At 38.1% G+C, this 126,542-nt stretch overlaps 5 protein-coding genes and 1 long non-coding RNA gene across 12 annotated transcripts; 4 read left to right on the top strand and 2 right to left on the bottom strand.

The window, feature by feature from the left end:
- Positions 1-19,061: 19,061 nt before the first annotated feature.
- LOC127432463 (probable ATP-dependent RNA helicase DDX31) lies at positions 19,062-46,343 on the top strand. Of its 5 annotated transcripts, none has more exons than XM_051683586.1 (8): positions 19,627-19,769; positions 21,326-21,370; positions 21,514-21,555; positions 22,182-22,313; positions 22,401-22,507; positions 31,304-31,354; positions 31,522-31,658; positions 44,348-46,343. In XM_051683586.1, the coding sequence occupies exons 5-8, from the start codon at positions 22,454-22,456 to the stop codon at positions 44,691-44,693; spliced, it is 588 nt and encodes a 195-aa protein (XP_051539546.1). In that variant the 5' UTR covers positions 19,627-19,769; positions 21,326-21,370; positions 21,514-21,555; positions 22,182-22,313; positions 22,401-22,453; the 3' UTR covers positions 44,694-46,343. The 5 variants fall into 5 exon arrangements, 4 of the variants coding, with proteins under 4 accessions (XP_051539546.1, XP_051539552.1, XP_051539565.1 ...); XM_051683592.1 differs by lacking the exon at positions 19,627-19,769 and adding an exon at positions 19,971-20,235; XM_051683605.1 differs by lacking the exon at positions 19,627-19,769 and adding an exon at positions 37,649-37,752 and having other exon boundaries at positions 19,971-21,370.
- Positions 46,344-46,472: 129 nt separating this feature from the next.
- On the bottom strand, positions 46,473-48,838 carry LOC127432449 (barH-like 1 homeobox protein). The gene is made up of 3 exons (XM_051683552.1): positions 48,439-48,838; positions 47,353-47,575; positions 46,473-46,809 (listed from the first exon to the last, which is right to left on the bottom strand). The coding sequence occupies exons 1-3, from the start codon at positions 48,836-48,838 to the stop codon at positions 46,533-46,535; spliced, it is 900 nt and encodes a 299-aa protein (XP_051539512.1). The 3' UTR covers positions 46,473-46,532.
- Positions 48,839-49,725: 887 nt separating this feature from the next.
- Positions 49,726-78,251, bottom strand: LOC127432443 (cilia- and flagella-associated protein 77-like). Of its 2 annotated transcripts, none has more exons than XM_051683538.1 (7): positions 78,051-78,251; positions 76,065-76,159; positions 61,576-61,675; positions 60,686-60,914; positions 54,453-54,558; positions 53,660-53,761; positions 49,726-50,031 (listed from the first exon to the last, which is right to left on the bottom strand). In XM_051683538.1, the coding sequence occupies exons 2-7, from the start codon at positions 76,125-76,127 to the stop codon at positions 49,909-49,911; spliced, it is 723 nt and encodes a 240-aa protein (XP_051539498.1). In that variant the 5' UTR covers positions 76,128-76,159; positions 78,051-78,251; the 3' UTR covers positions 49,726-49,908. The 2 variants fall into 2 exon arrangements, with proteins under 2 accessions (XP_051539498.1, XP_051539488.1); XM_051683528.1 differs by lacking the exon at positions 78,051-78,251 and adding an exon at positions 76,340-76,641 and having other exon boundaries at positions 49,727-50,031.
- Positions 78,252-86,275: 8,024 nt separating this feature from the next.
- Positions 86,276-89,436, top strand: thy1 (Thy-1 cell surface antigen). 2 transcript variants are annotated; one of them, XM_051683647.1, is made up of 4 exons: positions 86,276-86,588; positions 87,319-87,391; positions 87,690-88,010; positions 88,975-89,436. In XM_051683647.1, the coding sequence occupies exons 2-4, from the start codon at positions 87,349-87,351 to the stop codon at positions 89,073-89,075; spliced, it is 465 nt and encodes a 154-aa protein (XP_051539607.1). In that variant the 5' UTR covers positions 86,276-86,588; positions 87,319-87,348; the 3' UTR covers positions 89,076-89,436. The 2 variants fall into 2 exon arrangements, with proteins under 2 accessions (XP_051539607.1, XP_051539597.1); XM_051683637.1 differs by having other exon boundaries at positions 86,298-86,588; positions 87,312-87,391.
- Positions 89,437-94,425: 4,989 nt separating this feature from the next.
- LOC127432507 (uncharacterized) lies at positions 94,426-96,403 on the top strand. The gene is made up of 2 exons (XR_007895754.1): positions 94,426-95,153; positions 95,317-96,403. It is a non-coding gene; the product is annotated as an uncharacterized LOC127432507 (long non-coding RNA).
- Positions 96,404-101,636: 5,233 nt separating this feature from the next.
- On the top strand, positions 101,637-122,976 carry LOC127432456 (junctional adhesion molecule A-like). Its single transcript, XM_051683565.1, has 9 exons — positions 101,637-101,868; positions 113,542-113,601; positions 113,985-114,101; positions 115,622-115,762; positions 116,060-116,262; positions 116,390-116,492; positions 121,670-121,777; positions 121,974-122,221; positions 122,402-122,976. Exons 1-8 carry the CDS (start codon positions 101,826-101,828, stop codon positions 121,988-121,990), a joined length of 792 nt encoding a protein of 263 aa, XP_051539525.1. The 5' UTR covers positions 101,637-101,825; the 3' UTR covers positions 121,991-122,221; positions 122,402-122,976.
- The last annotated feature ends 3,566 nt before the right edge of the window (positions 122,977-126,542 follow it).

The following is a 126,542-nucleotide window of genomic DNA, read 5'->3' as shown; positions in this document are numbered from 1 at the left end:
CTACCATATCAAATGCCTTTTCAGCATCAAGTGAGATGGCCGTGACCAGAGTCTGCTCATTTGCCACTGATCATATGATATTGATGAGACACCTGATGTTATCAGAGGCCCCGAATAAACCCTACCTGATCTATATGTATAAGAGATGTCATAACTTTACTTATCAATGGCCGAGGTAAAAATTTCACCACCAGCAGATTTCACTGAGGGAATGGTAGAAAAAGACTCTCTCTGCTTTATATATCTAGCCAAAAGCTTCCCTGCCTTGTTCCCCAACTCAAAGTATGACTGTCTTGCCCTGAATAACCAAAACTCCACCTTCCGTGACAAAATAGTATTACATCTGTATTTCAATCAGGTCAATTCTCTGAGGCCATCAGATGACATTCGGCGCTTCAGCTCAGCTTTGGCACTTTTAATATTCCCTTCCAACTCCACGAGTTCTCGTGCTTTGAATTGTTTGATGAATGAGGCATACTGTATGATCTGACCCCTAAGAACCGCCTTAAATGCCTCCCAAGCCGTGCCCACAGAGGATACTAAAGACCAGTTGGTCTCCAATGTCCTCGGACAGTCAAATGAATGCTCAATGAGCCGGCTATTCATGAATGCAGCAGATGACCTAATCCTTCCAATGTCCTGCAAAAAATACTCCACAAAACAAACTCCAGCCAGTAGGAGGCATAAACACAAGGAACATGCAGATTCATCCACAACTGTCTCGAAGGAGTGTTATTCCACAAAACAATCTCCAGCTGCTAGGCGAAACCTGCACAAAAAGAAATAAAAAAGGCACCCAGCTTCCTCAGACAGTCAAGTGTATGTTCAGCGAGTCAAGCTCACTTGGGAGCAATGTAAGAAACACACCATGACTTCCTCAGTCCATTGAGTTTATGAAAGACATCGCTTGTTGAGGGCATGTAAATATTTTGCGGCCATCCTTAGTATCTATTCTCAATTTGGCCGGGAACATCAGTGAAAAAGCGATCCTCCGTCGATACAAGAGTTTCTTGAAGGAGTGTTACTACACAAAACAAATTCCAGCCGCTAGGCGGAACCAACACAAATAGAAACAAAAAAAGGGGCCCAGCTTCCTCAGAGAGTCAAATGTATGTTCAGCGAGTCATGTTCACCTGGGGGCAATGTGAGAAACACCAAATGGCTTACTCACCCCATTGTATCTATGAAAGACAATGCTTGCTGTGGGCATGTAAATATTTTGCAGCCATCCTTAGTATCTATTCTCAATTTGGCCAGAAACATCAGTGCAAAAGCGATCTTGCATTCCTTGATTCGATCACGTTTCTCTCTTGTCGAATTCGCAAAGTCTGGGAACAAGAAAATGCTGTGGTTCTTCCAAGAAAGCCTTCCTTTACACCTCGCCTCACGTAACACACGATCTTTATCGGATGATCTCAGAAATTTGGCCAGAATTGATCGGGGTCTGTCTCCCTCAGCCGATCTCCGAGCCGGGACTCTGTGAGCTCTCAATTTCCAGCTTATGGCCTGTTATGTTGAGCAAACTTGGGAAGAGCTCGTCTAGGAATTTCACCATATCTAGGCCTTCCTCATGCTCAGGAATTCCAATAATTCGGACGTTGTTTTGCTGATTATGATTCTCAAGGTCTTCCAGCTTTTCCCAAACGCGTTCCAAATCTGCCTTGGTAGCTAGCGGATTAGCAGCTAATTCCCTCTCTGATGACTCCAGATAATCAATCCATTTCTCGATGTCCCCGATTCTTGTAACCAACTCAGTGAATTTCATTTCCATCGCAGTAATCGATCAACGTATTACAGCAAGATCCTCCAAGTCCGCCACGACCTTCACCAGCATTATAGACATGCTCGACTGTTGCCATTGATTTTCTCCCACCGCACCGTCCAAACCGAGTCCCTGGTCTGCGGCCCTATCAGGGGTGTCAGCTTGAGCACTTAAGTGTCTTTTAATATCTCCAGAGCCTGAGGATTTTTAATTCTTTGACATGTTGACTTCATAGAACAGTTATGTAGCAGGGTGTATCGAATCTCCGGTCTATGACATAAAAATAATTAAACTATCAAAGTGCACAGAGCTTGCCGTTAACACGTCCGACATGGCGCATGGTGCCACGCGACTCCGCGTTTGTGGTTTTTAATGCATGTCCCAAATTGTAGCTTTGAGGCCATCTACACAGTTTGCTAGTGTAATCCTAAACGCTTGAAAACAGACCAAATTTTTTATATTGCACTCAGGGCCATATATACATTTTGTCCAAAAAAATGCTCTCAATAAAGAGAAGCAATTGACTAGAAATAGCATGCAGCAAATCATGTCCATGGCTGTGATGTAAACAAAAGCCTATTGGCTGATGCTTCATGAATAGTTTTAAGTTTTAAAGGAATACTGGGTACAATTGACCTGTTTCATGTGACATCATTGTATGACCACGCCGTCATGTTTGTGACCAATATTTCATATACCTGCTTCACTGTGAGATGCGACAAAAATTCTTTAGGAGTAAACCTGTTGATGTGCATGAAAGTGTGGAAAGTCGCCAAAACCTTTGCCCTTCAAGGAAAAGAAGATTAAGATCTTCGAGGATCTATTGCAGAAAGACAAGGATGCAAGAACTCTTCTGTGGCCGGCGGTAGAGAAGGTGAGACGGGAAGGGAAGAGGCCTGGCTTTCACGGCCCCTTTGCTGTCATTGAGGGTAAAAAATTGACCGCTAACGATGTACCCAACATTCAAAACATGAACAAGGCTTAAGCTCATTCAATAAGCAACTGCCTCTTCAGTGGGTAGCTTGGAAACTGCCTGTGGCTGATGTTTTTCTTTGTTCTGGAAAGTCTTGTTTATTTTTGCCAGAATTAAACTTGACTTCCATTTTTTTAGTTAGCTAATTTTTTGCCTTAGACAATTTAGAGGAAACTCTTTATTTTTATCATAGAAAGCTATACATTTATTTAATGTCTTATATAAGGCATTAAGCTAAACATTTATTTAATGTCATTATTAATGTCTAGCCTTCCTTCTAAACTTTTTTTTTCTTCTTCATTTTAGTAAGAAAGCTATAACGGTTATTAACTGTGTGGCCGTTTGCATAAGACGCATTCTTTTGTGCCCAAAACAGCAAGATGGAGCGCAAAGCAATAGTGAACACGCGGGTCTCGAGACACATTTTAAAATGTTGAACCGCTTTCAGCGTGACGCACCATATTAAAAAACGCTATTTTTAGAAAAAAAAAGAAACACAGAGACGCGACGCAATGACTAAAGACGTAATAACGCAGACGGAAAGCAAGAAAAAAGGCGTCCTCTGTGAACAGCCCCAAAGTAAACTTTAATGGCATCCTTTCAATAACATTCGAGTTTTCATATTTCTATATAAACATTATTGTCTTATTACTGCTTATACTTAATTTGATGTTTTCCACTCGAATTCTGTGGAACTCTGCTCAAATGCAGCTTTCCTCAGACAGTATCAGGGCTTGGGCCTGAGGTAAACTTCGCCTCCGACAGGCCGAGAGAGAGACCGAGACAAGATTACAGTTCATTATCCTTACCAAATATAGTTATATTTAGTTAGATTTGGTAAGAGGATAATGAACTGTAATCTCTCTCTCTCTCTCTCTCTCACTCTCTCTCTCTCCCAAGAAATGCTCTGAGATCAAACAAAGTCTGCCTATGTCTGTGTTAATGCAAATAATTACCGGGATTTATGAATAATAATAATAAAAAAAAAAGTATGAACACAGAGAGACGTACATCCCTTAGGAAAAGACGTTGTGGGAATCCGTGAATTATAGGCTACAGTAATTTGCTGTATTTAGTTACAGTTTGTTACTGTATTAATTAGATAAAAAGTAATTTACTGTTATTAATGAGTGACGTCACAGAAATTACCCATGATGCAATGCATATTACAGTTAAATACTGTATGATTATATTATAGTAACTTACTGGTCATTATACAGTAATTTACCCAATAAACTTTATTAAAAATACTGCTCTGCGCATGAGTGCAAGGCATTTTAGAATACGATTGAGAAAGTAGTCAGATTCAAAGGTTTACATGGCTAATATTTTTCTTTTAAACTGATTATTTTAGGTCTACACTACCCCCTTCAGTTGGAGGGAAATTTCATTTGGATCCAGCTCAATCAGATAATTTTTGTGTTTACATGAAGGCTTTTTAATCCGATTGAGCTATCAGTCAGAATATAAACAGATTATTTGGTTGCATGTAAACGTGGCTACTGTAGGAGGCAGAGATTCTTTATCAATGCTCTCTCTGAAAACATAAGTCAAAAATAGAGAAAATTCATCTGCAGATAATTTGTACAGCTCAGCTCTAATCCCATCACATTTATTTATTGTTGGATTTATTGTTTTTCAGAGTCTTGATTGCGCTTTTGTACTTCCTCAGGAGTAACAAAGCAATCACACAAATCATATCACTATCAGAAATAACTTTAACATAACTAACTGAATTAAGAAAAGAAGTTGTCATCTGCTCTGAACATTTGGAACTATAAAGATTTTTATAAAACTTAGCACAAAAATTTGCTATTTCTGTTGGGTCTTTTACAATTTTACCATCAATACATAGCTGCTCAGTGGTTGAGAGGGCAAAATTCAGCTTTTCAAGCTTAAAGAAATATGCAGAATTGAGTTCTCCAAGCCATTTTTCCTGGATCTTCTATGTGTACCCCTAGCCTCCATTAAATATATCTCGTCCAATTTAGTCTGCAAAGGTGCAATTTCAGATTTTCCCTCCAAAGACATGCAATCAAAATTATGGGTTTGAAATCATTTCTGGATCAGGCTTCTAATGTTCTAAAGCTCTTCTTGTTTTGGACAAATTTGCCCCAACTCTTCTTAAATATATGCCAATCTCAAATTTAAGTAACTCCCAATTAGTACCGTAGGAATGTTTAATTGTGGCTGATTCCCAATAATTAGCGATTAACTCCTTATTTTTTCCTTAATGTCTGGTAATTCTAAAAGTGAACTGTTAAGTTTCCACAAACAGGTTTGCTATGTCCTGGTGCATAATCTGTTGTTAAAGGGGTATTAATAAATATAGTTTTGTGATCTGTCAAGGGAGTACATTGAATGCCATCAGATAGGCCATAATTGAACATACATTTTGATATGAGCCAATACTCAGAGATTGCCTTGACCCACTCTTGTTGGCACGGGTAAACTCAAAATTGTTAGGGAATATTTCTCTCCAAATGTCCACCAAATCAAACTGATCTATTGGGGCTAATAGTGCTGGGCTAGAACAAGCTGTCTTCTTGGGTGGATATCTATCCAAAGAATTGTCAAAATAGTTACATTAAAATCTAAGATAAAAGATGCATTAGGGAATTTATTAGATATGTAAGTTTCTCATCTCATCTCTCATTATCCAGTGAAGTTTTGTCCCAATATATGCTGCCCAGAATTACTGTTTGTTGATTCAATGAAATCACCAACAAATACAAGTGACCCATACTCGGAATCTGACCCTAATATGTCTCCACCAAATTTGTTTCTAAAAATGCTTACTCCAGCTGAGTGTTCAGTACCATGTGAACTCCATATGTCATTACCCCACGGTGATTTCCACCATTTGTAATTGTCTTTAGTGAATGACATTCCTAAAGGATGTTAAAAGAAATTAATTAAAAGAAATTAATAACAATGACATGAACAAAGAACAATAGAAAAAGAAAAATATATAGATGCAAGCAACGATGACGGGCCCAAGCACAACTGGTCCATTTCCACCCGGTAGCTTTCAGAATACAATGCAAGGTGGACACATGCATTTGGCATTTGACATTATTCTAAAAAAAAATGTAAGCAATTTGAGTAAATATAAGAGGACTATTTTAAAGTCTGTTGTAAGAGCCACACTTTTTGCTGCCAGGTGGTGGTGCTATGACCGTGACCCAAAATAGTCAAATCCATGTGATTAGCCCCCTAGATTAAACATACATCTCAGTTTTGAACTAAATCACACATTGCACACAGAAGATATGAGACATTTCCTGTTTCACATTGTTCGCCATTAATTTAATGCCTCGCCATGGCAACACCGTTCGATATATTAAAATTTGTTTGCAATTTAGCATCTTCAGTGTCTTGGCATAATGTTGTCTAAATGTGATGACAGTCTCATAAATCCTCTAGGAGTATTTAAAAGTTCAGAGACTGCAATATTAAAAAAATCCAAAATGGCCGACTTTCTATTGGGTGGAGCTAATGACTACAAGAACTGTATATGTGCCAATTTTGGTGACTGTAGGTGAAATTGGAGGTGCTACAGAGGCTTACACACCACTCTTATTTAGCACTATATTTACTCAATTTTACACAAAACTTTGTAAAAAAAAAGAATCTCAAAAAATAATATTGTATTTTAAATGGTAGATAGCAGTTTCTTCTGATTTCTGTTTAGTCATCAAATTTTAGTAATTTATTTGCACATGAAGAAATTGTTAATATATTAGGAAGGAGGAAATAACAGTACACACAGTAGTCCAGCAACCATGGATGTCATGTCCACGTTAGCAATCACATTTTCTCAAAAAAATACAGAATCAAACCAATTGCATAAACAGTGCATAGTGAATAAGACATTTACTTATAGCACATGTGAAGCGCTTTTACCTTGAAGTTGCAACAGAGACCATTTAGCAGAAAGGGGCAACTTCTATTAAAATGAATGGGAGAAGTTAGAATGCCCAACTGCATCCAACGGTCAACGGATGTAAATAGGAAGTCCCGCCTTACAGGTAAAAGAGCCAATCACCTTTTAGATACAGACATCGCCTGTCAATCACCTCGAGAACGCACACGCGTTAGCTATAAAAGCTGGGAACATTTTATTTTTTAATGTAATCTGAGGTAAAGAAGCACCATTTATGATACCAGTGTTGTCAGATTTTACTGCTGATTTGAAATATGTTCTTTGATCGTAATCTTGACCAACCGTTTTGGAGATTTCAGTCTTTCCCTGTTCAAGTAGATACAAGCTGCACTGGCATGACCGGAAATAGCTTCCTGAGAGCGTTCCAAACATGGCCAACAGTGGACTGACTTGCTAGAAAGATTTTGGTTGCACTCATGCCCTCATGCGGATCCAGCGAGCAGCACCAATCTCCTGATAGCAGTTTCACACATGTTGCGTATGCTGTACGTATGCAGTACATATTTTTTTCAGTGCCCATGTTAACAGGTTAGAGCATTCAGACCGCACGCGGGTGCAGCACGGCAATGCGTTGCAGGAGCGGTGCAGAACTAGTAGTGCAGTGATCATTTCCGCATGGAGTCTATTTTTGCTGTGCTGCACACACTGAATTAAAGTGACAGCACATTGTTCGTGATCAAAATGAACATGGATTGACACGAAAATGTAACGATTTCACCATAAATGCATATAATTAAAGACTACTGTGTTTCACAGTCACCATATGACTTCCAGCGCTGGGTAAAGCAAAGAAAACCAAAACACACTATTACCAGGAGTTGCAAAAATAACAAAATGCGATCAGAAGTATATCTAAAGATTTTTTTCATGTGAAATACACTACACAGCATGTTATATGATGTGTGGTGGAGGGGGACACTTGCATCTCAGCAGAAAGCAGCAATCACGTGACAGGCTGGTGGTCAGAGAACTACACCTTACCTCACACTTGGAAAATCAAGACAACATAATTGATGACACTCATCTCATCGTGGAGGTGGAAAAACACAAAGTTCTTTATGACCTGCAGGATTTCTTGTACAAAGATTTGAGTGCAAAAGAAAAGGCATGGAAGGCAGTTTCCTCAGCTGTTGGTGTGGATGGTAAGTTTGAATTTAAAATGTTTGTGATACTACCTTTTCACATAAGAAAAGTACCATGTTTAAATGTATTGCCACTTGCATTTTAACAAAAATTTAAGTTATTGTATTCATACTTGTATAAGTATGTGACTGAAGTGTGTTTAGCCATTTTATAGAAGATTATCGGCAATATGAGGGTGCTATGTGATTACTTTAGGTGCTTCAGGTTGTATTTAGATTGTCCTTTGGGTTACATTATTATTATTTTTTTTCAGTGTTTTCCTCATCCTGGCCCTACAATGACTGACACACTGCACTTAAGTGAATGGCATGATAAAATACCAAAATAGCAAGGTAAAAATGGCCATAGATCAAATTATCCATGTTTATTACCTTGGTACTTCACCTTTTTATCTTTCTGGTTGATTGTTGTTTATATACTTTGTTACTGATTGTTACCACTAGTACTATGTAGAAGTAGTAGTAGTTAGTGCTAGACTAATACTATATTAATTAGATTTAAATGCTGCTGGAATGTCTATATTGTGCTATTATATTGAGTAGAATGGCCATGTTACCTAAAATGTTTCTTAATTAGGTTTATATTGTGTTTTTATGCTGAATATATTGGCTAAGTTACCTGAAATGTATTTTATAAATGTCTAATGTGTTATTAGATGAGTTCACTGTGCACTGTGTTTTAAATGGCTGTTTATTATTAATGTAACAATTCATGTGTATTATTGGAGTTACAGTTTGTAATGCTGCTGGAATCTTTACATTATTTTAATGAACTGTTATATTTACTGTTACATATGGTTAACTGTAAAGTTTAATGTGTATTCAGTGTGTTTAGTAAGTGATTACATGAATTCATATGTTTTAATTTGTTTTTAATTTGTTCATTTTTGTAACTATTACTATATATATATATATATATATATATATATATATATATATATATATATATATATATATATACACACACATTTAGAAGAAACATTTGCAATGTACCAATAAAATATATTTTAAAATATACATTTATTTGAATGAATGAACTTTTTTCATAAAAATTTAAAAATTCAACAGCAATAATATGGTTATATATTACAGTAACCCATTTTTTACTGTAAATAATAATTACTGCCAGTTACTGTACAATTGAATACATTTTAAAGTAATATACTTCAGCCATCAGTTACAGTAATCTGTAAATAACTGTAAACAGCCATTGCAGTAGCTTACTGTAAGTAGGCTTTTACGGTAACTAGGTGGCAACTGTGTTGCCAATATGTTACTGTAAAAAAAAAAAAGCCTGATAAAATCTAACAGTGCATGATACTCTTCGCAAGAACCTAATTTATACAAAGCAATGACAAAATGCATTATTAAGGGTGCTGAATATTCTGCAGGGCACATGCAGTATGCTCTTTCATGACATCACATAAAGCAAAAAAGATCATTCTTAATAGGGACTTTAAGCAGTGCTCTAATTGAGGGGGGGGGGGGGGAAATAGACTTTTTCCCCAAATATTTGTATTTTAGTAAAGATAATAATGACAAATACTATTTAATTTACGCAGTTAGGATACGTTAAATTTCGTGAATTATTAGCAATAATCAGGGCTCTACAGTGAAAATGATTTGGGTGCACTGGCATGAGTAACAGCTGAGCTAATGCCCAACGTTATGAACTTATTATTGCAGTCTACCATCAGAATTAAAACTCCCTAATGCATCTTCCTTCATATACCAAATACTTTTAAAAGAGGCCCGTTAGGATTCTGGAGGTCACATGACACCATACAAGAAGCAGACATGTGAGCGACGAGCTCTGCGCACTTTGCTACATTTTTAATTATTTTCATGTTATAATCTGGTGAAATTTGATACACCCAGTTACACATTTGCTCTTTGAGGCAAAACATGGCAAAGAAGTCAAAATCATCGGGCTCTGGAGACATTAAAAGACACTTACGTGTTCAGGATGAAAGCCCCAACAGGCCTACAGACCGGGGACTCGATTTGGATGGCGCGGCAGGAGAGGTGTTCCAGTGTCAGTTGTTCAACATGTCGGTGATGTTGACGAAGGTTCTTGCTGACTTGGAGGATCTCGCTGTAATACATTGATCGATCATGGCGATGGAAATAAAATTCTCTGAGTTAGTTACAAGAGTGACTGATGTTGAGAGACGAATCGATTGTCTGGAATCTTCGGAGAGGGAATTAACCACTAATCCGCCCGTGACCAAAGTTGATTTGGAACAGCTCCTTGAAAAGCTTGAACATCTTGAGAATAGAAGCTGCAGGAATAACGATCGAATTGTTGGAATTCCTGAGCATGAGGAGGGCAGAGATATGGTGAAATTCCTAGATGAGCTTTTCCTGAGTCTGCTCAACATAACAGGCCACAAGCTGGAAATCGAGCGAGCTCACAGAGTCCCAGCTCACAGATTTGCTGAGGGAGATAGGCCCCGATCGATTCTGGCCAGATTTCTGAGATCATCCGATAAAGATTTTGTGTTGCGCCAGGCGAGGAGCAAAGGGAAGCTTTCTTGGAAGAACCATATTATTTTCTTGTTCCCGGACTTTGCGAGTTCGACGAGAGAAACGCGATCGGTTCAAGGAATGTAAGAAACTCTTACATCAGCGAAAGATCACTTTTTTTTTCAATAAGCAAAGTATTTACATGTTCCAATCAGGCAATGTCTTTTATAGAATCAGTGGGTGAGTAAACCATTGGGTGTTTCTCATGTGAGTGGGTCGACTCGCTGTACTTACTCTGGCTTTTGAGGAAGCTGGGCATCATTTTGGTTTCTTTTTGCTTTTGTGTTGGCTCCGCCGAGCGGCTGGAGTTTGTTTTGTGAATAAAACTTTTCCTTAAAGAAACTTTTGCATTGATGAAAGATTACTTTTGCATTGAAGTTCCCGGCCAGTTTGAGAGTGGACACTACGGATGACCGCAAAATATCTACATGCTCACACAAAGGATGTCTTTTATAAAGTTGACAGATTGTGAAAGTTATGGTATATACTTTTATGCAGCCTCCGAGTGAATTGACTCGACCAACCGGGGAACCGGGATGCCGGTTTTGTTTCTTTTTGTATTGGTTCCGCCTAGCGGCTGGAGCTTGTTCTATTGAATAACACTCCTTTGGAACAGCTGTGGATTAATCTGTTCGTTCTTCGTGCTTATTCCTCCTGCTGGCTGGAGTTTGTTTTGTTGAGTATTTTTTACGGGACATTGGAATGATTACATCATCCGCTGAACTCATAACAGCTGGCTCACTGAACATTTGTTTGTCTGTCCGAGAAATCTGAACGGTTTTATATCAGCTGGAATTTGTTTTGTGGAAGATCACACCTTTGAGACAGTTCTGTGAATGAATCTACACGTCATTTGTATTCATTCTTCCTATTGGCTGAGGCAAAATTGAGCAATCCGATGGCAAAGTTGTCGTGGGGGCTTGTGGGCGTTCACTGGACTTTTTGAGTTTAGAGGGATGGATGGTTCATGCGCACATTTTTCTTTTGTCTGTTTGTTTTGTTCGGGGGGAAGTTCGGGGTTTGATTGTTTCACTAATGGGGAATGTGGTCTGTATAATTTTGTTTTTGACACACAATTTATTTTTTCTACTATATCAAAATGTCAAATGTTAATGAGTGTACTATCTCTCTACACATGGAATGTAAATGGGTTGGGGCACCCCATAAAAAGAAGGAAGGTTATTACTTTTCTTAAACATAAGAAATATGATACAGTATTTCTTCAAGAAACACATCTCTCCCTGCAGGAAGCTGAAAAATTTGGGAAGATATGGGGTGGACATGTTTTCTTTAGTGCTGGCTCAAGTAAGAGCAAGGGAGTCATTATATTGATTAATAAACATCTACAATTCAAATGTCTCAAACAGACTAAAGATAAATTAGGGAGAGTCATTATTGTTTTAACTGAAATTCAAAGGCAAAGGTTGATTTTGGCTAATATTTACGCACCTAACGCTGATGATCAGGGCTTTTTTATAGATCTTGAAGGGATGCTGCAAACTGCTGGCACACCTCATGATATAATATTGGGAGGAGACTAGTAGGGACTATACATTTTTTTCATCAGTCCATAAGATTTATTCTAGAATAGATTTTTTATATATCCAAATCCCTCATTTCATCTGTTGTTGATTGCTCAATTGGAAATATCTTAGTCTCAGATCATGCTCTGGTGAGTTTAGTAGTGTTGCCATATACAGAGAAAAAGAAATCATATAGTTGGTGCCTTAATATGTCCCTTTTGCAAAATCCTGATTTCCAACAAAAGTTAAAGACCGAAATCAGTGTTTATATGGAGACCAACTGGTCCTCAGTATCCTCTGTGGGCGTGGCTTGGGAGGCACTTAAGGCGGTTCTTAGGGGTCGGATCATACAGTATGCCCCATTCACCAAAAAATCCAAAGCACGAGAACTTGTGGAGTTGGAAGGAAATATAAAAAATGCAGAGGCAGAGCTGAAGCGCCATTTGTCATCTGATGGCCTCAGAGAATTGACCTGATTGAAATATAGATATAATACTATTTTGTCGCAGAAAGTGGAGTTTTGGCTATTCAGGGCAAGACAGTCATACTTTGAGTCAGGGTACAAAGCAGGAAAACTTTTGGCTAGATATATAAAGCAGAGAGAGTCTTTTTCTACCATTCCCTCAGTGAAATCTGCTGGTGGTGAAATATTTACCTTGGCCATTGATATAAATAATGCTTTTAAAGAATTCTACTCTGATCTCTATAGTTCCACGTCTTCATCTACTGATGAAGATATTAGAAACTTTGTGGAACCATTAGATCTCCCTAAACTGACGACTGAGCAAAAAAAATTCTCTTGATTCTGAGATAACCTTGGAGGAGCTTGGCGAGGTTATTAAGGCCTTACCTACAGGCAAGGCTCCGGGCCTGATGGCTTTGCCGCTGAGTTTTTCAAATCTTATGCTGCAGAACTGGCTCCACTTTTGCTAGAAGTTTATACTGAATCATTAAAGAATGGAAAGCTCCCGCCAACCATGACACAAGCCCGGATCAGTCTGATTCTTAAAAAGGACAAAGATCCAAGCGAGTGTAAAAGTTACCGTCCAATTTCCCTGATCCAGTTAGATGTAAAAATTTTGTCAAAAATTCTGGCTAATCGATTAAGTAAAGTTACGACATCTCTTATACATATAGATCAGGTGGGGTTTATTCGAGGCCGTAGCTCTTCCGATAACATTAGGCGTCTCATCAATATCATGTGGTCAGTAGCGAATGAACAATCTCCGGTCACTGCCATCTCACTTGACGCCGAAAAGACATTTGATATGGTAGAATGGGATTATCTTTTTAAGATTTTGGAAATGTATGGGTTCGGGTGTACTTTTATTGGTTGGATTAAGCTACTTTATAGACACCCTGTAGCGGCGGTACAAACAAATGGACTAATTTCAGATTATTTTACTCTGGATAGGGGCACCCGGCAGGGTTGCCCTCTTTCCCCATTATTGTTCTGTCTTGCCTTGGAACCATTAGCAGCTGCAATAAGAAAGGAGGATGATTTTCCAGGGGTGATTGCAGGAGGTATGGCGCATAAGCTTTTGCTTTACGCAGATGATATTTTATTATTCGTCTCTGACCCTACTAGATCTATGCCTTGCCTCCACAGAATTATTCATTCCTTTTCCAAGTTCTCAGGATACAAAGTCAGTTGGTCTAAATCCGAAGCTTTGGCTTTGACAGCATACTGCCCAATAACGGCTTTTCAGCCAGGCGCCATCCAGTGGCCCAAACAGGGAATTAATTATTTGGGAATTTTATTCCCAGCAAATTTCTCTGATTTAGTTAGATTTAATTTTGACCCCTTAATAAAAGGTTTTTCGAATGATGTGGACAGGTGGGCTTCATTACATTTATCAATGATTGGGAAGGTTAATGTTATTAAAATGAATTGTATTCCAAAATTCAACTACCTCCTACAGTCTCTCCCTGTAGATATCCCCCTCTCTTATTTTAAGCAATTTGATAGTATAGCGAAGTCCTTCATTTGGAATGGGAAGCGTCCCATTTTACATTGCAACAAGTTACATAGGCCGATTGACAAAGGTGGGCTAGGCCTACCCAAGATTTTGTTTTATTATTATGCGTTCGGTCTCAGACATTTAGCTCATTGGTCACTTCCACCTGAGAGAGCCCCTCCCTGGTTTGGAATTGAACAGAAAGTTATTGCCCCTATTTTACTATTACAAAGCCTTTATTAAACTAATTGGAGAAGTCGCACCCCATTATCTCGCATCTGCACGCGCTATGGACAAGTGTCCAGAGTGTTTAATTCAGACATTTATTTAAATGTTGCCTCAAGCATATGGCTAAACCCAAAGTTGCGTGTTGGTGAGTCCCCTTTCTGTTGGTCGGAGTGGATTGAGAGGGGTGTTAATACACTCGGTGACCTATATGAGAGTGGTGGGTTGAGATAGTTTGAAAATTTGGTCCAACATTTCAGGATTCCTAGATCTCAGTTCTTCAGGTACTTACAGCTACGCCCCCTGCTTTGTACTATTTTTGGGAGTAGCATACGCCCCCCTAAATGGGCAGATGCTCTAGAAATGGTGATTACTGCTTTTGGAAAAGGTCATGAGGCATCAGTGTATTACTCCCTGTTAATTCAGAGTCTGGGGGATGGAGCTTCAATTTCTCTCAAGAGATTATGGGAGAGAGATTTAAATTTGGTATTGGAGGAGGGAGTGTGGACTAAGATTCTAAAAAACGTCAAGTCTACATCTAGAGATTCGAGGGTGCGTCTGATGCAATTTAAGATTATTTCGAATCGATTATATTGGACCCCATCTAGATTGTATGGACTTGGTTTTAAAGACACACCTACCTGCTGGCGATGCCAATCAGAAGACAACCCATGATTTTTTTGGGGATGTGTTAAAATACAGGAATTTTGGTTAAAGATTCAGGGATTTATGTGTGAAGTGTTGGACACAAAGTTTTCATTTTGCCCCAGACTCTGCATTTTGGGTGATGGGGAAGTCATACATTTTGGGGATAGCCACTTGAGAGGTTGGGTCCTGGCCGGAGTTATGGTGGCCAGGCGAATAATACTCAGGGGGTGGAAGACGGCTGGGGCACCCTCGTTTCGGGAGCGGTGCGGGGAGATGAGCGATGTTGCGGCATTTGAGGAGGCAATCTTCAGAAGGTTAGGAAAGTGGGATTTGTTTAATAGGAAGTGGGGTGGATATTTGGAATTTTTGGAGGGTTCTCAGGGAGGGGCATTGGAGGGGGATTTTTGATTTTTAATTTTTAGTTTGATGTGTATGTGCACTCTTGCTTTTTGGAAGTATTTTTTTTTAGTTTGTTTCAAATTTTTTGCTATAATTGTAAGAGACCACTGTATTGCGTGTTTGTGTTGGGTTGGGGGGATGTTCGGAGAGAAGGGTTTAATTTATATATCTGATTCCGTATTTTATGTTGTGTCTATTGTTTTTTTTATGAATGGAATCAATAAAAATGTTAAGAACAAAAAGAGGCCCATTAGTTTTTTTGCATATTACGGCCCTCTTCAGCCAGTCGCAGCCCATTCAGCATAACGCGGCAGCCCGTTTCAGCTTATCTCCACCATTCGACCCTGTTCAGCCCCGTTTCGCAGCCAGCCCACCAGGAAAAGTCCCAGTTCTCCCTATGGCCGGTCCGCCCCTGAGTAGAAGGGGCTTCAAGGTAAAAAGGTTGGGAACCACTGGTCTGGCGCATATTTTCGTAGAAAAACTGTTTTAAAAAAAAAATTATAAAAAAAAAAAAAAAACAGCATATACAGACGCCCAATTGCTTGTTTGTGGTACTTTATGTCATTAAATATTTTAACATTTTATAACTTTCACAAATAACCCATTTGGCATTGTTGCATTATACAACACTTAATAGACAGTTAAAACTGAAAATAAATTAATGTAGTTATGAATGTCATGAAAGTTTTATTTGAATGATTTAAATGTTGATGAACTGGCTATTAATCTGTTAAGAATTAGGCCTACCTAGAGTATACATTTCTTAATGGCAAATGGAAGAATAAACTGTCATCAGTATATTATTAGTTTATTAGTGGCTTAAGGAGATCCATCAGGACTGTAGTTTGGTGCTGCCTGTAAGGTTAATTTGAGGTTTATCACAGAAGGTGTCCTTTGTCATGTATGAATAATCTTTTGTTAATGAATTCTGTACTAATTTTTAATGCATGCATGCTCTGTTGTGATACATTACCAGTTGTATCAACCTGAACTGCAACTGTGTCCCTAAATACCGCTAAGCGCAACATTATAGATGAGACTCAGTCTGGATTTATGAGGAGTCTGAACATAACTAACAACATTAGATTTGTTTTAGATTTACTTGATAATAGTGATTTGGTTGAACATAAGTTTTGTTCTTTTCCTGGATTTTTATAAGGTTTTTTATTCGGTTGAATACAACTTAATTTAAAAATCATTGCAAAAATTTGGTTTTGGTGAATATTTTGTAAAACGGTAAGAACATTTTATTATAACTATTGTAGTTCAATTAAGTTTAAATATGGCACTTCCCCTAGATTTTACTTGTCACGTGGAATAAAACAAGGTTGTCCAATATCCCCTTATTTTTTTTACTTGTGTCACAAATATTTGCTTCGTATATTTCTAATAGTGGTCTCTGTGGTATCTCTATTGCTGACAAAGTTACTTATCAGTCAGTTTGCTGACGATACCACTCTTTTTTTCCAAGATGCTAACCAAGTTCCTTTAGTACTACACATTAACACAAATTGTTCTTTTTGTTTAGAGAAGCCTGAAATATCTTTGCATCTGTTTTGGAATTGAAATGTTGGTGACATTCTTGATTTCATTATGTAAATCCCTATTTTATCATAAACCTTTTTTTTCTGTTAGCAAAATACCATATTCATGAATTAATATTCTCCAAAAGCAAACCACTGTTTTTGAGGTTCAAACATGAAATGAAAATATATTTTGAGTCTATTGAACTTTCGGAAAACATGAAAACAATAAGACCTGTGGCTTTGTATGAGGACTTGGGACTCAATTTGGATTGAGATATTTGTAGAATACACTGGCCTATTATGTTGTTGTGTTGTTACAATGTTGTTATTTTAAAAAAAATAAATAATAAATATCTCAACTGAAAGCATTTATGGCATAATGTTGACTACTGCAAAACATTTTTTGACTTGTCCCTCTTTTTATAAAAAAAAAAAAAAAAAATAAAAAAAACTGGGTTCCAGTGAGGCACTTACAATAGAAGTGAATGGGGCCAATCCGTAAACGTTAAAATACTCACTGTTTCAAAAGTATAGCCACAAGACGTAAACAATATGCTTGTTAACATGATTTTAGTGTGATAAAATTGCTTACTAACCTTTTCTGTTTAAAATTATATCCAATTTTACAACTTTATTGCCAGGACAATATAACATCATAAACAACTATTTATATTCAGTGTTGGGGAGTAACGGAATACATGTAATGGGATTACGTATTTAAAATACAAAATATAAGTAACTGTATTCCATTACAGTTACAATTTAAATCATTGGTAATTATAATACAGTTACATTCAAAAAGAATTTTGATTACTGAAGAGATTACTTTGCATTTTATTGTCATTTGATTCATTTAATATTTAGTTGGAAAACATTTATATATATAAATGATGCGATCCAAAGAGCGTTTGAACAGCGGTGAAACACTTTCTTATGTAGTGTTACATTCATACGAGCAGACAGAGAAGTAAGTTTTCAAGTAAGTTTGGAGCAGAAGAAATAGAAATAAAACTTGTGTAAATTATCAGCTTTACGCTAAACTAAAATGCTATTTCTAGCCATTTTACATGCACGTTACCAGGCACGATCATATTTGTTTATCAAGAAAATTCACGTTGGATCATAATTTCTTTTTTTCTAGTAAGACCATTGATATTAGTGCAAAAATCATATTCTTGATAATAATTTTTGTATTGTTTTCCTGTAAAAATATCTAAAAATCCTTAAAACAAGATCAATTAGATTTATCTTGTTTTAGAAACAACACTGCATAAGATATTTAGGTTTTTCAGAGAATGTATTTTTAACATGTTTATTTTGTCTTACTGTACTGGCAGAGTTTTTTTTATAGTCAAAACAAGAGAAAAATCTACCAGTGCTGAAGAAGTAATCCAAAGTATTTAGAATACATTACTGACCTTGAGTAATCTAATGGAATACGTTACAAATACGTTACAGCATGTATTCTGTAATCTGTAGTGGAATGCATTTCAAAAGTAACCCTCCCAACCCTGTTTATATAACTTTACAGCTCAAACTTCACAGCTCAAATAATACACAAGTTTTAACAGAAGAATTGGCCCCATTCACTATCATTGTAAGGGACACTTGTAACCCATATTTTTCTCTTTTCTTTTTTTTTTTTTTAAGAAAATAATTTTTTGTGGTAATGAACGTTATGCCACAAATGCTATCGACTGAGCTTGACTGATAAAATCAGAAGCGATCCTTTGACCCTTATTCATACTGAGGTCAGTTAAACTTAGCAACATCAACTTTGATTCAAAGCAGAAATTAATATCACGTTTGCAAGATTAGCTGTTGTCTCATTTGTGCTCTTTTGAAACTACTCTCAAGAGAGGATCCAGCCAACAACCTCAACCTAACTCCATGCCACTGCTTGCTGTATGGCTTTCCCATTAGATATATCCCTGCTTGTGCTATGCTAAATAGATCCCAACTCGCTGTGGGGATAATTTAAGAGTAACCCATATATTTTTAGCACATTAGACACAGATATTTGTGCATCAAAGCCAACAGATCTCATTCAGAGTAACGCCATATTTCATTTGTGGTGTGAACGAAAACGAGGATGTGAGGGACAAAGTCTCTTCAGTGGCTTGCACTGAATAAAGCTGTACAGAGCTTCTAGATCACATCTAATTTCCACAACTTGTGTTTGCTGGAGTTTGTCATCTAAATGTTTTTGGAAAGATGTTTTCTTCAAAGTTTAGTCAGCTAAACAATCCACTGAAGAGACTGTTGGTTTATCCCTTACAGCCTCGTTTTCATTCCAGTCAAAAATTACATTTGGCACTACTCTGAATAAGGTAAAAAAAAAAATAAAAAATGTTTCTCTCTATAAGAGCAAACTGTAGTGTAGCGTCAGTATCGGGACTTTTATTTTGACAATTTCACTACCCGGAAGTGCCATCGCGCTGTAGTGAACACATAACAGAGTTTTGTTACGTTTTACTTTGTACTCTCACAGCTATCCACGGTGTAGTGTTTTTATGCTGTTAAAAAGTAAACGTTACTCGCATTTAGCTTGAAACTGTTAAACCTTACATTAAAACGCAGGGTAATTCGCAAGCCTACAGTTTGTGTGTTGCCTGAGATTGCTGTGAAAGTGTACAATAATTTTGGAAGCTACCTGTCTTGATAGATATTAAATAGTTTAGACGTTTTTTGGTCTCCCGTTAATTGCCATGGCTGAGGACGTGCTGGTGCTCAACATCTCTTCGGATCCCTTAAAGTTTCACATAAAGGAATATAATCAAAAATCTCCTTCAACAGCAGAGAAATGGGCTTTGGTAAGTCAGGCACACCTCTTATGTTGTCATTTTCATTACCCACACTGGTTTGCTCTAGGTTTCCTTCAGCTTGATTGTGTAGTACTGTAGTGTTAACAGGTGTTTGTTGATGTTACAGAAAAAGAAAGAATCCATCAAGAGGAAGGCATTCTTTGAGCCACAGGAGAACAGTGCCTCCAAACAGAGGAAGACTGACCTGGCTGGTCAGCAACACACAAAGAAACAAATGCTGCAAACCCCCAGAAGCCCCTCTCAGAGGAATTATAATAGAGACACAGAGGAGAACAAGGACCAGAGAGAAAACTTTGCTGCAAAGTCCCCATCAAAGGTGAAAACATTGCCAAAGAAAGCTCACGAAGAGTGGAGACCATGTCAGACCATTTATCATTTATTGATGTCTGGGAAAGATGCTGTAGTGCGTTCCCAGACTAGATCAGGTGGGACTTCTGAGCTACTTTACATTTATGTGAACACACCGGGTCCTCCATTAGTTTTATTTTTTTATTAATCAGTGAAATTTTCAATTGAAGGTTGTAAATCAAATGTAAATAAAGTTCAGGAGGTAAATCAAATTGATAGTTTAACAAATGCACAATACAGCATGCCATAGTATTTCAACTGTTGCCAATGATATATTTCTGGATATTTTTTTTTATTTTTTTATTTAAAAGTAAATTTGCAAAGAAAAGAAAACAAATACTACAGACAAAAGTATTGTCCGGGTGTGATCTCGACTACTATCTTCTGCAGGAAAAACATTGGCATATGGAATTCCAGTGGTGCAGTCCTTACAAGTAATACAATCTAAAGTGAAGCCAAGACAAACTGATTTTCTAACCCTACAGTACACTTGATGAAATGTTTGTTGAATGTTCAATAATGTTCTTGGCTCACAATTTTTCTGATTGTAGATGCCTAAAAGAAATGCATTTATTTATTCATAATGATTAGATATTGATTGACCATGTTTTGTATTCAGTCCTCCACTGTCACACTGTTAAAGGAATAGTTCACCCAAAAATGAAAATTCTCTCATTTACTCACCCTCAAGCCATCCATGATGTGTATGACTTTCTTTCTGCTGCTGAACACAAATGAAGATTTTTAGAATATCTCTGCTCTGTAGGTCCATACAATGCAAGTGAAAGTTGACCAGAACTTTGAAGGTCCAGAAATCACACAAAGGTAGCATAAAAGTAATCCAGACATCAGTGGTTAAATCCATGTTTTCAGAAGCAAAATGATAGATGTGGGTGAAAAACAGATACATATTTAAGTCTTTTTTTTACTGTAAATTTCCACCTTTAACCAGCTCCAATTAGTAGGTAGTGATATGCACAAATAATGTGATTTGCCAAAAAACATAAGAATGTGAAAGTGAAACTGGAGATTTGTAGTAAAAAAGGACTTAATATTGATCTGTTTCTCCCCCACACCTATTATATTGCTTCTGAAGTCATGGAATTAGCCACTGGAGTCATGTTGATTACTTTTATGCTGCCTTTATATGCTTTTTGAAGCTTTAATGTTTTGTTCACCATTCAGTTGTATTCTTCTAAAAATCTTGGTTTGTGTTCTGCAGAAGAAAGTCATACACATCTGGAATGACATAAGGGTGAGAAAATGATGAGATTTATTTTTTAGTTTTGGGTGAACTATTCCATTAAAGCTCAAAGACATAATTCATTTGTACTGTATGTATTTAGCTAGAAATGAGTTGAATGTTAAAACTGTCACCATGCATGTTTATTAGTCCGATTCGACACTGTTAATGTAGTGTAAGGTTCTAATGGCTGTTGCATGTATAGTTACAGTCATATTCAACATTTTTGATTGTGATTTTTGGTTTTATAAATAAAATTCCATTTGTCTGGTCTCTTTCAGAGATCAGATGGGCCTTTGGCTGTAGTGATTGTTCCAACCTGAGAGGTAGCTTTCATTAAATGATATCAATCTATAACCATTTTTTTATTAATTGTGTGGATAAACAGACATATACATCCACGTTTTATACCCTGTTATCATCTAGTGAGTTTGTTTTTTCCTGACCTTGATGCTATGCTTCCCCTCAGCTTGACCTGCAGAGCATTCAGATGTTCCAGAAGCTTCTAAAGGTGAGAATATACATTGGTGCTATATTATTATAACATATTGAACTAGCTGAACCACTATGGTTTTAGCCTTTCACCTGGATCATCACGGGAGTTCTGATGGGAGGAGAGAAAAGGAAAGCAGAAAAAGCCAGGATTTCCAATTTAATAAAATAAATAAAAGGCCCCATTCACACCAAGAGCGTAGCAATAAAGCGACACAAAAATGTTCACACAGAGCACGAAGCAAATAATTGTCAAGCTCCGCAACAAATTTGCATACATGAAAGTAAATTGCTTTAATGCAAAGGACAACCCATCTCATTATACAAATTGCAGTTGCTTTAAAGCAAATAAAAACCAGATAGTTCTGGTTGTCTGATTTGTTTGGAGAAACGGCACCCAGCCTGTGGCCTTGTGCCAACGGACAAATCACAACTGTGTTTTTATTGGCAGCACTGTTTTGAGTGTGATATTGCTTAAAAACAGTCCGTCCATACTACAGTGCACTACTAAAAATGTCACTCACTGTGAATATGCAAATTAGTATACATCTAGTTATGACTTTGCTGAAAATATGATTCATTCTGGAATGTCACTTCACTCTGTACTGTGTCTTTCTGTCCTTCCATTCTTTGTCTTGGGTTCAGACTGAGGACGGGCATTAATGTTCTAATCTGGACTCCAGGCAGACTGGTTGATCACATCAAGAACACTCATTATTGCTTAGCAGTGCTGTGCGCTGGCTCATTTTGGATGAAGCAGACAGGTCAGAGAACACGGTGTGTGCATGCTTTGAAACTGAGAAAGACTTTGTGGTTTAAATTATCAGTATGTGTGTATTTATCATTAGCTTTCTGTACTGGCAGGATCCTGGACCTGGGCTTTGAGAATTATCTGACTGTGATTCTGAATGCCCTGAATGCCACTGGACTTGCCAGACAGAATGTGCTGCTTTCAGCCACACTCACTGAAGGTAAGCTTGTTGTCAGTGGTGGCTCAGCGGTTAAGGCTCTGGGTTACTGATCAGAAGGTCGGGGGTTCAAGCCCCAGCACCACCAAGATGCCACTGTTGGGCCCTTGAGCAAGGCCCTTGACCCTGTCTGCTCCAGGGGTGCCGTATCATGGCTGACCCTGCACTCTGCTTAGCTGGGATATGTGAAAAAAAGAATTTCACTGTATATGTGCAAATGTATAATGTGTGATAAATAAATAAAACTGCCTTCACTCCAGCAGAAGCAGGCTGGGATGAGCTGACAGGAGTTGATGTCTCTCTGGGCATTTTGTAATACTTTTTTTAATTTTTTATTTCAGTTTGTTCACATTGTTTTCAGTTTCCATTTATGTAATTAAATACAGGTGCATCTCAAATTAGAATGTCGTGGAAAAGTTTATTTTCATTTAGAGACACAGAAATCATTTATTTCAGTAATTCAACTCAAATTGTGAAACTCGTGTATTAAATATATTCAGTGCACACAGACTGAAGTAGTTTAAGTCTTTGGTTCTTTTAATTGTGATGATTTTGGCTCACATTTAACAAAAACCCACCAATTCACTATCTCAAAAAATTAGAATACATCATAAGACCAATAAAAAAAACATTTTTAGTGAATTGTTGGCCTTCTGGAAAGTATGTTCATTTACTGTATATGTACTCAATACTTGGTAGGGGCTCCTTTTGCTTTAATTACTGCCTCAATTCGGCGTGGCATGGAGGTGATCAGTTTGTGGCACTGCTGAGGTGGTATGGAAGCCCAGGTTTCTTTGACAGTGGCCTTCAGCTCATCTGCATTTTTTGGTCTCTTGTTTCTCATTTTCCTCTTGACAATACCCCATAGATTCTCTATGGGGTTCAGGTCTGGTGAGTTTGCTGGCCAGTCAAGCACACCAACACCATGGTCATTTCACCAGCTTTTGGTGCTTTTGGCAGTGTGGGCAGGTGCCAAATCCTGCTGGAAAATGAAATCAGCATCTTTAAAAAGCTGGTCAGCAGAAGGAAGCCTGAAGTGCTCCAAATTTCTTGGTAAACGGGTGCAGTGACTTTGGTTTTCAAAAAACACAATGGACCAACACCAGCAGATGACATTGCACCCCAAATCATCACAGACTGTGGAAACTTAACACTGGACTTCAAGCAACTTGGGCTATGAGCTTCTCCACCCTTCCTCCAGACTCTAGGACCTTGGTTTCCAAATGAAATACAAAACTTGCTCTCATCTGAAAAGAGGACTTTGGAACACTGGGCAACAGTCCAGTTCTTCTTCTCCTTAGCCCAGGTAAGACGCCTCTGACGTTGTCTGTGGTTCAGGAGTGGCTTAACAAGAGAAACACGACAACTGTAGCCAAATTCCTTGACATGTCTGTGTGTGGTGGCTCTTGATGCCTTGACCCCAGCCTCAGTCCATTCCTTGTGAAGTTCACTCAAATTCTTGAATCGATTTTGCTTGACAATCATAAGGCTGCGGTTCTCTCGGTTGGTTGTGCATCTTTTTCTTCCACACTTTTTCCTTCCACTCAACTTTGTTAACATGCTTGGATACAGCACTCTGTGAACAGCCAGCTTCTTTGGCAATGAATGTTTGTGGCTTACCATCCTTGTGAAGGGTGTCAATGATTGTCTTCTGGACAACTGTCAGATCAGCAGTCTTCCCCATGATTGTGTAGCCTAGTGAACCAAACTGAGAGACCATTTTGAAGGCTCAGGAAACCTTTGCAGGTGTTTTGAGTTGATTAGCTGATTGGCATGTCACCATATTCTAATTTTTTGAGATAGTGAATTGGTGGGTTTTTGTTAAATGTGAGCCAAAATCATCACAATTAAAAGAACCAAAGACTTAAACTACTTCAGTCTGTGTGCATTGAATTTATTTAATACACGAGTTTCACAATTTGAGTTGAATTACTGAAATAAATGAACTTTTCCACGACATTCTAATTTATTGAGATGCACCTGTATATGCTAAATACCATATTCATGTTCATATTTATGTATAGTATGCAAGGATTGCAAGTTGTCATTCAGCCGATGCTTTTATACAAAATGTGTATGACATTAAACGCATTGCAGTGACAGTCACCATGCAGCAAACAGAGGTTATATGGCAAGTTTACAGCAAAGGCACAATAATAAGTGTCATACAGCAATATAAAGTACATAATGTAGTCATTTTAGAAGTTTTAACAAAATTTTGTAAAAAAAAAATCCTAGTCCATTGTACTTTAATGTACAGTCAGTACACATGGAAATTGTTGGCTTTTTTAACATATTTGGACAAGCAAACATTTAATCCTCTTTGAAACAGTGCCTATTAATAAGTTGATATACTTGAACAAAACCACATGGAAAATTTGCTTTTTCAAAAATATCAATAGATGTGATATTCTTCTGTGGAAAATGTAAGTACACTCTCAGATACTGGCCTCAGAAGCTAGTATTGCCCCCTTTAGCACAAATAATTTCTTGTAGGCGTTTTGCATAATTGTCCACCAGTCTCTGACATTGGCTTGCTGAAATTTTGACCACTCTTTCTTGCAAAATTCTTTCAGTTTCTAGATGTTTGAGGGTTTTCTTGCATGTACTCCCTGTTTCAAATCCCCCCTCAACATTTAAATTGGATTCAAATTTGGGCTTTGGCTAGGCCATTCCATAACCCTCCATTTTTTCTTTTTTGAGCCATTCCTTGGTGAATTTGCTAGTGTGTTGAGGATAATTATAGTGTTGAAAGGTCCACTTCTGGTTCAACTTCAACTTTCAGATAGATGGACTCACATAATCTTCAAGCACGCTTTGAAATGATGCAGAATTCATAGTTGAATCAATGACTGCAAGCTGCCCAGTCACTGAGGCAGCGAAGCAACCCCAAACCATAACATTTCCACCACCGTGCTTCAAAGTTAGTTTGAGGTTCTTCTCCTGAAAAGCTGTATTTGGTCTGGGCCAAACATTTGTACTGTTACTGTGGCCAAACAACACTTTGATTTGTCTGTCCAGAGCACATTATTCTAAAAGGCCTGGTCTTTGCCTAAATGTTCATTGGCAAAGTGTAGTCTTGCTCTAAATGTTCTTTGTAGACAGCAAAGTCTTTTTCCTGGCATGCCTCCCATGCAGGTCAAATTTGTGCAATCTCTTTCTGATTGTAGACGTATGCTCTTTGACACCAACAGTTGCAAGAGTTATCTACAGATGTGGGTTCTTGGACTTTTTTCATCAAACGGTCTGCTCTTGGGCTAAATTTGCTGGGATGGCCAGTCCTGGACAAATTGGCAGTCGTTTGAAATCTACGCCACATGATTTACCTTACAGTGGAATTATTTACTTCAAATAATTTGGAGATCTTTTTAAATCTTTTTGCCAGATGCATAGGCATCAACAACCTCACAGAACGTTTTAGATCTTGACTTGATGACACCACACATCTCAATAGCAAATATAACACCAGACACTAGATGCGAGAGGTTTAATTAAAACAGGTTCCACCTGCACTCCCTAAGGAGGTTCTAATCATTGGCACCCAGTCTTGAACACTTGATTCTAATTTTATGAATGTGAAGGTGTGATAAATGTAGGGGTGTACTTTTTCCATGTGACTGATCTTTTTGTTTATTTAAATTATCAAACAATGACTACAAAAATGTCAATTTTGTAGTCATTTAAGTGTATCAACTTTATTAATAGGCACTGTTTCAAAGAGGATCAAATGTTTGCTTGTCCAAATATGTCAAAAAAGCTAATGATTTCCATGAGGTTGACTTATTTTTTTCACATGACTATGTGTTGTGTAGTTAGGGTTGTTCATATTTAACCACCAAACATGGAAATTGCTAATTTCTGTTATACAGCCTTTTTTTTTTTTTTTTTTAACACTATCACCCAAAGTACTACTACATTTTCAATGTGTGTGAAACTCTTCAGAATTTAATATTATATTTGTCATTTAAAAATTTACATTAAAAATGACATTTTAATTAGTTATTTTTCCCTGGAAGAAAATACATAATTTTAAAAAGAATAATAAGCATCTAGATGTCACCTGGGTCTTTTTCAACCCACATGTGCATTTTAGGGGGGTAAGGTTGCATATACAGTGCTGTGAAAAAGTATTTGCCCCAATCCTGATTTCTTCTGTTTTTGTGTATCTCATACTAAATTGTTTCAAAAATTCAAACTAAAAACATAAAACGAAGGCAATCTGAGTAAGCACAAAATACAGTTTTTAAATAATAATGTTGTTTATTGAAGTTATCCAATAACAACTGGGACTGTGTGAAAAAGTGTTTGCCCCCTTGGTTACAAAATTCCCAAATCTATGAAACTGCATTCATAATGAGGTTCAGCTGGACAAGACACACCCAGGCCTGATTACTGTCAGCCTGTTCAATCAAATCAACACCTAAATAGAACTTTTTCAGCAGCATGAAGTTGACTAAAAGGTCTCACCCAGTAACACACTATGCCAAGGTCGAAATACATTTCAGAAATGAGGAAACAGGTGATTGAAATGCATCAATCTAGGAAGGGTTACAAAGCTATTTCAAAGGCTCTGGGACTCCAAAGAACCACAGTGAGAGCCATTATCTCCAAACGGAGAAAACTTGGCACAGTAGTGAACCTTTCCAGAAGTGGCCAACCTTCCAAAATTCCTCCAAGAGCACAGCGGCAACTCATCCAGGAAGTCACAAAAAAGGATCTGCAAGCAGTTCCAACAATTACATTTAATTATGTAATTATGTAGTTTAATTATGTAGTTTTTTTGGTCAAAACTATTTATAACAGCTCTCTATAAACATCCAAAAATCACTAGTATCATATGACACTGGGTTAGACCATCAGGGTCTAACGTTGGCCCTCGGCCAGCAGTGGGTGCCCTGTGGCAGTGTCAAGGGAACTGCATCCTGCCACTGTCCAGCCTGCTCCCTTACCCCTACTCAGATGTAGCTGCTGTGGGTCACCCATATGGCAGTGGAAGAGCAGGGGATTCTGCGGCATCTATGGTCAGATGTATGAGAGAGCAGGTCTGGCTGTGGTGCTGGCCTGTAGTGTTATGGATGGGTTTGGTAATGGGACAGCACAGGCTGAGCTCTGGACGTCTCCTCCGATGAGGAGAGCTGCAGGAGATAGGCAGCTGTTCCAGCACACAACAGATTGTGCTCCATGCAGAAAGAGAAAGAGCAAGATAGAGGAGCTGTCAGACATCCCATCTTCAGAGAGGCTCTCAACTGTGCTTCTTTCTCACCTTTTGTTATTAACTGCTCTCATAATAAATGAATAGTTCCCCAATGAATGCATTTCACATTACCAAGTTTGAAACATGGAAGTGAACTAATGGGGAAAATCTCTTTACTGTTGAATGGGAGACCATAGCAAATATTTTTGTTTTCCCATATGCTCCAACAGCAAAAAGAAAAGGTTCCAACAGCAAAAACAAAAGTTATGTTTCTACAACAAAAGAGGAAAAAATAAAAAGTTAGGAGAGAAAGATGCCAAATTTACTGTCACTTCCTCAGCAGCTGCATTGAAATCCCATCGAAGCAGTGTTGACTAGAGAGAACCTGGGGACGGATTTATGAAACGTTCTTAAGAAATTTAACTACCATTTTCTTCTTAATTTGTAACAAGAAAAAGTTACGAATATTTTGTATTCCCGAATAAACTTCTTAATTTCTTATCTTTTTTCTTAAGATTGTTCTTATGAAAAAACGTAAGCATTCAAATTCTCGAAATTAAATTTCTTAAATATCATCGTAAATAACATCTTAAAGGTAGGATAACCTCACAGTTGTCTTAAATCCTGAAAGGTATGACGTTTAATTAATTTACTGGGAGTCTCAAGTCGCAATGGGCTTTTTACGTAGGAATGTTATTTTAGACCAAAAACATTTTTGACTGTTTTGTGTTTAATTATATTTTTATTTTTAGCTTGTAAACCATGTAAATGTTGTCACCAAATTCAAACAATAAAAAAGTTATTTTGAAGCTTCTTAATGTGGTGACCAATCATGCTAATTCAAACGGAAATGCTACATATAGCGCTCTCTCTCCGTGATCTTTAGAGTTCATAGAAACATAATAATTAGAACATTAGAAAGCGGAGACTTTTCACACCCCATCCAGATCCCAATCGGAGTTGGGCACAGCTGAGAGAGACTCCGCCACCTTTTCCCATTTACCCGCCTCGTACTTTCCGACTTAATATTATTATCATCAAGCTTCCTAAGGAGAACTCTTTCCTTGCAGTAATTTTCTCAGCTCTTGTCTACTGAAGTTTTTGTTTCTTTTCCTCCATGTCAAAAGTTATCAAATGGTTAAGAGCAAGTAAATTCTCCTTAATGTTAACACATTAACACAATCCTTAACACATCTTACGCTCTTTACATTCAAAAACATTATCACGAGGTGCTTGCTACTTAAAAAAAAAAAAAAAAAAAAAAAGGTTAGATACAATTTACCAACGTTGAAGTATTTAATTTGTTGTAGGCTATTAGACAAGGCAACTCAGTTAGCAGGCTGATCAGACAACGTCAAAGCCTGTCTTTTTATTCTTAAAAAAAAAAAAAAGTTAAGATGTTCTTAAGAAAATATTTGAGAACTTAATTTTCAAGAATTGCACTTAGGAATGTTCTTACGAACTTCTTATAATTTATCCTAAGAACTTCGGTGAATCCGGCCCCTGCTCTTTTTCAGAGCCTGTTCCATTTTAAAAAAGACGTTATTTTCATTATGTTTGGTTCTGTTACCTATTTTTAAATGTCTGCAGTCCTGCATTCCGCTGAGTATATAAACTCTCAATATAAGCGTCAGAACCGTTGTCATGACAATCAGCATGTGTTTTCTGTAGGCTGTGCACGAGAATCAAAAATAAATTTAGAGCATATGTTGTTTTTCACAATTTAAAATGTTCAAAGCATCTTTTCATGGTATATATGCTGCCTTGTAGACATGACACGTGACATGCCTTGTATAGAAAAGCTAAATACAATTATGATGGTGTAGCTTAAAGGAATATTTTGGGTTCAGTACAAGTGAAGCTCAATCGACAGCATTTGTGGCATAATGTTGATTACCACAATAATTAATTTCAACTTGTCCCTCATTTTCTTTAAAGAAAAATGCAAAAATATACGTTACAGTGAGGAAATCACAATGATAGTGAATGGGGCCAATCCGTAAACGCTAAAATACTCCTATTTCAATATGTGTTAACATGATTTTAGTGTGGTAAAATTGCCTGCTAACCTTTTGTGTAAAGTTAGATCCAATTTTACAACTTTGTTCCCATTATGACACAACGCGTAAACCTAGAACAGCAGCCTGCCACAAATTATGATTTAAACAACTTGTTTTAAACAAAGAATTAATGTAAGCACTAAAGTAATAAGATTCACATTTCTGCCTTCAAACCCTCCAAAATTGGCCCCATTCACTTCTGTTGTAAGAGCCTCTCTGTAACTTTGCTTTTAGCCTTTTTTTTTTTTTTTTTATTTAAAGAAAAGGAGACAAGTGGAAATTATTTTTTGTGATAATCAACATTATGCCACAAATGCTGTCGATTGAGCTTAACTTGTTTTGATCCTGCAATATTCCTTTAAGACGGATAACAAAGACAGTGAAGTTGAAAGATACATATTGTTTTTTAAGCACTACGAGTATGATTGACAACTAAATTTAGTGTGTACGTGATCTATGTCCGTTCTAATTCGTTAACCAGTCCAAAGACTCATCCAGCATTGAATAAGAAGGAATTCTATCTTCAGTGACTCTTTATGCAAAGTTTGACCACCTCAGAAACTGTTTCTGAATGAAACTTACCCATTTCTCTCCTTTCAGGAACACAGGAGGTGTTCCAGGAGTTTTCGCAATGCAAGACTGGCATTCTAATGTGCACAGTATGTCATTCAATTAAATGGCATTTGTACTGTAATATAAATGTTGACTATAGTCTAAAGGACACAGCCTTTTACATGTAAATAAACCCTGTTCTGTCAACTCTGTAGAATAATGATGCTAATAGTAATAAATAATTAACAACCATTTAGCTGATGCTTTTATACAAAGCAACTTTGAATTACATGTGTTGCAGGGACAGTCACCCTGGAGTAACTGGGGGTTAAGTGCCTTGTTCAAGGGCACATTGGTCATGGCTCAAGGCTCACTTCGTGCAGGGCTCATATCAGCAAACTAGAAACTATATAGTTAGAAACTATTCCGCAACCAGAGAGCTGTGGGTGCTCTACTGTATTTTAGGCCTGCTGGCATTGCATTATGCCAATCTGAGACAGCACATACCAGCCAGAGCAGCACCTGCGATTTTTCTCTCCCAGCTGTGAGCTGACTGTGTGTGGGGCTGATGTATCTATTAGCCTTATTGTAAATGTGTGTCTCTTTAGAATACAGATACTGCAGCAGCTCTATCCTAACTCACGTCACAGTTATCAAATGTTTTGCCTCCTATGGGCTTCCCCACAGCAAACTCACATTGAATTGAGACCCCTTTGAAATATAAATGGTTGTTTAATGAATCATTGATGTAATAATATAGCTCAAGTCAATAAACACTAAAGTTTTAGGGACAGGTGTCATTTTCCTCCAACCTGTCACTCTGCAGAAGGTATCCCAGAGTAAATGAACGGTTCTAATCCTGCTGACAGCTTGGCATGGTCTTGTGCTGGTTTCCATCTGTACCAGCTCCAGAGCTGCAGACTCCAAACACCCCATAAAACTTTTGAGTTTTATACAGTTTTAAATCATTACATGTTTTTATTTTGCCTCCAGGATGTGGCTGCACATGGATTGGATCTGCCTCAGGTTACATGGATTGTACAGGTTGGATTGCTTTACGTGTATAATCTTTGAAATAATTAGTAAACATTCACTGTGTGCAGTGATCCATTTAGGCTGTTATGATTACGTTGCATTAGTATGATTTTATCTAATAGATGAAGTTACTACTTTAATGTCACAGTCATATGATGAGAGTCTTCCTGTTGCAGTATAACCCTCCCATTACTGCTGTGGAATACGTTCTTGTGGGCCACACAGCACAGATTGGAGCCCGGGGCAGCAGCCTGCTTTTCCTCACCCCCTCTAAGACCACCTTTGTGGATGTTCTGGCCAATCATATCATCAGGTGTGCTGACTGACACTTCATCTATATCATGTTGATGCACTTCGACACAGCAATAGGGGAGTTACAAGGGGCTGGTCCAGATTGAGGTGGATACAGTCCAGTCACTGACTACATTATGATTTAAGGTGATCAAACTGGTCTCTGGAAGCCAGTGAAGTAAAAACACACACACTCTCTCTCAGTCTCTCTGCATGAGAAGAGAAACTATGGATACTATGCAAATTCTTAATAGTTCACCCAAAAATGGAAAATATTGTTGTGGCATGGGGGGGGGCGTGGTCATGTGTCATCTGCAGGAGAGGGAGAGCGGTAAGGATCGTCACCTGGGTTATGATTACTCTAACACCTGTCTCTAATTATAGTGGTGGTGGGAGACCTGTAAAGGCATGTCAGAGCAGGGAGAGAGCACCAGGGATGAGCCAAAAGAAAGACCGGCAAAACAAAGAGCCCTGATTTTGAGTTGCCTATAAGCCGTAACTTTGAACGTTAAAAAATTAAAGACTGACCTTGACTGTTCGCGGTCTCCTGACTCCTCCATTGCCCACAAAGACAGAACCTTTTTACAGTGGTGCCGAAAGCCCGGCAATGGGGTGGCTCAGTGAAGGAAGGCGGAGCCGTGGGAGGCTCGATGGAGATCTTTAGGACCACCGAGGCTGGGGAGAAAGTGGTCTCTGTTGAAGGGAGCTCAGAGACCACTGGAACCAGAGTAGTAACCCGGGGGGGGGGGGCATTAAAGATAGCCCTGGGACAGATGAGGCTTCAAACACTGGCTCTGGGATGGACGGCTTCAAAAGCTGGCTCTGGGACGGATGAGGCTTCTGGAGTAAGCTCTTTGACCGTGGCAGGCGTGGGCACGGGCTCGTTGACTGTGGCAGGCGTGGGCATTGGAAAAAATGGCCTTAGTCGAAGAAATCTTCTTGACCACTGGAGTAGATAGCAGAAGGCCAGCCATTACTATGTTAGCAATAAAGTTCCCTAGGGGCAGAACATTGCAGTCCAAAGGGACCATCTCCCTCAAGGTTTGTTCAATCCCAACCAAAACATGGTCCTGAGGACTCTCTCACTCCCATTCACTTGGAAGCCCAGGCTCCAAAACCTTGCACAATAATCCTCCACCGAAGAAGACCCTTGGGTGAGTCGCTCAAGATGTACTGCTAGATCCATCTTTTGTGGGTCTGGAGAGGAGTTAACAGAGTAAGCCGCTGTAGTTCTGGTAACACTGACCAATGGTGGGGAGGTGGTAACAGGAACTCTCACTATGGGAACCAGTGTGTGTTGAATCAACCCCAAAAGTCTGCATAACTTGTTTCTGAGCATCGCAGGGTTGTTGCAAGTAATTGGATCCTGCTGGGTTCACTTTTGCAGGTCTGTTCTTCTGTCACGCGAATGGGAAGGATGAGAAGGGCGTGGATCCAAATGCAGAACTAATTATTATGAGACTCAGAAGATGAAGCAATGATGAAAATAAAACACTTGAGAAAAGGGAAATCAAAATGCAACAGCTGTTTGCTGGCTAACTTTGTATGTAACATTCACAAACTAACATGCTAACAAACAAACAGAAACTAAGGGAAACATGAGGGCTATATATACAAATGGGAACTAAAGACATTACAATAAACAGCTGGGAACAACGATCAGAGGGAATGGGGAACAGGTGTGCATGATGAGGATGTCTGGAAGGTGCATGATGGGAAATGTAGTTTTCGGGAAAAACTTCAACATAAAAGTCTCAGAACACAAAAGGATGATGATAACTTAAACATAAAAGTCACAGAACACAACATGATGATGACGTGACATTTGCATTTTCCTCAGAAGGACGGGCATTTTTAGCAAGAAGCTAATTTGACCATGTACTCACAGAGGCGCATTGCTGTAAGCAGGGTTGGGATGGTTACTTTTTAAATGTATTCCACTACAGATTACAGAATACATGCTGTAAAATGTAATTTGTAATGTATTTCATTAGATTACTCAAGGTCAGTAACGTATTCTAAATACTTTGGATTACTTCTTCAGCACCGGTAGATTTTTTCACTTGTTTTAACTATAAGAACTCTGCCAGTACAGTAAGACAAAATACACATGTTAAAAATACATTCTCTGAAAAACCTAAATATCTTATGCAGTGTTGTTTCTAAAACAAGATAACTCAAATTGATCTTGTTTTAAAGATTTTTAGATATTTTTACTGGAAAACAACACAAATATTATTATCAAGAATACGATTTTTGCTCTAATATCAATGGTCTTACTAGAAAAAAAGAAATTATGATCTAACGTGAATTTTCTTGATAAAAAAAATAAGATTGTGCCTGGTAACGTGCATATACAATGGCTAGAAATAGCATTTTAGCTTAGCGTAAAGCTGACAATTTACACAAGGTTTATTTCTATTTCTTCTGCTCCAGACTTACTTCAAACTTACTTCTCTGTCTGCTCGTATGAATGTAACACTTCATAAGAAAGTGTTTCACCGCTGTTCAAATGCACTTTGGATCGCATCATTTATATGTATAAATGTTTTTTACCGAAAGGACTAAATATTAAATGAAACAAATGACAATCAAATGCAAAGTAATCTCTTCAGTAATCAAAATACTTTTTGAATGTAACTGTATTCTAATTACCAATCATTTAAATTGTATCTGTAGTGGTATACAGTTACTTATATTTTATATTTTAAATACGTAATCCCGTTACATGTATTCCGTTACTCCCCAACCCTGTAGGCTATAAGGTGCAAGCGCTCTAAACAAATGTGTGCACAAATACCCATGTAAACATTTGAGAGCAGCCACTTGTCAGTTAGACAGTATGCGTTTACCGAATTGAGTTGGTACTACTGATACTCTAGAAAAATGGTTGTTCTTTTTTTATACCGGAGTAACTGTACTTTTGACGTCCTTAGTTTGGCTGCTTCTGTTATCATTGTATTGCTGTTAACTTTGTGATTTTGCAGTTGAAAAGTCAGGTCTAGAGAACAGCTGTGGGAGAAGAATGGCTTTCTCTTTTATCTCCTTTCTTTCCGCTCCCTCACTCTCAGACAACAATAAGCGAATGTTTCTGCCAGCTCTCAGTCAGTCCTAATCCTGATTTAATGTCCTTTTCCCTCCCAGAACCAGTGGCTGGTTGGAATCCTCACCCATCTTTGCAGAATTGTTGTAATTCAGCCACATTGGAGGGTTTTCGAGCATGAACTGTCTCTTTAAGGTCATGCCACAGCATCTCAATAGGATTCAGGTCAGGACTTTGACTAGGCCACTCCAAAGTCATCATTTTGTTTTCTTCAGCCATTCAAAGGTGGACTTGCTGGTGTGTTTTGGATCATTGTCCTGCTGCAGAACACAAGTTCGCTTCAGCTTGAGGTCACGAACAAATGGCCGGACATTCTCCTTCAGGATTTTTTGGTAGACAGCAGAATTCATGGTTCCATTTATCACAGCAATTCTTCCAGGTCCTGAAGCAGCAAAACAGCCCCAGACCATCACACTACCTCCACCATATTTTACTGTTGGTATGATGTTCTTTTTCTGAAATGCGGTGTTACTTTTACGCCAGATGTAATGGGACACACACCTTCCAAAAAGTTCAACTTTTGTCTCGTCAGTCCACAGAGTATTTTCCCAAAAGTCTTGGGGATCATCAAGATGTTTTCTGGCAAAAATGAGACGAGCCTTAATGTTCTTTTTGCTCAGCAGTGGTTTTCATCTTGGAACTCTGCCATGCAGGCCATTTTTGCCCAGTCTCTTTCTTATGGTGGAGTCATGAACACTGACCTTAACTGAGGCAAGTGAGGCCTGCAGTTCTTTGGATGTTGTTGTGGGGTCTTTTGTGACCTCTTGGATGAGTCGTCGCTGCGCTCTTGGGGTAATTTTGGTCGGCCGGCCACTCCTGGGAAGGTTCACCACTGTTCCATGTTTTTGCCATTTGTGGATAATGGCTCTCACTGTGGTTCTCTGGAGTCCCAAAGCTTTAGAAATGGCTTTATAACCTTTTCCAGACTGATAGATCTCAATTACTTTCTTTCAAATTTGTTCCTGAATTTCTTTGGATCTCGGCATGATGTCTAGCTTTTGAAGATCTTTTGGTCTACTTCACTTTGTCAGGCAGGTCCCATTTAAGTGATTTCTTGATTGAGAACAGGTGTGGCAGTAATCAGGCCTGGGTGTGGCTAGAGAAATTGAACTCAGGTGTGATAAACCACAGTTAAGTTATGTTTTAACAGGTGGGGCAAACACTTCTTCACACAGGGCCATGTAGGTTTGGATTTTGTTTTCCCTTAATAATAACAACCTTCATTTAAAAACTGCATTTTGTGTTTACTTGTGTTATCTTTGACTAATATTTAAACTTGTTTGATGATCTGAAACATTTAAGTGTGACAAACATGCAAAAAAATAAGAAATCAGGAAGGGGGCAAACACTTTTTCACACCACTGTATATGCATTACAAAACAAGACAAGACAAGTGCATTGCTATGTAACACTGCAAAAATGGCATGGATGACCCATTTTTTTTTTTATAAACATAAAATTTTGCACTTACATTGTGTAAACAAGCAGACATTGGAGACTTTGACAGCCAAGGGGGAAAAAGGCAGAATAAGCTTTATTTGACAGCATCTTAAGAAAATCAACCAGTCAATGTTGTGCTTCATGTCTCTATATTTAAATGAAATGTTTGAAATATGTAGGAATCACAATAGGAAGATGCAATATATCACATTCTTGAAAGCTGACAATTCTCTCAGCCACAGAAAACAAAACGCACACTGGGTGTACAATTTAGGGTTATTGTTTATGAAAACTGAGGAAGAGCATTTAGATCTGCGAAAGTCTGTATCTTTGATAATATCAACCCAAATAAGAAAACAATGGCAATCTAATGTAGAATTGCCTTTTTACACAAAATAAATGTAAAACTGAAAAAAGAGCATTATGTCTGTCTGTCCTTTTTAAGTTTGAATCCTCTCCTTCAATGAGGGGAAAATTAGCCTTATCTTGTCCTGCACATATTGTGATATTGCACACAAGAGCCAGATACTTGTGCAGATAATCATTAGGAACGGTGAACAAACTGATATGATGTTCAAGATTGTGAACGCTGACACACATCTTTATGTAGAACCAAACACCGTCAGGATATATGCATAGGCAAGTTCAGTGACACTTTTTACGAACACTACAGAAAAGAATGGAGAATAAAAAGCTAACTGGAACTGGACCACGGAACGCTTGATAGCCGCAACTGTTGTTGCACATGTTGAGTGTTGTTAAACTCACCGCTTAGATTTTATCAAAATCATTTGGAAGGTCAGATTAAAGCGATTGCCGGTCTTCATCGAATCACTGACTTATATTAAATAAAAACATTACATCTCTGAGAAATGGTGGTATGCAAGAAAATCTGCCGGTACTCTGTTGACTAAATTAGGGAAGTTCAGGTACTGCATACCAGTGAGTACCCGCCCACTTCAAGCACTGGGCGTAATCCAATATCGGTCGACCTCTAATTTATATCTGTTTATATATTGGAACATAAACCAATTTTAATGTGATATATATGTGGAAGACATGTCTTGAGTATTTTAAATTTGCATATAGCCTACCCTGTTTTACTGATAAGCAATGTTAAGGCCATGTTGAATATGTGCCCCTGCCTGTTTAAGTAAGAGTCTGTCATACATTATTTATTTTAAGATTGTGTTGGTTTTGGGATGGGGATACAGTATTCATTTTTTTTTTGTTCAGGTCTTGAAAAAGGTCTAAAAAAGTCTTAAATTTGATTTTAAAAACTCTGCAGCAACCCTGAGAGAGTCTTCACAGATCCAAACACGTTTAGCATTTCATAAAGGAGTTAAAAATAAATTAAAAATGTAGTTTAAAAAAAATGTTAAAGGGTCTTTGATCTTTATTGTCAGAGAGACTCTGAGTTGCTTGAAGGATTTAATATCTCTGCTCTAAACAACTTTTTGGTTTTCTAGCACTGCAGTCATTCCTGAGAGCATACACCACCTACCCCTCCAGCCTGAAACACATCTTCCATATTCGCAGCCTGCACCTGGGCCACCAGGGTTTCCGTTAGCTGGTAATTACTGGTTTTTGACCATTAAAATATCCTAATGTCTGACAAATTCAAACATTGTCGCACACAATATCCGGTTAAAATATTACCACAAATAGTTAGCAACCACTTTAGTTGATGCCACAATTGCACAGCGTGCCGCCATCCCAATGAAAACAGCGCTTCGCTGCCATGGAGGTTTAAACTTTGAGGTGGTGAGGTCTTTGACTAACAAAGCATGTTGTATCCCTCACACTTGCAGAAGCAGCTGTTATTCCTGTCTTGCGTGCCCGCAGTGAGAAGCCTACAACGTTAAAACAGCCTTGCGTTGCCGTCTTTTGGAGGAGAAGGAGACCAGGCTTACATTAATGTCAAGTTTTATTGAAACATATTTAACTTCACTTCATCAGCAAAACGCCTTTGTGCTACGAAAAATCGGAGGAAAATAGTCATAAAAATAAAGATCCAAGGAAATTAGCCAAGGTGAGAAACTATATGACAGAACCTAATGATTTGTTAGGCTATTTTAATATTTTTTTGTAAACAAAAAGATATGTGGAAAATTGCAGTTTACATTATTGCATTGCCCCCTGTGCCCCCTGTTGAAGGGGTTTTATTTAAATGAGATGCTAATTCCATGACGGCTGGCCATAAAAAAAAAATTAATAAAAATAATCTTTTGGAATGAAAAAGCAGCTATAATGAACAAGCATTTATCATTAATTTTGACTTGATTGTGTCATTATTTTATTGCATTATTATGCATAGTCCATTGCGTTACAGCGCAAAATAAACACCTAAATTCGATGACTGGATTTTTTTTCCCAAATTGTCCGGCAAACTTTATCATTTCCGGACACGTTGGCCGGCACCAAAATTTCTTAGCGGAAACTCTGGGGTGTACATATCACATACCGTGATATGTACCTAGAAGGTTACCTAGAATGTTAGAAAGTCCCTAGGTTATAATTATGCATGAGCTGAGAGATTCTTTTTTCATACGTAAACAAAATGGACATCGTTACCGAAATTTACCCATACGAAGCGAATTGAGATCTTGTGAATCGAATTGAATTGAATCACAAAAATCTGTATCAATACCCAGCCCCTGAATGCACAATTAAATTTTAAATAATAATAAAAAAAAAAATTAAATAGTGACGTCCTAGTGTGATTATTAAAGCACAATTGGCTGCAGTCTTTGTCTGCATGAGTTGCGTGCTTTAAAGTGAATGTGTGAAGCCCACTGCTCATACACTGGAAACTCCACAGGGAGTAAGAATAATTTGTGTTGTATGAGATAAAGCAGAGCACTCATCCACTGTGAAGCATGCAGCACATGTAGACTATATATTTATATAATTAAATCACAGCATTTGTGCTTTAATGATCACATCGGGCCACGTATTGAACTACTTATCTGGAAGTTTGAAGCTTCCATCAAAGACACATGTCAAAATAAAAGCTCTTGTCAAAATAAAAGCTAGACATCTGAAATTGAAGAAATTGCGACAAATGTATTACAAATGTATAGTAAAATGTAATATTTACTGTAGTAATAATAATGAATAATAATGATTAAAAAATTATTTTAAAAAAATCTATGAAGCAATATATGTATTGTATAAAAGTTTGGTAAAAAATAAATGTAAAAGTAATTGTTCATTTGTAACAAAACTATCTTGGAGCAAGACTAAATGTGAAAACACTAACATCCTTTAATTATGTCTTTTTTGTATATTTAGCACTTATCTAGTCACATCATAAGGAAATCTGTCCACACAGATGCGAAAAAGCTGCATGACATGGCACAATCACAGCCAATCAGAATATATTTAATGTTTAATGTATAGTTGTGTAGAGTGGGATTTTGGAGCAGTAAGATTTAATTGTGGCATGACTACCCAACGTGATGCCGCAGGAACTGAAGCCAAGCGACCTGCTGCCCCTGCAATTGCTAGCATTGCTGTGTTGGCGAAAAGCCCACCGCTCTTGGCAGCTGTGAGCCTTTCTCTTTTCCAGAGATCTGAAGGGTCAAAGAGGACTAGTCAAGTCTTGCCTTTACCAGCTGCAAGTTTTACCTTTCACCTTTGGCAACATTGCACTTACCTTCTTCCCCCAACTCCCGGTTCACTGTGTGACGTTAATAGCACCGAATCTGCTTTCTATACAAACCATAGTCTGATCCGAAGGGGTTTACTTAAAGGGATAGTTCACCCATAAATGAACATTGTCATCATTTATTCACCCTCATGTTGTTCCAAACCCACATGAGTTACATTCTTCCATGGAACATAAAAGGAAATGTGTGGCAGACTGTTGTAAGGCACTGACTGCCTCAGTTACCAGTCATTGTCTTTTCATTTTTTTTTTGCTCCATATAATGTAAGTGAATGGAGAATGATGCTAACAATATGCCTAATGTTTCTCTTTTGTGTTCCACGGAAGTAAGTCATACAGGTTTGGAACCACATGACGATGAATGATGACAAAATTCTTATATTTGGGTGAACAGTCTCTTTAATCTGAATTTGAAAAACCAGACCTGGTGTGTTACTCCCCTGAGCTCAAGGGCATGTAGGTGTAAATTGGGAGTGCAGGTGATAGTATGAGGATGAAGATGATTGATTATTGAAGGATGTTAATACAGTCAGGTACAGCAAGTACATTGCAACATGGTTGTTAGGCACTACCTATAATGTTTGACCAGTGCTTGACACTGCTTGGCTATTAGTGGCCATCTCCCACAGGACTGAAACTGGTGCTGCAAGCATGGGGTTCTGGTTAGCAAAGACCATGTCCAGACTAGCCCGTGTGTGTGTGTGTGTGTGTGTGTGTGTGTGTGTGTGTGTGTGTGTGTGTGTGTGTGTGTGTGTGAGTGAGTGTGTGAGTGTGTGTGTGAGTGTGTGTGTGAGTGTTAGTAAGTGATCAGCTTATCAGCAGGATCCTTAAATAAGCCAGGACCGAACATTACCCAAAACGTTTGCTGTCAGACAGTGAGTAGCTTTATCACTATCTGAGTGTGCATGTATGTGCTTATTTAAATAAAGAACATTTACATATGGGCTTCTGCTTTGGTGTTTAGCATGTTTTATAGTTGACTTCCACAAACTGATCATAGTTCCCTTGTCAGACCATAACTCTCATCTGAAAATTTCTGTCTTTGTTATGGTATTTGTCTGTATTTTACCGCTTTCTCTTTCATCCCAGAAAGTACTTACATGTGCCTCTCTTCAGTTCCTACATGATGTGCATCTGAGATAAAGGCCCTTGTGTACTGTCTATCTAGCGTAAAGGGGGTGTCAGATACGGTTTGGTAAAATCTGATGTTAAAGTTGCAAAACAGGACTCCATTGTGGAAAAGCTCTCTATGTTGTCACTGTACTTTCATCTTAGAAATCAGTGTTTATATGTTGAAATAGAGTCCCATATCCCTCCACTAACCTTTTAAAGTATTGTTTGTTTTCTGGCTTTTTGTAAATGACCAGTTTATGCTAGTGTTGAGAATTGACTCTACTGTTGGTGCAGCATGCTGGCTCATACACTATTGAGAGAAGCATGTGTCTAACCACTAGTAATTGGCAAGGTGACCTGCAGGACCTGTGAATGAAACCCATGGATCAGGACAATAGGTCAGTCCCTGAGGATATGCCCCCAGAGCACTCATCACGCACACACACTCGCTCTCTGCTGCCCAGACAACAGACAAAACTCGTAATGAACTTATCAGCCATCATAGATGACAGCTGACATCTATATTTACCAACCGCTGCTGTTCTTAGAATATTCATGCCACAATATGTTGATGTGACCTAAGCGGTCAATGCTTTGGCCCTGTTAACATTTACCACTCTGAGCCTAATTGTGTGTGTGTGTGTGTGTGTGTGTGTCATTGCTGTGTTGTGCTGTGCCTTACTACCTCAATTGAGGCTAGCCATCTTGTCAGGAGAGACTTCATTACAGCAGGCTGTGGTATACACTGTCCATGTCCAGACAAGATTTCTCTAATGAGCAGATCACACCAATATAAACATTCACACACACTTATAGACACTTGAGTGAACAACAAAGACCTCTGGTACACAGGAGAGAGGCCATTATAGGGAATCTCACTGTGACAGCACCTCAAAATATGCTTGTGAATTCTTAAGAGGCTGATTCTATTTTTTATTTTGCTGGATAGTGCTGGATATTGTTCATAGTAGCCTGTATACACAGGGCGTCCGTGGGTCCTTAAAAATTATAAAAAATGATAAATTCATTTTACAATTATAAATTTGACAACTGCAGTTTCTTGGTGCGTTCATTAGCAAAACACTTTCACACATTCCCACGCGCTTGACGCATGCTTTGAGTGCTGTACATGAACCAGACACCATGTTGCCAGGTTTTCATGCTATTTTTGAAAGTGCAGACGAGAGAAAAAATTCTAGACTTTTTTTTATAGCATTTATAGAGGTTTTTGGGGCTCTACAAAGTCAAGTGCAGTGGATGTCAAAGAATCACCATCTTGAAGACTGTACTTTATTCCAGTCGGACAGATGTCAAGTTTTATAGTGAAAAATACCTAAATTGTGGTCTGTTTCTTACCCAAAACAATCATAATGCTTCAGGAGACATGGATTAAACCCATTGAGTCATATGAATTATTTTTAAGATGCTTTTGTGTCTTTTTTGGAGCTTGAAAGTTTTGGACCCCATTGACTTACATTGTATGAACAAAATGTCATACATCCATAGAATTATCTTCGTTTGTGTTCTGCAGAAGAAAGTGATATAAGCTTGAGATGGCATGAGTAAATGATGAGATTATTAGCATTTTTAGGTGAACTGTTAAGACCAATATTTAAAGTCTAAAATATCTTAACAGAAAAATGTGTTAAATGTCTTTTGCGGAAGTCTTTAATTTTTTGATGGAAAGACAAGAGAGACTCTCACCCCTTTTTATGGATGGGCTTGTTGTTGCGATCTCTGATCTTTACCTAGAGACCCAGAATTTTTAGGATTTGGTGAGGATTTTTCTTTATTTTTCTCCGTTCTGAGAGCACCTATTACTACCAAAACAAACTTGGCTTTGCTTGATTGTTTGTTCCAGATCCTCTTTCAGTTTTTGGGTACTTATCAAACTATTTGTTCTATTTCATTAAGTTATTCATTTGAGGCTTCGGCACCTATCATCACTGCCGTTTTCTGCACAATACCAGATTGTTTGGATGGTGTTTTCTTGTCTGTGTAGATCTGGACATCCCACAAGATCTTTGTTTTGTTGTTGTTCTTCCGTTTATCTCTAGTCTGGCTGCTAGTGCTGTTAACCTCAGAGCTGAACAGTTTTAAGAGCACCAGTTGGACATGGCATTTTATTAGTTCAGGTACTTTTTTTCATTTTCTCTCCATTTGTATCTCGGGCAGCTACACCTGGTGACCTCCCTCTATTTGGTCTTTGTTTCCAAGGAGGACTTTGATGGTTTGTTGCTTTAACTCTGTAACCTAGCCGTTGCTGAGGCTTATTTCAGTGTCTGACAGTGAGTGTAAATATAGTGATATTATACATTATCTACACGCATTCGCGTTTGTCTGTATACATCCTTCATTTCGCCTGTAGGGGTCCCTGTAGAGCGCTCAGGGACTAAAAGAACAATAATAAAAGAACCGCGGTCTCATTCCTTCTCTAAACCCTGGGGGTAGAGTGTGTCGTGTGTTACCATGAGGGTAAGTGTATGTGTGTGTGTGTATTGGATGCTTAAGCAGCCCCACGGGGGCAAAGCGGCGCTTCATTCTCCAGAGTTATTGATTAGATAAACAGTCACTAGTTTTACATCAGGCCCCTGCTGCTGTCTACCAGCCTTTTATTGACGACAGTGGGAAATTTGTTCAGCCAGCCTCAAAGCTTGGCCAGACTGTATCTACCGCCCTCTCTTTATAGGTCGTTTGATGCTTTCCAAAAATTTAAGCAATTCACATTTGTTGTCATTGTAGTTGATATTCATTTTGTTTTTATTTTGTGATTATTGCTGGGGGGTTTTTTTTGGGTGGGGGGTTCAGCAGAACACAAAGATTTTTAGAAGAACATCTCAGCTCTGTAGGTCCATACAATGCAAGTGAATGGTGGTCAGACCTTTGTAGCTCCAAAAATCACAAAGGAAACATAAAAGTAATCCATAAGACTCCAGTGTTTAAATCCATATCTTCTGAAGTTATATAATAGGTGTGGGTGAGAAACAGAACAATATTTAAGTCCTTTTTTACTCTAAATCTCTACTTTCACACTCACTTTCAGATGTGAAAGTGAAACTAAACAGGCACCATATGTTATTTTCAGATGTAAAAGTGAAAGTGGAGATTTCTCACCCACACCTATTATATAACTTCAGAAGATATGGATTTAAACACTGGAGTCTTATGGATTACTTTTATGTTTTCTTTGTGATTTTTGGAGCTACAAAGGTCTGATCACCATTCACTTGCATTGTATGGACCTACAGAGCTGAGATATTCTTCTAAAAATCTTTGTGTTCTGCTGAAGAAAGAAAGTCATACACATCTGGGATGGCATGAGGGTGAGTAAATGATAAGAGAATGATCATTTTTGTGTGAACTATACCTTTAATATGTTTTACAGGCCTCCCAGGAAGCTCACAATGAAAGAGCCAGGATCTAACCTTATGCACTCAGAGTATGTCAGTGGGATAGAGGGAGAATCCAAGTCTAAGAAGATGAGGAAAAAGAAGATCAAGAAGAGGAATCTACTCCTGCATGAGAATGAAGTTATAGAAACTATACGAGATGCTGTTTTCAGTCAAGAAGTGCTCAGGTCAGAGCCCTCACGTCTAGATGGATTCTCAGGGTTGAATTCAGGTGTCTTTACACAGAGTGTGACGTTTCTCCCTGTAACAACGCATTACAGGTCAGCAGCATTGTCTGAATATTTGCTCAATGCAAAAAAATCAGTGCAGATGGTTAAATAATAAAAGGCAGAGTGAAATGTATTTGTAATATTTTATTGGTCTGAGTTCATTTTATTGGTATGAGTTCCCCAGAATCACTTTTGACCTGTGAATTTATTATTATAAATGTGGTGTCATAAATATAGCCTGTGACCTGTAGTAACTATTTAAACAGTTATGATTTACATGGAAAAGATTGGTTTCATTTATTGTTGTCTTTTCATCAAAATGTTATGGAAATGTTGTCACTGTATTTTACATAAAATTATTAGTATTCAGTATTCAAATACAGTTGTCACTGTATTTTACATAAAATTATTAGTATTCAGTATTTGTTTGTCTGATTTAATGTGATTTTGAACAGAAATGACTCAAAAATTATTTTAGAACCAGTGGTGTACAAAACATGACCTGCGTTGCATGTATTACAGCTGGTTTTAGCAACACAACATACTTCCATTGTTTTATCAATAAGACCTGTTTAGCTTCATTTAGCTGGTTTCTTTGGCTTGAAATTCAGCTAGGTCAGGTAAATAGGGGAGGATAACTGTGGAGGCTTACGCTGACCAGCTGTCCAAGTGTTCAGTCTGATTCGCCCGGTCACCAGCTGCTGTCTTTTGGCCAAAGACTTCGCTTCGAAAGCTAAAACGAAATTTGACCGGAATATTACGTTTCACGGTCGCTTTATTAGCGTGAAAGCCGCATGTTTTGTTGCCTGTAGAATTTCGATTGGTCTCTTCCAATGAAACGCCTATTATTGTGGGTCAATTAAACCCAAACAAAAAACCACTTACTCAGATACGCTCATTTCGATTTGTGTAAGCTGTTCTTTACGAAGCTCATGTGACGTTTTAAATATACACAGACCTCACAAGGTTTTGATTGGCAGTAATTCGTATGTTTATTTTAATATAAAATACCACGCTTAACTCATGTGGTACGTCTTGTGTAAATTGAAGATTGAAATAATAATAATAATAATAATATATAAATGGATCGGCCCATTTATGCTTTTATTTCACTGCGCCACAGACTACTGGTAGGCTACTATGACAGTTCGTTGCAGCTACCCTGTGAATTATAACAATTCTAATTTATTTTTGTCGGTAAACTTTTTGCATCGAGCATATTCTGAAGCCAATTACAGGGAGGCTGTCAATAAATTCACATTTGATAATATTAAAGAATAAATAACTAGAATCGAATGTGGCATAAATTCAGTCTTTATTTAGACAATTATTTTGGCGCATTTTGAACTGAGTTGTAAATTAACCACAACACAATTTCCTCAAAGACTGTTTCAACATCCGAACAGGTTGCAGTGCCTTGATCTGTGCATTAGGAAAACTAGATGTCAGATTTTAGTAATAATATCCTAATAAAAATAATGTCCAGCAATATAACCACCATAACGATCTGACCAGTTGCATTTGTAAAAACAACGCATTATTATTTTATTGTTCGTTATATTATTCAAATGCTTCTTATCATTAGGGGCAAAAATCCCAAATAATAATTGTTCTTGATTGCCTATTATTCGGCTGAAATTGCTTAGTCTTTTATTGATATCTGTAATGTTGATTTTGGTTTGCTTGCTTCATTTATTATTTGTGCAAATAACCCAAGCCATTTCTTAGGGGGAAAAGCATCGTCATATTTTTTTATTTTATTACCTCGTCAAATATTTTTTGCTGATCACTTTTTCAGCATTTGAAAGTTTAATAAATAGTTTGCATTCAACTTTTGGTCGGAGTCATTGGGAAAGTGTATTATTGCGCGTGAAGTTATTGTTTCATGGGTTTTTCCTAGCGCAACCCTGCTGTTCCTGAGTTTGGAGGTGTGACGGGTTGAATCAGTTCATCACGGAGTGTGTCGAGGTATCACTCCAGAGAGAGGTGCTGGATCCCCGCCGCCCTGAAGACTGTGCAGGAGGATCCTCGGTACTAGAGGCCGTTGAACGGGTGGCGGAGGCGCTGATGGCCCTCGGTATAGATATAGCGCTGGTCCTGGTTCGAGGTTGGAGAGCAGACTTTGTGGGTAAAAATATGGCGATGGAAACATTCTCTGAAGAGCCGAGTAATTTCCTGCTTCAGCGAGGAGCTCGAGTCCAACTGCTGTCTGCCGCTTCCACTTCGTTCTGTATATATAAAAAAATAAAAAAAAGGCTAATTTGAGTCATTTTTCAAAAACAGGCCCATTTCTAAATTCGCGAATTTTTATTTTTTATGATAGGCAATCAATGTTATGAACGTGAAAAAAGGTCAATAAATGTCTGCTACTTCAGTGTTTGTTCTTTCGTCGAGAATTAACCCGTGTAATATCCTGTCGAACACTCATCTGTCAAATTGTCACTCAGCAGAGAGCCATTTGAAGTAAATAATTTATCATTAGGGCAATTGTTTAATTACTACTCGGAAGCTAAATTATTGATCCACCGCGCATTAATTTATTTATGACTAAACGTGTTGGGCTCGTGGTGTGTGCGTTGTTGTGTAGCCTATGCACAACTTTTTCCCATTGAGGTTTAATTTTTTCACAGTTTAACAACAAAACAAACGCTACTAGCAATTCTTTTGCAGACAGTAGAAAACTACATTTCTGAAACGTTTCAGAAACAGTTCAGAAAAGCGTACAAAGTGTTGCTAAACAAAAGTAGCCCACATATTGGTTAGCGTCTTACCTGCGGTTTTGGTACCATGTTTTGACTTGTGTGTCAGTGAGGTTGAGAGACGCTGCCAGCTCCATCCTGTCCTGCACGCTCAGGTACCTCTGACGCTCGAAGCTGCGCTCAAGCTGCGCCAGCTGGTGATCAGTGAACGCAGTGCGGGCTTTGCGTGGCTTCTTCAGCCGGGAGCTTGGGCTGTCCCTACTGCTGGAGATTTCTCGATCAGCTTCACCTTTCACTGAAAAGAACATGCATATATAAACGACAAATGTACATTTGAAAAACGTTCCATTTATTGGCTACGATTATTTATTTTTACTAGAGGTCACGCAGCCTATTTGCGACACCTTTAACTTTAAATTCATAGTTCAAGTCTATATGTCAAATTTGAATAACATTTCTCTTTAGGAGATCATTTGTTAATTTTAAAAATCCAGTGCTTTAGACGGACGTTTCAGCGTGAACATTTAACACGTTTTGCCTATGTTATAGACGAAGTTACATCAAAATAAGAAATATAATGGCTAAATAATCTCCGTAACTGAGCTGCAAAGGTGAGAATTTAAAGACTCAACATTTGATATTGATGATTATTTCAGCCTCTGCAACTATAATACATTTTGAGCTACCTTTAATGAACTTCAAAACAGAGATTGGTTCTCAATTAAATATATATATATATATGTATTTTTTTTTTTTTTTTTTTTTTTTTTTTTTGTGGTTGCCAGCAAGGTGGCCTATATTTACTCAAAATTCGTTTTGTGATCTTTATTTTAGATCATTCTATTTTAAACAGCAAAATAATTTAAACCATCCTTCATACTGCATGTATTATATTTATGTATTGTAATTTTTTGTTTAGTGTTTCTCAACCTGAGAAAAATGCAACACGAATTGTGTGTAATCATATATAGGCCTATATATTTTGAACTAACTACAAACCGTCATAATAAGAAATTATCATCTAAATGTTAATGAACATTGTTACGTCCAATTTTGTTGGTATACTGATAATACAGTTGTCTAACTATTAAGCAACTGATCCAATATTTATTTATAAAAATGTAGCCTACAAATAAAAACACATTTTGTGTGTCTCACCCCTGTATTCGCTGTCCGAGGACGAATTGCTGTGAAGTTTGTCCATGCAGTATTCAGCATCTTGGGCTGACTGTCCATGACTGGAATATGGAGCACAGGCTGCCAGGGGTTTACAGTCCGCTAGTATGTCTCTGATCAAGAACGAGGACGTTACTGTTCGTGGCTGCTGGGATATTTGTAAAGGAGAGTCCAGTCCGAGACTGCGCGCGTGTCTTTGCACCGCGTCTTCCACAGAGTTCCGTCTCGGCGAGGGAGGCGACGAGCAGTCGCTGTCCGAGTCCGTCCTCGGACTCAACTCCGCCGGAGACCGGCATTCTCCCTTTGAAACACACGGACTGGTGGATCTGTGAGAAAGTATCGACTCGATCCCAAAGCTTGACCCGTTTGTTGATATCTCCATCGTGAATCAATATCAAATGAGCATTTGTCCTTTCTAAAACTGGCGTGCTTTTGGTAATAAAGCTGAGAAAATATGCAGGTACAAACCTGTAAAATTAGATCGTCATTCTGGGCTTTTTTTCTCAGATCTTAAAAACTCAACCAACCTCTTTTTGATCCTGTCCCAGCAAGAAGGCACAAAGTCCACTCTATTTTAAAGATTGATTTGTTCCAGGTCCTTTTACAGTTTTTAATTGCAGCTCAGTTTTGTGCAAATTGTTCTCATGCAGTTCCTCAAAGTGAAGCGCAAAAGGCGAATCCGTAACACGCACAGGTCAGTTTCAGCACCAAGGACAGGTACAACTATTCATCCGCACACAAGACGAGAGGAACTGTGTCAGCACTCATTCTAAAAATATTCGTAAACTTAAAAATGTACAACTCTTCAGGCTTTTTAGGCATAAAACTACAAATATATCAATGCTAACCCCCCTTAAATCCTCGTAGTGACCCAAAGCTGACGCTGATGTGTAAAGTTCTGCACCAGGTCAGCGAGAACTAAACCTGTGTAACAGAGTATAAACACAGGAGTGTTTGATCCTCAAGATCTGAAATTGACACCCTCAAGGAAGCAACCAATACAGGAGGAACAAGCTTTTAAAGGTGTCCGTTCCGCGTTTGTCCTGAACCCCACGTCGTTATTGGTTAAAAGATGTTTTTTAGGGGGTGATGATCACGTATGAGTTGTGGGAGGGGGAGAAAAAATAATCCTCTTTCCCCTTAAATAAATCACAGACACGTAAAACGTGACATATGGATCCAGCACAAGGTACTATGTTTTTCATTTAGAATATTTATTCAGGAAAAAAATAAATATTCTAAACTTTTTCAGATTTTTTTTTTTTTAAAGGGGCACTGGTCTAAATTGTGAGAGTTATTTGTGGCTTATATATTTAGTTGTTCATACAGCATGAAGTAAACAAATAAAGACCACATTTCTTGAGCGGCACAATTTATTAAGGGAATAATACTTCAAAAAGTAGCCTGATCAACAGAAGCATTGAGATGTACATGTAATAACCGCAATCCCTGTCAATCCACTGTGTAAGTGCCTTGCCCCAGAATCCCTCTTCTACTTGCAGACTCGGCGTAGTGGGCACCCATGGCTCTTTTCCTGGCTTCAGGATCTCGAAAGGTGTCCAAAGCTGGCCTGACCTGCAAAACACAAGACAGACAGTATATATATATTTTTACTCTTATATTTTATGCACTGGGGAGTTGTCCAGGTAGGGTGAGTGTTGGATAGCCCAGATCCAGCACCAGTGTGTGGTTTGTGATATACATAAATACATAAAAGAGAAGAAAAAACATAATCTCTAATCTGATCTGGTTAAGCAAATTTGGCAATAAAGTGAACGGCCTATTTCAGTTCAATTAACAATAGAAATAAAAAGTAGCGGGAAAAGTATGACTAACATGAATGGCATTGTTGGATCATGGAAGACATTCTGTATTGAGACTTAAAAGTGTAGCTATAATAGAATAGTTGAAGATTAAACAGACCCTTGTAAAAAGCAGTATACAGTATATGCCTTTCCCATGTTTTTCGTTTCTCTGTTGTATCTAAGCTGGTACATAAAATGTATACTGACAGGAAAGGAATTAAATAAAAATAAGAACTTGTAGGCACAGCACATTTTCTATTTGAACAATGGCTTAAAACACCAGATCTGTCAGCCAGTGTGTATAAAATATATTGGTAACACATTACATTAATGTTCCCTTTGTTAAAGGTTTATAAATTGGTTCATTAATGACTAATAAATCCTTTACAAATGCATTATAAATCGTTGATAGAAGATGCATAAAAGGGTGACTTTCATGGAAAACCTGCCAATTAGTGAGTCATTTTACCTCAAATGTTATAAATGCTTAACACTTATTCAATAATAGCCCCATAATAGTGAGATTACAATCCATTCTATTCATCTCACTATAATATTAGTTTTTGCTATGAATTACGGCATTTGTGTTTTATATATATATTTAAGTATGAATAAGTGCATTTATTAAGCATTTATAACATGTACGTTAAAATGCTCATTATTTGACAAATATTGCAAGAAAGTCACCCATGTTTATCCATGTTGTTAGAACTGCATACTAATGATTTATATTAGATTTGTTAATAACTTATTAGTCATTAATGAACCCCTTTAACAAAGGGAACATTAATGTAATTGTGAATTGTAGCCAATACATACATTTTTGTTTAATATCTTCCAAAGGCTACTTTGTTTATGGCATGTTTTAAATGTTTGAGTGAGGTATCAAACAATAAGAAATCACTCCAATACAAGCCTTAATCAAATCCATCTAAACAGCCAAAACAGACTGAATCTTTTGTTCAATATATTTACTTGTTTGTTATGTTTTTCCTTTTTTATTATAAAAAAAATCTGTTGCCTTTCACAAACACTTTTGACACCTCCAAACCTTTTTGAATTAAAGAGTAGGAACACACATCTTAACAAAGGTGGAATGAAAGAGACGTAAGAGAAGATGACATTACAAACAAACAAACAACAGTAATGAAGAAAATGAGTGTAGAATGAAGAAGAGAGTCAACGATGCAAATGTCGAACCCAATGCTATCAGTACAGCTACCTGACAGGCTGTAATGAGCAGAGATAAATCTTTTATAAGGTTAACGCTCCTCTCTCTCTCCATCAGCTGTCATATAAGAGAGAATTTAGTACAGGTGTGAAACCAAAATAACACTCTCCTTCCCTCATTAGAGCCCACCGAGGGTGGACGACAGGACAGGCAGCCACGGGGTGTGTGTGTGTGCATGTTGTGGGGTTGGGGTTGGGGGGAGATCCAGACTATGTGGAAAATAAGATGGAGAAGAGCAGGCAAAGAGTTAAAAGGGGAAAAAATATCAGTATAGGATGTAAATGTGTGTGGGAGGGAAATTTTATGTACAATATAAACAAAATATGTGTGTTTAGCCATATGCATGTGCCTTGCAGCAATGGAAATACATTCATAACTACAGGTTTATGTGTGTCCATGTTAGTATGTGTAGGTTTTTGTGTGCCTACATCTGTTACAGCCCTGTCAGTTAATGTATATACTGTGGCTTGTGCCCATGTATTTGGTGTTCCGTCAGTGCTTGCAAATGTGTGTTGGGATGTGTTTTATAGAGTGTAAAGGCCATCATTAGCCCAGCAGGAGTCTGATTCCTTCATAATTGGAAGCATTGGGGATTGTCAATGGAGAATTTTCTTAGACAGGTAAAGCTGTCATGACAATAGTCTGCTTGTCAGTGCTAAAGACTGCTAAAAACAAAGCACTTTTGATTTAATAGGTGATTTTGCATTAGACAGACGTTAAGGCTAGCAGAGGGACCAAAACTGAAGAGGCTAGTGTATGTTTGAACAATCGTAAGGGCTTGAGGCAGATATCATTACTTTCAGTGTAGATATTTCAGCAAGACATCCTCTTCTCTCTGTGTCACTACACATGCACTCTCAGTACACACACACACACAGTGCATTGATCTTGATTATTATTACCCTTCCAGTGAAAGTCAACTAAGCCTTTGGATGAAAAATATAAATATATAAAATTACAAACAATGAATAAAGTTTGCTGCAGGAGAATCAAAGAACCATGAATACATATGTTTGTATTATTTGAAAATGTGTAGACTTCTTAAAGGAATATTCAGAGTTCAATACAATTAAAGCAAAAATCTGAGTTTCAGTGAGGCACTTACAATGGAAATGAATGGGGCCAATTTTTGGAGGGTTTAAAGGCAAAAATGTGAACCTTATAATTTTATAAAAGGACTTAGATTAATTCTTCTGTTAAAACTTGTGTATTATTTGAGCTGTAAAGTTGTTTAAATCATAATTTTTACAGTTGTTTTCGGGCTTGTTGACATTACATCATGATGGCAACAAAGTTATAAAATTGGCTAAAACTTTACACAGAAAAGGTTAGCAAGTGATTTTATCATACTAAAATCATGTTAACGCATACACCGATCAGTCACAACATTAAAACCACCCGCCTAATATTGTGTAGGTCACCCTCGTGTCACCAAAATCATGCCACAGTCCAAATCACTGAGATCACATTTTTTTCCCCATTCTGATGGTTGGGTGCACTGCACTGCTGCCACACCATTGGTTGATTAGATAATTACATGGATGATTGTTGGTGCCAGATGGGCTGGTTTGAGTATTTCTGTAACTGCTGATCTCCTGATTTTCACGCACAACAGTCTCTAGAATTTACTCTGAATGGTGCCAAAAATAAAAAACATCCAGTGAGCAACAGTTCTGTGGACGGAAATGCCTTGTTGATGAGAGAGGTCAACAGAGAATGGCTAGACTGGTTTGAACTGACAAAGTCTACTGTAACTCAGATAACCGCTCTGTACATTTGTGGTGAGAAGAACAGCATCTCAGAATGCTATTATGAGATGCTGGTTGGCGCTGTTTTAGCAGCATGAAGGGGACGCAATATTAGGCAGGTGGTTTTAATATTGTGGCTGATCGGTGTATCTTGTTTATGTCTTTAGCAATACTTTTGAAACAGTGAGTATTTTAACATAAAAAAATTGGCCCCCATTAACTTTCATTGTAAGTGCCTCACTGGAACCAAGATTTTTATTTAAGAAAAGGAGGGACAAGTCAAAATTATTTTTGTGGTAAACAATATTATGCCACAAATGCTGTCGATTGAGCTTCATTTATATTGAACCTGGAAAATTCCTTTAAATAGAACAAACATAACAGTAAAAGTACATTCTGGGGACTGAGGGAACTTTCACCTGCTGGAAACGAGGCAGTTTCCACATGGATGGGGCCTCGGGCAAGGGGCGACTCTTGCGGAGGACAGTTGTTCGTGTATCCTGTATACGTCCAAGCTGAACCTGTGAAAAAAAAATGGGTAGATTGGGTAGATTCAATAGACACTTAAAAAAATAGTGGCCCCAAAAAGTATTCACACACATACATTAATATACCAAGTGTCATTTATTTTAAAGAAAGATATCACAAGCACACTTTTAAACCAAAACATCTTTAAAAAAAAAAAAAGTTTTTAGGTTTCAAATGAAAAAATAAAATAAATATTGATCAAAATTAATAATATATTGTGATGAATTACACCTGTGGTCACTCTGCAAGGGCACCTGTGTGAACGTAAGGGGAACTGACTTCATACAGTACATCCACTAAAAATGACCATGACACCAGGTGGTTAAAAGTAACTGCTAATATGGCTCAGAAAAGTGATGTTAGTTCTGAGAAAAGCTCTAGAATAATTTGTTTGCAGGTGCCACTTGATTTTATATGTTTTGTCAGGCAAACTAAAAATGTGCTTCATGTGGTAACATCTAAATCAATTGGTTTTATTCAAGTCGGAAATGTGATTTAATATGACTGAATCAATCTGGATACATTTGGTTTCACCAACAAAAGGAATCTTTAAGGGGCAGATCAAGTGTAATCCAGTGCAAGTCATACATTTTAAGTCCAAAAGTGTCTAAATACATAACAATTTACTTTTGTCATAAGAGCTCAGGTCAATATTAAAGTAATTTCTCTCATGCTTCTACTGACCTTCTTGAGCTGGTGAGCCTGTAGGACTCTGTCCTTTGCCTGTTGCTCTTCCAGCCATCTCTGAGCATACTTATACTCCATGAGCTCTGAGATTGGGGTAGATGGTCTAAATTGGAACAAAACAATTCCCTCATATTAATCACCTGCTTTGTATTTCATGCATCAAAGCAATCTCACATTGAACAATTTATTTATGCTGCCATGCAGCATACTGTCATCCACAGAGGCTGTCTATCCATGTGCAATATTTGAGTAATGTAAGTAGTATATCAGACTCATAATCTCCAGTAATATGTGGCTCTCCCTCCACTCTACCCTATAATGTTAGCATTATTGCTTTATTAGTACATACCACATGTCTCACTGATCACTGGCTCACCATCCTAATGCGTTTGAACAGGCTGCTAAAAGAGACTTCTAATTCCCAATCACCCTAACACTGAGTGCAGAGGAATGCTGAGCACTGTCCTTTCACTGATATTTGACTCTAGTGTTTGTTATTGGCTCTGTCCAGAACTGCCAGGTGTAAAGTTATAAAACCAGCATTCTTAAATCTTGAATAGACATATCTAGGTGTAGTATCGTTGCTCTGGTTTGTATGTCTGCGGCTTTATTTAATGTGTGCATGTGTGCGTATGAGGATGGTGACATTTTGTGCAAGGTTCCTAGTGCACTCTCATTAGGACTGACCGTGGCAATGGCAAACAGCTTTTGATGGATAGAGTGCAGGGCTAAACAAGTCCCTGAGGGCCCCTGATCTTACCTCTCATTGCTTTAGCCCTCCTTCCTCCTGACTGCCTCTTAAAACACACTCTCACTCATCACTTTTTCACACTGGATGTATCAACATCAAGTGTGTGTGTGTGTGTGAGAGAGAGAGAGAGAGAGGGAGAAAGTCTGGAGACAGAGCTATGTTTTCAGTTAAATAATTCAGCTCCATTTCAACAGTATCAAGGCCCAAGAGGACAAGAGCAAAAAAGGAGGCAGAGAAGGAAAAAGAGAAGGGAGCTTGTGGCATTGTGACCGCTGTAATAATCCAACCTCTGCTCTCAGCAGAGTGCTCATGTCACATCTCAATGGGCATAGAGCTAAAAGATCTCCCTGTTATATCTGTTCACCTACCTCAACCACTTTCCTCCTTTTTGCCTCATCCACTAAAACAAGAGGCCCAGAAATACTTTCAAAACTGAGCAACAGCCACCCATACCATACAGAATCTGCTCTCTCAATATATCCCTATAACTTTTTATTATATTTCTTGTCACAATAAAAATGAGCTTTGTGGCTGAATTAAAAAAAATTATAATAAAAAAAATCTTAATGTTCTGTGTCAAGAGGTTTTGAGTGTTTTAATACTTTCCCATACTTCCAATCCTACCTCTGACATGAGGCTGGGTGGGAGATATAAACAGAGAGAAGAATAAGACAAAGACAGACAGAAAGAGATGGTGATGTCATTAAAATGTCAATAAATAGAGATGGCAGCGTAACATAATTTTTCTTTCTCTCTATCTCTCTAAGCATTGACTATTCACTTGTCAATAAAACTTTTCCTTTTGATTAGTGCTGACAGTCATTCTCAGTAAGATTAATGCTTTTCTTTTTCTGATTTAAAGATATAGTTCAACCACAAATGGAAATTCTCATCATTTACTCACCCTCGTGCCATCCCAGATGTGTATGACATTCTTTATTCTGCAGAACACAAATTAATATTTTTAGAAGAATTTCTCATCTCTGTAGGTCCATACAATGCAAGTGAATGTTGGTCAGAACTTTGAAGCTACAGAAAGCACATAAAGGCAGCATAAAGTAATCCAAACCACTCCAGTGGTTAAATCCATGTCTTCAGAAGCAATTTAATAAGTGTGGGTGAGAAACAGATCAATATTTAAATCCTCTTTTACTATAAATCTTCGCCTTTGACCAACCCCAACCAGTAGGTGGCAATATGCAAGAAGAATGCGAATGTTCAAAGAACAATAGAAGAAGAATGTGGAAGTGAAAGAGATTTGTACTAAAAAGGACTCATATATTGACCTGATTCTCACCCACACCTATTACATAGCTTCAAAAGACATGGATTTAACTACTGGAGTCATATGGATTACATTTATGCTGCCTTTATATGCTTTTTGGCAATTCAGAGTTTTGGTCACCATTCACTTGCAATGTATGGATCTACAGAACTGATATATTCTTTAAAAAAAAAAAAAAAAAAATTATGTTCTGCAGAAGAAAGAAAGTCACACGCATCTTGGATGGCCTAAGGGTGAGTAAATGATGAGAGAATTTTCCTTTTGGGGTGAACTATTCCTTTAATAGCCGTCTCTGCGGTGCAGCATTTGTTTGAGAGTTTAGAGACAAAACCATAATGGTATTTATCCCAGTTGTGGTCATTGTGATTTTATTACCTCACTGGTGTTTAAGTTCTTTTAACCTATTAAAAACTTGGGCACTGTCAGTCTACTGCACCCTTAAGACTCACATATTTTTCTCCCCTTTTCTCCCCAATTTGGCATGCCAAATTCCCAATGCGCTCTAAGTCCTCGTGGTGGCGTAGTGACTTGCCTCAATCCAGGTGGCGGAGAATGAATCTCAGTTGTCTTCTCGTCTGAGACCATCAATCCACGCATCTTCAAGTTTCAAGTTTTATTAGTCACATACATAACCATGCACAGTACAACATGTAGTGAAATTCTTGGTATGACTTTTCTCCCCCCAATTTACGATAAAAAAATAAATAAATATATAGATAAGGAATAAAAATAGAAGTAAAAAAAAATTTTTAAATTACAACTAAAATGTTTAATATTGCTTCAAGTGTATGGTGTTGAATAGTGAAACTAGTCCTGGTGTTGTCCTTGATTCAGGACACGGATGGCCTGGGGAAAGAAGCTCCTTCTCATTCTCTCTTTTTGGCCATCAGGGAGTGGAAACGTTTCCCTGACCACAACAAAGAGAAGAGTCCATTATTAGGATGGCTGAAGTCTTTCATGATCTTCCTGGCTTTGGTCCAGCATCGTTTGCTGTAGATGGACAGCAGGTCAGGGAGTTTGATGTGGGTGATGCGCTCAGCTGATCGCACCACTCTTTGTAGAGCCAGTCTATCTTGTTTTGTGCAGTTTTTAAACCAGGCTGTGATGTTTTCTGTCAGGATGCTCTCAATGGTGCCAGTGTAAACATTTTTTAGCACCATAGAGGGCAGTTTAAAGTCCTTTAAGCACCTAAGGTGGTAAAGACGCTGACGGGCCTTCTTCACCATGGTGTTAAAGTGGCAGGTCGATGACAGATCGTGTGAGATATGTATGCCAAGATTTCGGAAACTGTCCACTCTCTCTACTGTGGCCCCATTGATCATAATGGGGTGATTGTTCCTTGCTTGCTTTGTGCTGAAGTCCACTATCAGCTCCTTTGTCTTGCTGACATTCAAAAGGATGTTGTTCTCCTGGCACCAGTCCTCCAGGCCTTTGATCTCTTGCAGATAGGCCCTCTTGTCATTATCAGAGATCAGGCCCACCACAACAGTGTCGTAAGCAAACTTGACAATGGTAGTGGAGTTGGAAGTGGCCACACAGTCATAAGTGTTCAATGAGTACAGCAGGGGGCTTAGAACACAACCCTGGGGGGCTCCAGTGCTGAGGGTGAAGGGGGGTGAGACATGTCTGCCCACCCTTACTGCTTGTGGCCAGTCAGTCAGGAAGTTGGAGATCCACTGACACAAAGATGGACTAAATCCTAAGTCCTCCAACTTGGTGGTGAGTTTAGAAGGAATTATAGTATTAAAAGCTGAACTGTAATCAACAAACAGCATTTTAACATAATTTACCTTCCTCTTGTCCAGATGATCTAGGACTGTGTGGAGGAGATGTGTGATGGCATCGTTCGTTGAGCGATTTGGATGGTAAGCGAACTGTAAGGGATCCAGGGTATCAGGTAGTGAGGAGGTGATGAAGTCTCTGACCAGTCTTTCAAAGCACTTCATCACATTTGAGGTCAGTGCTACAGGACGATAGTCATTAAGGCAGGAATGTTGGGGTTTTTTCGGGACAGGAACAATGATGGACTGTTTAAAGCAGGTTGGAATTACTGACTGTTCCAGGGAGAGGTTGAATATCTCTGTGAACACCGGTGCTAGCTGGTCAGCGCAGGCTCTGAGAACCCGACCTGAGATTCCATCTGGTCCTGCTGCCTTCCAGATGTTCACTCTCTTGAAAGCCTTTCTCACGTCGTACTCTGTGATGGTGAACGCATTTCTAGCGTTAATGCTCTCTGCATACAAGCAGCTGTTATCACTATTGGCACTGTCATCTTATCATGTGCTGAAACACTATCATCTTATCATGTGGCTTGTTGAGCGCATTACTGTGGAGACCTAGTGCGTGTGGAGGCTCACGCTATTCTCCGCAGCATCCACACACAACTCGCCACGTGCCCCACCGAGAGTAAGAACCACATTATAGTGACCATGAGGAGGTTGACCCAACGTGACTCTACCCACCCTAGCAACCAGGCCAATTGGTTGCTATTCAAACTTTCGACTCCAGGTGTGGTAGTCAGCATCTTTACTTGCTGAGCTACCCAGGCCCCCATAAAGTCATAGTTGATAACACTGCCGGTATTTAGTATGTACAGAGTCCAAAATAAACACTTGCCAAGCCCTAAATGTGAGTAAATATTCACTTTGGCAAGTAAACAGTTAGCCAGACTTTGTTGCCTATTGGTTGGTAACTTAATGAGAAACTCCAATGTTATACATGGATTAAGTTAAATTATAAGAACTATAGTCTGACCCTTTCTGATGTAAGCAATGCAAGCAATTAAAATCAATGACATACAAATCATGTATTAAAGTAAACATCTGTTGTGACTCATGCCTCTTCTAACAACTTTTATCTCAGTAATCACAGTATTTAGAATGCCTTTTTTCTCCTTAGCTCCATGTGAAACCGGCAAAACAAAAATGAGAGGAGAAAAATTACTATGGGTCTTAAAGGTTTTGTGACAGATGCAGTTTCGTATAGAGACTCATCTCACATATGATGATGCGAGTGACATACTGCCCTTTACTGTCTGCAAAAAAATAAGGAAAAACAGATAAATAATTCATGTTGTAAGTATGATTTTTTTTTAAATTATTAAAATAATGCAAAATACAGTTTCATGGGCAGAAAGACATATTTATGGCTAGTAAAATTTCTTAATTCCCCCGCCATTGGCAAGTGTGGCAAAAAGTTAATTTTGGACTTCTTTCTTTCTTTCTATCTATCTATCTATCTATCTATCTATCATCTATATACAGTAGTATATATATATATATATATATATATATATATACACTACCGGTCAAAAGTTTTGAAACACTTATTCTTTATTATAATTTTTTTTTTTCTCACATTTTAGAATAATAGTAAAGTCATTAAAACTATGGAATAACATAAATGGAACAATGGGAATTATGTTGTGACTAAACAAAATCCAAAATAAATCAAAACTGTGTTATATTTTAGCATCTTCAAAGTAGTCACCCTTCGCCTAGAATTTGCAGACATGTACTCTTGACATTTTCTCAACCAACTTCTTGAGGTATCACCCTGGGATACTTTTAAACAGTATTGAAGGAGTTCCCATCTATGTTGGGCACTTATTGGCTGCTTTTCTTTATTATTTGGTCCAAGTCATCAATTTCAAAAACTTTTTTTTTTAATTTAAATTTTAGTTTTATAATAAAATAAATTAATATGGTGGCACAATTATATTTTTGTCTACAAAACTAATTTCAAACATTTAAGCATACGCCTTCAGATCAAAAGATTTTTAAGATCATGTGAAACATTTCAGTCAAGTGTTTCAAAACTTTCGACCGGTAGTGTATATACATATAAATGTATGTGTGTGTGTGTATATATAGTATATATATATATATATATATATATATATATATATATATATATATATATATATATATATACATACATACATTATATACAGTATATATATAAAGCCACAACTCAAAATATCCCTTTCCACAAGGATATGATAACATTAAAGAAATTCCTGAAACAATGTTGCCAAAATTTATCGAGATAGAAATATAAATGTCATTTAGCAAGAAAAATAATATAATGACTGTATCTTCAGAGCATGTGTTAAGACGATAGTGTATTTAAAGAGGCCCTTGACCATTTAATAGGCTGGGCCTCTATAAACACTTTTGAAACACCCACACTTACCTGTTAGAAATACCAAACAAAGAATCTGGTGGTATGCGAGGTGGAGCAGACCTGCGAAAGCTCTCTCTGGTCAGTGGCTGGCGCCTGATGTCGTGGGTGGCACGGTACTGGTGCAGCTCTTTAGCAGTAACCAATCCTGTCTTGACACCCTCTCGGTTAAGGGCAATAAAATCCCTCTCAGCCATCCTGTTTCTTGTGGACATAGTGTGAGTTTGCCAGCTGGAGATGGCTGAAAAGAGAGGGAGAGAGAGAGAGAGAACTGTTAACTGGCTTTAGTGACTGGCAGATCTACTCTTCTGGCATAAGGTAAATAACATCATAATGGCTTGGGCTCCAGCAGAGCTCTGGTTGGCATGTTCAAAACCAACCAAAGGGCTGGTTTTGGTGTTTTCCACAATAATAGTTACATTAGGATTTGTGTTGAGTAATCTTAGATAGGCATGACAGTGTAACCTTGACCTAGAACTGCATCATAGTTCACGGGACTGTATAAGGGAGACGGCTTGACACTGCAATCATTGTCTGCCATCCATTGGAAGTGCATAATTAAAGTGTTAGACAGGGGAGCCACAGACAGAGCAGCACAGAAGACGGGCACAGTTTAGCGAGTGTGCTAAAAGGAGCACAGTGACAGCACAGGCTTAGTGCCTGAGGGGACACTTTCTTAAGAAATGTATTGTGACATCATCCTGTCACAAGATTTGATGGGAAGTGGGGTGTGGGGTCGGAGGATGTTGAATGCATTAATAAAAGACTTTGAGTTAGTGTAGATGCAGAGATTTTATATTAGTTTTTATCTTTGTGTGATGAGTGTGAAGGCAATGATACAAAACTACTCCAGATAAACAGTGTCAATTTTTTTGAAAGTTCAAACATTTTCTGTCACCTACCCTCTGGCACGCCTCCATCCTGGACTGTGGTCGGTGTCCCATAAACAAAGTCAGGTCCTGGACATGACAAACCTCTTGACTTGGTCTTTCCAAGAGTAGGCTATTAGAGAGCACACAAAACTTAGATAAAAACTGAGATACAACTCTTTCATACACATCTGCAGTTTCCATATTTTTCATATTTGTAAACTATTTTCCCCACAGGCCGTTTTATCTATATTTTCTGACAGAGCACAGTAACTCAATTATTTCTGAACAACTAGAAACTGGCAATCACACAGTCACTCTGCCTCAATTATACATCATGACAATAAAGAATCATTTCAAGACAAGATAATCTATGCATCAAAAGGTCAAAGTTTAATGAACCTCTAGAGTGGAGGCTGATTTCCTGATTGACAGCCAGTTTCTGACCCACACCTTCAAATTCTAGCACACTAAAACCTCTCACCTATTAATCAAATCTTAATTATGCAAAAACCTAGAGCCTATTACCATAAAACATGTCACAAAGAAGCCTGAACATCTGCGATTACTGTCATTCCCCACTGAACATTGATGTAAATTATCTTGATGGCTGATTTCTTCAGTCAGGACTCAATCTGAATCGCTAGCACATTGTAGTCCAGTCAGTTCATGTTGGGTATGATTTATGTCTCCAGAGTCATATCTGTAAGATGATTGACAGCTAAATAGTTGAAAAAGGCAACACTTATCCTCCATGTGTGTGGGGGAAGTCATCTTCCACTCAAAGACTATCTCATGGGGCAAAAGAAAAACCCAGTATTTTTTTTTTCTCTGAGCCCTGTTAAACAATTCAAAGGCTTGTTTTAAGAGCAGCTTATCTTAGAAAAGGTGGAAAATTGAGAATCAAACCACGACAAAGGTGACAACTGGATGTATCAAAAGTGATCTGTGGAATATGGTGCCTGAGCATTCTAGAAGCACGTATCTTTGATCTTTCATGGAACATGAGGGAGGTGTGCTCACGTGTCAGTCACAGAGTTGCATTTATGTCAGTGGTTTAGCTCATACTGTCATGTGTGATTTTTTTGGGTGGGGAGAAAAGACTTTGTGTGCTGAGTCTGTAGGAAAGAACAGATCTCTGTCATCTCTGGAGATCTGTGTGTGTTTGCTGTGTTCTGAAGACTTAATTCTTGGTTTAAATCCTTGAATCCTTCATTATTCTGAGGTTTGAATAGTCCACATTGAAAAATGGATTCGAAAGATATTTGTCGCTGGACCCCCACCAATCATGCTAGGCAAGTTAAGCCCTCCAAAAACTGAATGTGACTGCCAAACTTGGGTCTTTATATGGTGAATTCCTAACCTAAATCTTTCTTGGCCTTTTAAATTCACAGAAACCCAAGCCCATTTACAACCTCTAGTTAACATAACTGCTGAAACGTATCAAATGCTTCTTAAAGCGACAATCCTTTGGGTTAGTGCCATGGTGCTTCTTGGCCACCCCTTTAATCCCCTTCGCAATTTTAATCTGTAGATTGTTTTGAGGAGATCACCTAGAGATGCCTGAAGGAACATGTTGACTGCTGCCGTAAAACGGCTAATCAAACCCTTCAAAACATTATTGGGCCTTTCATCCGGAATAAAAGGGCTGAAAGAGAAGGGGACAAGAGAAAATGCAAGTCAGGCGGAGGATTATGTTAAGCAAAAGCTCCTTTTATATTGTCATTTACTGGTGATCTGTCTCTATATTGTGTTTTCATTAACCAGGCATGGACCTGCTGAATGAGCTAGAGGCCAGCATGAGAATGGGGCTGCTTCAGGAGAGGCTACTTGAGGGTCAGTGAGAGCAGATTATTCACACAGGCTAAAAGAGACAGAGAAAAGGGGGACATAATCATCTCTTACTAAGGAGACCCCTTCAGTCTACTGAGCCCCCCATGTTTTAATTTCACCACCCTTTTGTTCCTCTCTTGCTCGTGTGCTTTTAGGATTTTGGTTGAGCTGCTGAGATTAGCTTAGTGCTGACCCTGAGAGTCTATCACTACACTTCTAGATCCCATCACTGGTCCTCTTTGATCACATCACACACACTGCCTCTCTCTGTAACAAACGATTGTGAGACAAACAGATCCAAGAGCAGAGGAACAGTTCAAAGGATTTATTAACAGTAATAATGAGCAGTCACTGGGTTGAGGAATGTAGAAAATCCTGACACCGGCTGCAGTAGTGGGAAGCGTTCTCCAAAGGTGTGCGCTTCGTAGTTCGCAAAGGGCAATCCGTGAAGAGTGTGTTCGTAGGATGAGTGTGTGTGTTGTGGAAGTCAGGAACAGATTCGTAGAATCCTCAGTTGAAGCTTAGTGAGATGCAGAACAACGCCCAGCAGAGATGAGCAAACTTAACTCCCGACACACAGGCAGAGACGAGGTATCCTCCGTGGAAGACCAGCTAACACGCAGCAATACTGGAAGGCAACCACATACCCGACACACAGGCAACCAACAGATACACGAGACAGGACCAACTAGGCAGAGAGAGTGAGGTTAGTACTCAACATCAAACAACAAACTAGCAAAGATGTTTTGAAAGAGGTGTGGCTGGCATGCATGATCGGCGTTCCCTGGGAACAATTAGTGTTCCAATGGAAACTCCAATTATGCATGCTGGCCTGAGAGACATGAGGGAGAGAAAATGACAAAACATACAAAACAAACCGACAATCTCACCGGAGCCGTGACAGTACTAATGACATAATGACCTTGGCGATGGGAAACGGCTCGATAAACTTGGGACCCAGCTTACGTGAGGGGAGTCGGAGCGGGATGTCCATAGAAGACAGCCAAACCTTCTGCCCGCACACGTAGGCTGGGGCCTTAGCCTGGTGCCGGTCCGCCGACCTCTTAACACGAGCGCCTGTCCGTATAAAGGCTTCTCTGGCGGCTTTCCAGGTAGGTCGGCTCCTCTGCATAAAGGTGTGGGCAGACGGAACTTGTACGTCGGGTTCTTGTACAGGAAACAGAGGGGGCTGATAACCGAGGCTGCACTGGAAGTGTGATAACCCTGTAGACGACGACTGCAAGGAGTTGTGGGCATACTCGACCCTGACTAAATGATCGCTCCAAGAAGTTGGATTACGGGAGGCCACACAATGCAGAGCCTTTTCCAGCTCCTGATTCACCCGCTCAGCTTATCCATTTGTCTGGGGATGAAACCCAGAGAACAAACTCACCATAGCCCCCAGCTGTTGACAGAATTCTGCCAAAAAACGTGACACAAATTGGGGGCCTCTGTCAGAAACCACATCAACTGGGAGGCCATGGATGCGGAAGACGTGGTTAATGACTGCTACCGCTGTCTCACTTGCTGAAGGTAATTTGAGGAGGGGAATAAAATGAGCCACCTATAAGAACTGGTCCACTACAGTCAAAACGACTGTGTTGCCATGGGAGTGGGGGGGAGACCAGTTACGAAATCCATAGCTATATGCCACCAGGGTCTCGAAGGGACAGGCAGCAGTTGGAGGAGCCTGGCTGGTGGTTATTAGTTGCACAAATGGGTCAAGAGGCTACAAATCTACGTACGTCCTGCACTAATGATCTGGCTGCCAGAATCGCTGTCTAATGAGAGACTTAAGTGCGAGTCGCCCCTGGTTGACAAGCAATGTTGGATGAGTGACCCCACTGTAGGACGTGCGTCCGGGCAGATGCAGAACAAATAACCAGCCCGCTGGGCACGTGGCGGGAGCACAGTGTTTCATAATGCCATACAGACTTTAGCCTCCACCTCACAGGATACCATGCCCACCACGCCAGTGGCGGGTAGAATGGTATCTAGTGGGGCGGTGGAGGTCTCGACCTCAAAACAACTGGCCCACTGGGCACGTGGCAGGGGGAGCAGTGTTTCGTAGTGCCGCACGGTCTTTAACCTCCACCTCCCAGGATACCATGCCCACCATGGGGTGGTGGAGGTCTCAACCTTAAAACATCTAGACAGGGACTTGGGCTTGATGTTTTTAGAGCCCGGGCGATAAGACAGCATGAAGTTGAAACATGTGAAAAGTAGTGCCCAGCGAGCCTGTCTAGAGTTGAGGCGTTTGGCGCTACGAATTTACTCTAGGTTCTTATGATCTGTCCAGACCACGAAAGGTACCCACGAACCCTCTAACCAATGACACCACTTGCCCAAGGCCAATCGGACAGCCAATAATTCTTGGTTGCTGACGTCGTAATTCTGTTCAGCTGGTGTTAAGGGGTGTGAAAAAAGCACACGGATGCATCTTTCTGTCCGAGGAGGAGCGCTGCGACAAGACTGTGCCGACACCAACCTCAGAAGCATCCACCTCCACCACGCACTAACTTGCAGGATCGGGAGTAATGAGGATGGATGCAGTAGAAAACCGCTCCTTTAATTTAGAAAACGCAGCCTCAGCTTGCGAGGACCAACAAAATTCAGTGCGTGTGGAGGTGAGGTCCATCAGAGGTGCCGGCAACTGACTGTAGTTCCTTATAAACATCCGATAAAAATTACCGAACCCAGAAACCTCTGCAATGCCTTGCGAGAATCTGGGGTTGGCCAATCGGAGACGGCTTTAACCTTAATCGGGTCCATACATGCTCCCTTGGACGAAAAGATAGAGGTTGGATAAGGTAGAAGGACAACTGCTCTGTATGATTCCCAGAGACGAAGCTTTGTGACCGGCTTTGTGGGTTGAGTGATGATGGACAGTGGCATGTCACTTAGGGTGTGGGCAGTGATGGGTCTTTCCAACTGGACCATAGGAAGTCACCATTTAGAAGCCAATTTGAAATCCATAAATTTCCCTTCAGCTCCAGAATCAGCCAAGGTGGAAACCATGTGACTGACAGATCCATACTGCAGACGGGCTGGGAGAAGTGTCAGAAGTCCAGGGGTTTTGTCCAAAGGTGTTGCGCTCGCCAGTAACCCCTCTCCTACTGACAAGCGATGTCTTTTACTGGACAGGAAGCAGAAAGATGATGCAGCACAGTAAAAACACAGTCCATTAATGAGACGTCGCTGTTTCTCCCTGCGTGAGATTTGAGTTCTAGTGACTTGCATAGGTTCATTATTGGGCTGTGATACTGGTGAGTTGGCTGGAGAGGCAGAACGAGTTTGAAGATCAGCTGCCAGGGTAGGTGGAAAGCAGCATCGACGGCATAGGGACAGGTGTTGATCGACTCGGATAATACACCAAGTAATTGAAGTGCGGGGGCAAATCCAAAGAATAAATCTCGTCCAGAATGTTGTCGGAAAGACCCTGCAGAAATCGATCCCACATAGCATGGCCATTCCACTCACAAGCAGCAGCTAAGGTGCGAAACTCAATCGCATAATCTGATACTGTCATCGATCTCCTTGAGACAGTCCAGATAAAACCCTCACCGCCTCCCAACCTTGAGCCGAGCGATCAAACACTCCGTGGTGCTCTGTGGTAAAGTCATGATAGGAAGCGCAGCAGGGATGTCTGTTGTTCCACATGGCAGTGACCCATTCGCCAGCCCTTCCGGTGAGAAGCGTAATAACACAGGCCACCTTCATCGTATCTGAAGCGAAAGTGGAGGGCTGTAACGTGAAGAACAGGGAACATTGCGAAAGGAATGTGCTGCAGGATTCAGCCTCACCTGAATACAGGGCTGGAAGGGGAATGCAGGCTTCAAAGCATCCAGGAGCCAGAGGAACCCCTAGAGCCAGTAAGGAAGCTTCGTGAGATGGGCCTGCATCAGGAGATAGGCGGAGCTGCTAAACAAAGGAGGTGAGCTCGGCGAGCTGCGAAGCCAACATCTCCAAACCCGGTTCGAGTCAGCGATTCAATCCTGCTGACGTCCCAGCAAGACTCCCTGCTGAGAGAGGACGGAGCGAAGAGTGGATTCCATCGCTGGATCCATACTTGGCTAGATTTTTCTGTAACAAACATTCAGACCGAAGAGCAGAGGAACAGTTCAAAGGATTTATTAACAGTAATAATGAGCAGTCACTGGGTTGAGGAATGTAGAAAATCCCGACACCGGCTGCAGCAGCGGGAAGCAATCTCCAATGGCGTGTGCGTCATAGTCGCGCAAGGGGCAATCCATGAAGAGTGTGTTCGTAGGATGAGTGTGTGCATTGTGGAAGTCAGGAACAGATTCGTAGAATCCTCCGTTGAAGCTTAGTAAGCTATAGAACAACGTCCAGCAGAGATGAGCGAACTTAACTCCCGACACGCAGTCAGAGATGAGGTATCCTCCGTGAAGACCAGCTGACACGCAGCAATACTGGAAGGCTACCACACACCTGACGCACGGGCAACCAACAGATACACGAGACAAGACCAACAAGGCAGAGAGAGTGAGGTTAGTACTCAACATCAAACAACAATCTAGCAAAGAGACTGAGAACATGACGGGCTTAAGAAGGGAGTGAATTAGGGGAAAATAGGTGTTGCTCAGCACGCTAACCAGTGGCATGATCAGCGTTCCACCGGGAACAATCAATGTTCCCATGGAAACACCGATCATGCATGCCAGCAACACCTGTGAGACACGAGGGAGAGAAAATGACAAAACATACAAACCGACAAACTCACCAGACCCGCGACACTCTCACTCTGCTGAAAAAAACATCATAGCTGTTTGGTTGCCATGTTGTGTTTTGAATGCTGGTCCAGAACACAGGATGCTGGTGTGATGGTGTTGAAACAAGGCTTTTTGACTTCCTTAGCCAGCAAGACTTCCTTAGTTAACCAGCATTTACAGAAAGTTTTGCTGGTGAACAACATGGCTATTGCTGGTTCATCAAATAGACCTGCACCAAACCTGCACTATTAAGCATAAACCAGCCTAAACCAGCACTGGAAAGAAATGGGCTCACAATTGTTAAAATATGCATTGTTTCAAAACTGTCCATAGTTTTTCTGACTAACAACTGGCGTCACCATAATAATTCTACACTAAAAAAAATTTAAAAAAAATAAATAAAAAATAAAAATTCTAGTAATTTTAAGCATTTCAATTTCATAACAAAATTCCATCAGAGCAATCTTTAATAAAATAAATAAATATTTAAAGTTTTATTAATTTTATTTAGACATTAAACAATTCAACTTAATGAAATTTTGTTATGAAATTAATATTAATATTTTTTTTTGAGTGTAACTGTCCGCTGGACTGATTTCTTATCTTTTAAGAACATACACCGATGTGAGCGAAAACACTGGAGACTGGAAAATTAAAACATGCTTAGGACTTTTTTCCATGGTGACGCAACACCGTAAACCCTGTAAACGATTTTATCACACTAAAATTGTGTAGAAGAGGGATTTTATCGCACTAAAATCATGTTAACATCTATAATGTTTACGTCTTATGGGTATACTTTTGAAACCATGTGTTTGTCAGCGTTTAATGGACAGGCCACATTCACTTCCACTGTAAGTGCCTTACTGAAACCACAATTTATGCTTTTTTTTTTTTTTAAATAAAAGAGGGATGAGTTGAAAAATGTTCTGTGGTAATCAACAATATGCCACAAATGCTGTTGATTGAGCTTAAAGGAATATTCTGGGTTCAACACAAGTTAAGCTCAATTGAATGAATTTTTTAACATTAAAAAACTCACTTTTTCAAAAGTATAGCCATAAGACATAAACAATATGCATGATTTAAATGTGATAAAATCACTCACTAACCTTTTCTGTGTAAAGTTATAGCCAATGACGATGTAATGTCAACAAACCCTAAAATGACTGTAAAAATGACAATTTAAACAACTTTACAGCTCAAATAATACATGTGTTTTAACAGAAGAATTAATGTCAGTGCTTTTATAAAATTATACGTTTCACATTTCTGTGTTTAAACCCTCCTAAAATTGGCCCCATTCACTTCCATTGTAAGTGCCTCACTGTAACCTCAATTTTTGCTTTTTATTTTTTTTTTTAAAGAAAAGGAGGGAGGAGTCAAAATACATTTTTGTGGTAATCAACATTATGCCACAAATGATAAAAACTGAGCAAAAGAGCTGCACTGTTTGTTCCTGTGGCTGTCAAATTCAACAGTGGCACAATAGCACCCTCAACTGACAAACATTATGAATAGTCTCAATGATCCGCTTCAAATACAACACTTTGAGAATGAGCAAAATGATTGACAGGTGAAAAGTGTCAATGTCCACAGACACATTTTTGTTTGCTGTTTACAAAGTCTTCAGCTGTCACAGAGACCGGTGAGATATCTCAGGACACTTATTTTGTTAATATCTTTAAGAGAGTATGAACATTTTTTGTATACTTTTCCATGAAAAAAATCACTTACAGCACCTCTAAGTTGTACTGAACTCTCAACATTCCTTTTCAGCAGGACACTAGCCTCTCTTTCTCTGGTCGAGATATTGCCTCCATAAGTGAGACCATTTAATGCAACCAGTCTTGGCAGCTACCAGTGTTTTTGTCTTTCTTCTCCTTGTGTTGAAGTTCTCTGATGGTAAGCGAGCATCTTCTGTATCTGTATCAGTCTAAAGCCCACCATGTGTGTGAAACTCTCACCAAAGAACATCCCTTACAGCCAAGCTACTAGATTACACTAATTTCAGCAAGGAAACTTCTAAATGAAACTGCTCTGCACCTCTTGCCCATAGCCTAACATGTTTATGCTGTCCCTGTGGAACTGGTTTAATCTCCTCAAGCAGCGGCATGGAGAGCTGTGAGCCATGAAGGCCTGATCATCTTATATCACTCAGCGCTGACAGACAGTCTCACCTTGCAGTTCCTGCCTCAGACTTACAAATAAAAGTTCTCAGGATGATGATTAGAGGATAATGGTAAGTAATGCTCGCAGAACTGTCTCCGCTAATTATTATACTGCTTCTCCAGACCACTTCAGCGCCATCTGGTGCCTGATTACAGGACAGCAGGCACACTGGCTTAAAATTAATCTCTTCTTCTCAAAGAAAGCTAAATGGAGGGAATGGAGTGAGAGAGAGAGAAAGTGAAAGTAGGAAAGAAAGCAACAACAGAATCTGTACCTTTGTTGATAGCTGTAAGTTTTTGTCTATCCAAAACAGATCTAACCCCTCATGTAAATGATACAATTAATTGGGGGTTCAATTAACAGATATTTTCTCTTAAATCAATACTATGACAAAAGCAGAGCTTTTTTCTGATCCAAAACATGACCTATATGCAATATTTCATTTCAACCTCATCCCTTAAAAGGGATAGTTCACCCAAAAATGAAAATTCTGTCATCATTTACTGAATTTCGTGATACAAAATGTTAGGCAGAAAGTTATAGCCTCAATCACAATTCACTTCCATTGTTTGGAAGAAAAAAAAAGATGCATTGAAAGTGAATGGTGACTGAGAAATCCTTTTATGTTCCACTGAAGAAAGAAAGTCAAATGGATTTGGAACAACATAAGGGTGAGTACATGATGGCAGAATTTTCATTTGTGGGTGAATTATTTCTTTAAGTGATTCAAAGGAACCTGAAAATTGTCAACATATATAGGTCAGCTATTTTAAAAACACATATTTTAATAAGGATTAGTTAAAAAATGCTGAAAGGAGTGAAAGTAGAATCCTAACCCAAACGTTTAAATCAAATCACAGCTTTTCTCTTTTTAGCTAAATCTGTCAACTCAAAATTAATATCCGCCCACCTCTAAAATCCCCAGAATGTCAATGCGCACATATGTGCAATGCAAACATGCACACAGATTCATCTCATCTCCTCTATAGTCTGGCTGGTTATTAAGATGCTAACTCTCTTTATGTGTGGCAAATCCTGAAGCTTTGGGTATAATTGATGAGGCATTTCAATAAAGAGGGCCAGCTAATTGGGAGCATGTGTCTGGGCAAGCCTGTGCTACTCTCCTTCAATACAGATGAGTATTATCTTACTGCTTCAGTTGTATGTATGCTCAAGTGTGCATGTGGGTGTGTGTTTAATGGAAAAAGCAGCCTTAGTTAAATCCACAACTTGGCTCACAAACTGCGTTCATACCATGTGAATGAGCAGTGCAGTAATTAGACAAAGGATCTACACCATAGCAGACCTGGTCTGAATTTTTACATGGACAGTTTTCAGAATGAAGCTAATACGCAGCAAACTAACTAAATGAGTCAGGACTACCGCTTTTGCCCCCTCAAAATAAATAGGTGCATGCCGCTCACAGAATACAATAATAGTTAGTTATACTAACTGAAAATGGACAAGAATTACTTCCATATTATCGCTTATCTCAATTTTCCAGGTACATGCTCCAGGTACATAATGCATCTACATGACAGACTACACATGGCCAACAGTCCCTTTACACATCTCATTTACATGTATCTATTATGCAAGCAGTTTACCGTTGTATATTGTGGTTCATGGTTATGTATCTGTCTCTGTGCTTAGGTCTACATTGGTCCCAGCTGGAACCCATTAATAATAAGGCTCTGTATTGCTACAGTGACCATGTGGAAGTTAAAGCACCCTGTAAAGGTTGTAGTGAGAGCTTATATTTAAGGCACTGCACACAGAAGCCTGTCTAAAGAACTGTAGATGCCTCCATTTCCCCATACTGTAGCTGAGTTGGGTGAAGGTCAAGGTTGGGGCCAGTTCCTTTACAGTTCAAATACATTCCTGACACCAATTAAAGTCAGTAGGTCACTTAAAAAATCTGCCTGGTAATGTGTGCATTTGAATTTGTACTGAGATTTTGCTGCTTTCGCCCATTCTGATATACAGATCAACATGATCACAAGGGAAGTCGGCATGTTGTTTCCGAAATTTCCGGAACCCTAGGATCGGCCACATTATGCTGACTCACCGACAAGCGCCATGTCCTATCAGACATATTTGCATCGGCTCCAATGTGTTTACCTTCCTCTGTGGTGCGACCGGAAGCATGTTATGTTAGCAGCATGGGAGAGCTGGGTTTGGATCCCACAATAAAACCAGAAAGAAATAGTGTTTGTATTATCAGTGATGAGTGCGATTGGGGAGGTTGCATTTTTCCCTCTAACATTAAAATTTTACGCCACTGATGGTTAGGTTTAGGGTTTGAGTTGGGGGATACATTTTAAAAATATGCATTCCTCTTCACTGTATTACAGCCTGTACAGCTGAAAACAATGCGTTTTACATCTCGCTTCTAGCGCCCCTCCGTGGACAGAAAATGTAGAATCACTACTGCCTTCAAAAGAGATTTTTATTATTATTATACATTTAAGTTTAATTTAGGCAAAAACAGCTTTAGGCCAGATGGCATGCACATACACATACTAAATTTGTGCTGCAGGCTAATATCGCCTACAGTGCACATTTGCCTAAGAATAAGTGAACCACAAAGTGCTGTGTGTCTAACATTAACTACATAGGGTGAATGAAGTGAATGGTAATGAGTGGGAAGAGGGGACTGTGAGTGAGGCCCAACCAGCCTGCTGCACAACAGGGCTCTCTCAGACACCCGAGAACAACAAAAGCTCAAAATCTGCTCCCCTGATCTCTAATTTACTGGTCATGAGGGAATACAGGCATGAAAACAGGATTTATTGGCCATGCCTCATCAAAAGGGAATTAAAGGGAGGAAAGGAGAGGAGAGGTTTGTACGTTTCCATCCTGTGCTATCAATTGTCTTACTTTTTAGTGACATACATTTGAAGTCATAAGTTTACATACACTTAGGTTGAAGTCATTCAAACTAATTTTTTAACCACTCCACAGATTTAATATTAGCAAACTATATTTTTGGCAAGTCGTTTAGGACATCTACTTTGTGCATGACACAAGTAATTTTTCCAACAATTGTTTATAGACAGATTGTTTCACTTTTAATTGACCATATCACAAATCCAGTGGGTCACAAGTTTACATACACTAAGTTAACTGTGCCTTTAAGCAGCTTGAAAAATTCCAGAAAATGATGTCAAGCCTTAGCTTCTGATAGGAGGTGTACTGAATTGGAGGTGTACCTGTGGATGTATTTTAAGGACTACCTTCAAACTCAGTGCCTCTTTGCTTGGCATCATGGGAAAATCAAAAGAAATCAGCCAAGACCTCAGAAACAAAATTGTGCATTTCCACAAGTCTGGTTCATCCTTGGGAGTAAGGTACCAATGCCTGAAGGTACCACGTTCATCTGTACAAACAACAGAATGCAAGTATAAACACCATGGGACCACGCAGCCATCATACCGCTCAGGAAGGAGAAGCATTCTTCCTCGAGATGAACATAGTTTGATGTGAAAAGTGCAAATTAATCCCAGAAAAACAGCAAAGGACCTTGTGAAGATGCTGGAGGAAACAGGTAAACAAGTATCTATATCCACAGTAAAACAAGTCCTATATTTACATAACCAGAAAGGCTGCTCAGCAAGGAAGAAGCCACTGCTCCAAACCCACCTTAAAAAATCCAGACTACAGTTTGCACATGGGGACTACTTTTTGGAGAAATGTCCTCTGGTCTAATGAAACAAAAATGTTACTGTTTGTCCATAATGACCATTGTTAGGAAGGAAAATTATGTGGATATATTGAAGCAACATCTCAAGACATCAGCCAGGAAGTTAAATCTCAGTCGCAAATGGGTCTTCCAAATGGAAGCAAACCTCCAAAGTTGTGGCAAAATGGCTTAAGGACAACAAAGTCAAGGTATTGGCCATCACAAAGCCCTGACCTCAATCCAATAGAAAATTTGGAAAAAGCATGTACGAGTAAGGAGGCATACAAACTTGATTCAGTTACACCAGTTCCGTCTGGAGGAATGGGCCAACATTCCAGCAACTCATTGTGAGAAGCTTGTGGAAGGCTACCCAAAAAGTTTGACCCAAGTTAAACAATTTAAAGGCAATGCTACCAACTACTAACAAAGTGTATGTACATTTCTGACCCATTGGGAATGTGATGAAAGAAATAAAAGATGAAAGAAATCAATCTCTCTACTATTATTCTGACATTTCACATTCTTAAAATAAAGTAGTGATCCTAACTGACCTATGACAGGGAATGTTTTCTATAATTAAATGTCAGGAATTGTGAAAAACTGAGTTTAAATGTATTTGGCTAAGGTGTATGTAAACTTTTGACTTCAACTGTACATAGAAAAGCATTATTTAGGTGCTCAGCTCGCAGAGATCACACTAACATACAGTACTCAGACCAATTCATCTCCTTTTCACTTTGAGGCTAAGATATACAGTATGTCCCCTTACCACACGGGACAGCCCTACATAAGCAGAGAAAACGCCTCCGATCATGAACTGCTGCCTTTTCTCTGTATATGCATGCCTACAAAAGATACTCTCACTCTGCCTCACAGCACAAGGGATTTGCTTCAGTTGGCCTATTTCTTAATGAAAATGAGCCTGCAATGGGTCCCCCTTTACACAGCTTTGGTTGATTGAAGAAGGTTAAGGGTGAATGTTCCAACCTACAAATCTATAAACTAGACACAAGAGGGAAGAAATAGAGGAACATCAGGCAACGGCACAAGAACAAAAGCTTGAATCCTCACAGTTGACTCTGTCATTATTCCAGCGCATTGCAAAAACCTGTAGCTATGACTGCTCACAATGAAAAAAGAATGAGAAATCCTTGATCTCACGGGACTATGGGAACATGCACACAGTTCATTATCATAGTCATTTAAATACAGTAATCCTATTTTCTGCATCAGTCAAAAGGGGCATATCAAATAACCCAAGAGAACATTAGAAAGAAAGGAGGGGCAAGAACAAGCAAAGGTCTAACAGAGGCATCTTATCCCACCAGGGATGGCCAGAATGATTGAATGAGTGTGAAAAGAGAGAAAGGGGATGGTAAGGGAGAAAAGGGAGAAATAGGGGATTGTGCAGGTTCAATTCATCCGCCCTTCTGCTCCACTGGAAGGGTTGATGAAGTTGAAATGAAGCAGAATTAGATGAAAGATATGCTGGAAGTACGTAGTTAGAGACTCAAGACTTGAGCTGGGTCACACAAAGAGGGTTAACTAGAGGAGAAAACAGAGAAAAGAATTGTGATGGTCTTTAAATACCACACACAAACACAAACAAATTCAATTTGTCTTGATCCTCAATATTACTATATACTCTCTTAAAAACAGACGAGGAGGTTCCACTCTTTCACATGATGAGGACTGCTAATGGTCTGTGTATTCTTAGCCTTCTATGTTGACTTATAACTGTTGTACCTAAGAGTGTTTTTGTGTGTGTGTGTGTGTGTGTTTTTATTAAATATTATTATTATTTTAAATTTTAGCTTCGAATTACAAAAAAAAAAAGGAATATTTTCTCACTGAAATGTAGGATTAGTATTGAGTGTTATTCACTCCGAGATTAATCCTGCCATCTAGTGGTGATTTTAATGATGGTGTCATTTTCCAATTTTCAAGGTAAATTTTGAAACACATTTCGTTTTTACATTAATTAATTTATTTTGTTTGTTTTACCGGAGGGCATTATTATATGGCATTGGTCAGATAAATATGATGACAGAGTTTACTTTTCCAGTGATTAAGAAATGTTATTGCTTTTAACCAACCCTGACCTTAATTAGGAGAGGTCGAAGCAGCATAGACTCTCTCACCACTCCGATACGAGGACTTTCCATCTTTGGCCCGTTGAAAAAAAAAAAAATAAAACCTGTGATTTAACATACAAAACAACAAGGTATCCCAGTTTAATAGATATCTGTATATTGTCAATGTGCATATGTAAACATATTATACTGTCAATAAAATAACGTTGCGAAGTAAGCTATGAGATTTTTTACATAGGTCATGACTTTATTTAAATATATATTTTAAAGATGAGAACTCCTACCTGTTGGGAGAATCACCTTGCGGGGAAGCGGAAAACACGGTTCCCAAGAGATTTCTAATGATAAACAAACTTGGTTCGAGGAAAAGAGATATTTTACTGCACTAACTGCAGGATCGAAGCACTGAAATACACTAATTAAATACAGATTTAGAGCCGATATTTCACAGGCTGTGAACCACACCTTCTTACTTCTGGTTGTCTGGTTGTCATGGAGACGGGACGCTTCTGCAAGCGCCAGTATTTTCATTGAAGGTTTTCATTAACGTTACATTCATTCATTAATTACATATCATAGCAGTTTGATTTTTCGTAATGTGATTTTAAAAAAAAATAAAAAAATGCAAAAAAAAAAAACAAAAAAAAAAAAACAAAAAAAAAAGTACTACAGTCGCGCTGTCCCGAGTGTGGACTGTGATAATCACTCCAGTACAACAGAGGGCAGAATAGTACTAGGAATGAAAATAGCATTCCCTCCAAAATAGAGAGAGGTAGAGAAGTTGGGTGAAATAATTTGTTAAATAAGTATCAAGAATGTTAATATTTTATAATGTTATGCGATAAAAAAAATAAAATAAAAAAACCCACACACACACACAATAATAGGCGTCTTCTCAAAGGATTGAGAGAGGTGCATCTTGTTTCAAGTAATATTCCAGGTTCAATACAAATTGTCTCAATAGACAGCATTCGTGGCATAACCTAATGCTGATTACCACAAAAAATAATTTTGACATGCTCATTTTTTTGTCTTAAAAAAAAAAATAATAAAAATCTGGGTTACACTGAGGCACTTACAATGGAAGTGAACAGGGCGAATTTTTACAAGTTAAAATACTCCCTATTTCAAAAGTCTAGCCACAACAATATGCCTGTTCACATGATTTTCGTGTGCTAACATCACTTACTAACCCTTTCTGTGTAAAGTTATATACAATTTTACAATTTAGTTGTCATGACGATGTAGTGTCAAACCCTAAAACGATGATTTACACAACTTCACAGCTCAAATAAAAAGTTTTAACAGAAGAATTCGTGCTTTTTTTTTTTTTTTTTTTTTTTTTTTAATTATAAGCTTCACATTTCTGCCTTTAAAACCTTCAAAAATGCACCCCATTCACTTCCATTGTAAGTGCCTCACTTTGACCTCGATTTTTGTTTTTAAAGAAAAGCAGGGACGATTCTAAATACATTTTTGTGGTAATCAACATTATGCCACAAATGCTGTAGATTGAACTTAACTTGTAGCCTACTGAACCCGGAATATTCCTTTAAGGGCTCTTTTTGTTGTCTGTTTCTTAATAATCTGTTGGCAATATGAACTTGAGGCGGTGTGACTTGTCCTATTGCCTAAAACATTGCAACAATTATCCGCAACTAAAGTCTTTTTAGCAAGTCAGTCCACTGTCAGTCTTATCTTTGGAACGCTCTCGGGAGGCTATTTCCAGTCATGCCAGTGCAGCTCCTATCTATTTAAATAGGGCAACACAGAAATAAAAAAAAATAAAAAAAATGCTTGGTCAAGATTACGATAAAAGAACATATTTCAAATCAGAAATAAAATTGTATAATATTGGAATCATAAATGGTGCTTCTTTACTTCATTTTACGCTAAAACACGCAATTTTTCCGTCTTGTATAGCTAATGCGCATGCGCGTTCTAGAGTTGATTGACAGTCTATGTCTGTTTCTAAAAGGTGATTGGCTCTTTTACCTGTAAGGCGAGACTTCCTTTCTACATCCGGTGACCGTTGGGCGCAAGAGCTTCTTGGTTGGGCGTGTCACTGCTCGCCGCAAACGAACAAGCTACTTGTATTCATGTTAATACACCTTATTCACGCTAGCGCCATCTTTGATGATAATGACAACGAGGCTGTGAGGGATAGACTTACAGTCTATTGAGTGTACTGCAGTTTAAAGTGTTTTAGGATCGTTCCGCGTACAAAAGATTGATGAAATATCTGTCCAAGAACATTTAAGTATACAAAGAACTCCAGACAACATGAGTTGTGATTGTGTGACACAAGCAGATGTGACTAGTGATCTTTTTACAGCTTTATACCGTTCGTGCCATTGAAGATGGTACGTCTATCCCACAGCCTCGTTGTCATTCCCATTCAAAATCAAAGACAGCGCTAGCGTGAATAAGGTCGATTGTGAACAGCTATCTCTGCCGGTGAGGGCATGGGGGATCCTATGGCACGCGCAATTTCTCAGGTCTGCTGCCTCATCTGTGCGATCTACGGCTGACTAAAATCCTACCGATTACCAAATAAGACCGTTTAGTCCCACTGTAGTCTTTTTAAAATGACCACAGCCTTAATAATGTATAAAATCGGTTCATGTTTATAATCACATGCTCAGTCTCCATGCCAGTGGTGTAGGGGTGTCAGTGTCCACTAATTTTGATACCGCAAAAAATACATGAAAACATCCGACATTAAGAATAAGCTATTAAAGGACAAGGCAACCCATTACGTTTGCAGTAGTCATTTGTGCATGTAGGACGAGGTGCAGTAACTACTGGACTGCGGTGGAGCTGCGGGCTTCCTCAGCATCAGCGTCTCACTCGACTCGCGTCTTTTTAGGACACTAGTGTGCTCTGGCTTGCAGACGAGGGCACGGTCCTAATATATCGGCTTGGAGGTAATACAAACAACTGAATGAAAATAAGAAAAATTGCATATGTTGTCAGAGGTCCAGACGACCTTTACGGCTAAATTTTGTAAATACTTCGGCTACAAAATATCGTATTGATGGACTATGCGAATGTCTAGTACCATAAGGCTATTAAAAAGATCTGGGATGGGTCGGACTGCAGTACCTGTATTTATTCGTTTTAAGCCGTTTTGTACAAATTTGTTACTTGTACAGATTTTTTGAATAGACCTAGTCTAAGTAAATAAGTATAAAAATGTGAATTCTGCGGTGGGCCACCTATAACTCGGTGGGCCACGTAATGACCTTTAAACCTCTGTGTTTTTCTAGATAACATTTCGGAGCTCATAAGTGATATTTGTGAAAGTTAAATATAGACCTAATATATTCGACATTTTTTCCCCCATATTTGTTCAGCGACAAACATATATGTTCAATTTGAACACTGCATGGAAGAGGCGATGAAGTCTTATCCATCAGCAGAAGCTTGTTTGCTGTTATGTAAGTAAAATTTTGTCCTTTAACCCTTAATTGTGGCAAGATTAGTAGGGGATTTTACAAAATACACACACACACACACACACACACACACACATTACCGTTCAAAAGTTTAGGGTCACTTACTCATTCTTTATTTATTTATTTATTTTTTCACATTTTAGAATAATAGTAAAGTCATCACAACTATGGAATAATAGAAATGGAAATATGGGAATTATGTTGTGACTAAAAAAATCCAAAAATAAATCGAAACTATGTTATATTTTAAGCATGTTCAAAGTGGCCACACTTTGCCTAGATTTTGCAGAAATGTACTCTTGACATTTTCTCAACCAACTCTTGAGGTATCACCCTGGGATGCTTTTTAAAAAGTACTGAATGAGTTCCCATCTATATGCTGGGCACTTATTGGCTGCTTTTCTTAATTATTTGGTCCAAGTCATCCATTTCAAAAACTTGTGTTTTTAAATAACATGTTAGTTTTGTAATTAAATAAATTAATATGTTGGCAAAATTATATTTTTTTCTACAAAACTAATTTCAAACATTTAAGCGTACGTCTTCAGATCAAAAGGTTTTTAAGATCATGAAAAATATATATACATATATATACACACACACACACACACACACACACACAAAGTATCTTAGAATTTGTTGTGTTTCCTTTTCATTTATGTCTGGTGGAATTGTTAGAGGCCTTGTAGGTTTTGTATTTGGGTAGGTGACATAGTACATAGGTAATGTGTAGTTGGACCATTTAAAGGTGCTATTTGTAATATTTTTACTGTAATAAATCATAAAATGACCATAATATTTAATTAGAGAATTAGGAAACGTGCTAAGTTGAAATACTGGCTTCTCCGATTACAATGCTACAGCCAGTATATTCTACTTTGAAGTTTCCATTCTGGGCTGGAATTTCTGTATATGTTTTGGCCTGTGTGATCCTGCCCACTGCCCACTCACCAATAGTATTTCGACACTGCCGGGTTGCCAGATATGAACAAGTTTGCAGGCAAACAACGCTGCATGCTGCAGCCATGGAAGCCAGCAAATGAACTGGATCAGAGATAACAGATTCCACCCGACCTAAAAAGCCATCCGTCTAAAAACCACCATGACCAGAGGCATAGTAAAACAAGGATAAATATTGGAGATGCCTTTGGAAGATGGAGACAGCTTAAAGCCCAGAAATCCTGTTGTGTGTCCTCATTCTGGCAACCCGCATGAGCTTGGAGTCTGGGGCGGGGGAGACAACTCTCCAATATGTTGAATTTGGACTGCAGTACCCATTTCAAATGCTTGTTGTCAATCTTACATATAGCACCTTTAACCAAAATAATGTTGAATGATTCTCATTCTTTATGTTAAGTATTACCAATACGGTGTGGCCCACCTCAGCCTCCAGGCCTGCATCACATAATATCCCCTCCTCTTCCACAACACAGGGAAAGTTTCAGCAATTGAGTGCATAAAGTGTCCAACATTCTACACTTCGCTTTTTCAGTTGAAGAAGTACATTATTCGGGTAGATTAGTGAAGAAGTATGTGAACTGGTATGCAACTTTGGTCACTTCTTGAAGAGACAGATGGATCTCCAGTGATGTGCTGGCTTACAATATAAACTCTGATAACCTTAAAGCCCTGGCCTCAACACAAGTAAAACTAAGTGCAATCACCTGGACAGGAAAAAGAACAAAAAAGCATGTAAAGTCAAAAAGAAGCCTGGAAGAATTTGCCACATAAAAAAAGCCATGGGCCTACTGTATAATATATAGGCATGATTGATTCTGCAGAGTGATGCAGAAATGATTTTCCTTATGGCAGAGGGGTTAAAGTGTTCTTGATCACCAGCTGACCAAAGTCCTATACACACTTTTATAGATCTATGCACTGACACTGACTTTCTTTGACATTATAGTACATAATATTTGCTTTACCATATACTGCAAACTGTGGCCCATTTTATAGACAGATCTGAATCAGGTTCCCACTGGTGGATTAGAATCAAGTCTTTTTACTTCAGTCAAGTATTTCTTTTAATGTGCTCATACCATTTTCCTATGTCTGTATAATGTAAAATGCAGTACAGTAAAAATGTGCACAGTACTGTGCACAAGTTTTAGGCAGTTGTGACTTAGAGAGTATAGTAAGGATGTTTTAAAAAAAATAAAGCAATTAATAATTTTTATTTAACAATTAACTTTATACAAAGTGCAGTTAACATAAAAAAAAACTAAATCAATATTTGGTGTGACCAGCCTTTGCCTTTAAAACAGCACCAATTCTACTAGGTACACTTTTGCACAGTTTTTCCAAAGTTGTTGGCAGCTAAGTTGTTCCAAGCATCTTGGAGAACTTGTCACACTTCTATGTTTCAATTGCTTCTGTCTCTTCATGTAAACCTAGACTGCCCAGATCTGAGCTCTGTAGGGCCATACCATCTGTTGCAGGACTCCTCGTTCTACTTTTATTCTATTCTATTTGCAAAATGAATGTTTGGACAAAAATGGATATTTCCTATTCACACACTAAAGCAGAAGATATAAAATAACCATCTTAAGACACATGTTTTTGTGAAACATCCAGTGTGCCTAAGACTTTTACACAGTACTGTTTGTATATAAACATTCCAAAATAAACCTCATTCATGAACACATTACTCACTCCATGTTGCAGATTACATACAGTATGTGTTTTTTACCCCAATAGTGTGTCTATCATGCATGCTGGGTGTGGTCACTGCAACAAACCCATACCAGAAACCTGGATTCTTGGACTTTGACTCCTGGTTTTGGAATACTCCTCGAGGGCCGCAGATGTTTGCCTGCATCACCTACATGGAGAAGAATCTTCAGGTTGATTGTGAATTCCCAGAGACGCAAAAGATCCCTGGGCCATTCTGCGAGTTCAAACAGGACGGGCGACTCATGGGTTCCACCTACCCCAACACTCCGGTCCACATGATCCCTCCTATTGAGACTCGACGCCGAACAAATGTCTCTTTGGTGCCACCTAACATTTGTCGCCTCACCTGGATGCCTATGTCCGATGACCGTGCATACACCTACACTTGCAGGGTTTATCAGGGCAACACCTGGAAAGAAAACAGTATGGCATACCACCAAAGTGAGTTTAAACATGTCTCAACAAAACCTGTGCAGAAGGATAGTAAAATATGATTAAGAGTGTTGCCACTGCTTGGGACTTTTCTTTCTTAATCATTATGCTTTTACAATGTGTTCTTCTGCTTAATATCTGTCTCTTTATTTCAAACAGGAAACCTTCTGTTGTGCTCTGCAATAAGCATATTGTTCCACACAGGACCATGGATACTTGCAATTGTGATATCACTTCCTGTTTCTCTTGGTCTTCTGTCAGGATGACTTATCCTACATCCAGTGCACTAAAACTTGAAGCCATTCTCACATTTTAACTGCCTTTAAATTTAGATTTTTATTCAGTTGTTTTAGACATCTTCCATTATATTGATTGTTTGGCTTTTTTCTTTGCTCTACAAACCCACTGAAAGTGTCATTAAAGGAATATTCTGGGTTCAATACAAGTGAAGCTCAGTGGACAGTGTTTGTGGAATAATATTCATTACCACAAAAATTTATTTTGACTCATCCCTACTTTTCTTTAAAAAAAGCAAAAATCTTGGTTCCACTGATGCATATACAATGGAAGTGAATGGGGCCAATTTTTGAACGTTAAAATACTAATTGGTTCTAAATTGTAGCCACAAGACATCAAGGATATGCATTTAAACATGATTTTAGTGTGATAAAATCACTTACAAACCTTTCTGTGTAAAGTTATTGCCAATTTTACAACTTCGTTACCATGACAATGTAATATCAACAAACCCTAAAATGACAGATAAATTAAGATTTAAACAAGGCCACATTCACTTCTATTGTAAGTGCCTCACTATAACTTCAATTTTTGCTTTTTTTTTTTTAAAGAGTTGAAATTGAATTTTGTGGTATTGAATATTATGCCACAAATGCTGTGGATTGAGTTGAACTTGTATTGAACCCAGAACATTCCTTTAAGTGTCCCTAACCCTTAGATTATCATCATTACATCATCAGGATTCACTGTAAAAGAACAAATATAAGTATAGTATATATATAAGTATAGTTGCTTGATTTACATAAACAGACAGTTGCAAATATTGCAACAGTTCTATCAATAAAAGGATAGCCTGAAATGATCTACAAACAGATTAGTATTATTGAATGTAGCATGCCAGAAAACGCTTGACTTGTTTTGTCAATTGAGAGCTTTGCATTGTACTTACACAGCACCAAAAACTATATACAGAAGCTTGAGATGATCAGGCACCTCAAGCTTCTCACCTAAAGTATTCTCTGTTATCAGATACAAAATCTTCATACAAAATCTAGTCGTGTTTCCTTCTCAAATCATAATAATGAATCATACATTTGCTCAATAGAAAATACTTTTTATTGCTGGAATTCTTTGTAATATTTATAGAAATAAATGAGTGAAATCATTGCAACAGTAATATGTACACCTTGTTGGTTGGCTGGTTTAATGATCCTAGCAATATTTCTAGTGCAAAATGCAATATAGTGCTGCTGAACACTTTATCATTGCCATAGCGCCTTTGTTTATCACCTGTATAAGGAAAGATCTATCTGAAGGACATTTCCACTGCTAACATATTGTATTTCAACACTTGCAACCAAATGCAGGGTCAGAACTAAGTATCCCATTCACACAAACAACTCGAGTTTTAAGGCAAAGAATAATATACTGTGTGTAGCACAGAAAACAAGTGCATAAGAATGATAGTATTAAGGCAATATAATTAAGTGTGAGCTCAAAATGTATTTTGATGTACTGTTACATCTATTCACATATGCCTTCCTTTGCGCTTGCATGCACAGTGCCGTTGCTTTATGCACGCACTTTATTGTACTGCCTGCTTCAACACAAAGTTAAGCTGCTTTTTGCACATGCTTTCTTGCACAAACCTATAGATGCCATAGGCTTGCTTAAAGTGTTACAAAATTTAGCTTTTGCAATGTCTGCAGTGTTTGAATTAGGCTATGTGTTTCAATTTGGCCATAATTACAAAGATTACATGGCAAGATAATCAAGCACTAACATGCACATTTCATGCACTGCAAATATTTGCAATTTGGTGCACAATAATACTTTTCAGCTAACATGAAAGTATGTATTACAGTAAATTGCCTTGCCTTTAAGTTGGATATCTTTGGATGATGAGAGCATGTTCACTCCCCTTATTGTACTGTATACTAATGCTGATGAACTTTTGCAGGACTTTAATAAAATAATATATATATATATATATATATATATATATATATATATATATATATATATATATATATATATATATATATATAGGTGTAGTGGCAGACATTGAGAACAGCAGACAATGAGAATAAGATTAGAAATGAATGCAATTATTTGTTTGTCAAAGAAGTAATATACATCAGGAATCTAATGGGAAGAGAGAAAATTAAACATACGTTTTATTGCATTCATATCATTATTGCATTCTAATCATATATCATTATTCCTGACTGATCATGACATTTTAGAACATTAGGATGCAAAGTCACTGGTGGTCAGAGGGGGACAGATGCAACACTGTGTTTCAACTGTAGCCCCCGCATAAGAAACATGCTAGCAAATGCTCCTACTGGAGTTGGTCACTGAATCTGAAGTAGATTGTTAAATCGATTTAGTCCAAAAATATGATTGTAAATGTGTATTTTTGTTTCTTTGCATGTATGTTCATGTCACAGGATGCGTATGAAAGTTAGGAAAAATGAGTATTTCCAGCTGACGTGATTGAATTGGTACATTTGCATGCATTAGAAATATTTTCAAACAGTCACAGAGTATAAAATGTGCCAGTTTATTTCAGTAATTTTTTCCACATTAAAAAAGTTTAACTCCTAAAGACATGAAATGTAATTTTGCAATATATGTAGGAAATCATGACCACCACATTAAAATGAAGAATCCAGTCATATCAGTAACCTTATAAAAGCTGTTTTATTCTACATGGAGAGGGTCTGCACATGGGGGCTGACATGTTAAAATCATATAACCAGCCGAATACTTCTCGCTTAATCACAGTAACCATCCTGTTATTTGACACTTTTACCCACTGATTAAAGTAATCATGGCTGACTGTGAATACAAAATTTCTACAATGCCATCTGAAACTGAAAACTATTGATTTTAAATGATGACTTCCAAGATGACACAAAGACAAAAGTTACTGATTGCACCTTTAACTTAAGTAAGACCTAATGTCTTATTTAGAATATTACAAATGAGTGTTGCAACTGTCCCAGCGTAGCGTTGCAAGAGTTCCTGCCAGGACTTCTTGTTTCACATACAAATTTTTGAACAGTATATTCGTTTTGACATTTATGCTGTTAGTAGACAGATAAGGCATCTCATGTGAAACGCCATATTTATATCTGGTCAGTATTTGTGGAGTATAGCAAAAAGCAAAAAGCAAAAAGTGTTACACCTGTACTGGGTCTATCCTATATCATCCAATAAAAACGTATGAACATCCAATGATTATCTGTGTAATCAGATATCGTAATGCTGTAGCTTACATCAGATCATATGCGGTTAGGGAGTTGAATTACCTAAGAAATAACTTACTGCTGTGCTACACAAGAATGAAATATGCACATAGCCTGTCATAATTTTTCAATTTAAATGCACCAAAACAAACCATGTTTGTGATCACTATATTTTTTTAAAAATGTATCTGTAATCTGACTTTTCGTCTGTTACTGTTGTATTTTAATTGGGTTGAATTAGACTTTTAAAAAACTTAGTTACAATTTCCGTCTAGGGCATTCACATGAACACGGCTTGTTCGGTATTTGCTGTTACAACAACATTACAAGTTTAGGCTGGTCGTAATTAGCAGGCCTTCATTTCATCATAATGACATAGTGCTGGGCGTGCGTCTTTGCCTACTTAATCATGCCATCTCTCTCTGTCTTCTTCACTGAGGCTTCAGACCAACGCCAGTATCCGAAATCGAGAAGATAAGGTAAGATAAGAAAAGAATCTAAACAGATTTATTTGCACGCTGCGAAATGCTCTATGTCGAAATGAAGCGTAAATTGGTGCGTTCCACTTTTCCAAACAGAAAGACGAAAAAGGGGTCGGGTTGGACCACCTTGACTTCTCTTCATAACCATGATTACGCTTTAAAGTGGAATTTAATTTAACTACAAATGTTTAATTAACATGACGCCATTTAAAATCATGTGTGACTATATAAACTACCTTTTTTGCATAACGAAATACTTTCTAAAAGCAGGATTTTTGTCTAGGGACATACAATTTCAGTTTTGCTTCAAATAAAAGAGCGTGTCTTTTTGTAGGTAGTTCATCGTCAAGTCATAGCTATCCATTTTCTGTAAATGTGTGTTTCTGACCAATAGCTGTGTGAGTAATAAGGTGGGGTCCTTGTATCTTGTTACAATAATATTTTTTTAAATTTGTTTATATATAATTATATTAAAAATGTGCTCGGATATGTGATGACCACACCCATATTGAGCAATTTGCTGCTGCAGCTATTTAAAACAAGTGTATTGCCAAGAATGACTAAATTTTCAGAAACTCTTGCAAATAAATGTTGTGGTGTGTACACGAAGTCCCGAAGAGACTTTTTAATACAAATATTAATGAAGTATGATAGTCAAAGAGGCAATCAGTATTTGTGTTATGTTGTCTTGATTAGTTGATGACCTGTTTTTGTGTTTAGTCTCCAGGTTCCACTGTACTTGTGTACTGAGGTCAAGATGATGTGCTATACTGTCTATACTGCTACACTTTGTCTGTTGGGTAAATTTTTTGCATTCTCATTTTTACTGTCCCACTCAGAAAATAGAACAGCTTTTCCTCTTCTTATTTGTTTACTTCATGAAAGTCCCCAGCGGCTAAACGACAGTGATGTTCTAATATAATGTGATATTTAAATATTATCTTGCAATGTAGCTGATCATATAAAAACACACAGGACATACAGTATATAACAAATCAATCAATAATGAGCCACATTCCCAGTTGGAATCTCAAAACATCTAAAAAAAAAATTTAGCTCTAACGTGTTCTAAAATTCTAACTTCGTATTATTTTCCAGGCTTTGCTGCTGCCCAGACTTCACTTCAGATTTCATCCTGCCTGACTAAGGATCAAAACCTTCGGATGTTGTGCAAGTTTACTCCAGATCCAGACGCAAAGCTCCCGAAGAATTGCTACTATAAGACGGAGGACAAAATGGTTGGTTCCACCAACATCAGCCTCATCCCAGACAGCACCTTCAGGAACCGTGCCACAGTCGCCATTGTCAATGATGTGTGTCAGCTGAATCTGACTGGTTTCTCGGATGACAAACCCAGAGACTTCACCTGCTTCATCAAACAGACTGCCATAGAGTCTAAAACTGCTACTGTGGAAAAGAGTAAGTCAATAAAATGTATTCCTGAGATATATAATTTTGTTTTTTAAAACCTGTAAGTGGATTTGGCATTTGCCTAATAATGCATTGTAAACTGGTAAATAACATTTCTTTACTTAATAGAGCACAACAGTCCGGTTCCGTAAGTAAAAAATCTGATGTTTTCTCCCTCGAAAGCCAGAGCTCCAAGATTGGTAGAGGAGTAGTTCACCCAAAAATGAACTCATTTACTCACCCTCTTGCCATCCCAGATGTGTATGACTCTTTTTCATCTGCTGAACACAAACGAAGATTTTTAGATAAATATTTCAGCTCTGTAGGGCCATACAATGCAAGTGAATGGGTACCAAACTTTTGAAGCTCCGAAGGCACAAAGGCAGCATAAGTTATACATGCGACTCCGGTGGATAAATCCATGTCTTCAGAATAAATAGAAATTTGGATGAGAAACATTCAAGTTTATTTTATTTTTAATATAAATTCTCCCTGCCCAGTAGGTGGTGACTGTGAAAGTGGAGCTTGATAGTAAAAAAAAAAAAGGGATCTACACATTGAAATGTCTGTCACCCACACCTATCATATCGCTTCAGAAGTCATGGATTTAACCACTGCAGTCTTCTGGATTTATTTTTATTTGCTTCAATTTTGGTATCCAATCATTTCCATTGTATGGACCTACAGAAGAAAGTCATGCACATCTGGGATGGCATGAGGGTGAGTAAATGAGAATTTTAATTTGGTTGAAATTCCTTTAAGAAATGACATGTCAGTGTGTTTGAATCCTGAAAAGAGCTCCACCAAATCTGAGGTTGCTGTTACAAATGAAATGGGGAAACCGCAGGGACTGCCCACTACCATTAAGCACTTCGAAGGACATAATTGAGTCTTTAGTGCACTTTGAATTAAATGGAAATATTCCAGAATCAAGATCAAGTCATATGATTGTTTGTTTACTTCTGTTTTCCAGGTAAGCTTCTGACCTGTTCGGCCTGGTGTTCTCTGCAGCACAGTGTAGTAGCACTCCTGCTAGCTTTCCTCACCTTCCCACTGATGTCAGAGCTTCTGTGAGACTGTGTGTAACTATAGAATGGATCTCTTGGTGCAAATCCCCTACCCCAAAACAAAATTGTCTTGTACTGCTCCATATAACAAATCCCAAGTTAATCAATGCAATCTAAGTGTTTGATAATTTCCTCAGAAATCAGTTTTGTTGCCATGGGGTCCATTACTAAGAGAATTTGACCAATGTTATTCTGCACTGGCTTGGCTTGGGTGATGTCAAAAACACTGTTATGTGATGCAAATCCCTTAAATACCATGTAATGGCATATACTGTTTAAATGTGGCTGCGGGGTGGTTGTGTTTTTATAAAATTAAATCCAGTGTTATGTTTAAGGAATTCCATTAAATAAATATGGTTGTACTCGGATGTGGCCATATGTTTGTGTGCTGAATGGAGAATACCAGGGAATGCTACATGATATTTCCTATTTGTTAAAGTGTTTCTTTGTAAAAAGGCCTCCTTTTTCACAGACTGATTTGTTTCTGCCTTATCAGCATTAATCTAAAACGTTTTATATTTTTTTCAAAGTGCACATTTATAACATTATGCTTTGTAGTATTACCCTGAAATTAGTTTTAAAAACTAAATTACCACAGCTGTGAGGGGGGGTTTCTATTAGAGCGACAGTAAATTTGGCATCTTCTCCCATTTTACTGTATTAATCCACCGCTTTTTTTTTTCCCCCTTCTGAGTTATTCAAACGTAAGTTTTTTTTTTTTTTTTTTTTTTTTTTTTTTTTTTTTTTTTCTCGCTTGCTGTTGGAGAAAATGGGGACTATTATAATAATCGCTGTGATCTCCCATTCACCGCTGTCGAAGTTTACCCTGCAAACGTTTACTTCCGCGTTCCAAAACCTGGAGTGTGAACGGTTTATCATGAGACAAACTATTTGAATAATGGCGCCCTCTAGTGACCACGAGAATATTTAGCCAGAGAGTGTTACGCAGAGATGGGCCACTTCTATTTAAAGTATAAATTGGAACGTCCAACCAAGAAGCTCTATCGCCCAACTGTCACCGGATGTAGAAAGGAAGTACCGCCTTACAGGTAAAAGAGCCAATCACCTTTTTAGATGCAGATATCGCCTGTCAATCAACTCGCTTACACGCATGCGCATTAACTATTCAAACCGGGAAAATTGCGTGTTTTAGGAGACGTCTAATCTAAAATTATTGCACATGCGCAGAGATTATTTGTTCTGAACCTCTGCTCTTGAAGATATACAGGTAACTCCTTTATATGATTTCTTTAGGTAATATTTTTGGGAAATGGTTCTGTATCTGACACAAGGATAAGATACTCTGCCTCAATATCCAGCACACCCTTTATATTAGGGGATATGTGTTTTCACTCATCTTTGTGTGCTTTGCTTAGCATAAATGCTAAAGGCTGCTTGGTTTTAGTTTGTTTTTCATTGTTTTTGTTCTATCAAGTTAACCTGCGCCTTGTGAAATTATAGTAGTGATACTGATAATACTAAATTCGCACCTACAATACTATAAAAACTTGCGTTAGATCGTTGGGCAATAATAAACAGTGCAAGATCCAGGTATATCTTCAGAAGAACCCCTGCTGTCCTCTTCTTTCCTTTCTGAAAAAAGGGGGCGGTAAAATTTGCTTAAGTTTCCTGAAAATTCTGTCACCATGCAAGAATCTTAATGGTCCTAAATGTAGGTTTTATTTTCTTTGTGAAAAATATATTTTTATTTGTATTTATTTATTTGGGGTTAAATATGATCAGGACATTTTCTTGACAGGTTTCATGAGAATCACCCCATATACCTCCACTACTTAAGGCAGTATACTTGAAAATCAAGATAAATTTCCCTGCAAAACCCTTTTGATTTCATGCTGCATCAGTGAGATTGCTACTATTCAAAGACCTGACCTCTCAGCAGCAAAATGACAGACTGCTGAGATGGATATGCTGAGTTTATTTCCAGTTCCAGTTCTATGAATTTTTGGACCTGATAGGCCATGTGCCAAACAGTTACGTGTATGTGCTGCTTTACCAGGTGTTATTGCAACAGCAGATGACCCATTGGCTATCGCAACCATCCAGTCAGCTGCCACATTCTCCACAGATCAGCAAATCAAGTATCTTTTCAAAACAGAAGGAACAGCGGGGCAGTTAAGCACGTCTTACATTTGTACACCCCAACAAGGGGGAACAGAATTTAAAGGAATAGTTCACCCAAATATGATCATTTTATGCCATCTCAAACTCATATGAATGCATACACTGTACAGTGCTGTGAAAAAGTGTACGTTTTGTTGCAGCTGCAGATGGCACAACCAGCCCCTTAAACTTAATAGGAAGTTAGTTTTTCACATGGGTGATATTTTACATTTTTATGCATTTGGCAGACGCTTTTATCCAAAGCGACTTTCAGTGCTCTTATTACAGGGACAGTCCCCCCAGAGCAACCTGGAGTAAGTGCTTTGCTCAAGGACACAATGGTGGTGGCTGTGGAGATCAAACCGGCAACCTTCTGCTTACAAATTCTATACTTTAGCCCACTACGCCACCACCACTCCAGACATAGGTGTGATATAGTTGTTGGATAACTTTTTTGTTTCAATAATAAAAAAAATTAAATAAAAAAAAAAAACATTTTATATATATATATGAATAAATATATACACTATATTGCCAAAAGTATTCGCTCACCTGCCTTTAGACGCATATGAACTTAAGTGACATCCCATTCTTAATCCATAGGGTTTAATATGACGTTGGCCCACCCTTTGCAGCTATAACAGCTTCAACTATTCAGGGAAGGCTTTCCACAAGGTTTAGGAGTGTGTTTATGGGAATTTTTGACCATTCTTCCAGAAGCGCATTTGTGAGGTCAGACACTGATGTTGGACGAGAAGGCCTGGCTCGCAGTCTTCGCTCTAATTCATCCCAAAGGTGCTCTGTCGGGTTGAGGTCAGGACTCTGTGCAGGCCAGTCAAGTTCTTCCACACCAAACTCGCTCATCCATGTCTTAATGGACCTTGCTTTGTGCACTGGTGCGCAGTCATGTTGGAACAGGAAGGGGCCATCCCCAAACTGTTCCCACAAAGTTGGGAGCATGGAATTGTCCAAAATCTCTTGGTATGCTGAAGCATTCAGAGTTCCTTTCACTGGAACTAAGGGGCCAAGCCCAGCTCCTGAAAAACAACCCCACACCATAATCCCCCTCCACCAAACTTCACAGTCGGCACAATGCAGTCAGACAAGTACCGTTCTCCTGGCAACCGCCAAACCCAGACTCGTCCATCAGATTGCCAGATGGAGAAGTGTGATTCGTCACTCCAGAGAACGCGTCTCCACTGCTCTAGAGTCCAGTGGCGGCGTGCTTTACACCACTGCATCTGACGCTTTACATTGCACTTGGTGATGTATGGCTTGGATGCAGCTGCTCGGCCATGGAAACCCATTCCATGAAGCTCTCTACGCACTGTTCTTGAGCTAATCTGAAGGCCACATGAACTTTGGAGGTCTGTAGCGATTGACTCTGCAGAAAGTTGGCGACCTCTGCGCACTGTGCGCCTCAGCATCCGCTGACCCCGCTCTGTCATTTTACGTGGCCTACCACTTCGTGGCTGAGTTGCTGTCATTCCCAATCGCTTCCACTTTGTTATAATACCACTGACAGTTGACTGTGGAATATTCAGTAGCGAGGAAATTTCACGACTGTACTTGTTGCACAGGTGGCATCCTATCACAGTACCACGCTGGAATTCACTGAGCTCCTGAGAGCGGCCCATTCTTTCACAAATGTTTGTAGAAGCAGTCTGCATGCCTAGGTGCTTCATTCTATACACCTGTGGCCGTGGAAGTGATTGGAACACCTGAATTCAATTATTTGGATGGGTGAGCGAATACTTTTGGCAATATAGTGTATATATATATATATATACATATATATATATGAATACTGTATTTTGTGTTTACTTGGGTTGCCTTTGTTTTATGTTATCTCGTTTGAAGATCTAAAAAATTTAGTATGAAAAATACACAAAAATAGAAGAAATCAGGAAGGGGACAAATAATTTTTCAGAGCACTGTACACATGCATAGTAAATATAGCTACTGTATAATGGGGAGTTGATGATTAAACCCATGACTTCCATGGTTCAGGTAACGTACCGGGTGATCCATTTGGCTGATGGACAGGTAGAAGGACAGGCAGATGGGGCTGAAGCAGTCAGTGTGGGGACTGGGTTTCCTACAGCAACACAGGCAGCAACTCCACCTATAACCCAGGTTTGACTCTTATTATAGCAGGAAAATAAATTTGAGCTTGATTAAAAGAAAAATTATATTTACAGCGTCATGTGAATTCTTGATACAATATAGAATGTGAAATCTTTTATTAAAAATCACCCAAAAATAAACAGTTTTGTCATCGTTCACCATTATGTTGTTCCAAACCTGTATGACCTTCTTCAGTGAAACATAAAATGAGATGTCACATAGAATGTTATCATCAGTCACCATTCACTTTCATTGTGCACCTAACATGTCCTTTTGTGCTCTGTGGAAGATAACCATATTGGTTTGGAACAACATGAGGATGTGTGAATGATGACAGAATTTGCCTTTTTAGGTTAAAGGATTAGTTCACCCAAAATTAAAAACTTCTCTTTATTCACTTACCCTGATGCCATCCCGGATGTGAATGACTTTCTTTCTTCAGCAGAACACAAATTAAGATTTTTAGAAAAATGTTGCAGCTCTGTAGGTCCTTAAAATGCAAGTAAATGGGTGCCATCAGGCTGCTGGCTGTTTGATGGTCCAAAAGACATATTTAGGCAGCATAAAGGTAATCCACATGACTCCAGTCGATCAATTAATGTCTTCTATAGCAAATCGATAGGTTGGTGTGAGAAACAAATCGATAATTCAAACATTATTAGCTTAAAAAAAAAAAATCGCTTCCTGCCAGCAGTCGACACATCAGTGATGTAAGCGCTATGGCGTGTTCACGCAATAAGTCGGAAGCGTGTGCTTTGTATACAACAGAGGAATGAACGTCATGCAAGAGTTAGTTAATTTCAAACAGAAATACAGCGCTGGGTGGAAGCAATGATTTAAAGTTAAAAACTTTTAATTATCAATTTGTTTCTTACACCAACCTATCAATTTGATTCAGATGACATTAATTGAGTCAGTGGATTACTTTTATGCTGCCTAAATATGCCTTTAGGAACATGAAACAGCCAGCAGCCTGATGGCACCCGTTTACTTACATTTTAAGGACCTACAGAGCTTCAACATTTTTCTAAAAATCATAATTTGCTTTCCAAAACCATCCCTGACTGTTCCAGTGAGGGTTCCAGTGGTGCATCAAAGTGTAACTCTCTCATGTTTAAAATTTAAATGCACAGAAATGAACATTCTGGCCTTTCTAAAAATTAATAGTAAAGTAATAAATTCTATTGGTTGTAATAATGTTTTTATTTTTTTAATTAGACCACAAAATAAAGAAAAAAAAATTTCATTATTAAGTATTGATTAATGCATTACTGACTTTATTCCAAACAGAGTAAATGTTGCTATTGTGGAGCACACTATTTTGAACAGAATGCTAACAATGTTCTCAAAATAACAGATTTTTAGCTAGTACAAGCACTTCTGCACCACACAACAACAAAAGTTTAGTTAACCAACTACAGATATCTTCCTTTACCCTAGCTGTTGTGATGGAAGAAGGAATCAAAGCTGAAGCAGCTAGAAAAACATTCCCTTTTCATTTCAGCTCACATTTTGCTGCAGAATCCTCTGAACTATCTAAAATAGATTTGAATTTACAGATGTAAAAGATGTATATTCAGTGTATACAACAGCTAGTATAGAGACAGGCCAGGGGGTGTTGCTTTCACAAAATATCCTGGAAATATCATGGAAAATAATGTTGGAAAAAGAGCCTGGGTATTCAGATAGTTCTCTGGTTTTCATATAGAGTAAAGGTGGGATTTTGTCTAAGGCATGTGACTATATCCAGGAGCTACGTCAGAGCAATTCATGACTAGAAGACGAGTTTAATACTGTGGCTAGACTGAGGATGTACAATCAGCTTCTCAAGCAAGAGGTATTTCACACGCAATGTAGACATCATCTACTTTGCCCACAAGTGCAACAACTACCGCTACTATTGAGTATTTCTAAACATTTAGCAGTCCTTACCACACTCTTTCATTTGCTCATGCTACCTTTCTCTCTCTCATGCCTCACACCCACTTATTCTCCCATAGGTGGAAGAGTGGCAATCAAAGAACCAGATGATAAGAACTCAATTAAGACAGCATGGCATAGTGGCAGCATCGATGGACCCTCAATGAAGGACTAAAGATCCACCATAAGATATCTTCTACTGTGGTCTTATCATGAATTCTGTTTAAACAGGTTTGAAATAAGAAATCATTCTATCTGTGGACAATCACACAGCCTGTAATCGGAAAGACTGCATTTTTATCTGATTTGCCTAGGTGGTAAAGGATTTTACAAAGCTCCTGAACATGGCCTTGATTTTTCTTCACTTTCTCAAGTGTTTGACTTCACATACAGCCTTTTATTATTTCAGATTTTCAGGTGATTTATTTTTACTGCACTGAAATAGTGTATACTTGTTGTATAATCTGTTTTTAGATCTGTACATTTAATTTTCAGGACTACTGTAGAAGTGGATGTTTCATTTTTTTATTTTTTATTTTTTTTATGTAATGTGTAAATCTCGGTGCCCTTCTTTGGGTTCTATTTAGATAAAATTTGATAAACATTACGACAATTCAAATTGGCCATCATCTTTCTATGCCTTTCTATTCCAGCCTCCATGTAATATTCCATGCTTCCAACATGCTACTTTAATGGTTGTTAAGCTTGTATTTAATAAGGCTATGTCCTCAACCAGTGCCTTCTGACACTTTTAAACTTTGTCATTTAGCCTAGAGCTACAATTTAGAATATTGTCTGCAATTTTAATAGGACACCCCATCCATCAGTAAATGTTACTTTTTATTAAATCAGTAGTAATTTACTATTGCATGTAGTGGGATTTGTGGTGCAATTTCAACTCAAAATTAAATAGCAGCCATTAATGATACATGAAACGATGTGTATTGTCAATATGATTTACATATTCTCTACATGTTTTAAACCATTGTTTACTATTTATTTATTACATTTGGAAATGTCTTAATGTTATTGATACTTTTCATTACTGAGTGGTTGTTCATATGGGAAAATGTATTCATCAATATACACAAAACAAAGACATTACAGAATTATAAAGACAATTTTTTTTTTTTTAATAAAAATTACAACCAAACATTTAATTCAAAATTTAGGTGTAATGACACCATTTGTTTGTACCAAATAGGCTGGTTGACCACCAACATTTAAATGTCAACAATACTTGATTGGTGTTCAGAAACTTAGCCCACTCAATCACCGTAAAGTGATGAGGAAGCAGGGTAGAAACTATTATACTTAAACACCAGAAGTGTTGGCGTATAACTAACAATAAGAAATGGGGGACGTTTGCTAAATGTTGTGCTGTTCCTGCCTGTGGGTTAGGATTTGTGGCTCCTGAATCTGGTCTGCCAATGGACTTGGACATTGTGCAAATCGGGGCACATCATTTGTTCAGTGAACTGGTGTTTTGTGCCTGAACAAATGGATCAGTGGAATCAGAGTAGCAGTAAAGGAATCACGTTTCCATTTGCTATATGAGCTTCCCTGTTCAACAAGGAGAGAAATTAGTATTGTATCTTAATTAGTCTATGAAAAAAAAAAACTTTGTGGAAAAAAGGACATAATAGTGATTATTCATGAACCACTCCTTGTAGCATTTGAACCTATATCATTTCAATTACAAATCTAGATATTAGACCATACCACTTTTTTGTGAGTGTGTCCAGGGTTAGATCAGGGAAGTTGTTAAGTGTTTTCTGGACAGCAGGCAATGCTTCTATACAGCACGTGTGTGTGTGTGTGAGAGAGAGAGAGTATATTTAAATAATACCTACATAAAAAAGGTTGAAATAGAAGATTTCTCTTATACTATACTTAACATCCACTCAGCATATTTCAAAGTAGAAATAGTAAAATGTAGCAGAAAGCGATTATAGGCAATCATTCTTGGACTCTAGAGAGGTATACAGGCATACTACCCTGCCACCATCACTGACACAACTGCTACTACCATGGTAATACTTAACCCAATTTACATACTGTGGTTAGTCACATAGTTTGGTGAGTAGAAGTGTGCTGGTGATGCCATGTTTTTTTTCTGCAGAATAGTTCATTACTTTACTAACTTATTACCACTACTAAAAATAGTCAGCTTTTAAATTTAGATTCAAACTTTAGATACTTTAGACAACAATGCTGGAGATGCACGTGAAAAGTGAAATAAAGTACAGTCCTATCAAAGTATGACTTGGAATGAACTGTTGTTATTTTGTTCCCATTTGTCAACTTTGTGTAATGATGTCACCTCAGGAGGTTCATCCTATATTTTTTCTCTGGCTTCACAGTAAGCTAGAAACAAAATGTACCAAAATGACAAGCAGAATACAACACAATGAAGGTTTCTTTGTATTTCATTTGAAATCATTATAATAATTTACTAATTTATCTCTAGATCCACCTCATTATCCATTCCATCCTGTTATATTTCTTATTTGTTCTTTGAGATCCATCTAAATGTAACCAAGCCTTTATCCAAGTTTTAAGGACATATTATGGCTTAATTTTTATGACATTTAAATGAAAAAGCTGGGTCAATTTCCACTGGAATATTCATGTATTTTACTCAAGTGTCTTGGGGAACCAAGTCAAGTTTTTATTAATACTAAATTATTTTGGTACACTCAATTTTATATAACAATTATCCAAATTGTTGCAGGCAAATTTCCTTTTAGGTAAGAACAGAGGTGGTGGTTTATGTTTTATGTTTATGATTTTTATGATTTATGTTGTGTGATCAGAGGAATGTACATTCTATCAAGTCTTTCTGCTCTCCTGATCTGGAATTTCTCATGCTTCTGTGTCGACCATTCTGGCTACAGAGGGAATTCACAGCGGTCATTATCACAGCTGTGCACATCCCGCCACAAGCCGACACCGACCGGGCACTCAAGGAACTGTATGAGAGTATAAGCAAGCAGGACACCGCGCACCCTGAGGTTACCTTCATTGTGCCCGGGGACTTTTACAAAGCCAACTTCAAGTCAATAGCACCGAAATACTACCAACACATCAGTTTCAACACACGAGGGGACCAGGTTTTGGATCATTGCTACTCTTCCTTCCGGGATGGCTACAAATCCCTCCCCCGCCCACCATTTGGCAAATCAGACCACTCTTCCATTCTGCTTCTGCCCGCTTACAGGCAGAAACTCAAACAGGAAGCACCCGCCCTCAGAATGATCCAGTGCTGGTCGGACCAATCAGACTCTATGCTAAAGACTGTTTTGATCACGCGGACTGGGAGATGTTCCGATCCGCCTCTGATGACGACATCGAGGTATACGCTGATAGTGTAACGTGTTTCATCAGGAAGTGCACAGAGGATGTTGTATTGACCAAAACAATACGGATCTACCCTAACCAGAAACCATGGATTAATAGCTACGTTCGTGTGGCACTTAATGCACTGACCTCCGCTTTTAATTCTGGGAACGTGGAGGAGCATAAACAAGCTAGTTATGCCCTCCGCAAAACTATCAGAGCAGCCAAACACCAGTACAGGGACAAGATTGAAGGACAGTTCAACACCATCGACTCTAGAAGCATGTGGCAGGGAATTAATATCATCAAGGACCTCAAAGGGAATAAAAACTCCGCCGTTAACACCGCTGCCTCTCTCCCGGATGAGCTAAATACTTTTTATGCTCGTTTTGAGGGAAATAACACTGCCCTCGCGGAGAGAGCTCTCGCGGCCAAAGCTACAGAGGTTAGTTCACTCTCCGTCTCTGTAGCGAATGTAACCCGATCCTTCCGACGGGTGAATATCCGTAAAGCCGCCGGTCCAGACGGCATTCCGGGCCGCGTCATCAGAGCGTGCGCGAACTAACTGGCTGGTGTTTTTACGGACATTTTCAACCTTTCCCTCTCTTTGTCTGTAGTCCCCACATGCTTTAAAACATCCACCATTGTGCCTGTACCAAAGCAATCCAAAATCACTAGCTTAAATGACTGGCGTCCTGTTGCTCTGACCCCCATCATCAGCAAATGCTTTGAGAGACTAATCAGAGATTACATCTGCTCTGTGCTGCCTGCCTCTCTGGACTCACTGCAGTTTGCTTACCGCAACAACCGCTCCACTGATGCACATTGCATCTATACTACACACTGCTCTCTCCCACCTGGAAAAAAGGAACACATATGTGAGAATGCTGTTTGTAGACTACAGCTCAGCATTCAACACCATAGTGCCCTCCAAGCTTGATGAGATACTCCGGGCTATGGGCTTAAACAGCTTCTGTGCAGCTGGATCCTGGAATTTCTGTCAAGCAGATGCCAGGTGGTTAGAATGTGCAGCAACATCTCATCACTGACCCTCAACACTGGAGCCCCGCAGGGCTGTGTTCTCAGCCCACTCCTGTATTCCCTGTACACACATGACTGTGTGGCAACACATAGCTCCAATGCCATCATTAAGTTTGCTGATGATATGATGGTGGTAGGTCTAATCACTGACAATGATGAAGTGCACACACTGGTGTCAGGAGCACAACCTCTCCCTCAGTGTCAGCAAGACAAAGGAGCTTGTGGTGGACTTCAGGTGAAAAGACAGAGAACACAGCCCCACCACCATCAATGAAGCACTGGTGGAGAGAGTCAGCAGCTTTAAGTATCTCGGTGTCCACATCACTGAGGAACTCACATGGTCCGTCCACACTGAGGCAGTTGTGAAGAAGGCTCACCAGCACCTCTTCTTCCTGAGACGGCTGAGGAAGTTTGGAATGAACCGCCACATCCTCACACGGTTCTACACCAGCACTGTAGAAAGCATCCTGACTGGTTGCATCACTGCCTGGTACGGCAACAGCACTGCCCTCACGGTTGAAAGCCCTGCAAAGGGTGGTGCGAACTGCCAGACACATCATCGGAGGTGAGCTTCCCTCCCTCCAGGACATCTATACCAGGCGGTGTGTGAAAAAAGCTTGGAGGATCATCAGAGACTCCAGCCACCCGAGCTATGGGCTTCTCTCACTGCTACCATCAGGCAGGCGGTATCGCAGCATCAGGACCCGCACCAGCTGACTTCATGACAGCTTCTTCCCCCAAGCAATCAGACTTTTGAACTCTTGATCTCTCATGATCAAAATACAGTATATCAGCACTGCACTTTATTAATCTTACACTGGACTGTCATAAATTATATTCTCTCTTAACAACACACTGGCAACTGACTATCAGCTGACAGCCTGAATATCAATACAGCACAATACAACCTACTGTATATTTTATATATACTATTTTTATTGTATATATACTATTCTATTTGTATTGTGTATGTGTATTCTGTATTGTGTGTATTGTATACTGTACATTGTATATTATTATTTGTATATTGTGTTGTGTGTAATAATGTGTATATTAGATATGTAAATTGTGTTGTGTAAATCTCATGTTTATTGTAAATTGGTATATGTCTCATCACTGTCTTGACTGCTATGTTGCTCGGAACCGCACCCAAGACTTTCACCCACTGTTGCACTTGTGTATATGGTTGAGTGACAATAAAGGGATTTGATTTGATTTGAAATACATTCTCCAATATTGCTCCCAATATTTTCTTCTTTGATAAGATATATCTGTAAATGATTAGTTCTCCACTCTCCCTTGGCATACTTGTATGGAGGGCAAAATTACTCAAAATTTTATTTGAATATTTATTTAAATGCACAATTAAATCAGTGATACATAATAAAAGGTGACGCCCACTGTCGTTGAGTGAAGTGCTAATAATTATAACCCTAAGAATGAAAATGAAAATTTACAAAGCTTATGTTTAAAGGAAAAATCAACCCAAAGATAAAGCTAAAATGAAAATGAAAGCAAACTAGTGCTAAGATGAAATAAATGAACAGTTGATTTATTTAGTGATTTAATTATAATTGAGTTATTTTATAGTTTTTTCCTAACGACTGTATTTACAATACAGTGTGTATTTAATGGTTTATTTAATTATATATTTTGAGTCATTTGGCCCTCCATATAGCCTGCTTGTAGGCTACACTTTTTCTTACAGCCTGTGATTTTGAGTTTTGTGTGTGAAGGCACAAAGAAATTGTGGCACCCATCAATAGTTTGACAGGTATCAAAAATATACCCTTTGGCTGGGAAATGTAAAAAGTAATTGGCAAAGTATTTAACATTTAATGTTTGCTGTCTATATACACCTCATAATGTAGGTTATTACTATAAGGGCATGTACAGTTGTCACTCCCAAATTGAGTTCATTTTGAAAACCTTTCCCAGTAAATTCTCTTCCTCGAATTTGTTTACTTTCATTGCATTATGAAGTGGGCGTGTCATAATGTCGCCAAGCAGTCACACTTGGTACAAGTAGGTCACATAGCCATACACACACACGAAAGGGTGTATAGTTTAAACATTGCAGGTTATCTTGAGGGAAGTATAACTCAGTTTCGTGTGGCCCTAGCTAATACACAGTTCCCTCTAATTTCTACTAACTTTTTGGGGAAAAGAGGAATACTTAGGATTCAAAGGAGGACATTTCACAGTGGATATGTTGGTCTTCGCCTTGGTGTTCATCTCTGTTTCAGCCACAGGTGGGATTGATGTAAGGATTAATGTTTTTAATATTGTGCAGTTCGAACCGTGTTAACATAATGTTTTCATTACTTGGATTACTTTGACCATTGCCTTCAGTCTAATGTAAACTATTAGTGAGCCTTCGTGTAGAATTGTGAAAGCCGGCTGCTATTTTTATATTTAAGTTTCTGTGATTAGGCTATGCATTTTTTATTGAATGGGTTATGATTTACTTTTTTCGTTTAGTGAAATTTAGGGGCCGTTTACACGACAACGTTTTCAACTAAAAACGGAAAACTTTTTATGCATTTTGGCTGTTCGTTTACACGACAATGGCGTTTTGGGGCCTGAAAACGCAAACTTTTGAAAACGGGTTTCAAAGTGCAAGTTTTTGAAAACGATGCCTTTATCGTCTCCGTGTAAACGTACAAAACGATGTGAAAACGATGACATCATGCGCACGCGTATTTCGTGTTATATAAAGAATGATGGATTGATAGGCATCAATTTGAGATGTATAATTATCAATATGAATACTGGTGTCTGTGCAAATAACAATAATCAACAATTTATTCATTTGGAGTGTTTTGTATGGAGTGTGAACATTGTACAGTAGGCTGAACCTGCAATTTGAAAATCTTGAAATTAATGGATTCAGATGGGAAAAATTTATTTGTATTTTAAATGTTATTTATTTACTTGATTTTATTTGATGTTCCTTTACCCTGCAATTCATTCACCCCACTGCTTATGTATATAGCCTATAGACAGAGATGTGATGCCATGTACAGTATTCAGTGATATGCTTAGAATATGAAAACATGAGGCAGTGAAAATGCATGTTAGATCCAGTGTTCACAAGACCTCTCTCTCCGTCAGAAGATAACCATATATCAGAGTTCTGTCTGATATCCAAAACCAGTCAACATCAACAGCTTGTTATGTTAACTTACTCTCCTATCAGCCCAAGATAAATACAGAAGAAGGCAGCAGGCGAAGTGATGGTAAAAATGAGCAGAGTTTATTGAAAAATCTTGAGAGTTCAGTCTATAGGCATGCGCGCGAGTACTTCAAAACAAAGTGCAAGACGTTTAAAACTACAATGGCGGACTACAGGACTGTGTTTGTGCTGCTCAAGATTTTGAGTTTATTGACGCTTCTCCAGCAAAGTAATTGTAGTAATAAAGCAACCTCATCGTCCGTCCAGACAAAATTGCTCGATGCTTTCGCCATCTTCATTGTTTGTATTCACCGCTCTGTGGAAGAATGCTTATGTGCGCAGGCGCATAGTGTTTTTTTTTTATTATTATTTATTTATTTATTTATTTTTTTATAAAGTGGCATCGCCAACTACTGGCCTGGCATGCATAACAGCCTTTTTAGTCGTTTTCGCGGATCCGTGTGAACGGCGATCGTTTTGACAACGTTGTCGTCTGTACGCGAAACTTTTCAAAAACGCAAAGGAAAAACGTTTCCGTTTTTTAGCACATCACCACAATGATGTACTAAAAAAGTACATGTACTAAAAAACGCAAACGTTTTTCCTTTGCGTTTTTGAAAAGATTCGCGTTCACACGGATCCGCGAAAACGACTAAACACGCTGTATTATGCATGCCAGGCCAGTAGTTGGCGATATCACTTTAAAAAGAAACACTACGCGCCTGCGCACATGAGCATTATTCCACAGAGCGGTGAATACAAACACTAAAGATGGCAAAGCATCGAGCAATTTTGTCTGGACGGATGATGAGGATTCTTTATTACTACAAGTCTTGAGCAGCACAAACACAGTCCTGTAGTCCACCATTGTAATTTTGAATGTCTCACGAGTTGTTTTGAAGTACTCGCGCGCATGCCTATAGACTGAACACGTAATACGCGTGCACATGATGTCATCGTTTTCACAAATTCGCGTTTTTGTATGTTTACACGGAGACGATAATGGCATCGTTTTCAAAAACTTGCACTTTGAAACCCGTTTTCAGAAGTTTGCGTTTTCAGGCCCCAAAACGCCGTTGTCGTGTAAACGAACAGCCAAAACGCATAAAAAGTTTTCCGTTTTTAGTTGAAAAAGTTGTTGCGTAAACGGCCCCTAAAACGTGAAAGAAGACCTTTCACGGCATGGTTGGAACCTGTATTCCACCTCTGCTCAACCCCCCATCCGAAACCCGAGCTCAGTAAACAACCAGGGAATTGTGACAACACATTTTGAGGCCGTTTGACCAAAATAAACATTGAGTTTTTAAAATAAATCCCCATTAACACTATAGTCACAGTAGTTGTTTAGGTTGTGACTGTTATGTTGCTATCGAATGAAGACTCTCAGCCTTGTTAGGCTGTAATAATTATTGCATCTGCGCCCAAACTATGGAGTAAATATGATGCCTTATATATTTGCAAAAAATAAAATAAAATATTGCAAAAGACAAAGCTGTGTTTAATTGCAAAAAAAAAAAACAAACAAAAAACAAAACAAAAAAACAATATGTACACTGTAAAAAAATGCTGTAAGTTTATGGCCAAATTCCTACAGCAATCTACTGTGATTCTTAAATACAATAGTTTGCTATTAAAAATGTTGCATTCTGGGAGATCAAGAGCAGGCTCACTGTGAAGTGACTAGTTTTACAGTAAATAGCTGTTCTATGCAAGGCATTAGGGGAAAATGAACATTTAAAATCATGATATCATCTTGGTGAAAGCTATAGTGACATTTTGAAACGTATATTTTAAACCCCCCATGAAAATTGTAGTTTGTGGCACATGGTTAGTGTTCATGATGTTTCTGACCAACACTTCTGTACTTTATCATCTCACATCAGCCTTCACTTGTCTGTCTAATGAGAAGTAAAAAAAAAATCAACCTTAGAAGCAATGTACATATTAAATGTAAGTACATTTTTTATGAAAAAAAAAACAATAACAACAATCTGTACACAGTAAAATTACAGTATAGCACTGCATTGTGGGTTATAATGGTGAAATACCCATAAGCCTTTGCGCTTGAATAAGTATGTGTGCTTTGGCAATGCATTGGAGCTACAAAAATTGTGTGTGTGTATATATATAATATATATATATATTACACTTCATTTATTTATATATATATATAACATACAAAATTATTTATTCAGACTTAATAGAAGTCTTAGTTTAATTAGTGTTGTTGTTTTGTTATCAATAGTTGTGTTTTGACTGAAGTCACCATTATGGTGATTAGTGATCTCTTGAGCTGGCACCTTGGACCTTCTTTATTATTATATTATGTTCTTCCAGCCAGTCAATATATGTTTAAGTAAAACACAAGTTATTCCACTGTGCTACTTGGAAAATAAAACCTAAGATTTGACTGAATATCTGATCCTACCTTGCAAATGGCACTATATGTGGCAATAGTGATGCATTACACATAAAAACATAAAAGCAAAAACAATAAAGGATATTTCAGCAAAATTATATCAGCAAATTGAGCGTTTGATGTTTTTGATGAACTTACAACATTACTGGAGTTGTTATCAAGACACACACAGATATCAACTCTCGGCATACAAAACGCAACAGTGGTGACAATTAACAAACATACTTTTACATAAATAAGAGCTGAACATTAAAATCCAAGTAACTTAGACTACAACAAAAACAACATCAGAATAAACCAGTAAATAGTAAAAAATTGAAGTAATTTCTTCATGCCGCAGTGCATGCTGGGAACATAGCTATTAATTTCAATAACAGTAGATAGTATGTAATTTGACAGCTTTATGCTGCTAAATTACAGTTATATACTGTAGCTGTAAAAACAGTATCTAGCTGTTAATTTCAGCAACAGCAAGACACTGTTAATTTTACAGTAACATGCTGGCAACCCTGCTGCCAGTTCTTTACTGTTTTTTGACGAGCAAATCTTTAAGAGTGTATGTTGTAAACGAAACCCAAGAATTGAGATCCTTTTTTTAATCTGCAACAGACTTTTGGCATCAATTCTTTTGCAACACTTCTTTTTCTTTGAGTTTCACTTTGCGGAAAGTATTTTTTCTTTGCAATGCTCCTTTTAATGTTCGCGGTACCTATTTCCCCCCTGCACTTCATTTCTCTTTGTGCTTATGATGGATCGTTCATGAACTGACTCAGAAGAACGAGTAGTCTCAGAGTGATCCGTTCATTTTGTGTTGGCCGCGCATGCGCATTGCGCAACCTCCGTTCGTTTGTTACGTGAAAACTGCATAGGCGCTGAACAAGAAACAGAAATTATTAGTTCACCTTTCAACTCTTTAGGTCCGAGTCGTTCGTTCTTTTGTCACGTGACAGCCGTATACACTATGTATTGCTCACACATGAAACAGAAATGATTGGTTCACCTCTCGAGTCTTGTTGTCCAAGTCGAGGCTATTATCTTTTTTTACTGACTTTTACAAAGCCTTTGACACTGTTGAGCATTCTTTTATCTTTGAAGCACTGTCTAAATTTGGTTTTGGTAGTTCATTTATAAACATGATACGCACTCTTTATAATGGTATTAACAGTTCTGTTAATACTTCTCCCTGTTTTGCTGTTGGTCGAGGTATCCGTCAGGGATGTCCCATTTCTCCCTTTCTTTTTCTTCTGTCCGCAGAACTTCTTAGCTTATACATAAAAAAATCATCCATTGAAGGTATAAATATTGGAGAAAACACTAATAATCAGTCAATTAGCTGATGATATGTGCCTCTTTCTTGGAGATGAATCACAGGTTTCAATTGCCTTAAGTAATTTAGATATTTTTTCGAAGGCTTCTGTGCTGGTAGTGAATCCCAGGAAGAGTGAAATCATGTATGTGCATGATTCAGACAAAACATCTGTTTGTGGAATTAAGGTGAAACGTTGTGTCAAGTATCTTGGGATTGACATGTAAATCAGGTTCCGAACATCTTCACCAAAATTGAGCCAAAATTAGACAAAACAAAAAAGATACTTAACTGCTGGCTGCAGAGTGACTTAAAAATTTACGGGAGAGTCTTATTGACTAAAGCTGAGGGCATATCACATTTAGTATACCCTGCTCTCTCGTTATATGTATAAACTCTCTGCTGTTTCGTTTTGTTTGGAAAAATTGTTCAAAGAAAAACTCTGGTAAAAACCTGTAAGGAGGGGGGTCTTAATGCACTGGAATTTCAGACAATCAACCAGACATTTAAGATTAATTGGATAAAGAAATGTATCTCTAATAGTGATTTACCCTTGGGATCTAAAACCAATCTGATTTTTGAAAAATGTGGTGACCTTAAATTCTTATTATCTTGTAATTTTAAATGCTGCAAATTACCTATCAAACTTTCACATTTTCATAAACAAGCTCTTGAACCCTGGAAGATTGCATTTAAACATAATTTCACCCCCCACACTTGTATTATCTGGAATAATGAAAATGTTCTGTCTGGCAACAAATCACTTTTTTTGAAGGAAGTGGGTGGCACAAAATTTCCTTTTTATTTCTGATCTCTTCAATAATCAAGGGGAACTTCTCTCATTTAATGAACTTATTACTCTGAAGGGTGCTTCGTCTTCTAAGAGACTTCAATAAGGTGATTAAAAGTATCCCACTTAGCTTAAAATCTTTAATTAGAGCACACCTAAGTTATGCTAGCTTGTCTGATCACATTCCTATACTTTCAGTTAATGGTATTCATATTCTTGACAAGAAATGTAATTTTTGTCTCAAATCAAGTAAATCTCTCTAAAGCATGCTCAAAATGGAGTATTTATTACCTAAACTCTAATTTAAGTAATTTATGGATTTCTCCTTACAAACTTCTTATCGCAAATAAAATTAGAGAACTTAATTTCAAAATTACTCACAAATATTACCCTTGCAATAAGCTTTTAAACAGGATTTTTGAAAATGTATCCCCTTGTGCTCCTTTTGTAAAATGGAAGAAGAATCAGTTTTACATTTGTTTTATCAGTGTCCTTTCTCTAAATCTTTTTGGACAGAAATTACCTTGTTATTATTTTTGTTTTAACGAATTGGTGCAGATTACAGAAACAGATTTTTCTTTGAGATATTCGTTCTAATGATGCTAAATTTGACTATACTTTATTGTTACTTTGTCTTCTAAGTAAATTTCCTCTTCACAAAGCCAGAGTAATGCATTCTGAACCTAATTTTAGAATTTGTTCTGCTGATGTAAAATCCCTTTTTGCTTCTTTTAATAATATGTCTAAACCTCTGAATGCCAAGGCATCCAAAACATATAACATTGTTAAGGATGTCACATTGAAAATGTAATTCTTTCGCTGTGATATATTATGTGTTGCTTTTGTTTGTAATTGACCCTTTGTTAGCAGTATGTCCCTACTGTTGTTATTCGATGTATGTGTTTGATGCAATAAAAAAGTCTTGTCCAAGTCGTTCGTTCTTTGTCATGTGACAGCCTTATATGCTATGCTTTGCTCACATAGGAAACAGAAATGATTAGTTCAGCTCTCGAGTCATCTGGTCTGAGTCGTTCGTTCTTTTATGACAAGAAGATTCCAGAGGTGAACTAATCTTTCTGTTTCTCATAATTTGTCCTTGGCATTATCATTTTTTCCCTTATTGGGACTATAATCAAAGTTTGCGTAAGTAGACGTGTTGGGGGGGGGGGGGGGGGTGGATTTTGCTATTGAAAATGTAACATTTTAATTTAATTCTGCTCAAATGAATGTAATGACTTTAATAAAGATTCGTTCATTTTGCTGAACGAGACTCAAAGATCCAAGTCAGTAAAATGATCCAATCTTCCCATCACTACTTTGTGCTTCACTATGTGGCACTGTTTTGACATGGAGTTTCGTGTCTGACGTCATTATGTGGAGTGTGGCTTATTCACGAGGTCAAGGAGCATGCGCAGTTTACATGCACCATGATGCCCGCTAACTTCAAAACAATTGGACGTGAAGGGCAGAAAAATGTCACTGTGATTTAAGGTTTGTCTCATTTTCTCTAATTCTGTAATAAACCAAGAATAATGTCACGTAATGTCATTTTTAGGGTGCTCATTTTTTCCTGGTTGCAGTGCTTTTGAGCTTCATGTAGCTTTTTAGCTAATACCACTGGCCTGTGTCGTTAGATGTTACAGTCTGCTATTGTCTTAACTAGGTTTTTAAAAACTCCTATTTATATAATGGGGAGTATGTGTTTGTGCCATCAATTCTTTGATTAGTTCTGATCTAAACACTTGGCACTGTTTCATGGTGTCGTTTGATTCAGTGTAAGACGTTGTTACTTTAAGTGCAACACAACATAATCTTTATGTCTTGTTTTTAAATGTTATTAATAAAAAAAATTATGCAGAAGAACAGCGGTATAGCTATAGAAGTGCCTTTATGAAATATGAATCACAATTCCTGAAGAACATATACCATAAACTAATACTCTACATTAGAGTTTGAGCAAGAATTGGGTTTCTCATTTGCTAATATATTTTAATAAAATACATTATCGTATGTATATTTATATTTAGTATTCTTTTGTACCTTTGTCTGTTATGGCAGACCAGTCTTATATTACTCATATAAAATACTATTTCATGTTCAGTGATTGACTTATTGGTTCTTGCTATCTTTTTCAGATGTTTCCCTTGTGTACTGCCCATCAACATTGAGCGCTTGACTCACCTGCTCCCAAACTCTGTGTTTCCAGCTCCAATACAGCATACATTTTTAAATGTGTAACATAAGATCAGTAATTCTTGCCCTCTTTCCCCTTTATTGTTCTGTCTTGCCCTGGAACCATTAGTAGCCGCGATAAGAGGGGAGGATGATTTTCCAGGGGTGGTGGCGGGAGGTGTGGCGCATAAGCTTTTGCTTTACGCAGATGATATTTTATTATTTGTCTCTGAACCTACTAGATCTATGCCTTGCCTCCACAGAATTATTAATTCCTTTTCCAAGTTCTCAGGATACAAAGTCAGTTGGTCTAAATCTGAAGCTTTGGCTCTGACAGCGTACTGTCCAGTAACGGCTTTCCAGCCGGGCGCCTTCCAATGGCCCAAACAGGGCATTAAGTATTTGGGGATTTTATTCCCAGCAAATTTGTCTGATTTAGTTAGTGTTAATTTTGACCCTTTAATAAAAAGATTTTCGAGCAATGTGGCAGGTGGGCTTCTTTACATTTATCTATGACTGGGAAGGTTAATGTTATTAAAATGAATTGTATTCCAAAATGTAAATACCTGCTACAATCTCTCCCTGTAGATGTCTCCCTCTCTTATTTCAAGCAATTTGATAGCATAGCGAAGTCCTTCATTTGGAATGGTAAACGTCCCAGATTGCATTTTAATAAGTTACATAGGCTGATTGACAAAGGAGGGCTAGGTCTACCCAAGATTTTGTTTTATTACTATGCGTTCAGTCTCAGACATTTGACTCATTGGTCACTTCTACCTGAGAGAGCCCCGCCCTGGTTTGTTATTGAACAGGCAGTTCTTGCCCCTATTTCGCCATTACAAAGCATCTCTATCAAACTAATCGAAAAAGTTAAGTTACACCCCGTTATTTCGCATTTACACTCGGTATGGACTAAAGTGTCCAGATTGTTCAAATTGGACACTTATTTAAACGTTGCCTCGAGCATATGGCAGAACCCAAGATTATGTATTGGCAAGTCCCCTTTCTGCTGGCCAGAGTGGATTGTGAGGGGGGTTGCTACACTCGGTGGCCTATTTGAAAGTGGAGTGTTGAGATCGTTTGAAAACTTGGTCCAACATTTTGGGATCTCCAGACCTCAGTTTTATAGGTATTTACATTTGCGCCACCTGCTTTGTACTATTTTTGGGAGTGGCACACCCCCCCCTAAGGAGGCAGATGCTTTGGGAGAGGTGATTGCGGCTCTAAAAATGAGCCGTTTTCGTGATATTATTCTTGGTTAGAATTGAGAGAAAATGAGACAACCCTTAAATCACAGTGACATTTCTCTGCTAATCACGCCCGCTTGCTTTGAAGATAGGGGGCATCATGGTGCATGTAAACTGCGCATGCTTCTTGACCTAGTGAATAAGCCACACCCCACGTGATGACGTCAGACACGAAACCCCGCCCCATTTCAAAACAGTGCCACAAGGGGAAAGAGGTACCGCGAACGAGCATTGCAAAGAAAAAATATTGTCCACAAAGTGAAACTCAAAGAAAAAGAAGTGTTGCAAAAGAATTGATGCCAAAAGTCTGTTGCAGATTAAAAAAAGGATCTCAGTTCTTGGGTTTTGTTTACAAAATACATTGTTTTTTGCAATTAAACACAGCTTTGTCTTTTGCAATAGTTTATTTTTTTATTTTTTTTGCAAATATATAAGGCATCATAATGATTCCATACCAAACTTGCACAACTTCCTGATAATCAGAGAAATGTTTGTCATGGATTCAGTATTTGAGTATCGTGTTTGCTTATACCTGTAACCCTCGAGTGCATGTGAAAACTAATCTTTAAGGATGGTGTTTGAATGAAGTGCCCGAGCAACAGTCAAATGTATCAATTTTATAAAAAAAAAAAATCACATTTAATATATCATGGTGAAATTAAAACGCATGTTTACACATACTGTTGGGAAAATATGGCATAGGAGCTGTATTTCAACATCCCTTTATGGGTTTCATTCCATTTACATATGATTACATTTTTGTAAGTAGTAGACAATTATTGCTGCTTAATGAAACTTCACAAGTTGACTTGTAATCATAAGTTGGCATGTAATGTAACAATGTAGCAAAAATTATGCTTATTTTAACAGAACAACATGATCTTGTTTTAGGCCATTAATGGGTTTCCCACATGGTCTTGGGTACCCAACAAAGTGCAAACATGTTTCAGAATCAGAAAGAGCTTTAATGCCAAGTATGCTCACATTGCCAAGAATGCACAAATTTGTCTTCTTTGACAAGCTTCCAGTACAAACACAAATATGATAATGAGACACAGAATAAAAATAAAATAAAAAATAAAATAAAAAAGATTACATAAAAGACAGTATGTATAGAAATACACAATAAGACATAGGACAGAATAATGTATGTAGTTGTTACAGACACATTTGTCAAAATTGACTCATTAATTTTAATAGTAAATATCATGCAAAATGTGTTAGTCTTCACCAGTGGCCCAAATTAGACACAGGCCCACCCAGAATATCAGAGATAATCTTTGACTTCAAATATATATTGATAAAATAGTTTAAAAATACATAAATTCTGATTTCTGAAAGTGTGAAGAACTGTTTGAATGCATCTGTTCTCTGTTGTTAAGTGAAATTTGGTAAAAAATAAAAGTTGGGCGAAAACTTGGCCCATCCATTTTTATTGAGGCCAACCCAAAAGTAATTTCCTGGCTGTGCCCTTGGTCTTCGTTCAAATTTTTTTCCTGTATGGAAAGATGGTTTCCACTCACAGCCTGATACTTAGATAGTGAGCCTGTTTGTGTATGCACACACAAAGCCTAAAACACATTATACCCATTTGAACCTTTATAGGGATAGTTCACCAAAAAATTTACATTCTTTCATTTACTTACCCTCATGCCATTCCAGATGTGTATGACTTTCTTTCTTCTGCAGAACACAAACAAAGATTTTAAGAAGAATATTTCAGCTCTGTTGGTCCATTCAGTGCAAGTGAATGGTGGCCGGAAATTTGAATGTCCAAAAAGCACATCAAAGCAGCATAAAATTAATCCATACGACTCCAGTGGTTAAATCCATGTCTTCAGAAGCTATGTGAATACACTTAAATCAATATTTAAGTCATTTTTTACCATGAATTCTCCTTGCTACCCAGTATGTGGCGATATACACAAAAAATGTGAATTGTGAAAAATAAAAGAGCTCTTAGGAAAGAAGAGCACTTTGGAGGGCTGCTTGAAAGTGGAGTTCTGTAAACTTAAATATTGACCAGTTTCTCACCCACACTTATCATATAGCTTCTGAAGACTTGGATTTAACCACTGGAGTCATATGGATTACATTATTGGTGGCTTTATGTGCTTTTTGAGCTTCATAGTTCTGGCCACCATTCACTTGCAATGAATGGACCAACAGAGCTGAGATATTATTCAGAAAATCTTTATTTATGTTTTGCTGAAGAAAGAAATTCATACACATCTGGGATGGCATGAGGGTGAGGAAATGATGAGAGAAGTTTCATTTTTGGGTGAACTATCCCTTTAACATATGTTGACAATTGTGCAGAATGACCTATGGGTCCTCTGAACGTACTGGAGGATTACACAGGATTTGTGTAATCTTAACATGGAAACATCTAAAACCCATGGAGATACTAAATATTACTGTTGAAGATGAGAGTGTTGCAAAGAGAATTAGATGTATGATGAAGAACTTCCTTGTATTCCTAAATGTTTAAATATTTGCATGGACTTAAAAGTCTTCCAAAAGTCTTATCCATAATTGCTTATTTACAGCTGGTTGTTGATCATTAACAGCTTGAAACATGCTCTCACACTCACAGATAAATGTTTTGCAAGTTGCAACTTATGAGTTGTTTCAGGAAATGACTCTCTTACCTTTTACTAAGTCTGTCCAAATGAACAATACTCTATCTCAAATAGAATATCGCATTCACCTCATTCCACTCTTAATGCCTAACTGGAGGATTTTGATTTAATGGATGTTAAGAACTCCTGTTGCTGATGTAGTAAAGGCTTGAATATCTTTCTTTTTATTGACAGGCCTACATGCCTTTTCGGTTGATGTTGGTATTCCCTCAGTGAAAGTGAAGGAGAATGAGGGTAAGTTTCATTTTCTCTTCATCGTTTGTCTTTTTGTGTGTGGCTTTTTGTCAGTTTACATTGTTTCTACATATAATAGCCATATTACACATATCAGATTTCTCATTCAGCAGTTTTAGCTAGATAGAAATTTTGGTAAAATTGAATGTGGTACCTTGTTGTTTTTTTTTTGTTTTTTTGCACGCAAGAATTATCATTTATGTAGTGGTCTAGAAAACAAACATACATCTGAAATCTTGTAACTGTATTTTCAATATTGAAGAGCCTAAGTATAGGTCTGCCTGCGATGAATGATCCTCGCTCAAGAAATATGGTGTCAGGGTTTGATGTGAAAAACATATTTACACATCAGGTTAAATAGAGTAACTCTGTTTTTATTTCAGGAGCTGACTTGAAATGTACTTACACTGCTGATTTTGGATCAACGCCCAGAGTAGAATGGAAGTTCAAGGATCTCAGGGGCTCTCAGTCATTCGTTTACTTTGATGGCAAGCCAACTAGTAGGTTTAAAAATTTACTATTAAATCTGTTGTCATCTAGTTTATCACTGAGCAAGTTTATATGCACAATCGTACACTGATTACGCTTAACAAGCCACCAATTTGTGTGGTCATGTAAACGCCTTAAACGGCGTTCCTTTAACGGGGTAAGGTCTTAAACAGTTTAACCAAAAACCATCCGTACATTTTGCCCTATAACCCTGATTTCATGTTTCATATAAACACCTTTACAGGCGTTCATACCAGTTTACCGAATGTGCGCAAGTGTTGTGCACATGCCTGTTTAGGTTTTGACGTCAAAAGCAGAGAATAATCCGATGATTAAAATAAGTGGTACCCAAACCTTTTACAGTGGCATACCACTCCAAACATTCACCATCCTTTTGCGTAACGCTTCTGTCTAACACATAGTTACATTCACATAAGGTATATGGAAAATATGTATATTTAACATAATTAGCAGTGTAAAGCAACTTCCTTTATATCAAACATGTTATATTTGTACATGTCTTGTACATGTTGTATTTATCTTATTCATATTGAATAAATGGCTTAATAAATGGATTAATGAGATGGGTGTGCTAGATACGACATTACTGCATAACTTGCAGACTCCCCTCTCATCGTATCGTGGAAGCAGCCGGTATGCAAGAATAGCTGCAAGTACTGTGTCAGGAACTGTGAAACAATGAAAAAAAATAAGGCTCTAGTCTGGGGTGTGAGCAAATGCGAGGAAAAATGACTGCATGTGAATGTGTAAACATTTTTGGCCGCACCGGTGCGAGTGACATCTGACACCTGTCATCAAAACTTATGAACTTGTACCATCAGAATCATGACTCCCAATGCATCTCATCTTATATACAAATTATATTTTAAACAGCGATAAATAAATAAACTAAAATTGTGGATGTGTGTCAGTCTGGTAAAACAGCAAAGTAGGCCTATCTATTTTACTAGCTATAACGAAAATATGCCACCTTGCAGTGTGCTGGGCTGCTGAAAAAAGATACTTGCATCACGTATGTTGCGCACTCACGCATGAGTAGATGCATTTTTTTTTTTACCAGCAAAAGATAGGGTTATTTGCATCATGCTGTTTATCTGACCATTATGACACAACCATTTTGGTGTTTCTACACTAGAGGACGTGCAAATTGTTTTGCCTGTGAGAAATGCATGAACTTGGTTTGAATGTCATTTTAGACTGAGATGAAATTGAAAGAACTAAATCTCAGAATGTTTTTTGCATACCCCCATCATCACCTCACGTACCCCAGTTTGGGAATCACTGATATAGATGGTGTTAAAACTGTTTTCATGTGTTCACAGATTTTGTTTTTAATAAGCTGATTTTTGGTCTTCCAACATATTGGTGTGCATGTAAACGCACTTGTAACTTTGCAATATCATTCAATGTGTTTTGTGTGTATGATACAATGATTTAAATTATACAGGAATATTTCTATTTAAAATGAGAATGAAATATGAAGCATTGTGCATTTTCTACCTTTCAACAGCTCAATATGAAAGTCGTATAACTATGTATAATGGAGGACTGAGGTTTAACAAGGTGACACGAGAAGACACTGGAGATTATACCTGTGAGGTATCCAGCAATGATGGCTATGACGAAAACACCATCAAGCTAACAGTCCTTGGTAAATTGAATCAGAAAAGTTCTCGCTTCCAATTAGTGTTTGGTGATCACAAACACTGAGTCCTATGGCATCAAAAAGTGTCCTATAGCTTGTATAATATAAACATATTTAAGTGTTAACAAATTTAGTAACCTGTAGCTGGGATAGCTTTTAGAGAGGGTTTGATGATTTAATGAACTAGGATATTAGGCAGAACATTTGCTTAATGATGTATATTCAACAACAGTCTGCACTCATAATATAACATGAATTAATGTAACACATAAACAACATTGTAATTCCCAATGCCCTCTACAGTGCCTCCTTCCAAGCCCGTCTCCAGAATCCCTTCATCAGTGACAACTGGCAGTAACATACTCCTTACCTGTAATGACCCAGTCGGCTCACCGCCATCAACCTACAAGTGGTACAAAGATGACGCTCCCCTCCCTGAGGATCCGAGCAAGTTCCCCACTTTCAGGAACCTCACCTACAAGATGAATGTTTTCAATGGTAACCTGGTGAGTGTTCATCCACAAAAGAGCATAATAAATGCCTATGAGGTCAATACCAGAATATGTTTAAATCTATAATTCCTTATTATTGTAAGGTAAATTACATTACTATTTGTTTTGTTTATCTGATCAGAAGTTTCCTAGTGTGTCTAAGATGGATACCGGTAAATATTCCTGTGAGGCCAGTAATGGAGAGGGCCTCCCTCAGCGCGGTGACATAGTGATGATGGATGTCCGTAAGTACCATTGTCACTGCTTAGAAACATTTACAAACTGTCAGTGACCAGTACTGGAATTCAGAATAAGTGTGACAAATGACCAGTTGATGTGCTCTCAGTTTAAAGTAAATAGATTTACTGTAAGTGAATGGATTTGTTTTTATCCAAATACAAAGTGCTTCATACTGCTCAGTTTTCTCGGATTGTCACTGCACTACTGCACTTCCACAAGGCTTCTTCCACCTTTTTATGTTTACGCAGACTTGCCTTCTCAAATTGTATTTTATTTCACATGCAAGCAAACAAACAAACCAATAAAACTTCTTTTCACAGTCGACTGGTTGCAATACAATAAAGTCCTGTGTGACGCTCCTGTTCTACCCACTCCGTACAGGACTCGAACCGGCATGGGAGGCGGGAGCGCTAACTAGGAGGCTAAAGGCTACAGCCTCTATTGTCAGTCACTAGTGCACCTCTTGAGGTCAGGAGAGTGAGGTTTATACACATTGCACAGCTATCTATCATCTGGCCACTGTTACACCTGCATACTGCCGTAGCGTGCCAATCCTCAAATTCTCAATGTTTCTATTTAACAACCTTCTTCAGGCATTCAATAGCTATTAGTAATAGTATGATCAACCGTTATATAGTATATATTTTAAGTATAGGTGTAAAGTAAAACATAGTTATAGTTACATATTTGAAACTTGGTATGAACAATAGACAATTTTCCAGCTACGTTAGTGTGCAGAAATAATTATATAATATATAATTTTATAATAATCTAATAATTAGGGGTGATTACTGTAAAAATAGTGTGTTAAACAAATTAACACTGTTAATCATGTCCCAGGACTGTAAAATGGAATATTCCTACCATCTGAGCATTTTAAGATTGAAGTACCAACTGTTTTCAGCAGGGGGGATAGTAAGCGAAACTCTGTATAGGCAACAAGCAGCTGTACAGAGAACAAACCACACTCAGGCTTGCATGACAGTAGCGACAGCATAAGATGAGAATGTGTACTACCGTTCAAACACAGCTGGACGCAATTCAGAATGCAGTAATCACGAGACGTGTTTTTCTATGTTTCAAACTGTTTAAAGCTGCAGTATGTACATTTTTCTGTGTAAAAATTATTTCTCCTATCCCAGCTAAATATGCAACTGTAAGTAAGCCATTCATATGTTAATTTTCTCTGAAACTGTAAGCACTGTCTTTCTGTGGCACTTTGAAAATTGCTCTGTTTGTTTTGAGCGACCCACTTGGACCCACCCCAACAACGTTACTCAACCAATGGTGTGAGTTGGGGGTGGGACTATCTTTTTGTTTGACCAGTGGCAGACGAGGGTGTATTCAGAAAGCTGTTTTGAAAACAATGTTTATTTTTGCAATTTCATTGGGTGGTGCTAGTGCCGCAGAAATTAGCTTTAACTTGATACAGCGAACATAAAACGCTGTGTTTATGACACAGTGCAATCAATTCGCTCTATAAGCATTTGTCTAAAGCAAGGGTACATTGACGCATCCTTAGAAAAGCCCTTACAATAAATCTATCTTGGACAGATTGACCAATTCAACTGCAAAATGAATTGCTGTGGAATGTAGGTCAATGTTAGGTTTATGTTCAAAAATACGGAAATAAATATATTGCCTTCTAAAGCCACCTTTTGTCTTATCAATGCTTTACTCTTCTACCACAATATTGTAATGCATTTTAATTATATGAATTATTTTTGTAATATATATATATTTATAATTATTTAAATATAACTATTTAAAATTATTTGATCATTATATACTGAATTATTGTTACTTGAGAGGCTTTCTCAGCAAATATATATATACACTAGCAGGCAAAAGTTTGGAATAATGTACAGATTGTGCTGTTTCAGAAGGAAATTGGTACTTTAATTCACCAAAGTGGCATTCAACTGATCACAAAGTATAGTCAGGACATTACTGATGTAAAAAACAGCATCATCACTATTTGAAAAAAGTCATTTTTGATCAAATCTAGACAGGCCCCATTTCCAGCAGCCATCACTCCAACATCTGATCCTTGAGTAATCATGCTAAATTGCTGATTTGCTACTAGAAAATCACTTGCCATCATATCAACTCAGCTGAAAGCTATTTGGATTGTTAAATGAAGCTTAACATTGTCTTTGTGTTTGTTTTTGAGTTGCCACAGTATGCAATAGACTGGCATGTCTTAAGGTCAATATTAGGTCAAAAATGGCAAAAAAGAAACAGCTTTCTCTAGAAACTCATCAATCAATCATTGTTTTGAGGAATGAAGGCTATACAAAGCTTGAAATTGCCAAAAAATTGAAGATTTCATACAAAGGTGTACACTACAGTCTTCAAAGACAAAGGTCAGCTGGCTCTAACAAGGACAGAAAGAGATATGAAAGGCCCAGATGTGAATATATATATATATATATATACACACACACACACACAGTGCCTTGCAAAATTATTCAGACCCCTGACCAGTTCTCTCATATTACCAAATTACAAATGGTACACTGAAATTTCATTCTGATTGATATTTATTTTAAAACACTGAAACTCAAAATCAATTATTGTAAGGTGACATTGTTTTTTTTGTTGGGAAAAATATTTTTGAAAAATAAAAACTGAAATATCTTGCTTGCATAAGTATTCAACCCCCACACATTAATATTTGGTCAAGCCACCTTTTGCTGCAATAACTGCTGTAAGTCTTTTTGGGTACATATGTACCAGCTGTGCACACAGTGATGAAGTGATTTTGGCCCATTGTTCTCAGCAGATTTTCTCCAGGTTGTTTAGGTTGGTTGGGTGACACTTGTGGACTGCAATTTTCAAATAGTGCCACAGATTCTCAATAGGATTGAGATCAGGACTTTAACTGGGCCACTGTAGACACTGGGAGGGTTACTTTTGTATTCCACTACAGATTACAGAATACATACTGTAAAATGTAATTTGTAACATATTCCATTAGATTACTCAAGGTTAGTAACGTATTCTAAATACTTTGGATTACTTTTTCAGCACTGGTAGATTTTTTTCACTTGTTTTGACTATAAGGATTTTTAGATATTTTTACAGGAAAACAATACAAAAATTATTATCAAGAATACGATTTTTTCCCTAATATCAAAGGTCTTACTAGAAAAAAGAAATTATGATCCATTGTGAATTTTCTTGATAAAAAATATGATCGTGCCTGGTAACGTGCATGTAAAATGTCTAGAAATAGCATTTTAGCTTAGCGTAAAAATGACAGTTTACACAAGGTTTATTTCTATTTCTTTTGCTCCAAACTTACTTCAAACTTACTTCTCTGTCTGCTCGTATGAATGTAACACATCATAAGAAAGTGTTTCACCGCTGTTCACATGCACTTTGGATCACAGCATTTATATGTATAAATGTTTTCCATCTGAAAGGATTAAAAATTAAATGAAACAAATGACAATAAAATGCTAAATCTCTTCAGTGATCAAAATACTTTTTGAATGTAATTATTGTAATTACCAATGATTTAAATTGTTACTGTAGTGGAATACAGTTACTTATATTTTGTATTTTAAATACGTAATCCCATTACATGTATTCCATTACTCCCCGACCCTGACTGTAGGACATTTATCTTTTTGTTCTTGAGCCACTCAAATGTTGCTTTGGCCTTGTGCTTGGGATCATTATCCTGCTGACATGTGAATTTCCTCCCAAGCTTCAGTTTTTTAGCAGACTGAATCAGTTTCTCTTGCAGTATTTCTTATATTTCTATATTTTGCTCCATCCATTCTTCCTTCAATTCTAACAAGATGCCCAGTCCCTGCTGATGAGAAGCATCCCCACAGCATGATGCTGCCACCACCATACTTCACTGTAGGGATGGTGTGTCTTGAGGCATAGGAAGTGTTAGGTTTGCGCCACACATAGCGCTTTGAGTTTTGGCCAAAAAGCTCTATCTTGGTCTCATCTGACCACAAAACCTTCTCCCACATCGCAGCTGGGTCACTCACATGCTTTCTGGCAAACTCCAGACGTGCTTTCAGATGGTACTTTTTGAGTAACAGCTTCTTTCTTGCCACCCTCCCATACAGGCCAGCATTATGCAGTGCTCTTGTTATGGTTGACTGGTGCATCATAACTCCACTCCCAGCCACTGAACTCTGTAGCTCCTTCAAAGTGATTGTTGGCCTCTCTGTGGCTTCTCTTACCAGTCTCCTTTTTGTTAGAGCACTGAAATTTGAGGGACGGCCTTTTCTTGGCAGTGCTTGGGTGGTGTGGTGCAGCTTCCACTTCCTGATTATTGATCCAACTGTGCTCACTGGGATATATAACATTTGGATATTATTTTGTACCCTTTCCCTAATCTATGCATTTTTATTACTTTAACTTCTGTGGAATGCTCTTTGGTCTTCATTTTCTTTCAGATTCACAGCATGACCAATGATCCTTGAACAATGGGTTTTTTTATCCAGAAAATGTGATTGCAACTTTAATGATTCACAGGTGGATGCCAATGGTAAAGTAATTGTGTCCTCGTTAGGGCAATTTCTTTCATCGGTGTAACCTGGCAGCTTCCACAGCACAGGGGTTGAATACTTTCGCAAGCAAGATATTTCAGTTTTTTTTTTAGTTTTTTTATATTTCCCAACATAAAGCCAATGTCACCAAGCAATAATTGATTTTGAGTTCCAGTGTTTTAAAATAAAATATCAAACAGAATGAAATTTCAATGCACCATTTGTAATTCAGTAATATGAGATAATTGGTCACTGGTTTTGACATACCTAAGGAAAATAGCAATTTTTGGTAAGAAAGGGTTGGCTGTAGCTAATGGGGTGAAAGGTGGTAACGATTCTAGGGACCCACAGGTAAAGGGGGGCCCACAACAAATTTTTAACTATATTTTATAATATGAAAGGGACCCAGACCAATATACAGTCAGGGGGCCCAGAATTCCTTGCTACGGCCTGGCTGTTGACATCTGTTTTGTGGTGAATGACAGTATATAACAGTGTGAATAAATGAATAGTGAAAACATTTATAAATAATAGTGGTTGTTTAATAATTCCAAAATTAGAATGTAGTGTCATACATTTTACACAGAAATTTCCTTCTCCAAACAGCTGTATAATAGTCACTTGTTTGACAGATGTCTTGCTTCACTTTATTTTGTTTCTTTTAGGTGATCTGAATGTTGGCGGCATCATTGCGGGGGTTATTGTTGCTTTGCTGGCGGTAGGGTTGCTCCTCTTTGGACTCTGGTATGCCAATAAGAAGGGATATCTACCAAGTAAGTTCTTGTACATGATGTGTGTGTTTTTGTTTGCGTTTGCGCGCACGCGCGCGCGCGTGTGTGTGTGTGTGTGTGTGTGCGTGTATGTGTGTATGAAAGAGGGATGAAGTGAGTAGAAGAATTTGAAATTTTTATCCAAAGTGATCAGACTGATTTCTGACTTTTTTTTTTTTTTTTTTTTTGCCCTCCACAGAAATGGCTGAAAGGTAAGTTTTTTTTTTTTTGTTTTGTTTTTTTGGACATTTATTTTCCATACTGTTAATGCAGATTAATAACTTGACGACAAAAATATAAAAAAATAATAATAAACTTTAGTACTGGGCAATACTATTTATCTTGGATTTATATGAAACCTTAAACCTTAATAAAAGGATGTAAATTCTCTCTCACAGCAGGCCAAAGACAGCTGTTTATACACAGCCTAGAACAGAAGATGTGGATGTAAGTATTACTCACCTTGCTTAGTTGTGTAAATGATATGAAGCGTATGCAATGGAATTAATACAACATAGCTGATTTGGAAAAGTGCCAAAACAAATATTCTGTATTCCTAATTGTGCATACTGGTACAGGTAAATAATTATATTTAATCTGGAAATATTTTGTCTGTGCCTGTTTCAGGGGGAATTCAGACAGAAATCATCCTTCGTGGTGTAGCCTGTATTGGAGGAAATAGAAAGATTTATTGCCTAGATACATTTTTTTCTATTTAAGTTCATAGGAATTAGGATGAATGTGTAAAAGAAGAGTGTGATTTTAGATGTGCTTCCATGCTCTGTCTACCACTGTGGTGTAATTTCAAATGTATCCAAAACGTCTGAAGCAGCCATGGCAAAACTAGACTAAACTGCAGATGTCGTTTTAGGAATCTTAAATATTATTTCTCTGTTTTCCAGAAATGGACGGAGAAATGTCCTGGATAATTTATTGAATTTTAAATAATCTGTGTGTAGAAAACAGGCAAAAAAAGTTTATGCCTTCTACTTGATACTGCACTGTGATATTAAAACCCATGGGGGAAAGAACCATGCAGGACATAATCCCCCTTCACTTTTATTATAAACATTTGATGTACATTTGTATTCTTTAAATTTTTTGGTTTTGATATATGTTTGATATGTTTGTTTACTTCACTAATGATAGTACACTTTTTTTTTTTGTGTATGTTTTTTTTTTTTTACCTCATAAAATGTAAATAGCTTTTCCCCCTCATAAATTGAGATTTTATAGAATTTTAAATCATATTAGATCATGTTTGAGTGACCTCAGCCTCTGTGAATTGCTCATCTGATAAAAGTTTTATCACAATGGCAGCACATTTTTGTCTTGTTTGATTGTAATTTTGATGTTTGATTTGAACCTTTTCTTCTAATATATCAAAATGACTGAATATGATTTATATATTGTAGATAATATTGACATTCTCAAGCCCACACGGAATCTGCACAAAATTGCCAAACTGCAGTCTTCAGTAGAATTGATTGATTCTGCTCCCAATAAGATTATAGGACTCTCAGCTCTATTTAATGCATTTTACCATATTTAAAATCCATCCCAAAATCTGCATGCACACACACACACACACAAGAAAAACCTTGCAGATTCTCTCTGGACCAGTATATTATTAGACTTGACATTACACAGTGAGTTCAAATAACTGTCATGTGTTATGGGGTCAAAAGTAACAGTAGATATCTGGTGTGGCCACCAGCTGCATTAAGAACTGCAGTGCATCTCCTCCTCATGGACTGCACCAGATTTGCCAGTTGTTGCTGTGAGATGTTACCCCACTCTTCCACCAAGGCACTTGCAAGTTCCCGGACATTTCTGGGGGGAATGGCCCTAGCCCTCACCCTCCAATCCAACAGGTCCCAGATGTGCTCAATGGGATTGAGATCCGGGCTCTTCGCTGGCCATGGCTGAATACTGACATTCCTGTCTTGCAGGAAATCATGCACAGAACGAGCAGTATGGCTGGTGGCATTGTCATGCTGGAGGGTCATGTCAGGATGAGCCTGCAGGAAGGGTACCACATAAGGGAGGAGGATGTCTTCCCTGTAATGCACAGCATTGAGATTGCATGCAATGACAACAAGCTCAGTCCAATGATGCTGTGACACACCGCCCCAGACCATGATGGACCCTCCATCTCCAAATCGTCCAGGCCTCGGTGTAATGCTCATTCCTTCGATGATAAACACAAGTTTGACCATCACCCCTGGTGAGACAAAACCACGACTTGTCAGTGAAGAGCACTTTTTGCCAGTCCTGTCTGATCCAGCGAATGTGGGTTTGTGCCCATAGGCGACATTGTTGCCGATGATGTCTGGTAAGGACCTGCCTTACAACAGGCCTATAAGCCCTCAGTTCAGCCTCTCTCAGCCTATTGCGGACAGTCTGAGCACTGATGGAGGGATCGTGCATTCCTGGTGTAACTCGGGCAATTGTTGTTGCCATCCTGTACCTGTCCCGCAGGTGTGATATTCGGATGTACCGATCCTGTGCAGGTGTTGTAACACGTGGTCTGCCACTGCGAAGATGATCAGCTGTCCTTCCTGTCTCCCTGTAGCACTGTCTTAGGCTTCTCACAGTACGGACATTGCAATTTATTGCCCTGGCCACAGCTGCAGTCCTCGCACGTTCACGCAGATGATCAAGAATCCTGGGCATCTTTCTTTTGGTGTTTTCAGAGTCAGTTTTTATAACTGTGACCTTAATTGCCCACCGTCTGTAAGCTGTTAGTATCTTAACGACTGTTCCACAGGTGCATGTTTATTAATTGTTTATGGTTCATTGAACAAGCATGGAAAACATTGTTTAAACCCTTTAAAATAAAGATATGTAAAGTTATTTGGATTTTTACAAAATTATCTTTAAAATACAGTGTCCTGAAAAAGGGACATTTCTTTTTTGCTGAGTTTATATTTGTGTGTGTGTGTTTGTGTGTATTTATATATTAGCACATAAAAAAATAAGAGCAAAGACAATGCATTTTGCCAAAGAGGCTGTTGCCTCAGGATCTAACAGGACCATAATCTATCCTTGCATGATGTTTTATGTTTTTCAAAAGGATTTGTCATCCTAAATGCTCTCTGAAACAAACAATATGATTCTGGCCTAGATTCTAGGAAATAACGCTAAGGATAATACCATTAAAAGTGAATATTTTCCAGTACATTTATTTCAAATTCTAAATGTGTTCTTGTAGGTAACATAACTCTAAATGTTATGAATATGACCACTGTGGACCAGTGTAGGACCAATACAAATTTTGCACCACTATGAATACACCCAAAGTGTTTCTATCAAGTCAGTCCACTGTCGGCCATATTTGGTATAACGGACATGCCAATTGCAGCTCCTATCTACTTGAATGGAGAAAGTATAAAAAAAAAAATAAAAAAAAAGGTTGGTCAAGATTACGATCAAAGAACATATTTCAAATCAGCAATAAAATCTGACAATATTGGTATCATACATTGTAATTGCTCCATTCATTTTAATAGAAGTGGCCCATGTCTGCTAAATAATCTGATACGCCACAATGATGGACTGTTCTACTGCCATTTTCATGGGTCTATATGAGATTATATACATTGTTTTGTTTTGCAATGATTGCATTAGTCATTCTAATTGGCAATTTGTTTTCCCTCTATGAAATAATGTGATATTAAAGAAGGTTCACTTTGTAAAATAATTTCCGCAGATTCAAGTTAGAATAGCAAAATTCGAGTCAAATTTTTTATGTAGTAGATTAAAAAAGAATAATCAGCGGAACAGAAGTAATATGTTAGCACTAATTAAGCGAATAATAATAAGAAGAATTTGAACAAGGCAGCTAGTTTGCAGATGATTCACAGGTTTGCTAATGACTTCGTATCGCGGTTGTGCCGATTAACGATTCTTTAATGTTTCAGAGTGTAAGAATTTATCATCCACATGATCCAGAGAGGCTCTACGTTCTACCTGTGCACAGTTACATAAAAACTGTACGTTCATCTGAATATGAGCAAAACGTCATGATGATGGTGTTTCTTGCTTAAGGAAGGCCGGACGGACAAAAACGTCTTTAGGCGTAAGGTTCACAGACATTACAAGTAAAGACGAATAACATAAAAAGACGTCAATACCGTGTAAGCGTTATAGCATCTAAAAACTGAATTTCGTGTACAGGCGTCAACACGAAGACGCGTAAACACCAAAACTTCCGTTGTCAAAATAAAAGTCTCATCCACTAATGAATCACACCCTGCAATCTTTTGTATTTATTTGTGTATATTCATTTATATTACTTAATATGGATAATATATATTGTAGCTTTTTTTTAGATATTGTGTATTTTTCATATGTATAATATTTAATAAAAAGTGGCAACAGGCTATAGTTCACTTATGGAGATATTGTATATCTACCATAAGTAAGTCACAAATTCTGATCAGATCATCTGCCAATCAGAATACAGTGCATTTACATCTGACCATATAAAGTAGCTTGTGTATATAGTTTACGTATCAGTTACGTACATAATCTCGGTTCCCTGAGAGAAAGGGAATGAGACATTGCATTAATTAATGCATATGGAGAGTGCCTTCTTACACGACCTAGTTGAAACCTCTCTATAATAATGCCAATATTCTAATATTGGCTATGGTGTTTGAGCCCGCCTGTTTTGGTGCGAAACTGTCCGCTAAAAAAACAGGTGCACAAACACCATTTCCTCAGAATTTCTAACTGAGAACAAGAAGTGCGGCTAGCGTTCGCA

The sequence above is a fragment of the Myxocyprinus asiaticus genome, chromosome 4, assembly GCF_019703515.2.
Source record: "Myxocyprinus asiaticus isolate MX2 ecotype Aquarium Trade chromosome 4, UBuf_Myxa_2, whole genome shotgun sequence".
Classification (NCBI taxonomy): Eukaryota; Metazoa; Chordata; class Actinopteri; order Cypriniformes; family Catostomidae; genus Myxocyprinus; species Myxocyprinus asiaticus.
The sequence above is the reverse complement of the archived record's forward strand: the minus strand, read 5'-3'. Positions and strand labels throughout refer to the sequence as shown.

Coding starts and splice junctions, on each gene's coding strand:
- LOC127432463 (XM_051683586.1), top strand. CDS start 22,454: ATGCCACTGGACTTGCCAGACAGAATGTGCTGCTTTCAGCCACACTCA. Junction 22,508..31,303: donor TTCAGCCACACTCACTGAAG/GTAAGCTTGTTG, acceptor TTTTGCCTCCAG/GATGTGGCTGCACATGGATT. Junction 31,659..44,347: donor CTGGCCAATCATATCATCAG/GTGTGCTGACTG, acceptor TATGTTTTACAG/GCCTCCCAGGAAGCTCACAA.
- LOC127432449 (XM_051683552.1), bottom strand. CDS start 48,838: ATGGAGATATCAACAAACGGGTCAAGCTTTGGGATCGAGTCGATACTT. Junction 47,576..48,438: donor CTCGGACAGCGAATACAGGG/GTGAGACACACA, acceptor TGTTCTTTTCAG/TGAAAGGTGAAGCTGATCGA. Junction 46,810..47,352: donor ACATGGTACCAAAACCGCAG/GTAAGACGCTAA, acceptor TTATATATACAG/AACGAAGTGGAAGCGGCAGA.
- LOC127432443 (XM_051683528.1), bottom strand. CDS start 76,586: ATGAAAATACTGGCGCTTGCAGAAGCGTCCCGTCTCCATGACAACCAG. Junction 76,160..76,339: donor CAAGGTGATTCTCCCAACAG/GTAGGAGTTCTC, acceptor GTTAAATCACAG/GTTTTATTTTTTTTTTTTTC. Junction 53,762..54,452: donor AGGCTCACCAGCTCAAGAAG/GTCAGTAGAAGC, acceptor TTTTTTTCACAG/GTTCAGCTTGGACGTATACA.
- thy1 (XM_051683647.1), top strand. CDS start 87,349: ATGATGTGCTATACTGTCTATACTGCTACACTTTGTCTGTTGG. Junction 87,392..87,689: donor TGCTACACTTTGTCTGTTGG/GTAAATTTTTTG, acceptor ATTATTTTCCAG/GCTTTGCTGCTGCCCAGACT. Junction 88,011..88,974: donor AACTGCTACTGTGGAAAAGA/GTAAGTCAATAA, acceptor TCTGTTTTCCAG/GTAAGCTTCTGACCTGTTCG.
- LOC127432456 (XM_051683565.1), top strand. CDS start 101,826: ATGTTGGTCTTCGCCTTGGTGTTCATCTCTGTTTCAGCCACAG. Junction 113,602..113,984: donor GAAAGTGAAGGAGAATGAGG/GTAAGTTTCATT, acceptor TTTTTATTTCAG/GAGCTGACTTGAAATGTACT. Junction 116,263..116,389: donor ATGTTTTCAATGGTAACCTG/GTGAGTGTTCAT, acceptor TTATCTGATCAG/AAGTTTCCTAGTGTGTCTAA.